Source organism: Dermacentor silvarum, chromosome 8 (assembly GCF_013339745.2).
Source record: "Dermacentor silvarum isolate Dsil-2018 chromosome 8, BIME_Dsil_1.4, whole genome shotgun sequence".
Lineage (NCBI taxonomy): Eukaryota > Metazoa > Arthropoda > Arachnida > Ixodida > Ixodidae > Dermacentor > Dermacentor silvarum.
This window is the reverse complement of record NC_051161.1, coordinates 117,980,802-118,124,980: the sequence shown is the minus strand read 5'-3', so window position 1 is coordinate 118,124,980 and position 144,179 is coordinate 117,980,802. Positions and strand designations below refer to the sequence as shown.

Here is a 144,179-nt window from a genome sequence, read left to right as displayed (position 1 = left end):
GCGAGAGAATATGCGTAAACAATAGATCACAAACATGCAATACCTCGTAACACTCAGATTTCATGAATTTTTCCCCCTACATGTCTACCCTTGGAAGTCGTAATACTGTGGGAAATTTTTTAGACAGCCACTTTCAAGATAAGATAAATTTTGGTGTTCAGACTGTGCATAGAGAATTTATAGGTTTGTAACATATTTTCTTCATTTTTCCCCATACCTTATGCACTTTACCTCAGGCCCAAGAAGCTTTAGGTAACCTGTGACCGGTGCATGTGCATAAAAATACTTGACATAATACATGAAGCATCGTGTATTTCTGTCTGCACAACTTTCTTTTATATCTTTTTAGAATTTCTAGTTGGGCTATAGTTGTGCCCATTACGATTGCTTGTCTTAGTGCTTTCTGGCCACTTTAGTCACTGCCTAATTGTGCAAAATCTTCACTGTGATACTCGCACAGACCTGCCAACCTTATCACTTGAAAAATATGACAGTGGAAGCCAAGAAATGTTAAAATTTGGTGAAAAATACTAAAATTACTTTGATCAATCATTACGCTCACTGTTTACAAAAGATTCACAGACTTTTTTTATAGGGATACTTGGAACAGCCCCTCTGCTCTATATAGTCCCAGCAACAATGATCTGTGCTGCAGGCGAGCAGAAATGCTTATGCAGTTTATTAATAAAATTTGATGCAATGGCTGCCGAAGGTTCGTTTGCCGGTACATACACTGGTTCTTTCAAGTTCATGTGACTGATGTACAGCTAGGTCTGCACAATTAGTAGGTCCCATAACTTGGGCCACAAATATCACTGAGTGACTGTATTTGTCTGCTTTTAAATTGGTTTTGCCCTAAACTATATACACAAATGAAAAATTATGAAATATTTGTGCCACTACCACAACCATAAATGAGCGCTAAAGACGGGATATTCTATGATGGAATCGTAGGAGTTGGCAGGTATGCCAATACTATATGCAGCGCACTACAAATTGCGTGTGATTATGGGCCTTCACCGCCTACTGGCCCAACTGTTTTCCAGTACACTATCTTTGTGTTACCATAACATAAAATGAAATTAAATGAATGAGTTAATTTTTTGCGATGGCCTCGTGCAAAGCACTACCGCATGGTCAAAGGGATAAGAGCACTTGAGAACACTTTTTCAGTACCCACACAACTCGGTGCGGAGAGCACATGTGCTCACGATGGGCATGCATGATCGCTTGTCACGGGACCGCAGTGGTTTAAGAGGGAAAACACTGCCACTTCCATTTTCAACATTGATTAGATCTTCAAATAATGTACACTCTACCCTAACTTTTCAGATTTTCATTGACAGGTTCATCTGGCTCAGGCACCAGCTCAGAATAAACAAATACTAATTGATAAGAGGTTTATTGGCGGTCCGTTCCTTCAAGGACACGATGAGTAGGAATGGCGAGGCAGCGTGGGGCAGTCTCAAAAGACACCAGCGACCAGCAGTGTGTTGGCGATGCTGCTGGACGAAAGCCATCCTGGCAACTTAAGAGGCTGGAGGTAGAGGGCTATGGTAGGGCTTCAGACGCGCCACATAAACGAGGTCACGTCCATGCAAACGCATGTTGTCAGATGGAGAAAATAGCTCGATCAGAAAATTCACCGGGGACGTTCGCTCCAAGACACGGTAAGGCCCTTCGTACTATGGGACGAGTTTCAGGGAAAACCTGGGAGTTTGGCAAGGAACAGCCAGTAATACAAGAGATCCTGGGGCATACGTGGAACTTGCGAGTACGCGCGGCTTTCCTTCTGGTGCTGTTGTTCTTGTGACATAAAAGTGCGTGTGAGCTGGCGGCATTCTTCGGCTTGTCTGGCAGCTTCATACACAGGTGGGCACTCGGAAGTGTCAGGACGGCATGGAAGGAGATTGTCGATGGTATGCGAAGGCTCGCACCCATACAGAAGGAAGAAAGGTGAAAATTCTGTAGTAGCTTTTAACATGACGTTGTATGCGAATGTTACAAAAGGAAGAAAGCAGTCCCAGTTACTATGACCAGATGACACGTACATTGCGAGCATATCGCCGAGAGTGTGGTTAAACCGTTCTGTGAACCCGTTAGTTTCGTTTGATGAATAATGTGGCATTCCAAAAGCAGAGCTTCGACGACTTCGGAGAAGAAGGCGCAACCTCTGTCACTAATGAGTCCTCGAGGTGCACCATCTCGAAGGATCAAGTGATGTAGGACGAAAGAGGCTACATCCCGTGCTGTAGCATTTGGTAAAGCATCAGTTCCGGCAAAGTGTGTCAAATGGTCCACAGCAACTATGATCTACCGATTCCCATCCGGTGTCATTGGAAGCGGGCCATAGAGGTCAATGCCGACACGATCAATGGGTTTGGCAGGGCACGGAAGCGGCTGCTAGGCGCCAGACGCGCATAAAGGAATTTGAGACGTTGACAGTCAGGGCAGCAATGAACAAACGTTCGTACAAAAGTGTCCATTCCCAGCCAGTAGTAGCGATGCCGAATACGTTCATATGTCTTAAACACTCTGGCATGGCCACATTGTGGATCGTTGTGATAGGAGGCGCAGATTTGTGAGATTAAGCTGCGGGGAATGGCCAGTAGCCATCATGGGCCTTCGGGAGTGTAGTTGCGTCGATGGAGCAGCCAATCACGAATGGCAAAATGAACAGCTTGATGTCGGAGAGATCGGGATACAGAGATGGTCGATGATCCAGAAAGGTAGGCGAAAAGAGAAGCGATCCACGGGTCATGGCATTGTTCAGTGCCACTGGAGTCACGCTCAAGAGATGACAGAGTGTGTGCAAGGCCGAGTCAGGAGGTAGAGGTGAACGGGATAGGGCGTGTGCGTCAGTGTGCTTGCATCTGCAGCGGTAGACGATGCGAATATCGTATTCCTGGATTTCAAGTGCCCAGCATGCTGGGTGGCCATATGGATATTTCAACGTGGCGAGCCAACAAAGCGCATGGCGATCCGTTTCTAGGTTGAATGGCCGGCCGTTAAGTATGGCCAGAACTTGCAAAGCGGCCACACTAGAGCCAAGCACTCTTTTTCAGTCGCAATGTAATTGGCTTCAGCTTTTGTCAGCGTGCGACTCGCATAGGCAATGATGTATTCAGAGTAGCCGATCTGTCATTGCGTAAGGACGGCGCAAAGACCGACCCCCGCTGGCGTCTGTATGCACTTCAGTTGCAGCTGCCGGGTCGAAATGGCAAAGAAGAGATAGAGAGGCAAGAAGACAACACAGCATAACAAACGTGACGCTGCATGCCAGGAACCAGGAGGAGAGGTCCTCACCACCACGAAGGAGCTGAGTGAAGGGCGACATGATCAATGCAAAATTGCGAACAAAGTGCCAGAAATGTGAGCATAGGCCCACAAAACTGCGTAGTTCTTTGATGGTAGTAGGCTTTGGGAACTCAGTGAATACACGAAGTTTCCCAGGGTCGGGCAGAACACCATGCTTGGACACAATATGGCCTAGGATGGTCAGCTGCTGCACAGCAAAGCGGCACTTTTTGAGGATGCATTACAGGCCAGCGTTGGCTAGAGACGCCTAAACATGTCTAAGGCACTGTCTAAGGTGGGCGGGAAATCAGGCGAGAACACACCAACATCGTCAAGGTAATACCCCTGTCAAGCGGGCAAGTTAAGTACATTTGCGGGGAGTGCGCTTCGCGACTTTGAGCGACACCTTAGGCTCATCATCATCATCCTATATTAATGTCCACTGCAGGATGACGGCCTCTCCCTGCAATCTCCAATTGCCCCTGTCTTGTGCTAGCGTATTCCAACTTGCGCATGCGAATTTCCTAACTTCATCATCCCACCTGGTTTTCTGCCGTCCTCGACTGCGCTTCCCTTCTCTTGGTATCCATTCTGTAACCCTAATGGTCCACTGGTTATCCATCCTACGCATTACATGGCCTGCCCAGCTCCATTTCTTCCGCTTAATGTCAACCAGAATATCGGCTATCCCCGTTTGTTCTCTGATCCACACCGCTCTTTTCCTGTCTCTTAACGTTACTCCTAACATTTTTTGTTCCATCGCTCTTTGTGCGGTCCTTAACTTGTTCTTGAGCTTCTTTGTTAACCTCCAAGTTTCTGCCCCATACGTTAGCACCGGTAGAATGCAATGATTGTATACTTTTCTTTTCAACGACAGTGGTAAGCTCCCAGTCAGGATTTGGCAATGCCTGCCGTATGCACTCCAACCCAATTCTATTCTTCTCTAAATTTCTTTCTCATGATCAGGGTCCCCTGTGAGTAATTGACCTAGATAAACGTACTCCTTTACAGACTCTAGAGGCTGGCTGGCGATCCTGAATTCTTGTTCCCTTGCCAGGCTATTGAACATTATCTTTGTCTTCTGCATATTCATCTTCAACCCAATTCTTACACTTTCACGATTAAGGTCCTCAATCATTTGTTGTAATTCGTCTCCATTGTTGCAGAATAGGACAATGTCATCTGCAAACCAAAGGTTGCCGAGATATTCGCCGTCGATCCTCACTCCTAAGCCTTCCCAGTCTAAGAGCTTTAATACTTCTTCTAAGCATGCAGTGAATAGCATTGGAGAGATTGTGTCTCCTTGCCTGACCCCTTTCTTGATGGGTAACTTTATACTTTTCTTGTGGAGAACCAAGGTAGCTATGGAATCCTTTTAGATATTTGCTAAGATATTCACGTATGCCTCCTCTACTCCTGGATTACGCAATGCCTCTATGACTGCTGGTATCTCTACTGAATCAAAGGCCTTTTCATAATCTATGAAAGCCATATTGAGAGGTTGATTGTACTCCGCAGATTTCTCGATTACCTGATTGATGACATGAATATGATCCATCGTAGAATATCCCTTCCTGAAGCCAGCCTGTTCTCTTGGTTGGCTGAAGTGTTGCCCTGATTCTATTGGAAATTATCTTGGTGAATATTTTATATAATACTGAAAGCAAGCTAATGGGTCTGTAATTCTTCCAATTCTTTAACGTCTCCCTTCTTATGGATAAGTATAATGTTGGCGTTCTTCCAGTTCTCTGGTACACTTGAAGTTGTGAGGCATTGCGTATAAAGGGCCGCAAGCTTTTCAAGCATATCTGCTTCATCTATGATTAAATCTACTGTTATTCCATCTTCTCCAGCCGCTTTTCCCCTGGTCATGTCTTTCAAGGCCCTTCTAACTTCATCGCTAGTTATAGAAGGAGTTTCTGTATCCGGTTCATTGCTATTTCGAATGAAAGTAGCTTGGCTGTTTTGGGAACTGTACAGGTCAGTATAGAATTCTTCCGCTGCTTTTACTATGTCATCTAAATTGCTGATATTACCATGCTTATCTTTCAGTGCATGCATCTTGCCTTGTCCTATGCCAAGCTTTCTTCTTACTGATTTCATGATGCGTCCATATTTTACGGCTTCCTCAATCTTTCCCACGTTATAATTTCGAATATCCCTTACTTTCTTCTTGTTGATCAGTTTTGACAGTTAAGCGAATTCTATCTCATCTCTTGAGTTGGACACTTTCATGTTTTGTCATTTCTTTATTAGGTCCTTGGTTTCTTGGGAGAGCTTACCTACTGGTTGCCTTGGTGCCTTACCTGCCACTTCAATTGCTGCTTCTGAGATCAGCCTAGTTACGGTTTCATTCATTACCTCTATGTTATCTTAATCTTCCTGTTCTAAAGCTGCATATTTGTTTGCGAGCACCAGCCTGAATTGGCCTGCTTTCACCCTTACTGCGTCTAGGTTGGCCTGTTTCCTCTTGACTAATTTCACTCTTTCTCTCTTCAAATTGAGAGAAATCCTAGATCTCACTAACCTATGGTCACTGCACTTTACCTTACCCAACACTTCTACATTCTGCACTATGCTTGGATCGGCAGAGAGTATGAAATCTATTTCATTCTTTGTTTTTCCATTAGGGCTTTTCCAGGTCCACTTCCTGTTGCTGCGCTTCCTGAAGAATGTATTCAATATTCGGAGCCTATTCCTTTCTGCGAATTCTACTAACATCTCTCCTCTTGCATTCCTAGAATCAATGCTGTAGTTGCCAATTGCTTGCTCACCAATCCGCTTTTTGCCCACTTTTGCATTGAAGTCGCCTATGACTACAGTATACTGAGTTTGCCCCTTTCTCATTGCTAATTCGACATCTTAATAAAACTGTTCTATTTCTTCATCATCGTGACTGGAATTTGGGGCGTAGGATTGTACTAACTTCATTTTGTACCTCCTCTTCAGCTTTATTACGACGACTGCTACCCCCTCACTAATGCTGTAGAATTAGGCTACACGGTGCCAAACGGGAGAGCAGAGCGCACTCGCAGTAAAAAAAAATGGCAACACATTAAGAGCGCCTTTTCTGAAGATGGAGATTAAAAAGAACAAAACTTCTAAAAAGTGATTGCTGTACATTGCATTATAGATAAAAACAAGCTTAATCTGTTTTTTCTCAACAAAAAACTGAACTTTTTATTATAGGAGTGTTGCAAGTCAATGCCGGCCAAGATGAATGCCTAGCCAATCCAGAGCAACATGGTGGCGTGCGACGAGGCAGCATTAGATCTTGCTAGAACAGAATATGAGGGAGTTCTAGGCTGTTTTGCTTCTCGCTAAACACAAATTATTATTTTAAAAGCTGTTCAACAACTAAAACGAACTTCTGTATCATTTTTTTTAATGCATTACATTTTGTACTATTGAAACCGCTGGCGGCGAGCCTACGTACTCGGCCAGCAAAGTGCGTTGCGTGAACGCACTCCGACCGGAGTGCACTCTACTGCGAGGAACCTGCACTTGCGACGTTTAGGTTTAGCAAAGTACACTTAAACCGAGTGACACTCTCGGCAAGCGCACTTGCCCGCTTGACAGGGGTATAACAGACACGTAGACCACTTGAGGCCACGCAGCGCATTGTCCATGAGTCATTAAAACGCGGCAGGCATGTTCCAAAGTCCAAAGGGCATCACATTGAATTCATATAGGCCGTCAGGTGTTATAAATGCAGTTTTCTGGCGATCGGCTTCAGCCATTGGGACCTGCCAGTAACCAAAATGCAAGTCTAGGCAGAAAAAAAATTGGGCAGTTCGAAGATCTGAACTGCAGCGCTTAGTTTTCCTGGGCAGAGGGTGTGGGTGAGTGATGCATCGGGGAGAGCGATTGTCGACGAGGAGATGACGAGCAGTGTGACGAAAATTCGGGGAGGTCAATACAAACATACTGCTGCGAGGGACCAGGAGCGAATCGACGGATGGGCTGACTGCCGTACTGAAACGGCCAGGCAGCGTCGCTGGAAGTTTGAAGGCGACAGCGACAATAGCGAATGACGTGCCCTGGAGTGCAGCCGGCATAACAACAAATGGGACGATGGTCAGGCGTCTGCCAAGGATTGCCAACTCTTGGCCCGGCCAAAAATGCGGTAGGAGTGGCAGGTGGTGTGAGAAAAGCGGCTGGGGAGGCCTATGCATGACCTGCACATAGGTAAGAGGCACGGCCACGGGCTGCTGGTGGCGAGCGACAGGAACAGCTTGAGCGACCTCTTCAGCAATGACAGTGCGGAGCGTTGGTGGCAGAAGAAAGGACGGCTCCGGAGTGAAGGGGACCAAGGAAAGTTGTTGGGCAACTCCATTGCGCACAATGTCTTTGATCTGCTGAAGCAGTGGATAGTGCTCGGGAACAGCAACAAGACTGGATAGCGAGTCAGCGTTCGACTGAGGCTGCCGAGTCAAGGTGCAGTGCTTCTTCAACTCATCATAGCTCTGACATAAGGTGACGACTTCAGAAACGGTGCACGGATTCCTGGCCAGGAGCATGTGGAATGCGTAGACATGTTTACAAGGGTCGACAACTTGTTCAGTGTAGTTCGCCAAAGTTTCACCAGTCTGCTGTACACAGGCTCGCAAGCGCTGTTCAGCGCGTAGTTTGCAGACAGCAGGTCGACCAAACACTTGAGTGAATGACGTTTGAAAGTGGACCATGTGGGGACCGCTTCGTGTTTATGGTACCAGAGTTGGGCAATGCCAGTACGATAAAATATGACGGTCAACTTCGCGCGGCGTCCCACTTGTTAAGTGCGCTCACCCGTTCGTACAACCAGAGTCCTTCCATGTTTTTCTGGTCACGAAACTCCGCCGTCATGCTATGGGAGAGGTTCATACACTGCCCAAAGCTGCCGCGGCACGGCGTCACTGCGCATCGGAGGGCATCGTTCGCGTACCGAAACGCTTGCGCAGTGCGAGGCGAGCTGAGTGATCGGGTGCGTTCTGTGCATGTGCTGCGCTATTTTTCGAGTGCTGGACCGTTTAGTTGAAGTGGCGGGGTGGGACAACGATGCCGAACACGTGTTGCGTGCCGGGTTGCCGTTCCGGCTACAAGGGCACGACCGAAAAGGTGTAGTTGTTTGACAAAGAGTAGCGCGAGAAATGGAAGCAGGCCATACCGCGGCAGGAAGGTGGCGGTTTTAACTTCGAATCGAAGTATACGCGTGTGTGCGCGAAACATTTCGACGCCTCCGACATCGTCACTGCGTACAATTTCAACTTCAGCGGCGACGCCGTGTCCCTGGAGCGTGAGCAGCCGACGCTGAAGACTAACGCCGTTCCAAGGATTTTTGAAGGCCTTCCAGCGTACCTCACGAAGCCCAAACCTATATTTGCATTATGATTTGTTGAGCAAGTTGTGTGTGCATGTTTAAGTAACAGCTGAAGAAGTGGAATGGTGGTATCTCTAACCAGCCATTTTTTTTTTAAATTGCTGTATTTGTGATGTGGCTACTTGTGTTCGTTTGAGAGTTGTTTTGCCATGTGTTATGAAATGCCTATGCTTTACACTTTCTTGTTTATAGAAACAATCTTATGCAATGTGCATTTATTGCCATTCGTTTGCTGGTGTTTGTTTCCTGCCCCTTAATACATATCTCTCACGTTTGATGTTTTTTTTCTTTATGCTTATTATATCAGCTTATATCAGTGCTTTTAACAACTTGCATCGTGAATGGTGGAACATTCATGACCGGACACCTCTTTGTGCTGTTTGTATTTCGCTCCACTTATTTTACATGATAAATAAATGATCATGCTTGTATGTTGTTTTTGCACCAACACGTTTTATTTCTTTTCTTAATCGAATTATAAAGCAGTTTTTTTTATTTTTCGACCATGATAAGAATATCAGGACCGGTGATTACAACATTTTAACATCCTGTAAATAGTTGCGCATTAAGAACCAAAATACCTAGTCTCATTGTTTCTGCGTCGAAACCACGAGCAGCTTGAATAAGTGCTGGGCTTACTGACGCTTCTAAAAGACTGCTTGCTAAGGCAATTGCCTGATTACAATACAGCTAGTTTCAACTGTGCAGGACCTAACACTTCACGTTCGCCTTAATCCGTTGATAAAAACCGCACCGAAGACATTTACTAGTGAATTTTGTCTTGCATTTATCCTACCTAAATCTCATTCAGAAATGGCATCGTTTTGCAGAGAAATCTGAAGCGCACGGAGCAGCTCAATTTCCTTTTCATTGGCATTAAGTATTATACAGAAGCAGCCTTTTGCAATAACAATTACATACTTTTGATCTCCGGATAAGATACTGCCCACAGTTTAACAGAAAGTGAACAGCTGTGCTCGGTGAACAATCTGACGCTACGCGCAATGGAGAGTTGGCGCTTACTTACGGGTGAGCGGGGGTGCAACAGCCCATATGTTTGCATCTGGTGATAAGTGGGACCACTGGCGCTTTGTGCGAATGCGCGGTGTATAATTTCAGGCAAATATTAAACAGCGGAGCCTACCGAAGTGTTGAGGCGAACGGCGATGACGAAGAAATATGGACTGAGACCGCCCAGCTGTGCACAGCGGACGCATTTCGACGGGGGCGAAATGCAAAACACCCGTTTATTATACTTTAGGTGCATTTTAAAGGATCCCACGTGGTCAAAATTAATCCTGAGTCCCCCACCACGGCGTGCCTCATAATCGTATCGCGGTTCTGACTCAAAGTCTCAGAAATTTTTTTTTTTTTTTGGTCCGAGACCGCCGCAAGCTTCATGTTATGAGCGGCTTTTTTTTCGTCCCGGGCGCTCATATCATGGCAGAAGACGCAATCAGGCAGTTATTTAAGCATGTGGAATGTTAAAAATAGTTACATGAAAGTAAACCGACCGTTGTGGAAGTTGAGAAAGCTAGAATACCGAGGCTGCCCCACACACAACCACAGCGGTAGCGGCGTTCGCATGCCCTCCCATGCACGGTTGCGCCTCTAGCGGCGGGCGCTGGCTCTATATGAAATTGAGGCGGCAGTTTCGTGACCAGAAATGCATGGAAGGACTCTGGTACAACGTAAACCAGTCCTCCACGTCGGTGTGATCTGTACCGCTGAAGACCTGATCAGGTTGCCGAAGGACCCCGGTGCAGATGATGGACTGGGGGCGAAGGCGTTGGCAAGTCTATGTTGTCGGTCATGATGGAGGGAAGCGTTCTGGTTCGAAGCTCCAGGGTGCTGGTGTCTCGAGAGAGACACTAGCAACCATCAGAGCGAGGAAAGAAAGTCAAGTGTTGGTGATGTTGCAGGATGGAGGTGCGTCTTCTTCACATGATACAGAAATCAAACATTATTGAAAAAGTGCTACAACCACAAATCTTGAGCGTGCGTCTTCCTTGTGTCTGAACTTACAAAGTTGACAGAATTTTAATGAAACCAAAATGACCAAAATGCACAAGAATATTTCCCAATATTGCAATCAGTGACGTCACATTGACCTACAGATCTGGGGTTTCAGCACGAAATTGGGAAATGAAACTCTGTCCGTAATTTTTCCTTTCATTAATCAACCTATTATACCATGAAATCAACAAGAGTTCAAGAATACTTAATCTAAATTGATTTAAGTGTTTCTTTTAAGTGTTTTCTTTTTCAATTGTGTGTCCCTTTAAGCGTTAGAAACGACAGTAAAGAGCAACGCGGAAATACCAAATCACCGAAATTTGCAGACAGCACTTCCGGCTGAGAGGCTGCTTCCCAATTCTGTGTGTAACAAAATGTGTTTTGAATACAATACCACAAACAGGCTCAACTCCTCCATTGAACGAACATGTAGCCTGGAACTGGGAGACCCACAGTGCATGTAGCACATGAAAATACACAGTGGATTACTCGACTCCTGGCCGAGTGCTCGGGAACAAATAAAATCGTGGTATGTTGAAGTTTCACATTTTAGAGTTTCCTGCTGTTACTGATACAATCAGCAGAAGACAAGCAGTTATTACACTACAAAATAAATATTAAAATTTAAAAGCAAACAATCTGCTTGTAGATGTTTACTCCACTATTCCTTACATCCCTTCACCCTACACGGAGAGTTCGAGCCCATAAAGAGGTAACAATACCCTAAAAAAAAAAAAAAAATTACCGAACTGATCAGTTTTATTGTCAGAGTCCCAGGGGATGCCCAGCTGATCTCTACCTGCTGCCTCACCTGTTCCGCAGGACAGGTTGATAATAAGCATGCAGTGGACATGAGAACACAGAAGCCCGCAATGCCTGCATTTCGAGGAGCTTTTAACAAAATCCCTCTCCTCCTGTGTCTACTTGAAATGCCTCCCTGGACAGAACTGGTCCATTTCAAAGCACAGATTGCAACAGGAGCGAACATTTCCCTACCTGGACATCTCCTGTGCACCAACCAGGACCATTTTAGCAAATTTCGCCTGTGCCTTGGCCGCATCAACAAGAGCCAGGCGCTCTAACGATCCACCCTTCGCCGCCATCGCCGACAGACTTGAGCCCAGCTTCTCTGCAATGACGAAACAAGAAACAATAAAAAAAAAAAAAAACGCGAAGCGCAACAAGATTGATGGTGCCGACGGGAGGCGAATACAGCCGAACAATGAGAGGCTTCACTTAATCTGGCAGTTATCTCTAGCAGTTTCTATTTTCTCTTGTTCCAAGATCCACGGTCTTTAACTCTTTCTCAAGTTTCCGTGTTTCCTCCAAGTTAGGCTTATTCCCGTGTAACCTGGACGTGACTACAGTTTCATAACCAACACAGCCAGAAGCCCAACTGGTGCTTCATTTGTACAACTAGTAAAGCAGAAGATGCATACAATTTGAACACACGGGTTGCTAACTCAGCCATAACCTCTGCAGACCTTGTGCGTTCTCTTAAACATTGAAGTTAACTACTTGTTCGTACTGTAGCATTCCTTTACGCTAATTTAATGATCAGGGTTTGGAACCACTGCACATTTTTGCATAATTCTGTATCATACAATAAAAGCTTTAAAAAAAGCTAAACAGCAACATCAGATCAGCTCAAAATTTGTTTAAATCCTTCACCAATACCTGGCTTTCTCTTTTGGTCTCCTCTAGCACGCTGGAAGCTAAATAGCAGAGAGGTCAAGAAGGCAAAGCCCCGCCCCAAGTGCAGCAGCAGATGCAGCTGCACGCAATTGTCGCGTCTAGACCAGCAGTGCAAAGATCAAATTACTTTTCTGTCTTTTTCAGATCGCAGACATATACAGTAGAACTCCGCTGTTACGTTCCCGAGTGCTGCGTTTTCCCGGCTGTTACGTCGTTTTCGGCCGGTCCCGGCACAGCTTCCATAGAACCCAATGCATTGGTAACCTCGCTGTTACGTCGCAACTGTGGGACCGTTCCCGCATCATACGTTGCGAACTGCCACCCCACGCCGGCCCGAGCGGCCATTTTGACTTTTCATGTCGCTTGACTTGGTTGCTTGACGATGGCATTGGCCGCCCAAAGTGCCGGGGGCGACACTTATCGCGTATTTTCTGTTTCCGCCAGCAAAAGTATGGCCCTTGAGATCCGTATTTGCTATCTAAAGAAGGTGTCTATGACGCGTTGCGGCCCTAGAATTGTTTTTGGCTCATAGATGTTCCGTATAAAGTCCAAGGGCGATAACGCCGTCGCCGAGTGCCGTATGCTGTATGTGCAAGTGAAAGCGTGCGAGGGGAGCCAACGACCGCGTTTAAATCTCGCGCGCGAAAGAAAGAAAAGCAGGGAGGAAGCGCGCCTTCTTCCGTTGCGCTGGAGGCACCAGCGAGGGAGCGAGGGATAGCGGGCAGCGTTGTGCTCTGGCATAACTGCGTACTGCGCGACGGCGCGCGGGCCATACCTTGAAAGCGATCTGCATTGGGGGCAGAGTCTACGCAGTGTAGGTGCGTCGGCGGCTTGTAGCTCTGTGCGTGCTTTGTGTTCTCGGCGCTCAGTTTGCGTTGAAGCAATAGACAACAGCTTGAAGGTCACTTCGCTCGCTTCCTGCAGCGGCGCTTAAGTTCCTCACGCCAGCATTTGACAGCACGTGTCCGCGCTCATCGAGTGTGATGTGCTCGTTTTCCTGTGGGCGCTGACACCATGCTTGTTAATATAGTTAATAAGCGAACATTTACAAGTTTATACGGACGATAAAACTTCTATTCTTACTTTGTACAGCTGTCTACTAATTTGCTATCGCAATCGATACTTCGGCTGTCGGGCGAAACTACGACTTTTTTTTCATACGTAAGAATTAAAATAATATTGTGTGCAATTCAACCACTACTCCCCCATTCCTCAATTTTTCCTGTTTCTCGGCTCTTGCAATTCCCGGCTCTTACGTTTTTCATTACGGTCCCATGAAAAACGTATCAGCGGGGTTCTACTGTATAGGTTTCATTTATTTAACTCAAAGTTAGCAATTATGTATTACTGTGAATGGTCTCGCCATCACGACACTGTCAGAATCCATCCAGTCACAGAGAGCCGTTGTGAGAACTTCAAGCCAGGTGTCACCGCCTGTCTTTTAACGAGAAGCATTCTCAGACTCGTAACAGGCACTTTGCGGTAGGTATGTAGGTAGCTTCCTGTCTCGCATTGTTTCGGGCCTCTTCAATAAAAAAAAAAAAATTTTAGCACATGATGGCAGGATCGAAACTTGGCGCCCCAACACAACCGCCTGGCACAACCGCCATATGCGCACTCGTGTACATATTTCTCTCGTGCCAATGGCAACTAGCTCTTTCAGGCACAAGCGAGAGCCCATGCGTGCATGCGCCAGTCTCCATTCGATGACAGACAATTACTGCTGTCATTCGTGTGCATCACCCCCAGTAACAAGTGCTACACACTATCGTACTATGTAGTACATACCAACACCAGCATGTACTATTGGAAGTTTCGCAACTGTTTTCACTGATTATATAGGGAAAGAATCTTGTTCATAACATCCCAAGAAAAATGTGAATAGTGGTGTACATTCTCGAATGTATGTGACCGGCAACTGTGCAGGCCGTTATTTTGGTTTAAGTGTTGCTTTTTTACTGGGCAAGTACACTTGGGAAGATGAGAACTGTGAAACGAGCGATGGAATGAAAAATGCTAGGTACAACATTAAGAGACTGGGAAGGTTGCAATGTGGATTAGAGAGCAAACAGGGGTAGCCAATATTCTAGTTGGCACTAAGAGGGGAAAATGGAGCTGGGGAGGTCGTGCAATGCAAAGGGCAGATAACTAGTGTTCTATTAGTTACAGAATGGGTGCCAAGGGAAGGCAAGTGCAGTGAAGGACAGCAGAGAATTTGGCGGTGTGACAAAATTAGGAAATTTACAGGCATAACTTTGAATCAGCTAACGCAAGGCAAAGGTAACTGGAGACCACTGGGAGAGCCTTTGTCCTGCCGAGGATATAAAAAATAGGCTGATGATGATCTTTATCTGGGCACAAGTTCATCCAATAATAAGCTAGATTCTTAACTAGCGGTTTGACAGTTCATTTTTTCACCACCACTACAATGTGACAATATATTAAGCTATATTCGTACTTTAAACATTGGAAAAGTTTGACTGATGCATTTCTGCTACCACGAGGCTCCGGTGCAGATGCACAGCACATGCAAACACATGGACAATGGCTTAAACACATTTCTGAACTCATAAATTCCGTCCCAACAGCAAAAATAACAAATTTTCTAAAAAGAAGAAAGATATATCCTCACAGTTCTCACAGTTCACTATCAGGTTAAACCTTTAAAAGTAATGCCTCCAAGATACGCTGGAATCAGATTTGATTCCGCTGTTGGCTGCATCGAAATAGATGGACTGCATGCAATCCGACAACACAGAAGGCAAACGGAGAAACTACCTTTATTGACAGGCTCGGTACTTCTGATGACCACGACGTCAGCATCCACATGCTCCTTGTTCTGTTGAGCTAGATCATCCCTCAGGGGGCCAATGTCGCCCGCTGTATTCTGCAAAGTCACCAAAACAGTAATGCGCATGAGCAGTGATGCCAGTGGTGAGATACACTCGTCCTGTTTGCCAAGGTGCTAGTTCTTTTATTTGCAGAGTTTCGCAACTCTGACCCTTAAACTCAGCAGCTTTCAAATAACTGCAGACCCTACACAGATGCCTGCAATATGTGAATACCGAGACACGAAGAGCACCTCTATTGTTAGTTTTTTTACTACACATGCAGTTTACATCTAAATGAAGATGAAGCTTTTACGAGACAATTTTTAAGCTAAGAAAACTACTACATGTCTTGTACGTAAAAAAATGACACTTGGCAAGTGTGAAGGTTGGGAAACAAGAGAAATTTAATGCGATGCTACAGTTGGGCTCAAAATGCCAGACTTTGCGTCAATGACATCAGTCATTGACATTATTGTAATGCCATGACAGAAAGCAAAATTTGCTGACGTCATGTAGCAATAACGGTATGCTCCATCTCACTGGCTCAATGCAGTGCAGTCAAAGCAAAGTCTTGTCATTTGACCAGGGAAGTGAACACGCAGCTGTGTTCTCTGCTTGTGAGAGCAGATAACGAATGCTTGCAGTATAGACGGTTTCATCCGGTGCCACGGCGCTCTGGCAACGCTGTGCGCCGGCATCCGGCCTCCTTAGGAAACTTCCGGTAGCCGTTTCTTTTGCTCATTTTTGCTGGCATTTGTTCGCTCGCGCGCTTCTCCTACACATATTCTGTGTTATTTTTCGGGTATATCGATATAAGTGCGACTTGTGGCATTCAGTGTGTTGCGTGACGGCGAGTAGCTCTTGAAGCATTGACTGTTTTCATTATGTTTACTTGTCAACGGTGTTTTTCAAATCTGGGGGCCTACCAAGAGATCCCAGATTTGCTTTGATCACTTTGTCCAATGTACGTTACTACGTGGAGCAGCCGAACTGCTATAATGCTGAATAAAATAAGTGCTACTGCACGATTGTTCTGGCCGTATGTCGTGTAACTCATGCGAGAGCAGCTCGACTCTCGCCCCGAGTTTGCCCGCTCATCCAGTTTCTTGCCTCGGCGTGGATCGCCATGCTACGAACATGAGTTAAAATTATTGTTTAGCGGGTGCCATGCTGCCGCCGTTTTATTTTAATGTTTTTCGTATCTGGGGCACAAGTGCACTTCTGCAGCTTTACTACCTAGGTACATGTGCGCATTGGTTTATCATGTTTAACGTCCCAAAGCGACTCAGGCTATGACGGACGCCGCAGTGGAGGGCTCCGGATAATTTCGACCACCTGTGGTTCTTTAACGTGCACTGACATCGCACAGTACGCGGACCTCTAGCATTTCGCCTCGATCGAAATGGAACAGCCGGGGCCCAAACGGCGTCTTTCGGGCCAGCAACCGGGCACCGTAACCGCTGAACCACCGCGGTGGCATGTGAGCATTCGTATCGGTATCGCAGAGCAGAATCGCAGAAAAGTTAGCGATTTCCGTGCATGTATGTAGAATGTTTCGGCCACATTCTAAAAGCATTGACGAATTAAAAGAGGCTAATTATGGATTGCAATCTCGTGCCCAACACAACAGGTTTCATTTTGTTAGAAGTGTGGTAAATTCGTGAGCATTTAAGTTAGTCCCATTTCAGTCGACCTAGGCTTCTTGCACTAAATGACTTTTGAGAATTTACAGTTATTTGTGAATGGATACTGAAAAGCAGAAACGAGGCTTATGACCCAGAAAACATGTGCATGTACACATGCACAGCTTACCACTTCATCCTCCATCTTGCAGCAACAAAAGTGCCATTGCAATGCAAAAACGCCCGTGTGCTTGTGTTGTAGGGCACGTTAAAGAACCCCAGGTGGTCAAAATTAATCCGGAACCCTCCACTACAGCGAGCCTCATAATCAGAACTGGTTTTGGCACATAAAACCCCAGAAAGAAGAAAAAGTGCCATTAAAGTTTTTCTAGTTTTTGGCAGTCCCATTACCTGCCTTGAAGACAACAGTCTGCATTCATTGCATGTCCTCACTAAGATGCTCCCCGCTTGTTGCTCCGGGGTTGTAACTGAGGGAAGGTGTTTGGAGCCTGGCGAAAACGAAATCGCACGACGTCATCGTCCGGCGGATTGGGCAGCTCTCTGCCTCTAAACATTAGCTTTTGGCGATACAGATCTTTTGTTTCGGTGCTAAGCACCTTAAAGTAGTCGCTCGTCATCTCGACAATATTCACGATGTAGAATCAGCTCATTACAGATTCCACCAAGCAGTGCAAACATCGACACGCCGGCCTCACGTCGCGCATGCCTTCAAACAACATAGCCGGAAGTGCTTCTAGCTCTCCTGCCGGAAGTTCAGATGGGGCAACCAATCAGCGGCAAGCGAGGTTTGTTTGTAAACACTGAAACCGTCTATAGACGTCCCCTAGAAACAGTATTTCCTTGGAGAACAGTCATGAATGCTTTTTTTCTTTTTTTCATGCTTAAGGGACCCCTAAATCACCTCTGACAATTCAAAAAACAATCGCATGCCGCTATCCAGACTTTCCCGGCACCATCTTCATACTTGGTGACACCAACAGTGTACTGTACGTGACATCACCAGATTAAAAGCAATCAATTGGTCGACCTATAAGGGACATCTGTTCTTATCCATACGCTAGCATGCCTATGCCATGATGTAGCATGCCCGCACTACTTCGTCGTCTCGCTTGCCTGTCGATTACACTCAACTCAACACCTCGTACAGCGTGTCTTGCATTGCATGCGCGCAGCGGCAACAGTGTGTAGCCAAAAAGCAGAGTTCTGGTAAGTGAAACGATGGCGTTCTCAAACAAATGAGCACCAACATTACGTTTAGTACTCAGGTGTTGTGTACGCTCGTACACACCACCCGAGTACTAAACCAAAGGCGAGACAGCAATCACTCACTCGCCTTTGATCTCCGAAGGGCCCTTTAACATCGCTGACATTTCTCATTTTGTAAGTGGCCACACAAGCAGCAGCAAAACTTGGAAGAGCAGAGACTGACAAGCAACACACTGTCTTAAGATCTCATCAGATTCAAATTTTCTGCCATAACGAGCGAGCGTGTGTGAGCAACTTTATTCGAGTTTCGACCATGCTTTCGGCCATTGAGTTTCAGCAGCTTTACAGTTGCTGTTTTGCCTGCTTGAGGAATTACGCTGAATAAACTTGCTCGAAGCAAATACCCCCCTTGTACACAGTGTCTTGGACTGCCACAACAAGGCAGTGCACGTACCATAACAATTTTTTCGCATGCATTTATTTTCTGCTATTTTGCACCATCCCCATCTTTCAACCCCTTAAAGCTTTTTTTTGCAAGCAGAATTTCATTTTTCGTAAAACATTATGCAGAATTCATAAAACCATACCATGAGCCCAAATTGGTAAACTTTACAAAAAGAAAACTGGGAGAGTTAGAAGGTACGGTTGCCTCACACAGACTGCATTATTACTTACAGAGCGAACGAATAAACAGGGACAAAGAAGAAAGACGAAACACAAGAGCTGAAACACAGCGCTTGTGTTTTGTCTTTATTCTTTGTGCCTGTTGATTCGTTCGTGCTGTAATAATGCAGATGTACCGACTTGCCCAGCTAGCTACCGTACTTCACGACTGGCCAGCCTGCCTGAGGCACCTACCTTGCCCATGTTTTATCCCATGACGTGGTTCCCTCTGCCAGCCTCCACTTAGAATTTGGGCTCAATTATAGTTAGGGCACTTTAATGCACTCCTCTAGAGGGACCTTCATTTAATGCAATAAACATGGCAATGACATGTCAGCACTCCTTCAAGCTGCGCTTTTAAATCAAGATTCCGCAAGAATAGAGAAGAAGCCAGTCTTATCATGTGAGAGGGCTTTGCAAACCAGAAAATAAGTAAGAAGATAAAGCATCTGGCATTACAGCCCGAAATTCCCACCGGCTGAATTGCTGTGACATCATGGAATTTGACACAGTCTATTTGGGGCCAGCTAAAGATAGACATTTAGACCAGCCAACTTAAGCCGAGAAATACTGCAGTCAAAGTCTAAAATACTCAATATTGGTGAAAAATACTAAAATTGTTTGAATAGTCAAGAAATTAACTGTGTATTCAAAGAGATCACACACTTTATTCTCTGGGGACACTGAAACAGGCAAACTATACAGTCACGAGAAGAATGATTTGCGTCACACAAAGGACAAATGTCTAAGAAATTTATGAAATATTCACAGAATGAAGACTGAAATTTCAGTTACTGCTATGCATTGATTCTGTGAGAGAATGGCACTGCAGCTGGCGAGTCACAATGAATAAGCGCATCCGAAAATTACCCCCTGAAAAATGAATGGGCAAATGTATTTGTATCCTTTTTAAAATGACTTGTCCAAAACGGGCTTAAAATAAAAAGCAGAAAAATTATTGGTGTCAATACAATCGCAAACAAACTGTCCAGCATAATATATGATGAGGATGATGGAAAAGGAAACAAGAACGTTGCTGATGCCAGTCATCCTCGTCTGGCCAAACCTGTCGGTGCACACTAACTAGCCTAGCCAATACGAGCTCCACAGAGAACTCGCACTTCAACTCTCACTGGAGTGGAATTCACTGCTGCAAGAAAAAACAAATTTAGCTGGCGTTGAATACTTTTTAGCTGCCCTTCCGGACAATGTGTGATCTATCAAATTTGCTGCATCGACTTTCTTTGTGTCATATCAGTGGTGCACACTATGTGGTCCTGCTACTGTCATGTCTCTTTTTGTTCAGTACACTTGTCCACTAATTCATGTAGCTCTTTCCATTTTATCAGTCTAATGTACAGTTATCACTGAATCTTTGCTATTCGTTACGCACACGTGTTTTCAGTGTTATTTAAAAGTGATCTTGACTTTGTGCTCGAAAACCTTTTTTTTTACTCTTTTCTTTATGCTTCTTGCTCTTTTTATATTGCTCTTACTCTTTTTTCCATAAATATACGCACTTCTACCTAATGTAACGCTAGCACTTCATTGTTAACCACTCCTGCCCTGGCTGCCAAAAGGCAGCTGGCAGTATTGTACAAATAAAGAAATAAATGCAACATTAATCTCTTTTTCTTAATTCACTGGGGTTGCCACGTGGCATATTGTCAAAATACAGTTGATCACCCTGAGTGGTAGGCATGGCAGGCCCGCTTTAAGGCTCTTGTGGAGCTCCTTTGAGTTACTTTGTGGTCCCATAGGGAGCAGAGCTGCGTGCTTGTTTACCAAGTGGCACTCCCGCTTTCGTTTGCCAATTGCAGTCACATAGTTGTAGAAACAGTCATGCAATGTAGAGAAGCAACCACTAAGGGACAATTTAACAACATGGGTAATGACAGTGCCACCTCCTTGTCACATTTCAGCCCTCCGATTGATGATTAAATTAAATTATGGGGTTGAACATACCAAGCCAGAGAGAGAGAGAGAGAGAAAAGAAAGAGAGGGTAAAGATCCTAACCAGAACACCCTGTGGCAGGCTAACCTACACTGAGGAACAGAAAGGTGAAACTGCACAGTGGGTTCTGAGGGGTGCCGCAGTGGAGACCTCTGGATTAATATTGATTGACACTTCCACAGATGGCACCACTATGCGTGAAAGAATCCTTTTCCTAAGCCATGCATCAGTGCATGCAGAGGGACATTTCTATTTGTAGCTTACAAATCATGCAAATGCTGTCCCTCAAGTGCATTTTTCAATCAAGTGCGCTTGAGAGCTTGAGATGAAGGGTTCAGAACACACACTTGTCGCTGTGTTGTGTCCAGCATAGCTTTTGGAAGTAGTAAGTGTGGCTTTCCCGTACAACCGTGGTTCAATGGACATGCAAGATAGTGAACCTCCACACAACACCGCCCCCTGCAGCAACATAACCCATAAATAGGTAAGGTCATCGTGCTTACTTGTCGACACTTTGAAAACTATCGTTCTGATTTCTATGGAGCTAATCATCATTTTCTGCTTGGTGAAGATTTTTAAGCCACATCCAAAATTGAAGTGTTGTGATGGACAAGCATCAAAACTAAGTGCTACGAGGACAATCAAGTAGAATATGAAACAAACATTTTCTGCAAAAACTGAGAACTTCAACCGTGATTCATGACATTGAACTGTCTTACCCTTTAGTGCATCAGCTATCAGGGTTGGCTTGATATTTAACAGCTTAAAAACTGTTTGAGCTACAACTTAAGTTCTTTCAGAGCTTTGCATTGACAAAAAATTCAGAGCCCCCCTGCCGAGGAAATAGGAGTAAGCGAAGATTGTGGCAAGACAACGCTGTTGCAGGCGTCCCACTTCATTTGCCATAAACTCAGGGTAAGCAGCTCTTCGATGACGTTTGGCATCAACATCGCGCTCCCGCAACTGGGGGTTTCGCCTGGGTTTCGGAAGCCCTCACGCTAGAATCGGCACGTCGACGACAAACCCTTTCCCGAACGAGTTCACGGCGCCGTTGCTCAAATGCAGCCTGCTCCTCGGCGGAACGCACCACGCGCGGTCTCCTCATCCTGTCGCCGAAACTGATCTGTGGCGAGGGAAGTTTGGCGAAGCGCGCGCCTTCCTCCTTTCCCTCCCTGCGACACACCAAATGACCCTGATTGGTCGCGCATGTCATGTGATCCGGCGCTGGCACAACTTTTCTGCAGCTGCTCTTTCTTTCAGTCCTTCCTTCCTTTTGTCTTTATTGTCCCTAGCTCATACCCGCATATCCAATGCGGGTATGAGCCATAGTAGTTTTAGTGTTACATTGCCAGCGCAGGCTAGCGTATACAAGCTTCGCTTGAAAAATGGAAGACATTTTCTCTGTTTCACTCTCCTTGGTTACTTTGTTTTGAGATGTGGGTATATCTGTTTCTCGTTTGGACACAATCCTTCGAAAACTATTGTTTCATGAAATAAATATTGCTTTCGTAATCAAGACTCTATATTTAAATTTACACCATGCAGAAACGTGTTTACTTAATTTATTTCTATGTATGCATTATATCCTAATACAGCCTGAAAGTGTTCTGTGCAAAGGCAATGTTTTGTTTTAATAGGTATATCTTAAGTTTTTTTTTTTTGTAATGTGTTGAGATTTGTTATGGCAAATTTTCGACACCTTCATATTGTCAGTGCAATATATTTGACCCACATCTTTTGCTAACTCAAAGGAGTTCGCTCTCGCAAAAGCATTCATAGCATTCAAAAGCACTCAAGGGTCAACGTAAGACACGCTGCCTCATGAAAAATTAAACATAAATGACGCAGCAAGGAAACCTAGAAGTGTAGACAGAAAGCAAGCCTGAAGTGTCTCTGATACCTACATCAACACTAACGGTCATCAAGGAGAGTTCCGAGCGAGATGAAAATGTGTGCCTCAACACATCATATTGTGCACAATCTCAGCTAGGCACCTGAAAAAGCTCACCCAAAAAAATTGTGGAAGCTACAGAAATAGATCAGATGGAAGAGCACTATGCTCTTTGATAGCAATCGATTTCTCGACCATAGCGACGTGGCAGATCACGCCTCACATGCAATAACATAGCTGTTATGCTCATTCTATTGCAGTTCTATCTTGTTTCATAGATGACGACCCTTGATGACGCCTGCAAGTTATTGCTTGTTATGAATTATGTCTGTGGCATCGCACTTGGCACGTTCACTGCAGCAGCGCATGAAGTCCAGATTTTTGTGGGTCACTCGTCATATCCCTCTGGTGCACTGTGACGTAGCGGTGAGTCATCGGGGAGTTTTGCTCCTTTGGAACTTCCTGAAAGTGCAGAGAGGTGGCTCTACGATGCATCATATCAGAAGCAACAAGTATCTTTCCTATCCGTTGATGTCGAGCAAAGACGTCGCTCGCACACCGCAGCAAAGCCGTGCATGGCTGCACAGGGTAAATAACTGCCATGACCCACTGGTCAGTTAAAGTGTTGTTTGTACAACAATGGTTCACTATTTCAGTTCTTCTCACTCACAGAACTGTCAAAAGTAGCACTTGTGCTCCTGTTCCCAGTTGTTTGCCAGCATTGTGGTGCTAAGTAATAAAAAAAATGGTAAACACCAAATATCCCAAACCTTAATGTTACATTAGGCATAGGTGACCTAAGGGTCAAGGCAACCATAGTTATTCCATTCAGGTAGAGAGGTTACGTACCATTTTCAGCAGCTTGTCTTTGTTTGCCTTAACCTCCTTGGAGTAGGCAATTAGAGATTTCAGCCGCTTCTCCTCCTTCAAAGCCTCGGCTATTTGACAGACATACTCACACTTACGAGCCTGTAATTCAGAAAGTACAATCACTGATAATGGCATTGCCTGAAGCAGAGTCATCAAGCACTGCATTTAAAAATTTTTAATCAAAAATATTTTGCCGTGAATACAATTCTAGGATTGAATGAAGCAGCCATTCTCAAAAGTGGAAACACAAATGCAGACAAGAAAAGCTGGCATACTGCAAGGGAAGAGAAAGTGCTGTGCACATTTATTGATTGAGCGAGTGAGTGAGTCATCGGGTTTAACGTCTTAAAAAAAACACTGGCGCTACAAGAGATCCGGTAGTAGACGGTTCTGCATTAATTTCAACCACCTGGTGTTCTTTAATGGGCACCTAAATTTAGGTACATCAGTGTTTTCGCATTCAGCCACTGCAGATTCCGGTAATCAAACCCACGACATTGTGCTGAGCACCGGAACACCATAGCCACTGCAACAACAGCTGTACGCATTACGACAACACAGGTGCCACAGCTGTATAGTGTATCACAGCGAAGTGGCACAACCTTGTTTTCATAGTTTATGTGTTTGCACTTAGTGCAACGAGCAGCGTCCGAAGTCTTTACCACCTTCTCGCTTTGCAACATTTTTATATAAATACACATTTGGTGCCACAGCTAAACGTCGCCTCCCCTTCCTCCCTCCACCGCAACCTTTCGTTCCCTTTCAATAAAATTACAGCTAATTCGTAATTTTCCCTGATAGAGGCACAAATTCCCCGAGTTTTCCCCAAGTATTTCCAGAATATTCAAAATCCCTGAGAATTCCGTGTTTTCCCGGTTGGTAGACACCCTGTAAGATACCGCAGGTAGTCTCAAACAGAAAAAAAAGAAAGACAGAGATAAAGCTCTCAAGGTTCAGGTGTACTGCATTTTGGGTGCAAGTCAAAGAACCCCAGTTGTTCAAAATTATTGCAGAACACACTACGGCGTCTACAGCAACCTGTGTGCTCCTGAGAGACACTGAAGTTTCTTAATCCAATCTCGTTTATGACCACACTGGGACAGTATATCTATTTCAGTCACAGTGTAGACACCTGTGCACACGACATGTTTCTGCCACTTTTTGAATAATAATAGTGGTGAGAACTTGAAGGCCATGGCCACTGAGCTGTGAGTAAATTGAGCCCTCTGTTTGCCCAACAAGGCTCCATTTCACTTCAATTTACAGAGTATACCTACAATAAAACAGAGTGTGGCGAGTGAGTAATGCTTCATTTTGGATGTAAAACAGCACACCTAAAACCAACCAGCCGACCAGCAGCCCTCGCAGATGTGAAGGTATGTGTTTATTCTGCACAAGCACAAGTTAGTGCACGGGTTCAAGAATGTTGGAAAGCGATATGGCGTTAACGTCATCTTTTCTGGCACAAATAGGCCGGGACTAAATTGTGCTCTTGTCAACAACTGGACTACTGAACACCGTCAGGCAGCTCAAGTTTGGTATCAAACACGCTAAAGTTTGTGCCCTATTATAGTAGCATGGCTCATAAAATGTCCTTATCATGCAGTAAAACTTCCGTGGGACAGGCAGGTCACTAATGTACAGTTAGGAGCACAGTGTCCCCGTCAAAAATGCAGCTTCCAGCAGTCTAGTCCTGCACAGCCGATCGTGTGCATATCACGTTTGAAAAGAAAACTGTATTAGCCGGACATCAGTTGGTTTGCACGACAAAGAAATGCTGTTCTTGCAGAAGAAATTTTCCTTACATTAACTGAATCAGACGGCTTTGGCAACTCGGGCCACGTTTGTATTTGTGCTTGCTTATATATATGTGAATGGCATCCATAAGTCATTCAGTTGCGAGTTCTTTGCTAGTGGTGTGCGGGTCATTTTTTGTGCACATCCTCGTTTTTATGTGAGCTGTTTTATATCCAAAATGGAGCATTTATAACAACCTTTAATGAAGGTACTGCCATGACTGACAGGATTTTTCAACAGGCCGCATTGCGTCAGCAATGGTAAAGAGTCCTTTTCTCCTTCCCCATAATACCTACAGCGGATAATTAACTCATGCCAGTGCTTCGAGTCAATGATTCAATTCTCTCTAAGTATAAAATGGCACGGCTGGCTTAGCAGTGAATCGAAACGTAATTTCGGAGTAATTTATGGGGATTCCCTGGAAAATGCACAAATAACCATCCTAGTGCCTTGACTTTCTTCAATAATGTCTGCAGCACAATGGAATATTACGCAACTTCGACACATTTATGAATTATTGACAGTCAAGCATAATTCATAACTGAAGGGTACAAAAATCACGAGTACGAGGATTACAGTGCTAGCAGACACCTTCTGGAAGGAGCTTGGTCCCGAAAACAAACATTTCTAGCAAATCCGCACTCTCAAATGCCACGGGGGCAAAGAAATTAGGTCGGCGTCTCCCCACTTTCCAAAATTCGAAATGACTTTCCAAGCACTTGCTTTGGGCCTAGTTGATACGTGCTTGACATAACAGGAAAGCACACACACACTACCGTCGATTTCTGCTCTGGTGCGTCTTTATTACTCTTTACTGTGCCGTGTACACAGGAAATAGGCCCACAGACCGCGACTGACAAATCAAGTCACAGTTAGTATGCGAGGCAAGCACTCTGAAAAAACGATCGCCGACCCCAAGAACGAAGCTCACCTCAGTTTTCTTCACGGCGCTCCGTACCTTTTCTTCCATATTTACACATTCCGCTACAGACTGCACGTATTCAATCCAAGCAAAATATCCCTCCGTTTCCTCCGGCGTCTTTCGCATCGAACTGCCGCCAATGCTCGCGCTGCTCGACGCCATGCCAGCTGTCAGGTTGTTATCCGTATTCTTTTGACGAACCTTCGCATCGCCCTTCGTGGGCAATCAAAAATGCGATTGAAAAGATCTACCTATGACCAAACTAATGCATGAAATGTCACAAACAAGAAAGAGAACTAACGTAAACGCAGTTGACGCGGTACGAGCTGTGGCCTTAAATACTACCGCCCTACGCCCTACTGCTGAAAAAAATAGCAATGGCGATACGGCCAACCCCCGGAAGGCGAGTTCTAGTTTCGGTTTCAAGGAACATACGCGCTCCTCTGGCAGCCCGCGGGTAGCCAGAAGTGGAAAATCGAAGAAGCCCATTGTCCGAGCGATTGCCGGGCAGTCCCACCTCCCAGGGCAACTTCGCTTTCCTTTAGCGCTGAAGCATAACAAGTACTATTTAGTTTTTGTTGTGTGGCTTTTTTTCATTTTCAAGAAAGAGGTGGAACGAATGCACCAACTGTTCCGTTACACTTTTGCTATGTTTTATATTTCAATCTTTTTTTGAAGCCGCACAACAAATAAGTCGCTTTTGAGCTAATCTCTTTTTTATTTGCACTAAGGACACAGAAAGTGGAAAGAGCCTAAGCCATTTGCCTTTCTACTATATGCTCATCGAAATGCATAGCATTTGAGGCTTTGAGGAATGTTTCCAAGGCATATATTCCAATAATTAACTTCTGTCATACGGGTCATACAGGACAGCCCCAAGCTAGGGTTGCCAACTGTCCTGAATTTTGAGGGAGTCTCGATTTTTGAGTAAATGTCCACTGTCTGTCCCAACTTTACCCAGTCGGGATGGCCAAAATTCTTCCTTTTCTACTGGATTACAATAAGTATACCAGATTTCCTTTTTATAACACCGGACATTGTTTGTACATTCTTTGTTTATTTTGTGTTTTGGTCATTTTGCGGGCAGCGATTAGGAGGTAGAAGCAGGACAAGGATACACATGTGCTGCCAGAGGAAAATAGCCTAGGTGGCTAAATACCCACACATGAATTCCCACCAACTCGCCCAAGTTTCTGTTCTAGTAAATACCCACATTTTGCTTCATATTGAAACTGCTTATCAGCAATTTGAGCATTTGACCTTTTGTGAACAATGCTCGCAATGATTTCGACACAATGCCACCCTTTCTCTTGTGTTCACGAAGAGCTCAACACGATGCAAGCTTGCATTGTGTACTTGGACTATTTTTTGTGCACCAGTGCACGTTAGCACCCATGCACTCTAGTCGATCAGCTCATTGTAGTGGAGATAGATTTTATTTAGAGAGAAAAAAAAAAAAAACAGGTTTGGCCTTAGCAGGTGTGCTCTAGCCTGCTACTAGGGAAAGGAAAGGGGAGCTGAAGTACAGCAACGATGACGATGATAAAGGAGAAGTGGATGCACATTAAAAGCAGCTCTACTGAAGCCTGCCATGCAAATTTTTTTTCTCACAAGACAACAAAAATATTTGCTTCAAATTTTAAGATGCTATAGCAAGAAAATTAATATTAACGATAATAATTAATTTATCTCATTCTTAAGTAAGAAAATCCCCATTTAGGTATCCTTCATTTCTCTTCCCACTACCGCCCGATTCATGGCCAATCCCCCGTAGTGGGTTGTGCCATTTCTATAGGCACCAAACCAAACCAAATCTACTGAAGCCATGCATCCAGCCTCAGTGGCACGCAAGAATTTCACTAAGGGTTTTGGTGTGGGCCTTGCAGTTCTGGAATGGGGCCATGGGCCGAGCACAGCGCCTTCAGACAGTGGGTGCAGGCCAACTCGTGCTCTGTGCTGGAGACCAACTCGGCTGCGTTTTCACCCTTTATGGACGAGTGCCGTCTACAGGCAACACACCAGAAAAATTTTTTTTTCTTGCAGAGTTTCGCTTTTGAGTATAGTTTCTGGCTAAATGCCTTCAGCCACCACTGGATGGCAGGCAGCAAGCATCATTTGTCGGATTAGAGGAGGAACTGAGTACTCGAAAGTAGCAGTTTGCGCGCTACTTGCTTTCAACAACAAACTTTTTGAAAGCAAAGGTCAGAGGAGAAAAGCAGATGAGAGTAATCCGGTTGCAGTGGTATCACACAGGTAACGCAGAGCAAGTGCAGTGCGCACCTTTGTTTCAGATAAGAGGACAACTCTCAGCGGTAAGTTGCACACAAACTCATAGGTGGCTTGGGGTAAAGCTCAGTTCGAGTGTACCACCTGGTGTTGGCCACCTGTTGATTCGCACAATATTTTTCTTTTCGTTGAATATCCTTATTCTCAGTCAAAAAAAATTGCACATATTGATGTAAAAGAAAACACACATTTTCTTCTGGTATTTCTATGTCTCGTTCTTCGCAAAGCATAAGACTTAAAAGCATAAAACAACAAAGCATAAAGCATAAAACAGCAAAGCGGCAAACCGTTTTGCTGTTTTATATTCAGTGCTTAAACGAACAATAACATTCAAGGAGTGCCCCGAGTTGGTGCTGTCTCTACACGGTGCGACGACGCTCCTTGCACCCTCGATGCTCTAGTGTAGTGCTAGATCAGACATACCAACCACAAAAACTAGGCAAGGCAAAGGTATTGCTTTAATGAAATATGGCTGCACATGATGTCATTGCACGTACACACACACACATACACTCTCCTCTGCCAAGAAATTAAAAAACAGTTTTATTTCAATCCATATACCAACAGAGATCTGCTCAGATCCTCAGACCAATCAAAGCAGGTAAAGCTGAGCAGCGAAGCAAGGAAGCCTAATGCAGCTGTTGCAATCTGCAGAAATGAGCATCCGTGACAGAAAGAAAATGGAGCGACTGCAAGCTCAACCAGAACACATTTTATCAACCTAGCATGTGCGAGTTAGCCCATGCTCAACAAACAAAAACTCAGCCAGCAGGAAGTGTCCAAGCGCTCTAGCAAGGTTAGAAAATACAATCCTCGGTGCTCGCTACAGTTGCTTCGCAGCAACACCTACACATGCATCAACCAATGGGATTCACTTGGAGAAAAAAAAATCAGGAAAGAAAAATTTATATTACATTTTCCGGCCTGAGAGCGTGATTGGAACAGCTGATCAAAAGCATCCAGAAACTGTTACATCAACTGAGGTCACCCCCAGAGGAGTGTTTAGCATGGCTCATAATTGAAAGAGGGGAAAATCAAGCAACACACCGGAAAAATAATTTATATCCGAGGCTTGGCTTCAATTACGACAATCGCTTGTGCGGCACACATTTGAACAATACTGGTCCGAGTCCTCGCAAGAACGCTTGTGCTATTTTTTTTTTGTTATTGAACATCTCGCCTCTTCCCCTAGAATTATGTGGTTAAAGCTAAAGTTTATCACCAACACGTGCCCAGCACGAAAAAGGAAATGAGGGAAGCGACTGGGGCCACATAAGTCCGGAAAAAAAGGGGCCGGGGGGTCACACCACAACAAGGAAGGAATGATGTTTCGTGCAATGCACTTGGCTTTTGATGCGACTGCCACCACGCTCGCGTGGTGAACTCGAAGTTCTTGCCCATGCCCCCCTCTCTTTAGGAAAGTGGTTGTGCCCCACTGCGGGTAGCTCCAGAAGGGTGCATCCGGAGCGATGTCGTCCGGACCCTAGTTCCCGAGTACTTGGCCCCTGCCCCAGTTGTGCCAGCCGCCTCCTGCATTGGGGTCATTGTTGCCGCCATCTGCCGGCCTCCTTGGCGCCGGAGCCTGGCCAAAGCCGCTCACACCACCAACGCGGTCTGGGAAGTAGCGATACCTGCACAACAACAAAGAGAAAGCAATGGGTCCGCTGCCAAGAGAACGATCTTAACGTGACTGACACTATGCAAACACCAGCAGTTCAGTCGAACACTGTTACAACAACCGCCTTTACTACGAAATGACTTGTACAACGAAGGGAACAATATGGCCTGGCCAGCTTTGTCTCTTATGCATGTACTGTGAGAGCTTTGGTCCCCACCCATGTGTGTAGAAACTCTCTTCTCCCCTCCCTCATGATCGCCTTCTCTTCACGGGTCGCCATTTTGCGTTTAGTGGTTAGAGAATAACGGACGCGGCGCTGGCAATCTAGAACTGCCCGAAGCTACGACGTGGACGAGCCGTGTATCCTCGAACAGAGATTTTTTTTTGTGAAGATTGTGAGCGCTGTTGTGTGCAGTTACAGTCGAACCCGTTTATAACGAACTCAATAGTTCCGCGAAAAGTGGCCGTTATATAGTGGTTCGCCAAATGTGAAAACTCAAAAATCAGCTCTTACAATTCAGCAGCACTTTGGTCCGAAAACCAGATTTTCAGTGTCATTTTTGTTCCCGGTGCGTTCCTGCACCCAACTGCAAACTTTCATTAGAAGCGTCCATCGAAAGAACAAAATGCGGCGTCGTGTAGCTCTTTCAAAACTGCGTCCGGTTCCAATCACTTGTCATTTCGAAACTGCAAGTGCAGCCGCCATTTTTTATTTGAGAGCTTGTGATATCATTTATTACCACCGGGTCATGACTGTATTCTGCACACGATAGAGAAGTGTTCTAGTTCACCAGAAGTGTAAACTTCGGAAACTACTGCGGCATGCTGCCTTTCTGCAAAATTCTCGGCATTATGACTGCCCGTCAGCCACACAAGAGGCGAAAAATTATCTATGTCGCTTCGATAAAAAAAAAAAGCAATGTTCAAAGGTAAAAAATCACCGCGAACCATTATCAGCAATCGACAACACATAAACGAAGTGCCGCTGAACTGTGATCTACTGATAACGGTGTAGTAAACACCGACCCTTTGCAACATTGCGTGGCAGCAGCGTGTGGTGCAGCATTTTCGCGAACTCGGGCCGCATCGACAAGAACGCTTTAGCGGCCGTTGTTCCCATGGTGGAAAGACCTAGATGGTTGTTCGAAATCGCTGAAACAGGCGTAATAAACAGGCCGTCCACTACTCGCGTTGGAGGGGAGCGCATGAGGCAAGCCAACCAAAGGCGGTGTAGGAAAAAAAAAAGTGTCGCAGTTTCACCCGAAAGGCAAAGCATCAATTGCAATAGCAAATTAGTAGAGAGCTATACGGTGTAAGGATAGTACTTTTATCAGCTGTGTAAACTTGGACATGCAGCAGCACCAGCAACGCGCAGAACTGTTGTCGACACCGTCGGCGTTATGCCCAGTTCGCACCGAACGCGCGCGGCGTTGCTGACTGTTGCCGGTGCCTCTGGGGGCGGCTCGGAGGTTTTCGACGAGATCAGAATGGGACACTCGTCGAGCAGCGTCGGAAATTTTACCCACCTTCTCGCCTCGAAACGTTTTTATATAAACACGCATTTGATGCCACAGCTAAACGTCTCCTCCCCCCCCCCCCCGCCCCCGCCCCCACCGGCCTTTCGCGCGACGGAAGAAGTCGCATTTGCTCTCTATATATGGTGATTGTAAAGCAGAAAAGAGACGCTTAATTCTGCAGCCCTTCAGGGAGCACGGCGCAGAATGCGCGTTTGCTCTCCGACGTGCGTTCACTCCCCGTGAAAGCGCGCGTCCCTCGTGTCCTTTCACTAGCACATACAGCGTCCGGAGCGCGGCGACGATTTCATCGCCGTTGACGTCGTACGGGACCTCACGGCGACGACGACAGCAGAAATCCGCTTTGGAGTGTCCATATAATTGCTATTGCAATAAAAGCAGGTCAACAGAGCAGTGGGGTGTGAGAGAAGTTCGCGTTAGCGTTAGTTGTGTATGCGGAGCTTTGGTCAAGGACTCTTGTCTGGGAACGTCGTAAAAAAAGCGTGAAGAACGCAATAGGAACGCCGTCGCCCGTGGACGCCAACTCGTCCCATTCCCCGCAAGTAGCACTGTCCGGGCCAGCCAAGTGGCCACAAATGCAACTACGGCTCGGACACTCTCTCCCATTGCATTCGGCCTGACGCGGCAGGCTGGCTAACATAGCTTCGCTGTTCGACCATCGTCATGGAGTGGAAGGGGTGGTGATTGTTTTTACTATGACCAGGTTCAAAGCGGTCGTTGTAGCAGTACGGCGATTTAAAATATGCTCGTTATATCTGGAAGCAGTTTCCTAAGGGAGGGTCGGAAAATCATCAGTGCACTGAAATCTCGTCGTTATAACCAATAGCAGATCATTATATTTGGGATCGTTATAAGTGGGTTCGACTGCATTTCCACTTAGCTGAAGGCACTACTACCACGTTTGACAGTATGTTCAGCATGCTGCATATCACCAGAAGTCGTAAATGAATAACTTCTTCTTTCTTCTATCACTTGCAGCCAATAATTAACTACTGCATGTGCTTCGAGCCAGTGACTGAAATGTTGTATGAAAAAAAAAATTGACATGTCTGTTTAATAAATCAATTATTTCCTTACTCTGTTACAAGGACTCACTGATTACGAACGAAGCATCATCCTACCACCTTGACTTTCTTTTCAATGAAGCACTTTGGAATAAAATGATGTAAATTTGATACATTTACCAACAGTCCATAATTCGTGACTGAAGAGGATATGATGACACCAAAAGCCAGACAAACTAGTTCTCTGATCTAGCGAGGCAGTACCAATACAGACAAGGTCAGCAGTGAACAAAATGACGGGAGGAGCGCTGATGGCATGATGCTAAAACTCCTGCTTGGTCCTTTGCACTCCCTTCACTTTCCTTAGTGCCTTGTTTCACAGCATTAATTGACTCTGAAAGCGATACTAAAGAGGAACACTACATCAGTTCCGACTGATAAAGTATTCTTTTACCATATTTTTTTTTTAGGGAAAAGGTTAATTACTGGAGGAGAAAAATGAAGCCAGTTAATGAATTTCATGCCGGAAGTACAGCTCCAGGTACATCAGTCTGATGTCACGGATTTCAAAGTACTTTTTAGTATTTTGATCTCAGTGTCTCAGTCAGTGATGCTACTGCGGACTTTGGATTTGGAGCAATTTTTGGAGCATCAGAAATTTCATTTTGGAGCATTTTGGAGCAGGCAATTTGGCATTTGGGAGCAGCTTGGAGCAGCTGATTTTTCACATCCTGAAGTATTTCAAAAAGTGTACATACGACACACAAATTGATATCGTGTCATATATTGCTAGTTTTCCCAGATGTCATTCCGTATATCCATAAACAGAAATGATGGACACATTGGCGGCATGCAGTTATTATAATCACATGTCATGCTGCGCTTCAAACAAGCGACAGTAGAACCCCGCTGTTACGTTCCCGGGCGCTGCGTCTTCCCGGCTGTTAAGCTCCCATAGTACCCAATGCATTGGTAGCACCACTGTTGCGTCGCAAATGTGAGACCGTTCCCGCATCATGTGGCCTCTGGGCTGCTGTGCCTTTGTTCTGCGTTTTTCAAGTTTGTATGGCATTCTTTACTGCTGCTCTACAAAGAGCATGGTGCCTGGGTTTCAAACCAAGTGAGGTGCAGAACTATGTGGGCATAAATATACAGTAGTTCTAGCGTTGTACCTGCAGACTGCCTCATTGATAGCAGTCTCTAGTGCAGTCAGTGAGGAATTTTTTTTTTTTTTTTGTAGAATCGACCATGTTACTGAATGAAGGCTCCCAGCAGCCTTCTGAATCATCTTCCATTGACATGGAGGTTAGGAGAGTCACTGATAGATAGGCAGCAATGCAGCTGCTAGGTGCTTTCCAGCCTGCACTTTTGTATGATGCCTCACTTCTGCAGCCAGGTGTCTGTGCCAGCCCAAGTGGTCTAGTGAGCAGAGCTCATGATGAGGTTCTCTTTATGAAGGGGTGGTAGATAGGTATTGTTACGAGATATCGTGGCATTACGATAATAGAGTCGGCACACGATGTGCTAAGTCGCGGGTACGAGGTGCCGACGCGCGAAATGCCTGGTCGCAAATCCAAATAATAGACGCTCTGTAATCGCGCAGTCGGAGGGGCCGACGCGCGAAATGCCTAGCCGCGGGTCCGAGGAATAAACGCTCAAGGTGTCGACACTCGATGAGCGATGTGCGGACGCGCGAAATGCCTAGCCGCGGGCTCGAGGAGTCGACGCTCGAGGTGCCGACGCGCGAAGTGCCTAGCCGCGGGTCCGACGAGTCGACACTCGATGAGCGATGTGCCGACGTGCGAAATGCCTAGCCACGGGCTTGAGGAGGCGACGCTCGATTAGCTTAGTCGCGCCTTCCGAGGTGCCGACGCGCGAAATGCCTAGCCGCGGGCTCGAGGAGTTGACGCTCGCAGGGCCGACGCGTGAAGTGCCTAGCCGCGGGTCCGAGGAGTCGAGACTCGTTGAGCGATGTGCCGACGCGCGAAATGCGTAGCCGCGGGCTCGAGGAGTCGATGCTCGAGGTGCTTAGTCGCGCAGACGGAGTGGCCGATGCACGAAATGCTTAGGCAAGGATCCGAGAAGCCCGCGCGCGATGTGCTTGATCGCCGAGTCGGAGACGCCTACGCGCGAAAGGCTTCCGCGTGACCGAGGATTCCGTGCCCGAAGCGAGGTCGCGAATCCGCGTCACCGATGCTCCGAATGCTTAGCCGCGGGTCTGAGACGTCTACAAAAAGCGGGATCGGCCACGCTACTGCGATGTCCACGTAGCGCCCGCTCTAATACTAGTCGAGATTACGGAAACCGCCCAGAGCTCGCGAAGAGACCGCAACAAGCGGTGCAGACGACGCCATCGCGAAGCGAGCACCGGGCCAATGGCGAACCGCGCTGGAGTCACGTGGCGGGCGCGGGCAATCGGTGGCTCCGGCACGACCTTCAATCATTTGCTTTTTGTGTGCTTGTTTCTGTATGGAGGAGATAGCTGAAGGGGCAAATTTGAAGACGGAGAAATGCGCTATCCAACGAGTCCAAGATGGTGGTGCTCGGCTGCGCCGTTCCGGAGATATCGTGGCTTGAAAAACGCCGTTTTTTCGCGATTTCCGCGAAATTTTTCGGCACCTTGGCTGATACAACAATTTTTTTTAGAGCACTTCTACTTGGTTTTCAGCGATGATATTTCGGAATCCGATAAAATAAGAGTTACAGAAATTGAAAATGTGATTTTCAAAAAATCGATTTTTTAGCCATTTTTCGCGATGCGAAAGCCGCGGCCCCCCTTAATCGGGACGCACGCGCTAGTGCTGTTTAGTCTCCTGTTCGCAACTAAGGCTAGCCCTATCATCGCGTTGCACGTTTTAATTCCCCGTTGCTGCAATTGTCGGCGATAGACGCCGCCAAATCCGAGACTGTTTGGCGCAGTTAGGCGCAATTTTCGTCGATTGTATCAGGATGGCGCAGTAAATCCCATTTGGCGCACTTTGGCGCAGTTGGCGCAGGAGTGGAATCACTGCTCAGTAAATGTTCTTGAAACTTCCTACGTTCACTCTTTTGGCTCTTTTGGAATACTATGTAGTCCACCTTTACTAACACAGAATTGACTAGGCGTGAGCTGATGGTGTCCACATCCATGATGTCACGGCAGACTGGTACGGGAACATCAAGGTGGCATCACCACCCATCTCTCGTTCTTGAGTCTTTTTCAAGCTTACCAAGTCTCCGTCACGGTAAGAGCAGCTTTTGCAAGTATCATAGATGGGTAATTTACTATAGTCGGATACAACTTTAGAAGACAGCGGCATTTGCCCCTCAAAGGCGGATGCATACGAGCCGGCACCAATAGGCGCGCACTTCAGGCGACGTCATCAGCCGGACGACCGGTGTCCCCGCCGACGGAGAGCATGCCTAACATGGCCGCCCTCGCTTCGAACTGGGCCGAGTCGCGTCAGCGCTGTGCGTCTCCCTTCGTCAGAGTGAATTCGAATTGTTTGTGGTGGTCTGTCATGCCGGAATTGTTATTGTGAGCTTACGATGCACAATTTGTGCCGCGTGCGTTTGTTCTGAGCCGCGAGCCCGCGAAGAAAGATTGCAGCGAACATCAGTGACGCTGCGCTGCGCTTTGTGTGGAAACAGGATCCCGCGGCGACATACCGCTGCAAAGAAACATCGCACGTATTTGTTCCGTTGTGTTTTCTTTTGCTCCTAAGTGAAGTTACGACGACGAGAGTTCGCCAAAGTCTGGTGCCTACTGTGAGCGGCGGGTGTGTTTGTGTACTGTGCCCCAGCGTTTCTCGTCGGACGTGGTGAAGTGATGGAGCAAAACCATTATCAGGATAAATGAGAAAAGCGTGCGCGGATGAAACCAACCTGCGAGTTTCCCAACAGAAAAGATTTGTGAAAGCAACCTCCAACGCAAAGATTCGTTGCTGCCAGCTCAGCGCGCAAACGACCGATCGTTGGCAGCAGTGTGATAAGATAGCCGAGCGTCTAGCAGCGTCGTTCAAGTGTTGTGTAGCACCGTCGATTGATTGCTTTCCCCAATGCTAACAATCAGTGACTAACACGCGCTGCTTGAGCCAATGTCATTGGATTGTTAACAGTCAGGCGTTTGGAAGCAGTGTTTGTTTCCTTAATGTCAGCCTGAATGCTAATATAAAATTATGACTGATACACTGGTGACGTTGCAAGGGAGCTTGGCATGAATTCGCGTCGCTGTGTACATGGCTTAGAACTCTTCGCTCACTGCACGCGCCAGCTGTAGAAAGCCTGCTGTGACACAATCGCGCATAAGTTGTGCTGCCAGCGCTCGACTTGCTTTCCCACAACACAGCTTTGCGCTTTGTCGTGATATGTCGCTACTAAAAAATTCCTATGACAGTGAAGGCAACAGAGCCAATATGTACATTTAGAAAAAAGTACGACAAAGTAGGCACAGCTGCTAGTGAACTGACTCCTAATAGTTCTACTCGCGTCTGCGTTAAATGTGTGTGCGTGTTTTCTTGTGCGTTTATGTATATTTGTTATTTTGCCCTTTTTTGTATTTTAGATCTTAGTTTTCGTGCTCGCGTTTGTGTTCATGTGTGTGAATATGCGAGTTCTTCCGTGCGTGTATGTATTTATTCCTATTTCTATCCTTTTATCTTTGCTTTTGTTCATGTAAGCATGCTGCAGCCACGGCTTTCTTTACAATTAACTCGTCTCATTCAAAGCACCAAGTCCAGTGAATAGCAGGGCTGGCCTCTTCGATGTCATTAAAGCCATTCTCTCTTGTCTACCTTGCCTCCTCAGTCTGTCACCTTGCTTTCTTTTCTCCTACTATTCTGACCTTGCTTCTTGTGCTGTTGCTGCAACGTGATTAATCAACTTGCACTAAAGAAAGTTCTATCAGCTGTGACAACAGAAACATTGACAGATACAAAATGTTAAAAGCATCACGTGGCTTGCACAGTTACTTCGTCTCTTACCCCTGTTAATGTGTTTATGCATCAGTGCATACGGTAGCTTGCCAGAAGTGCACATGAGAAGGTGCCATATTGTGAAACGGCACCTTGCTATGTTGTTGCATTCAGTCTTAATAAACAGATGGTTTTGCTGCCTGTCACATGCGGTGGTACACATATATAACATTGTGCAGTGGGGTATCATTTCCTGTCTTGACGCTTTCATCATTACAAATGCAGTTTTCTAGTGGATGGAGTCCAGCAAAGCAGTGCTGTGAGAGCTTTTGCAACTTTCACCATTTATTACTTCCCCAATACCGCTGTCGGAATCTGTCTGTCACTTTGCCTACAGCTTGTAATGAACAAAGTGGCTCACTAAAACACGTTCAACTTTACTGAGCATTTTTCCGGTACGTAAATATAACAAAAAAATGCTAGCAAAATTAATCACAATTGTGCTTGCATTCGCATTACTTGCTCGAGTCAGATTAATAAATTGAAAATTGGCTATGACAACACTTCAATTTTCAGTGCAGACTGCTAACGGAGCCATAAAGCGTGCTCCGACTCTTGCTATTTCACTATGGGGTGCGTCAAACTCGACGGTGGCTGCCTGAATGAGCATTTTGGGCCTCAATGAGCTAATGATGTCTTATATTTGTTCTCTTATTCGCCTTACTTGAGTGAGCCAGATAACAAAATAAACAATGCAACCACATGAATGTGCTTTGGCATTCAAGCTGCTGACAGTGGCTGTCAGTTTCGTGTTGTCTGCTGCTATTTCACCACCACTCACTATGACATGACTGATTTCCAGTGCAGACTGCTAACAGACCCATAAAGCGTGCTCTGACTACTGCTATTTCACTATGGGGCGCGTCAAACACGACGGTGGCTGCCTGAATGAGCATTTTGGGCCTCACTAAGCTAATGATGTCTTATATTTGTTCTCTTATTCGCATTACTTGTGTGAGCCAGATAACAAAATAAACATTGCAACCACATGAATGTGCTTTGGCATTCAAGCTGCTGACAGTGGCTGTCATTTTCGTGTTGTCTGCTGCTATTTCACCACCATTCACTATGACATGACTGATTTGCAGTGCAGACTGCTAACAGAACCATAAAGCGTGCTCTGACTACTGCTATTTCACTATGGGGCGCGTCAAACTCGACGGTGGCTGCCCGAATGAGCATTTTGAGCCCGCCAACGATAATCAGGGTTAACAATAGTGTTTCAATTCAGATATGCCAGCATTTAAATGTGTTTCTATGCCACTTCTTAAATCGAGCACAATGTGTGCAGGACGATGCTTATCAGAATTGAGCTTCTATTATAAGGAATATGCCATAAATGGAACTGCTTATTTATTTGAGAGGTCACGGAATGGATGGTTGGCTGTTGCGAACCCACCGGCAAAATTTTGATAGCCCTAATAAGGGCTGTTCTTTTGTTAATAAGAAGCCTTTATGCTTCGTCGAGTGGCTCAATGCCAGACAGCTCGCAGTCGGAGTCGCTTTCTTCAGTGTCATCTTCACCCAGCTGGATGATGACGGGTTGAATGTGCTCACTCCCAGACGTGTAAAGTCTGAACTTTGCCTCCAAGTCCATCACATGCTGAATGCTCTTCCTCCAGTCTTCCGCCGTTACCTGCTTGGTTTTCTCCCTCAAGATGACGTCAACCGTGGACAGCTTGAAGTCTCTGTTGTCCGCAGCGATGCCATTTTTGACCTTGGCCCACGCAAGCTCAATGGGATTAAATTCGCAGTGGTACGGCGGGAGTCTGAGTACAATGCAACCGGCCCTTATAGCTGTGTTGTCTACGATGTAGCTCAGTCTGCAGAACGTCATTGAACCAGCCCTCAAAGAGATTGCCATCCATTTCTTCGTGGTAGTCGCCTGAATTTTGGCCTCTGAATACATCCAAGCAGCCGTCGACGAAACCATCCTCACTGCCGATGTGCGTCAGGTGCTGACCTTTCCCAGAAGGTTGTTTTAGACCCGTCATCAGGCCATTTGCTCGAGCGAACAGGCGTCCGCGCTTCTGCACCACGGTTGTCTGTCCACACGATCGACCGAGTGTGTCCCGCCGTCACCCATGTCTCGTCCAAGTAGCAGATATTTCGGCCTTCCGCCCGGTAGCGCTCAACGTCACGGAGGTAGCGATTCCGCCAATTGGTGATGTCATCCCGGTCGATAAGCAGCGAGTTGCGGCTTCTCTTTTCGTGCTTGAAGCCGATCTCGGCAAGCAGGCGACGCACAGTACACCGCCTTAGTGATGGGGAAACTCGGTAGTTATCTTCTCGACCGTCGGTATCTCGTTGCGGCGAAAGACATCGTGCACACATGACCTCAGCGCGCACAACGTGAAGCTGTCAAACTTCGCGCTGCATCTTCTCTTCTCCGCATTGCGTGGGCGCGTACGCGAGGGCGTCGTCAGTTTGCCACCCGAAAAATGCGAAGCTTGAACTTCCTCCCTCACCCTGAACACAGTCCTTTCGCTGACAACGAGCATGTCGGCGACAAACTTGCTCGTGTCCTCCACGCTGCGTTCAGGCTGCCTGTTACGCCAAAACGTGTAGCAGTGGAAGATCATGTTGCGTGAATCGCTGTTCAGGATGTGGCCGCGCTTGTTCTTGCCGAGGCTCCTTGGTGGTGTGGTCATCGAGGCGACACAAGGCTCGTTCGGCAACAAAGGATCGCGTTCCGATGTCACCTCGCTGGGCTCCATGGCTGAAAACTGGCACGGAATGCTGCGCACGATGGTGCGCGAACTCACGAGATCGCAGGTTCGCAACCGCGAAAAAAAAAAAGAAAAATATTAATTAAAAATAAGCCTAACACATTAAGAAAATAAGCTTGTGCAAACACACAAAAAGTATATATGAATCTTATGCTATTAAGCCAGCAACTACTACGCCCGGTGCCGTCGATCTTGCTCCATAGCAGACGACGCACAGCGTTGTAGAAGGCACGGAGTTATTTTTCTCTCGCGATCTGGCATGTGCGGTAGCATTTCCATCATGATAGTTTTACCAAACCACTCCTCAAGATACACAAATCTTATTTATACCGACATATACGCGTTTTAGAAGCAGTCACAATTTTTTGAGCGGGACTATTTCTTGAGTCGCGGAGGAATTGGCTGCTGCGCTTCGGTCAACTGGGCGGGGCCTCCTCCTGTCTTCTAAAGTTGTACCCGACTATAGTACCGCTAAATATATACATTTTTTTAAGTATGGCTTTAAAAACGCTTTCGCAAGGTGACTCCTTTGTGACACAGTAATGATAAGCTGCGCCAATGGGCTCTACAGCAAGCAAGCACTGGTGCCGGCATTCCCACTCACAAGATGGAGGGCACCTGGAGAAGGTTGCGGCCACCAAACTCCTGTGGGTACTTGAACATGAGGAAGAAGTAGAGGTGCCCCACCAGGATGCCGATGAGCTCATACAGGCCACTGAAAAAAGAAAAACGGAGGGACAGGAGGAGGGCAGACAATGAATCAACAATTTTAGCGAAAGTTCTGGCACTCTGTTCATATTCAACACACACGGACAAGGACACAAGGCATGCGAGATAAACTTCGTTACTTCAGCCACTTCAGTTACTACCTATGTGCTATGTTCAGGTGGAGCTATTTCATTACTCCCTATACATCAGTGTTCTCCAAGCAGAAAACTGCAGCCGAAGGCTCTCAAAGGCCACATTCATGGGTTCTGTGAGCACCACTCTTGAGTGCTCTTTCTCGAGGATGACTATGGCTACAGTGGCTTGTGATGTGAAGCGTGGAATGGGAAAACGAGTGTTCTCTGCCTGGTGATTGGAAACTGGCTTGCTTATACATAGCAATGCATAAAAGTTGGCAGAGAAACTGAGATGAGAAGAAAAGACTTGTGCCCTTACCAGCATTATGTGTAAGGTTATGGAACACGAGATTTATAGCTACATCTCGTCTCATCTTGGACACAATAACCTTGTTCACTTTAGTCAGCACGGTTTTCGGAAGGGTTTTTCTTGTACGACGCAAATGGTTCAATTTACGCATCACTTGACCTTAGCCATTGATAGAAACTAAATTACTGACTGCATATTTTAGATTTTAGGAAAGCGTTTGACGTTGCTGCTCATAATCTCTTGACCTTCAAATTACGAAAATATCAGTTGGATGACAAAGAAATTGATTTGATAGCAGAATATCTTCGCTCTAGACAAATGCCTGTGGATCTCAATGTCTGTTTACGTTCCTGTGACCTCTGGTGGGGCCCAGGGATCCTTTCTGCACCTACTTTTTATTTTGCAGTACGTGCATGACATTGCTTCTGGTATCACAACTTGGCTTAGAATGTTTGCTGATGATGGTATAGTATACAGAGTTAAATGAATGGGATAAACAAGCATGCTTTGGATTTGATTGCCTCATGGTGCGATAAATGGAAAATCTCACTCAATGTCAAAAAGAGTGCGCACGTCACCTTTACCAGGAAGCGCATGCACGATAGCAATTATTGTTTAGAGGTATGCTGCCGCATGTGCAAAGAGTGGCCATGCTGAGATGGCGTGGCATCGTGCACTGCCTTCCTGCGCGCTTAATGCTGGAGGGTGCGCAATTTCGAGTTTCGGAGATGCGTTGAAGCAAGAGGCAGATGAAGCATTCGCTCCCCGCTGCCAGCACTTTTCATAATAGTAGCGCCTTCCCATTATGGACGACACTTTCAGCCGTGGTGGCGGAGTGGTCGTGAAAGCGTGGCTGCCTTTGCTTCGTACCGCCAATGTGAAGATATCGTTGACAGGGCATGAAAGCCTATCTTTCGTCACCTGCTTTTACCATTCCATGAAAAAAACTTTTCTTTTCTCTCATTCAAATTTGCTTTTTCAGACTGCACAATGATTTGGAAAGCTTTGCGACCCCTTCCATGTAAGAAAAATCCATTGGAGACTGTACTAATTTGCATAAAAGTCGAATTTCGATACAGCAGGGGTGGGACTCCCCAAAGTCATTTTGGAGCAATTTCTAGAGCAAGTAAAATTCCGTTTTGGAGAAGTTTGGAGCATTCAAAATTTCATTTTGGAGCAGCTTGGAGCAGACGAAATTTCATTTTGGAGCAGATAAAGTTTCATTTTAAAGCATTTTGGAGCAGGCCAATCTGAACTTTGGTGGAATAATGTAATATGGCAGCGCACTCTGAAATCATGAGAAACACGGAATAAATCAACACGAAGCACATAGTAGAAGCGCACTTTAGAGCTATAGCGTACTAGAATATGGAAGAGTGGGTGGAGCAGCGGCGCAGTGCATGCTTTTCTGGGGCGGTATTCTGTAAGAGTCCAATTAGTGGACTGTCCATTTCGACTGTCACTGATTGGCTGCTGCTTCACGTGCAGGAAGGTGCCAGCCTGTCTCCTTCCTGCACGTGAAGCAGCAGCCAATCAGCGACAGCCAAAATGGACAGTCCACTAATTGGACTCTTACAGAATACCGCCCCTGTAAAGCCAAAAACATCGGTGGCACTACGCTCGAATTATACATTCCGCTCATGATGATAGCGGTAAATGCTCTCAAATTATGCCGTCTAATCGATGCGGTAACAATTTCTGGGTCACCATGGGCGCGATCTTCTACGCGTTCCAAAATGGAACGGAGGCGGTCCGTTCCATCGAGCAGCACACGATTGGTCAATTTGATCCGTGACGATCAAATTGACCAATAGTGTGCGGTTCGATGGAACGGACCGCCTCCGTTCCATTTTGGAACGCGTACAAGATCGCGCCCCATATGTCACCGCAGACCCACCAAGCCACAATCAACCCTGGTCTGGTATAACGTAAAACTGCTCCAAACTGTTTTTACTGTGATAGCAATTGTATGGACATTCCAGGTGCGCATTTCTGCAGTCGTCGTGATGTTCTGTATAAAATCCAGAGGCAATATCGTCGTCGCCACACGCTGTATGTGCTAGTGAAAACATGCGACGCTCGCGCAAGGGATGAAAGCGGGGAGGAAGTGCGCCATCTGCCGTCACGCACAAGGCACCGTGTGGAGGGGAGAAAGGTGGGGGGGGGGGGTTCTACTCCGGTGGCTCCTGCGTAAGGCGCGGCCCCGAGAGCACTACCGTACTTTCCGGTGTATAAGACGAGTTTTTTTTCTGAATTTTTCGTTGGTGCGTCTTATAAAACGGTGCGACTTATGTACGTTTTTTGTTGGGGGGGGGGGGGGTGAAACTTCTGTCAAAATCGGATTTGATGTTATGGCCACGCGAAGCGCACTGGTTAACTTAATTGCTACGGGTTCTGTGCGCGCTATTGAGGTGGCGGGTACGTTCTTCTCGTGATCAAGTTCCTGAGCGCCGTGCGAGAAGGATGGAACAGGAACGCAAGCAGCAGCAGGCCGACTGCGAATTCGTCGCATCTGCAGATCGCTTTCAAGATACGGCGCACGCCGCTGTGCAAACTACTCTCCCTCCCTCCCGCGCTGCCTTCCCGCTTTCCACCATTGTGCGCGATTCGGCTCACCGTCGAACGCTTTGACTCGCACATACAGCATACGGCGTGCGGGGACGATGTTATCGCCCGTGGACCTTACACGGAACATCGCGGCAACCACGACCGCAGAAATGCGCTTGGAGTGAAAATATATGGCACACATACGCTTGTGCGAGACCCGCATTCACGGAGTGAAACGTCACTATAATTTTTTTTAAATCACTTACCGAACGAACAGGTGCGTCTTACACACTGGTGCAACATGTATAAGTTTTTTTCTGGCAAAACTGCCGTTTTGACGTCATGTGCGTCATCTCCTCATGTACGCAGCTGCGTCTTATACAAAAGTACGACTTATAGACTGGAAAATATGGTATCTTGAAAGCTATCTGTGACTTGGACAGAATACGAGTGCTGATAGCTTTGTGTGCGCTGTGTTTTCGCTGCTTAGTTCGTATTGAAGCGAGAGGCAGCACGAAGGCCAAATCACTTGCTGCTGCTATCGCGCTTTCTCACTCCAGGGTTCTGACAGCGACCTTCCGCAGTCATCGAGTGGGATGTGTGACACCATGCGTTTTAATTTAGTTAGTAAGTGAATGTTTACAAGTTTACACGGCCGATAAAACTACCACCCTAACTTCGTATAGCTGTCTACTAATTTGCTATTGCAATCGATGCTTCGCTTTTGAAACTGCGACGTTTTATTCCAAATCCGCGATTAGCCCTTTGTGATAGGTCCAAATGGCTCAGGCCGCGCCGTTGTGGGCATAAAAACAGATTGGAATAGTTTTACGTTATACCGGCCCTGGAAGCAGAGACGCCTTCCCGCTGCAGCCCACGCTTTCCTAATACAGTATAGACCACTTATAACGTAACCGCTTATAGTGCAGGACCGGATATAGTGCGGTCTTTTCAGACTCCCGTTAAATTTCCCATAGCACTCCATGTATACACGTATCGCTTATAGTGCAGTTGCGGAAAACGAAATACCGGTTAGAGTGCGGCTGCCTGGGAGTACGTAAGTCAGCGGAGACAGCGAACGCTCCCCTCAAACGGGCGCCCCAAGGAGTGCTCGAGGAAGAAAGAGAGAAAGAGAGTGGAGGTTTCAGCCTCACTGGCTGTTTGTTCGCACCACGTGCGAACGAACAGCCAGTGAGGCTGAAACCAGAATCTTGAGTGCGAGTTGTGAAATATCACGCCGCGCAGCCACGAAACTGTTAACGCCGGCCAACACTCGCTTCACGATAACGGCAGTAAACGAAACTTCAGGGAGCAGGCGGCGCCGGCACAGCACGGCGAAGGGCGCACGCAGAGACCGTGGAATGTGAGGGAGGAGGGCGCAAGGGAAGCGGATTTCACCTCGGCAACTCCACCGCTTCGCTGGCTCCCCTCACCCTCACTCGTAGCTCCCTCACTTTTGACTGTCACCGTGCAGGCGCCGCCGTTCCAGCCGGCCCGGCGGCGCCAGCTACACGAAGTTTCGTTTTCTGCCGTTATCGGGAAGCGGGCGTTTGCCGGCGTGGGCAGTTTCGTTGGCCGGCCTGGGACAGCGCCACTGCTTCCCTCTGCGCCGTAGCCGCAGCGTGCAAGGTCAACACATGACTAGAAAGTAGAGGAAGCATAAAGGAGAAAGAAGGGTTCAATGCCATTTTGCTATACGCGTGGCTACGGTAGCGTAGCTGAGACGTCGGCACGTACACGCATGTTCCGGCGCAACGCAGAATCGGCGACCTTGCCATTTGAGAGAGGGTGAAATTCCCGCCGCGAGTGTTTTTCTTTCTTTTTTTGTTTTGTTCGCGCACGTCATTGAGGGGTCTCTCCTAAGCTTTTACTCTATGGCGGTGCCGGAGCAATGCCGGTCGGAGGCGCCGGCGCGTGATTTGGTTTGTTCGACTAAATTGAATGCAAACGTTCTAGCCGCATTCCTCGACTGTCGCATACGCGTGGCGGCTCGGTGCACATGTTTTGCATATGTGCGGGCCTTGAAAATTGTTGCTTTGGTTATAGTGCGGTACCGCTTATAGTGCACATATTCGCGACTCCGGCGACTTACCTTATAAGCTGTCTACACTGTACCTAGTTCACTCGCAGCGCCTCTCGGCCTACTTTTTGTTATTTTGCACCTCAACTAGGCACCACCGCATCGCTTGGCCCACTCAATCGTATTCTAGTACACTCTAAGTACAGCCGGCCTGGCCGTTCCAACGGCAGCGGCTACAGCTGGGAGTGGCCGCGCGCGCGCCGGCCACTTGCTGGAAGCGCCGAAACGTCCAGTGTTATAAGCACGAAAATTACGAGAAACTGCGGGAGGTGCCTTCGCGCGGTGTGCAAATGTGAATGGCTGCACTCTTTTTCGGAAAACGAATCCACTCGTTTGTTCGCGGCCACTGCCGAAGCCCTTCTGGCGCAGTGTGGTGCAATTTCGGTCAATTTTCCGTGTCTGGCGCAGTTTGGCGAAGAAATTTGCGTTTCTATAGATATAGAAACGTATAGATACAATCATATTCTGTCCAAGTCACAGATAGCTTTCAAGATACCATATTTTCCTGTCTATAAGTCGCACTTTTGTATAAGACGCAGCTGCACACATGAGGAGATGACGCACATGACGTCAAAACGGCAGTTCTGATGGAAAAAAACGCCCCACCCCTGATATAGCGAAATTTCTACATAATGAAGCAAATCGCTGATTTTACCTACTTCGTTACATTAAGGTTTAACTGTATTTGCTTGGTGTTTGCACTCTTTTACATGCGTATTAGACTGTAAAGGAAGTTAGTATTTGCAAATGGTGCTGCCTTCGCAGCAACATGCGAAATGGCAGAACCGGCATACAATTGCTACCACATGACTTACCACTTGTTTCCAGCATAGGGGAGCATAGACATGACCATTACTACAGAGAGAAAAATTATTGTAAAGAATGTTCCTTAACATTTTTTGTGTTGCCGCTGCAAGATGGTAAGCTTTCTGTTCCATTTAAGAAAGTAGGTATCACAATAAGAATTATGCAGCTCCAACGAACATTTTGGAATAAATGTGAAGCGCTTAGTTAATGTTGTAAGACTACCCATCTTCTGCAACAAATTTCACAGCACAACGATTACATGCCTGCCTGGCGAATTAGCAAGATGTGGAAACTTGCACCATGCGACCTGTGTGATCCACTTCATTATAGATTACGCCACCTGTGGAATCGACTAAATTTTTGTCATGCTGTCTCCTGGATATGCCGAGTTTATTATTGCGCTATCTCCAAGACTGGTCGCCCACCGTACTCTGCAAGTAGCGAACTGAACAGAGATTCGCTTTAATAATGGAACTGTGTGGCTGAAGGCGTGTATTTGTTGAACTGAGGACACTTAGGAACCATTTGTTGTTTCACTAAGTAATTACATTGGGAACAGAGCCGGCAGCCAGCACACCTGTAGCGGTAGTACAGACTGGGCTAAATATAAGCCAATTAATATGAATGCTGTCCTATGTGTGAGCTATTCAGCAAGATGCAGCAGTGGTGCGGCAGCAGCGTCGTCTTGCCAGTCTCTTTAAATAGACGTAGACAGAAAGGACAGGCGTTGACAATACACTTTTTCTGTCTTTTAGTCTATAGTTTCAGCACTATTACACCTTTCTCTATACCTCTTAGGGTAGGCATTGGAACATGCTTTCTACCCGCTTTCACGTGCCCAAAAGGCCCGAGAGCTACAGGGAGGTCCTATCAGATGGAGGAATGACACAAACTGGTCAACTCACCCGCCACTGATTATCATGTTGAATGCGAGCAGGACCCAGGGAAGGTAGATGGCCTGCAATACAGTTGGACAAGAAGGCATGTGTTTAACAGATTACAGCAATGAGTAATGTAAAAAGCTTGGCTGTGTTCGTGGTGCTCTGTTTCCATAGTTCGGTGCACAAACTTGGACAAAAAAAAACAAAAAAACAGACACAAGTATGAAAACTATGAAACGGCAACACATCAATCAGAGCACATGCTTGGCTTGACAAACGCAAGAGTAGTTTATTTGTTTCTGTTCTGTTTTTCTTTTTAGGTTCACAACCAGTGGCACTACTGTTCCTTATGCTATCTGTGTGTGGTCCAGCAAAGCTGATGTTTGTCTGCAGCAGCAGTAATCATAACATGACTCAGGCTGCCACTTCAGTGAACTTTCAGTCCACACTAATACGCTGTGTGCCACAAATCTCCAACCTAATTTAAAGGGACACTTAAGTCAAATACAGTGTCAAGCTCAAGAGATAGGTTATTGCTCGAGAACGTCTAAGGCTTCAATATTATTGCAAACAATGCTTTAGTAATCGAGACATTGAGGTAAATGCAAGACACGATTTGCGACTCAACCGGGACATTCGAGTACTAGCCTGATGATGTGGGCACTCCTCATTTTAATTCTGTCACTAGTACTCAACCACTCGTAATAAAAAGATCATTGCATTGCACTAAGAAAGTGCTACCTGTCCCGTTCTATGAAACTTTTAGAAAAAATAAACTCATTGATTCACAACGGCGCAAGCGGATGAAAGGTTTCATTTTCGCTCGACTCTGCGCCGCCTGTGCTTTCACGTTTCAGTAGTTTTGTTATCCCATAGTGCTGCGGTGGTTTTGCTGGCTCGCGAAACTCGCAAACTGCACATAGCCGAGAATTATACGTCCATGTAATTTCATGGGATGCACTAACGGTTCACGCCCTTTGACCAGGTGCAGCTGCAGCGACGAATCCAACGCTAAGTCTTAGCCCGGTTTCCCGATGGCCGCGCGTTTGGTTTTGCGAAAAAAAAAAAACGCAGCGCCGTCTGTCGGGTGCCAATTTACTCACCGACGGCAGTAAAGGGCGGTAATGGCGTTTGCAAGGTCGCCACTGCCCGCGCGGAGGCAGGCAGTTTGAATTGTGCTAAGGGCAAGTCTTGGCACGAAACAAGCGCTGCGAGGTTTCTGGAATGGTATTTTAACAGTCCACGTTGACTTAATATTCGCCTTTAGTGTCCCTTTAAGAAAAGTTTTCATGCTTACCAGGATGGAAGCTGTGAACATGGGAAGCAATTCATTTCCTTTTACCCTTGCTCCGACATTTACCAACCATTTAAAAATGAGAAGTGCATCTTGAGACTCGGCCAATGGGGAGATCTGGTGCGAATACCATTACCGCCTTGCTAAAAGGCATACGCTTGAGATAGTATTCTGTGGCCACAGGAAGGCCGTCAACATTCAGGATTTCCAATGGCCTCCCTCCAAAGCATACTGAGTAAGCACAGTAATACTTCGCTTTGGAAATCTGACAGGAATGTTGGCATGGCTGACAAATTTCTGAAGACACTGCAGCCGACACCCCAATGTGGCATTTTTTTTTTCAGCAATGCCTCAGGAGCGGGCCAAGATAACTGTGAAATGATCACAAACAAGCTCATTAAATGACACCAGTGGAACATCGCAAACTTGGGAGTGATGCAAGACTTGCACGTGCAGATATTTGTTCCATTAGGTTAGACAGCGCTTAATATAAACAGTATGCTTCCCGACACGTTTTGCTACCATGAGAGCATCATGGCATGCCAGAAAGTCGAACCTATAAGTGATGTTTTCCACCCATTATAAATTTTATGTCCTAAATGTTACGTTACACAATAAACCGTGGTGCCAACTACATACGTATAATGTCAGTGATATGTTTGCGGTTTCGTGTACTTTGGCTGTTGCCATGTAGGATAGGTTTCGTAAAGTCGTAAAGTTGCCTCTTTGCATAGCGTGAAACATAATGCAATCCCATGCACTCACCTTGAATTGGGTGCCAAACCAGAAGGTGACGATGACGTCCTTGTTGAGCTGACACCAGACGTAGAGGACGCTCAGCACCATCGGGTCCATGAGGAGCTGTTGTGCAATGACGGTGAACACATTTTAAGCAAAGTTTCTCAGCAATTAGCCAGCTACGTGGTATGCTGCAAAGCACTTTTACTTTTAACCCCTTACTGAATGGTGCGTCATAGATGATACACAGAGAGAAACTTTTAGCATAACAGAATCAAAAAGAACGAAAATCCTACATATTCACCCAGAATCTATGTCCTCTCTAGCAATGAAACACATAGCGACTTTAGTAGTGGAAATGCGTTCGAGTTATTCTTCCTTTAGAAATGTATGGCAGGAGCTCGTCACACAATGCGCAAGAAGCTCGTAAATAAACGGGTTATTTCCCCAATTTATAGATTTGAAATCAGCTCACAAAAAATACCAGGGTCTTTATGTACCCTTCATTAGCCTACTGCGATGTTTCCATCGAGAAATACAATTGGGTGGTTCTGCGCGAGGCCAGCATTAATTGCTGTATCATAATGATACAGCATGAAGCAATCGGTTTTTGTGGAGGACAGTAGAGATGTTTCCCTACGAAAGAACACATTGGCGGCATAATTTATTGTTTGCACAAGCTATATTTTTTCTTAGAACAATTACTGGTGCAGAATAGGTAAGAAAACAAAAATGCCAGCAGTGTTCACAATGAAGATTAAGTGGGGAAGACATAACTCCTGGAAGAAGAGGAAGGTTTTCTTTTGGCTTGCAATGCAACACAGAAGTTAACATAAGGCCAAGGTCTATAAATGGCCAAGGCCTAGATATTGAAAGTATGAATCAGTCAATCGAGGATGACGTCATCAAATTTTAATGAAACTTGTACTAGCTGGAGCTATGAGAATTATGATCCACCTTTTAAAGCAATGTGTTGAGCCTTTTCAATAGGTCTGATATTTTTTGCAAGTTTTTTGCAATTCAAGTATTCTTGTACATGATCAAAAAAATATATATACCTGTAACTGCATGTTGTATCATAAATGACATGCGAAAATTGTTGCTCCTAAATTTGCAACCAAGCACTTTAGAAAAGTAAGGTTGGTTTAGGCCTATCTGGTCTACACAAAGGCTTGATTCATTTTTGGCACGAAAACAAAAATTCATGCAGGAAGGGGTTAAGCGCCAAGACCTTAAGTCTCACCAATTTTGCGATTAGTCAAAATCTGTGAAACAAAAAAGCCACATGAATGAGTAGCTGGCCTTCACTTTTTTTTTTGCGACAGCCTGTACCTCGTGCCTATTATATCGTGGTGTATGACCATGTTTGTCTGCTCAGACCTATATTTGTTGCCTCTCTCGTGGTTATTCTTTATGCTACTTCCCACTACCGTTATGTTTCTCCATCTTACCCCATCGATGAAAGGCCCCAAGGGCCACACGCACGCACACACACTGAGAATGCACTCACCATGAGGTCTGACAAGAGGGCGACAATCTGGATTCAAAAGTCAAGGTTTAACAGGCATTTTACCAAAGAGGGCACTGTATAAGAGCCAGTGCCAAGCGGCAAGGTGGCAGCAAATGTGCAACAAATGCGCTATGAAGCAAGCAAAGCTTGCATAAATGAGCAGTGCTATCGTACAGTACTCTCCCCTTTAAAAGTCGGCCTGCCATGCCAAATTTCCCGATAAATACATAGCGGAGAACTCTGTTTAGCTTCTTGCAGCTGTGGTGCACTTCAGTTAAGCTGCACTTTTGATAAGGTAAATAGAAAATCACCTTTTTGTCATTTTCATTATGGAAGCATAGTGTGCAGTCATGGACGAATGAAACTTGGAAAAGTAACAAAGTATATATGTAACGGAGTAGACCACCTATTGCGCTACTAGTTGGCCGGTCACCATAGACAGTATAGGCTTCCCATTAAGCGTGCGAGTAGAAATTAGGTTTACATTATATGCAATGGCGAAAGCACCAACAAACAAACACATTCTGGTTAGGCTTAGGTGATTCGTATGTATTTAAATTGTTGGCCATTGTACTGTACAACAACCAGCTCTTCGCCATGATCGGTCGGAAGATGAAGGTGTGCGAGTCAACAAGATGACACTGGAGGCTTGGGGCCAGGTCTGTGAATGGCCTCTGAGCTCAATGATGCCATTACCCAGCGAGTTGCACCGTCTCAGAGGCCACGATTATTGCTATCTGCTTTCCTCATACTTCTTGAGCCACGCACTGGGATCTGGCATGGGCAGACTTTGGCTTCGAGAGAACATGACCCATCGTCGCCGTGATTTGTATGCCGCCACAAAGACACCGGCTGGTGCCCATGCTGAAAGTCTGTTTGAAATTGGTTCCTCGTCACTCCGCCTAAACAAGCATGCCACTGACCCCTAGATGTTTTCACTGACCGTTCCGACATTCATTACAACCATTTTTCACTGAATATAATAGATAGTGTGCGTGTGCCAATATCTGCATACTGAATACTTAAGGAAGTCATAGCACCAGTCCTCTCAAGCACTGTCTCAATCAGCAGCTTCACGTCCATCTCAGCCTGGGCTTCCTTAGTGCTGTGTCCGTTGGTAGACGATCTGCACTCCAGATGGCACACAAAATCCTCTTGCATGGAGGAATTGGAGTGCCATGTAATCCACATAAAAAGCGCTTGGGTTCCAAGTTGTTCAGCACGGCAGCTCATGAGCATGTTTTGGAGTTTATTGGCACAACAGCATCACAGGCCATTCAATGCCAAAAGAAGGGCTATTAATGTTCCTTTCAGTTCCAGTCTGCCAATTGTTTTCTATTTTCCTGAGCTTGTAGCTGGCTCAGATTTTATATAAATAACCTACATGGCTTAAAAAGCTGCTCATCTCTGCAGAGAGGACAAATCGATGGCCCAGGAAAAGCTAAGATGCTGACCGTCCAGTCAGGCACCACATGTGTTTTACTCAAAACCAAGGACAACTTCAACCTTATCATTACCACAATTATTGCAGTGCTACAATTGAAAGTTGTAGTAAATTTTGATGAAGACAAATTAAATGCTAATAAGTATCTTGAAAGTGTTCTCGTAGTTCGCCTTCTGTGTTTGTATGACACGAAAATGTGAAAAATTGTGAGAAAACCAGGCGAGTATTAGCAAAACCAGGCCAGTATTAGCAACAAGAGGAATCTTCCTTTTAAATAAGATATTCATGTGCTATCAGTGGGTGTACGACACCATTCTGCATAACAGCACGTATACTTTTATCACACATTCCCCAGTGACGACAGCTTTTCCAGATGCCTAGGAGCACCGTAGATGACACATACTTCTATTTATTTTAAATGGAAGAGTCTGGCTTTGCATCTTAACATGGTATTAAACTGCATGTACTGCAACAATAGGCCTGCAACGTTAGACCTCTGTGCAAGATATGAATGAGCCAGCAGCTTAGCTAGCAGAGTTGTCTATGCCAGGCCGTTTTTAGGTACACAACAACCAGTACACACTCTTGTTTACATGATTTTTTACACGCTGCTTTAACACACTTTTTCTTGTAGGCAACACTGCAATCCGTCAAATCCCTGTGCTCTTTTCACATTGTTTCTCTGTCACGAAGCCGTAGCGACAAGCCCCAGTACAGATGCCACTGCAGTAATTGTGATCCCCTCGAATGATGGAATGTGTGTAGTACTCTTGTCGGTGAGCCTGAACTCAACCAATTGCCAACACAGAAGGATACAACTATGCAGATCCAGTTGAAAAGCAGCATGAAGAGGTAATTGGCCGGGTGCCCATCAAAGAGACCTGGGAAAAAGATAAACAGAACACAGGAGGCATGCGCTGTAGGAATGTGCATACTAAGGCAAGCTCAGGCCCCATTAGCAAGAGCGCTGGCAAAAAATCATAAAGAGCCAGTGCTCCTTTTAGCATGACTGGTTACTGATCCAGTAATCGTGGTAACAAGCCTTATTTATATCAGAAAGTGACGAGTTAAGTTATTCACCGCTTCTTTTGCTATGACCAGTCTAAATCTTGATTTCAAGGAGTACCAAGGGTGGCACATTATTGTTGCAGGTACTCTAATAAATTCCCTCTTGAAATTGTGAGAACACTGAAGAATATTGTTCATGCAAATAACATTTTTGTTGAACAAATTTCAAAGGGCATGCTGATTAAAAACCTTTATATGTTTGAACATGTTTAGAGATTCCTTTATTTATTTATACAAATGGTTTTAATATTGGCCTACTCATACCAGTACATTTCAGTAGAAGTGTCTATGTTAGATATGTGATTTATATTTCATTTGGTTTGCTTGTGTTTTTTTTTGACCGATGCAAGTATGTCAGTCTCAGCGAATTTTAAGCTGTTTGTTGCTGTTTATCCATTTTGTGCGTACATGCATCTGTCTGAATGACGTGTGACCTACGGGTGCAGGGCGTTTCTCAAGCTGCAAAAAGCAGCTTTTTGCTCGGCGTCCGCTCTTTTTGTTCAAACTGTACCACAAAGAGAAATAAACTTGTATTGTATTGTAAAGTCTGAATATTGACACGTACAGATTGTTTCTTTTCCGGCAATCGTTTTTTTCAATGGCCAACCACAACAAGTAATTCAAGATTTCATTTCGATTGGACTAGAAACTTATCTCTAGCGTGCTCCGAATAAGCATGACAACTCGCCTGCTTGCCCATCAAAAACCAACAAAGGACAACAGCCAATCCTAGAATCTTTGACGATGCTATGTATAATCATAGCCCAGTGATAGTGTTTGGGTATGGTTGCCGATACGCCGACGAGGACTTGGTGAAAAACTTCTGCAACGCTATTTTGGATCTACAAGATACTTTCATGTCTTGGTGCAGTGGACTATGAGGTCATACCGAACAGTGTTATGCGATCACAGTAGTGCTGTGCGTGACCTGAAGTTGTCCATGTAACACGCCCTAAGCTGTTTCGCACGTGCTAACATACTGTGAAAGCGCTTAGATGCTTACTTAATTTACCAATTTCCTTTCATATCCTGTTTGCAGCATAAGGCCGACGCTTTGGGAGAGGGGGGCGTCAACACGCATATAAATTGTTTATGTCTTTCGGTGATAGTTTTTCACCGGCTAACCACTGTTCCTAATGTATCACTCGACGCAAGATGCGCCTCCAGGTATCAGAACTTTCCTGAATGTTGTTGCTGAGGGAAGTTTTGCTAATCACATTGCATATGCGACGCGAATAGTGGTGTACGCTCTAGAATGTACGCAAGCACCTGCGAAAACGCTACACTGTATGATGAGTAACCTATAAACAACCGATGTGACTGACCTGCAGATCAGATTTTCGGTGACCGACTACTGTGCTCGCCGTTATCGTTATGCTTGAGTGTTACTTGCTTCTTTAGGCACAAGTTCGCTCAATAAAGAGTTAGCCTTTGCGATTGATAGTTGTGCCATTGTCTGGTTCTTTACTGTCACTATAGGTGACAATATAGTAAACTTTACTGCTAGAGATGCTGTAATATTTTAATAAAACCTGGACAGATCACACCGACTTCTTGCTGACTTCTTGTCCATGTAATGACAATGTAACTCAACCAAGTAGATTAATTTTATCACACCTGGGTATTGTTTATAATACAATTATGGCAGCAGGCACTCTTACCCTGTGGAGTTTGGAATCAATGATCTCTGCATGGACAGTGAAATCATCATTGCCTTTCTGGTATAAGGCTGTCTCATGCACAAAGGAAATACTACATACATGACTCATTGCTGCATTTGAGCTTCAACTTCAACTATTGCCAAGGTGCAGTGAGCCTGTATCAATTTTTTAGGAGATGATACCAATATGAATACCACTTGTGGTGCTTGCTTTTCTCTAAACTTTTATAGCATTTCATGATTAACTCGAAAGATACGAAATGTCCTTTACTTTAGGGACAGCTCTCCACACACAAAAAAAAGAAAACAAAAGCTGCACGTTTCCACAACAGCAAAGCATTTATCAGTGGTAGTTGTGCCAAAATATTACACGAAGTAAGATGTGTAGTTTCAAAGGCACTGCAAATTGCAGTAAACATTCACTTAATAAACACATGTGGTGTCATGCACATAAAGGATGCACAGGAACAGAGTTCACTTAACCTCAAGCACTCATGTTCACAACACTAGCGTGATGAGGGGGGCCAGCTGCGTGTGTGCTAGTCCCAAAACACAAACATTCTGCGCTGCCGTTCCTTTCACCATTTCACTGTGTCATGCCTTAGAAACTCAGCAGATCAAATGATTTCCAACACTGAGCACACATCAAGGCACCAGCCTTCGCAGCTTGCCCCCAACACTCACAACCCCCACCCCAGAACACTTCACCTCAAACACTTAGTGTGCATGCGCTTAGCCACGCAGTTGCAGTGGCCTGGTGCAACGGTACACATGTACTGTTGCGTGCCTGACAACCAGTTTCCAATATAACAAGACAACCTAATTGTTGTGTCCACGGAAGTGGCTCTACCCAGTGCTCAAACATTTAATTGCAGAGCATGCAAGTTAAGGAACCTCAGACAGGCATAGTCTCATATACCAAATGCAGCTGTAATAAAAGAAACGGTGTGACAGCAGAATACGCAACGGAAGCATGTTGTGAGCCAACATCTGTTTAGCAGACCATTTGAAATGAAACAGAGAAAAAAAACTGGGACCGCTCACCTGTCTCCAGGCGTATGGAGTATGTGTAGAGGAAGTAAAGATTCACCAGGTAGTGGAAACCCATTGGGTAGAAGAACACCGATGTGACTGGCCGCCATATCTGCAATGACCAACCATGTAGTTTAACAGTGCTCATGATAGCTCCAATTATACTAACTAACCAACAGCAGAATTTCGTGTCTTATACTCCTGTCTCATGTTCTCTTTCGAATGGTCTTTCCAACAACATCAAGTGATGTCAGCAGGGTTCTAACATGAACACACGGTCATTTCCAGTGACCAATTAATTGATGCCACTTTGTGGACGAGAACCAAGAACTAAAGGAATGTGAGCAGTCTCACATGTTACAAATACTTAAATAAATACAGTTTCAGAATTTCAAGATACATAAATTTCTTTTATTATTCTGCAAAAGATGTTTCACGGTAGAATGCGTGCAGGGAACTAGCCCAATCCTTGACACTACTAAGTTTGAAGGGAACCTTTTGCTTTCTCTCAGAAGCACCAGCTCCCACAGATTACCAGATGTAAACTAGGCTTCATCACGCTTTGCTGTTGGTGCGTTTGGGTTTGGCACATTTTGCACATCACGATAACGCAGTGCTTGCTGTGACAACTCATTTGCTCGTGCAGTGCCATAAGAACACAGCTCAAAGGTGCAAAAACAACAGCCTGGTTGGTTTGGTCAATGCGAAGGCGACCCACTCAGAATGCGATTGCAGTGGTTGACTTGCCCCAGAAACGCCAAAAGCAGTTTTTTTGACGCTGCCTTAACTGCGTGGTGCATAGTGAATGGAAGATTATTATAACTGAAGTGACATTCACAACTGATTATTATGATTTCATAATTGTTACAATGAACCACGTTCCCAGTTGGGCTTGTCGGTTATTCGTGTTCAGTGCCGAGTGCAATTTCCATGCGCCTCTTCTGGTCTATCATATTTCAATTCAATGCAATTCAGGTTTATTCAACATCTGTCAGATGTTTGGAGCATGGACAAAAAGCCTGTCTTTACTGGGTTCGTGCCCCTGAGCATGGCATACAGTTCTGCAGTGTTCCCCTGTGCAATGAATGCCACTAATTTTCTTTTCAGCTTTATCTGTTTTTCTAAAATGCAGTTCCCTGTATCTACTATGCATAAGCATCCTCCAAAACACCTGCACATTTCTCAATGACCATTGAAGTGCACCGTGAGGCAGCAGTACACGCTGACAGCCCTTGAATGTTTAATGGGTACTGATTATGTATGACAGGGGCAATAAACATCATTCAATAGCCTTGGCACTCATGGCCACTGCTGCCCTTTTGTGCCATTTAACACTACCGATTAAACACTTTAGCCAAAAAAGAAAAGGTCTGCATCAAGTTGTTAATGAAAGCCTGCATTTTTCTTTTCCAGGAGACATTCTTTACACAGTGCAAGAAATTAATCGTGCCATTAAAGTACCTGATGAAGACTCCTCCTCTTTTGTACTATAGTTCTTTTGATTATAGACTTTTGTGCTACAGTTCAAAATGGTCAACCTATATCAACTCACCCAGTTTTCTATTTTGCTGAAGAGAGACAACAAACAACAGTTGACTGTACTTAAGCAGGACTTTGATTTGGGCAAGTTGGTTCATAGTTAGGGAATGCAGCGCAACTGAGACAGGGACAAAGAAAACAGCTACCTCAGATGCTGCCTTAAGGAGGCGCCCTCTTCGTGACCTTAAAGTTGGGCTAAAGGGAGCCGCTAAGTGTAAGGTCTGTTTTTGAAACGCGGTAAGGAGCCGATAAGGTAAGGAACGCTAAAGATAAGGGTTAGGTTGGTTTGTGAATACGGCGGTTACAACTTAATTTTTATTGCAACAACCGTGCCGTTTATACAACATGCACAACGCCATATCACATTTCCAAACTCAGGTTATGTTTGTTGTTTGGAAATGTGATATGACGTGCACCCTGTATAAAAGGAGTGGTTGCTGCAATAAAAATTAAGTTCCAAGTCAGCGCTCATCTAGTGTTCCACGTTTTCTTTGTCCCTGTATTCTTTGTATTGCACCATTGTTGCTCTTCGAGAAACGTTTTGTTTATCACCTCATTATGTAGTGTATCTGATGTGCATACCTTTAATTTGTGTTGCATTTCTCAGAGATTTAATACTTTCTTATAATTGATATTTTGTAATTGTGAACTGATTTATAAGCTTTGTTATATGTTATGCCAAGCAGATACTTTGCATTTTTCTTCATTCTGAATTCTCGTTCAGGACATGTACTAATGCGTTTACAGCTGTGTGAACTGATAAACAGAATATGTTTCGATGTCATATGTATAGCGTAAAGGGGGCTGTGGGCAAGTCAGGCAGATTATTGCCTTTAGCCACAGCCTCCATTAAGACCTTGTCTGACAGAATTAAACAAAGCAAAAAAACATTCCTTCTCAGTTAATGTTAACAATGGTAATCTAACAGAATATTGGTTTGAGCTAGTTGGTGAGTCATATTGAAGTAAATTTAGAGTGCAAAGAGAACACTTATGACAGGACGGCGGCCAAAGCATGACCTTCGTGATCCAATGTTTTTACCATGGTGGGGTTGTCGGTAATCAATGGTCAAGGCGTCTTTGTAATGAACTAGGCCACACTGTTAAACATATTACAATTCCTTGCTGTGTTTCCAGTACAAACATGAATGGTTCCTCAAAATGGTCGATAAGGTAGTTATGTTAGTCATCACATGTCATTATTTAGCTACTCATCAAGCACTTGTGAGCTATTTGTATTATTCATCCATTCATACGTTTGCGTCATTAACCTCCGGGAGTGCTAATAAATTAAAGCAGTGTTTTCTTTTTAAAACTGTCAACCAACAAACAAGCTCTTTGACATGAAAAACAAACAAACAAACGAATAAAAAAGGATAAACGTAACTACCCCTGCAAGGCTCTCAGTCGGCAATTGGTAAAGGCCCTTTCTACCTCGAAAACCATCTACGGAAAATAAATAAAATAAAAATGTGACAAAGCGTGCGGGACAGGTGACGCTGCCATCCCGAAGTCCCTTTCGAGGCGACTATCGCACGTGACACTGCCTCGGGCACCTTTTAGGGATGACGCGTGATGGCTGATGACACGAACTAAAACAACTTAGCGGCATCTGCCTTCACCCGAATGTTTTTTTTTTTTTCTTTAAGCATAAATGCCGGTAGCGAGAAGGCATTGGGACGCCATTCTGCTGAATGCAGCTAAATCACAGAGCAATGCACAACCACCAAAAAAAGCAGCAGGTGGCGCGCCGGAAAAGTAGTCTGTGGAAAGGGCACTGTGGGCACTGTGGAATTACAATAGGTACGAAGTGGTGAGAGGGATTTGGAAAGGGGTGATGGTCCCTAGTTTGACTTTCGGCAATGCGGTCCTGTGCATGAGATCAGAGGTTCGAGCAAGGTTGGAAGTTAAGCAGCGAGGGGTAGGTAGACTGGCTCTGGGAGCACACGGAAATACACCAAATCAGGGGGTACAGGGATGGACGTCATTCGAGGGCAGGGAAGCCAGCAGCAAGATAGAAATTGAGGAGCAATTGAGATAAATGGCAGAAAAGCGGTGGGCAAGGAGATTTTTCAGTTATTTGTACATGAGGAATGTTGATACAAAATGGAGGAAGCTGACCAGAAAACTGTCAATCAAATATTTGGACTGCAGGAGGGGTGCAAACCAGGAAACAGCGGTTAAGAAAAAGGTTAAGGAAACAGAGAGGGGTCTGTGGAAAACGGGGATGCAGACGAAATCAGCACTGGGAACATACCAAACTTTCAAGAAAGAAATTGCCAAAGAAAATATCTACGATAATTCTAGGGGAAGCTCTTTGTTGTTTGAAGCCAGGACGGGAGTATTGCGGACTAAGATGTACCGAGTCAAGTACCAAGGTATAGACACGTTGTGCTGTGCGTGTGGAGAAGAAGAGGAAACGGCTGAACACCTCATACTTTTCTGTAAAGGGCTTAACCCTACAGTGCAAGGCAACGGGGCTGATTTTTTCAAAGCATTGGGGTTTAGGGACAGTGAAGGCAAAATAGACTTTAAGCGGGTAGAAATAACCAAACAGAGGTTATCTGATTGGTGGATAAAATCAAGGCAGGGGTGAAATTTCACCCACCACAAAGTACAAAATATGTTAATAGTCATGGCTAGGTGGCGTATGCCACCGCCCGGTTTAAAGGGTTCAGCCTCATCCATCCATCCATCCATCCACCCCTTTCAAGGAGCACCATACATTCCGTGCCAATGTTTACGGAAACAACCTTCTCGTAAGGTCTCTCTCGTACGATCGCGCGCAGAGTTTCCGGTTACACGGAGACCGTGCCCGTTTCTCCGTTTGTCATTTCGCCCACGTACGACGCTTACCACACGTGAGCCTGCGCAACTCGGCGCACAAACTCGGGGGCGAAATGCAAATAATTTACCTACTGCAGTTTACGGCCTCAGGTACTTCACCCTCACGTTACCACACAACGAGCGCGCGGGCCATGACGCGACACATTTGTGCGTCACGGTGACGTACCGTCGCGCGATGGCCTCAACATTACCTACTCGAGACTTTTAGGCGGAAGTTATTTGAAAAGCGAAACAAAAACACGCGCAGCGAATCGCGTTAATTAGCATCGCCATCTACTCACCTGAAAGCCTCTGACGAAGTGGTCGTAACTGAGCACTAAATGCTGTGGGTTGACCAGCCGAAAGCGGCCGAGGATGGGGAAGAGCACGGACAAGCCGAACCAGTAGCGTGTGAAGACGGGCAAACTGCGGAACCAGTCGGCGATCTCCGTCATTGCTGTTTGTCGTCGTCGTCCGGAGTCGGAATCCACACACCGCGCTCAGCACACCTCGAATTTTTTTTCAGAATCCGGTGCTAGAACCTAGAACGACGTGTACTTTCGAGCGCCCGGAGCGCCGCGCGTGCGGCCATCGAAAATGTCGATGTCCTTGGCGTCGTGGCCCTGGCGATGAGTTACGAAGGGGCGTCGGCTCATTCCGGATGGAACGTAAACCGAGAAAAACGTCGCAGAATGCCCTCCTGAATTAACCTGTGATGGTAACCACTACAGCCCAGCAGAGCGATTCACACATAGTAGTATTCTTTAAAAGATGGCGGCCGTGACGTACCTTGGCTCTTGTAGTCGTTTGTTGCCATGGAGGAAGAAGATTTTGTTTCCTTCCTCCATGTTTGTGGCAAACCCCCGACGTCTATGACGTGCTTCTGGCATCCACAGTCGCTTCCCTCGCATAAAAATAGCAAAAGAATAACGTTTAAGATTCGCATTTTTAACTCAGAAGGCGTTACTGCTAGGACAAGAATGCACAAAAGCATAGGCTTCGAGATCTGTTTATGTTACTCCGAGACAGCCCCGTTGCATGTCCAAAACTTCAACATAATTTCGGCTGTGCAATCTAACGCAAGCATTCAGCAAACTTGTGTTTAATATTTTTTGCTTTCTCAGTATCTACATATAGTTCAGGTCTTCGAGGCGATTTTGGAAATTATGTTTTGATGTAAATGAGGATTTGGTAGCGCGCAGTACCATTTTAACACAAAGACATTCACCTGTGTTCATCGCTCTTTACGTGCCGACATGAACGTGACCAAAATGGCGCTGTCCAGTGGCAGGAGTGTGTGCATGTCTCTGCTGCGGACTTATCGCACGTTCGGGGCCGTCACTCCGTGGTCGGTGACTCGCGGTTTACGTTCGGATGCAACGCGCCTGAAGCCCGTGGCTAGCGCCGCCGTAACGTCGCCCGAGCCCGCGCACAGACTGCCCGTCGTCGAAGGTAGCGTGGTCTCGTCGGACGATGTCGAAGAGACGAGGCGCGTCTTGGAGAGCGTCAACACGCAGATCGCCGGGAACACGGCGGGTCGCCTTTTCGCCATCGTCTTCATCCACGGCAGGCAGTTCAAGGTGACCGCGGAAGACCTGGTGCTCGTTCACGCCGACATGCCGGTCGACATCGGGGACTCGCTGCGTCTCGAGAAGGTGACACCACTTACCAACACATCCCTGAGATTGCCCTGAGTAACAAAATGCACATTCGCGCAAAGTACGTCAAATGAAGCAGCAGGGAATGCAAACTGAACAAAAAAACGAAAAACTGGCCGTAAATAGGAGAAGGGCCATTTATTATTAGGCTGTGTCAATTCTCCCGGCAGCCGTGAGAATTTCTGAAACGAATTTCTGCCGGCACTCGCCTCCTATTGGCTCTCGGAAGGTTAGGTTAGGGCACACCTGCAGGCAGTTTTTCCCGACAGTTTGTCACGTGACTTCCGAGCGCCAGTAGGGGGTGAGCGTCGGGAGAACGTTTCAGAAATTCTCCTGGCTGCCGGGAGTAGAGCATTGCACGGGCCTGATTATTCGGCCAGGGCCCGCAATACAAAGCCTGGGCCCGAGGTTCCAAGCCCGGCCCCGTGGTTCCAAGCCCGGGCCCGTGGTTCCAAGCCGGGCCCGGGCATTCATTACTAAGCTTAGCTAGGGCCCGCGTGTGCATGACGAGGCCCGGCCTGAAAAAAAAAAAAAAAAAAAGAAAAGAAAAATTTATTTAAAGATTGTACCCTATATGCCAGCCTCACGTTCTCGAGGATTAATCAGCTGCAGTATATAAGCAATAACAGACTGAAATCTTTGTTTCTCCCACGGGAACATCAGTGATCCGGCCCATTGCCTGTGCTATTTTTCCATTAGTGCGCATGCACTTAACCTTGATTGGTACGATATGGTTTTATGATGTCATTTAGCATGCAAGTATACAGGGTGTTAGATTTTAGCTGCACCAAATTTTTAAAAATTGCCTGTGACAGATTCAACAGTCATCATCAGCCTATATTTAAGACCACTGCAGGACAAAGGCCTCTCCCTGTGATCTCAAATTACCCCTGTCTTGCGCTAGCTGATTCCAAATTGCGCCTGCAAATTTCCTAACTTCATCACCCCACCTAGTTTTCTGCCGTCCTCGACTGCGCTTCCCTTCTCTTGGTATCCATTCTGTAACTCTAATGGTCCACCGGTTATGCATCCTACGTATTGCATGACCACACTGCTCTCTTCTGTCCCCTAATGTTAGGCCTGACATTTTTTGTTCCATCGCTGTTTGTGCGGTCCTTAACTTGTTGTCTAGCTTCTTTGGAACAAATTCTTGGAAGGAATCCACTTGGAACGAATTCTCAGGACTGAACCAGTTTCGAGATATTAATTTTCAAAGTGTACGACGAAATGCATGGGCGTTCGAGTTAACTTTTTGAGGAAAACGTTGTTTTATGCATTGAAAACCAAAAGTAACTGCGAACTCAGCGGCTATAATTCGTAGATTGAAAGATGTGCCGTAAAATAATGAATTAAAAAGAAAATTAGCGTAGTTCATTATTCAATTAGGCATTTTGATTTTTGGTGGAATTGGCCACCTTATCGAGTAGTTTAGATCAAGGATTATAATTGTGCTATCTGGCTCAGGCAATTGTTTAAAAAATTTGGTGCAGCTAAAATGAAACACCCTGTTGGGTATTACGTGGATTTGTCTGATCTTCGTGCTTGGGTCTTCAGACGTGTTTTTGTGGCTTTGTTTCTATGTGTATATAAGCAGGCGAATTCACAATTATACAACACAAATAAACGCACAAGACACCCCTTACCTTTAACGCTAAAATAATGCAATAGTATCGACACTGGTAATAGTGCATTCGCAAAAGCGGTAACATGGAAATGGTTTGAGGAGCAGTTGTTTGTGCAATTTATTTTTCCTTATGCGGAAAGCAATGTTCGTTTTTGTGAAAAAGAAAAAAAATAGCATAGATTGCACTGGCGGTGCAATGGTAAAGAGACAGCGGAGCTGATGGGCACCTAGGTAGTCCTGGCTTTTGGGCCAGGCTAAGCACTACCAAGTCATCCCCAGCATTTCCCGGCATTTATTGATTATTATAAATTAGCTATTGATTGGCTATCGATTGTCTATCGCAAGGTATTGTCCACATATTTGGGCTAGGCTAAGCACTACCAAGTCATCCCCAGCATTTTCCAGAATTTATTGATTATTGATCGATTATTGATTAGCTATTTATTGGCTATCGATTGGCTATTGCAAGGTATTGTCCACGTATTTGGGCTAGGCTAAGCACTACCAAGTCATCCCCAGCATTTTCAGGAATTTATTGATTATTGATCGATTATCGACTAGCTATTGATTGGCTCCAATTACCCCTGGAGCCAATCAATAGCTAGTCGATAATCGATCAATAATGAATAAATTCCGGAAAATGCTGGGGATCACAGGGAGAGGCCTTCGCCCTGGAGTGGACATAAATATAGGCTGATGATGATTGATTGGCTGTCAATTGCCTATAGATGACTAAGCTTAAGTAGTCCCAACCATGCTTGCTAGACTTAACCAGGCTCAGCTTTGCTAGTTCACAGATGTATGTGCCATTGCACTTGGACCCTTTCTGCACTGCTGCCAGGATCGGCCCACATTTTTGGATTCAGCAGACACATTACACCCGGCTGAAACAGCTCTGTTAAAAATGAGAACTTCATCTGTTTTCCTATTTTCTTTGATAAGATATACAGCCATCTTTCTTGCATGTGTCACTTCTGCTTGGCACAGAATGCATTGAACCATGCAATGCATAACGTTTGCGTGTGCTCAAAGGCCTACTTAGGCCCTTTAATAAACTGGCCCGAGTCTGGCCCGCACCTGCGGCCTCAAGCCCGAGTCAGGCCTAGGCCCGCTGCCTCATGCCTGAGCCCGCCGACGAACGCTTCAGACGGCCCGGCCGGCGGGCCGGGCCTGGGCTTTTGGGTCGGTTTGGGCCCGTGCAGTGCTCTAGCCGGGAGCATAGACTCATCCTTATTGTTACACTTGGTCACTGCTACATTTTTGCAACTTTGTAGGTGCTGATGGTCGGTGCCCGCGACTTCACACTCCTGGGCCGGCCTCTGCTTGACCGCGGCCTGGTCCGCGTCGATGCCACTGTCGTAGAGAAGACGCTGTCCAAAACCAAGCGAAACTTCATCTGCATCAGGCGGAGCCGTTACGAGAGGCACTACTTCTACCGGTTCGCGTACACCATACTGCGCATCAACTCCATTGAGCTGCTGAGGGATGTCAATGCGCCAGCAGATGGCCATGACAGCTCCCGATCACGCGTAGCCTACTGAACAGTGCATATCCTTTGGACTGGAATCCATGCGCTGAACCCGTTGAAGCATCACGTAAGAGAAGGCATTAGTGATTGAAGAAAGTCAGATTTCTTCCCCATGCATGTCGCGGTTCTCAAAAAAAAAAAAAAGAAAGCAAAGTACTATACAGGCATTTGTCGCTTGTTTGACTTCTTTATTTCCCTAAACTCTTCAAGCCCAGTGTCATGATTTCACAGGATGCATATTCTGGGCTTCTAAACGAGAATGCAGTTTTCAAGCGAGAGAAAGTCAGATTCTGGTGAGATGGTCCAACTGTATCATGCCAGTTTGTCACCATCTTTTGCTCAGAAAATAAAGCTTCATGTAAAGAGTTTTACAAAGTATCCGTGCAGGAATGGGAACTGTAATATTCATCTTTGCAGTGCGAGCAGTTTTACAAACTTCATGTGATCCACAAAAAAGAATTGTTAGATTTTACAGAAAGTGTCAGAACAGCTTATAAATATGGGGTACCTGCTACTGTGCCTTAGTGACTAAGGTGTTCTGCTGCTGAACACCAGGTTAAGGGTTTGAGTCCTGGCTTCAGTGGCCATATTTCAATGGGGGCAGAATAAAAAAAATTTGCATCTGCCATGTTTTGTGTTTATGTTAAAGATAAGTCGGTTGGTCAGAATTATTCTAGAGTTCTCCACTACAGTGTGCCTCAAAGCACATTGATAAGCTTCAGAACGTTAAACCTCACATTTAATTTTTGAAGTAGTGCGTGGTTCAATGCGCACATATAAAAATTCAGGCAAATGCCGCACACAAGTGTGGAATGCATGATGCAAAACTTTGACTATTTCTTGACAGGGGCTTGGGACCATGTCTGGCACATATGCTGCCTTTAGTTCCAGGGTCCTGGACAATGGATGTTTAAAATAAATCAAAATTGTTAAAAAACAACTGCAGCAGGAAGAGGAAGGACAAGCATTAGCAGAAAAGGGCTCACACTTATTTGAAGTTGACACTTTGCTTGACTTAAACTGATGACTCTTATTATCACAGCTATTGCGCAGGTTGTAGTGTATCCAAGAGAACGGTGTCTGATACTTTGCATAACTTTTTTTTTCATTTACTTCGTCACCCTGCCCCTTTCAATTCCGTCACTTACATTGGTATATAGAGTTCTTTGAAAACCTTGAAATATCAACACGCCATATTCAAGGCCTTCAAAACCCTTAAACTTTTAGGGTGGTGCTGTAAAATTTTAATCTTTTACTGAGCTTAGGAGATTTTCTTATGATGTTCTGAAGCAAAAAGTTGGTGCAATCTAATAGTAGAACCAATGAATACTGGTTAACATCCTTGCGATGGCGCTTGGTGGCTTTATGTATTCCCATTTCGTACAATGCAAAGAGTTATTGGCGAATTGCTGGCTAATAGCTAGTGTATTAATTTGAAACTATCATGCATAATGCTGCTTGAGTGCATGAAAATTCTTTGTCACAGCTTGGAAGTCCTTCAAAACCTTTGTCAGCTGTTGTTTGTTCAGTTCCTTCTTGTCACTACGTCTGTGAAAAACACCAAGTGGCCTATCCATCAGCCTCATCCACAGCAAGTCTTGAAATGAGTTCCAAAAGGCTGTTGTATAAGTTGCAAAAGACCTTGTTACATGCCACTGCCCTTTCTTCCCTCTCTTAGTTGTGTGCTATAGTTGAGCTGGCTCCTGCTATCTAAAAGAAGAAAACTGTTCTCATAGTTAAAAAAAAAACTGTCAGCCTGTGCATCTTTGTATTGCTGAAATGTGGGTGTGCATTGCTTCATTCAGGAAGTGCAAGCAAGGCACAGAAATTGTTGCGCACATTACAAGATGTTTGGAAAGTGTCAAGAATGACTGATGTTCATACCAGGCATATGTGCATGTTCATGTAATGTGTTGTACTTGTAGATGATGTAAATATTCATGTTTGATTAAAGTATAAACCTCCTGCTTGTGTTTGTTGGTTTCATTTTCATCCAGCGTGGTATTCGTGTTATTGTTATCATGGACATTATTGTTATGCCATCATAGTAGCCATTTACTCATCGCTATCTAATGGTTCATTACTGCCATCATTGTCGTGTTGCCATCCAGGCTGATGTGACTTATATTTCAAATCGACTGTTATTTCAAAGTTTTTTTATGACATCCATGTTTCCTAAGACATCATAAATAAGATCTTTTTATGTGGTACTGTGGCTTGCAATAATTGCAATAATATTGCAATTTTCTGCAATAATAGGTCGCTAAAGGCAAACAATAAATGAGTTAAGACTGGTGAAATATTAGTTGGAAATGCTATTTTCATTCTTTTGCTAGGAAAAGAAAACGTAGGTTATTAATGGGAGCAATGATGGCCAAACTTCCATGTTTAACATTTTTGCAGGGAAACCTTGGAGCTAGAAGAACATTAGAGACATGATAGATTGAGTTTTCGATTGCTTTAGAATGCAATGTATAGTTCTTAGCAATGGGAAACCGCCACTGCCCAGGGGGCACTCGTTAAAAACGGTCCTCAGCGCAGTGAGTGTGAAAGCGCCGTCGTTTTTGTCTCCCAAACGTCAGGCCGTAGGGAGCACATTGTTTTTACATTTTACGAAACTATACCTGAGCGAGTTTGGCTTTCTTTTTAAGGCGACAGCCTTAATCTCTATGTATCAAGGTCGCTGTGAGGTACAGAAAAAGTGAGCAAGCTCGCTTCGTGCTATCCTCGCTAGCCTCCCGCGAAATGGTGCTGTACTGACGCCAGCGCCGCCGCTCGGGCTATCGGAGAAGCTCATATTTGCGCCATTCGTGGAGCCGCCGAATCGCATAGCCTCCGCCGAGGAGTAAGCCCTCTGCCCCCTTCTAGTACACTGTATAGGGGCGCGGAGTGCACGCGCGGTGGCGGCGCGGGGGAGAAAAGGTAAATGTCAGCGGCGGCGCCTGTAGAACGTTCTGCCAACGGCGGCAGCACGCTTGCGCGCCTTGTGTACGTCGCCACGTAGGCTCAGAGATTCATTCCACATCACTATGGGTCCAACTAGGATTGCGCCTTCACATTGTTATAAAGTTCTAAACATCCCCTACAATTGTTTTTTTTTTCATTTCTCTCGCTGTGAATATTGAAAACGGTGAAGAGGTTACGATCATCGAGGGCGAACTACCTCCCTGCGAGATCTCCCCGTGACACAGTGACGTGGCCACTCAGCGACAGGTTGGCTTAACAGCAGAGCTGTTTAAGCCAACCGTCAGTCCGTGTGTCGCGAAGAAAAACCTCGCTGAACGATGACGTCACCTACGTTGCCTAGCAAACACCTGCCAAAGCTGCGCCTCGCTTCTCCTAGCTCCGGCAACGCTATTCCGCCACCGCGCCAGCGATGACGTCACTGAGCGTTGCATAGCGCAGCTTGCAACATCGACACCGCGTTCCAGCAGACCCGCTCCGTCAATGCGGCCGCCTAGCAATCGCTTACCCAGCTTCACTCAGCCATGTCATCGCTTCGCGCCGCAATTCTTGCTTTGCTTAGTCATGACAACACTTTGTGAAGCTTGGTCATGACGTCACACTGGTTATTAAGATCATGTAGCCGTGACGGCGACACACGGAACTCTTGTAGACTTCGCACTGAGTGAATGTAACATTGGATGGCCGAAGAAGTACAAGACTCCCGAAGAGAGAGAGAGAGAAATCACCTTATTCTACAATGCCCTTGGTCCAGGGCGTCCCTTGCGGCGTGCTTCAGTGCTAGGCCGATGAAGTCCGCAAGGAATCGTTGGTCGTGAAGGGTGGTTGCGGCGGTCAGCCACTCGGCGGAAGGGAGAGGTGGGAGGCATGAATAAACGTTTGGTTAAGGGGGGTAGTTTTGGATGGCATTGCCATAGGATATGTGATATGTTTGGAGGATAGACATCACAGTGGATACAGCGAGGGAGGCCTTCAGTAAGTATGCCTTGGAACAGGTGCTTCCGTGCTGGAGTGAGCAGAGAAGCCGCTCAGCTGGAAGCTCGTCGGTCCGCCAGCCGAGAACGAATGCGGCGATTGCGTGATCATCCGGAGTATCATTGGGAGCCTAGGAAAACTTAGCCGAGCCTAGTGTTGTAGTCAGTACGGAAGAGCGAGATAGCCGCACGAGTAGTCACATACGCACACGTTTAATGGTCTCCCAGACGTGTTCTATCTCAAGAAGAACAAGAGCACGCGCTGCCAGATCACCTACCACGCGCAGTCACGGGGAACTATGTCTCCCCGCTTTCACTAGATGGCAGCATGTACAACATCACCCCAACAGAGCAAACGAAGTTCGCTGCAGCAGGCGGCTTCACGCACCTCTCAATTCTAGTATGTATGTGGGAAGTATCTTGGCAACACGAATGGGCGTCTGCTACACCGTCACTGATACAGACACTTTCTGCGTTGGTTTTAGCCGGGGAATAGCGAACTAGCTGGGTCCTGTTCCTGCGTACAGCACCAGTGTCGGTGTTAACCCAGTAGGACCGAGGCTCATCGGCTAGGGCTTGTATACGCCTTCAACCACATTACCTCTAGCCCTCATTATCCTCAGAGCAATGGACTTGTTGAGGCTGCGGTAAAAATCATCAAGACTTCCATGACAAAGACGAAAGACCCTTACTTGACGCTTCTAGCTTGCAGGTCGACTCCTTTGAAGAATGGGTATAGCCCTGCGGAACTACTGATGAGTCCTCGGCTAAGAACCAAGCTTCCTCTTAGTTCTACCAAGCTGACACCCCAACTCCCGGACCAAGAGAGTCTTCGGAAGTTCGAAGAACATTACCGGATACGTCAAAGGAAAGACTTCGACAGACGTCACGGAGTCCGCGACCTGCCGGAGCTATTCTACGGAGACGACGTCTGGTTGACAGACCTCAAGCGCAAAGCGACAGTATAGTCCTGAGCGAAGAGTGAATACTCAGTCGACGAAAACTGCGGGCCGTTGTCGGAAACTACTTCCTCAGGAATCCCGGGGCGTGCAAAAAATGACTTGCAGTGGTTGACTACAGCTGCTGACGTAAGCTTCTCGAGCCGAGCCAGTTCAGGGTATCTTGAATAATAATGTTGCTATCAACCACCACTGGCTCTTAATGTGAAACAAGTCAATCGCAATGCGTTGCCAGGGTGTTTCTGGAAATTCTGAACTTTTTAGTGGCATTTTCCTGTTACTTGCTGTTTCGACGCATTGCTGGCATTGCTTCACCAGGGACGTGACATCAGCTCCTATAGTTGGCCACCAGACACAATCTCTGACTCGAGCAAGTGTCTTTGTTATGCCGAAGTGTCCTTCATGTAAGAGTCGTAGGGCTTCCTTTTGGCAAGAGGCAGGGACGACAACTCGAGCAGCGTAGAGGAATAAATCGTTCTCCCGAGTGAGCTGGTGTCGATGCTCGTAGAAGGGTTTTAGGTCCACTGGTAAATCTCGCCTGGAGGGCCACTCTTCTTTCTTGCTCTACCGGCGAAGTTGTACACAAACAGGGTCTGTTTGCTGGGATGCCTTTAACCAGTGGCGCACCGACGGGGGGGGGGGGGGTTCGGGGGTTGTAACCCCCTCCCCCCTGAGGCTGACTTAACCCACCCTTTTGTTTAACCCCTTGTCTTTCCTTGCGCATTTGAGTACTGCAACTAAGATGTAAGACGCACAATCGTCTGCACATTCGCAAAAAGCGCATTTTATTGACAATTTCCCGTGCAGAACTTGAAATTAGTGCTGTTTAGATGGTATTGGCAAACTGTCAACCCCCCCCCCCCCCCCCTGGCAGAGATCCTGCGTGCGCTACTGCCTTTAACCATTGAAGGCAGTGCTCCTTTATGGGAAAAGAGGTTTTCAAAGAGCATACGAAAGCTTCCACGTTTTCTTTGAGCTCTGTGTCTTCTATTTTTTTGGAGAGGCGCTCTGGAAAGAGTGTCTGCGGCTAGAAGGTCTTTGCCTAGAACGTATGCAATCTCGTACTGGTATCGCATCATTCTCATCTTTAGCCACTGTAATCTGGGTGTCAGGTCGTCAAGGCTATTCGAAGTGAAGATGGGAACCGACGGCTTATGGTCCGTCTCCAGCTTCAACAGCTTGCCGACAAGATAATCGCTGAACTTGTCACATGCCCAGACTAAGCAAGAGCCTCTTTCTCGATTTAAGCGTAACGCTTCTCGGTCTCTCAGAGTAATCGTGAAGCATAAGAGATGACAGAAAACTTACAATTCGTTTGCTTCTGCCGGATTAATGCACCAAGTCCTAAGGACGATGCATCTGCAGTGACGATCGTTTCTCTTGATGGATCGTAAACTCCAAGGACAGGGCGAGACGACAGCACCGACTGCCATCTGTTGAACGCCTGCTCTTGTGGAGCATCCCAAGCAAACTCTTGCTTCTTTGACAGCAAAAGAGTAAGAGGTTGCATGACTTTGATTGGGAACGAATCTGGCGAGGTTTGTTGCCATTCCGAGAATTCCCTGCAGCTCGGTCCTGTTTCTTGGGCTCTCCATTTTCATATTGGCTTCAACTTTCTTTTCGTCGGGTCGTATTCCGTCTTGGTCTAGCCAGTGTCCAAGGAACGTGAGGCGCTGGACATTAAACAAGCATTTGGTTTCATTCAATGTCACTCCAGCCTTGACGAGTAGCTACAGCACATTTCTGAGCGTCTCATTGTGCTCATGCTCATTCGAACCCCAAATAAGGATGTCGTCCATGTGACTGACAACCCTACTGACGCCTTGTAAAATGCATGACATCTGTTTCTAGAAGTGTTCAAGAGCAGACGCAATTCCAAACGGTAACCGGTTAAAATAGAAGCGTCCAAAAGGTGAGATGAACGTGGTGAGCTTTTTAGAACCTTCACAAAGTGGAATTTGCCAAAATCCAGAGTTAGCGTGCAGTTTGGAGAACGCTTTAGCTTCATGAAGAAGTCCGAGAGTGTGCTCCACGGAAGAGATAGGATGCCATTTTCTCAGAACGTGACAGTTCAGTTCTGGGAAGTCCACCCATATTCTCACGTCTCCGGAGGGCTTTGGGACGACTACCATCGGTGCACACCACTCAGTCGCCTCATCAACAGGTGATATGACGCCGAGTTTCTGCATTCTTTGTAGTCCCAACTTTGTCATTTCGTATAAGGAAATTTGGATGCGCCTCGGAGAGCTGAGCGCGAAAGGTTTCGCTCCTGCTTGCAGCTGAATTCTGTGTTCCTTGTGCAGCTTGCCGAGTCCCTGGAACAACGCTGGAAATTCTTCTTTGGGGCTCACTTCCTCAGCAATGGAGTTTACAAATGTCAAAATCCGGAGTTCTTTGATCTCTGGCTTGCCTAGCAACAGAGTGCGGACCTCATCTAAGACGTAGACATCCTGAATAGTCGTATGGTCGTGATAGATGAGCTCGAGTTGTGCCACTCCTGCTGATTACAATTTTTGGGGCAGGATTCTTAACTATTTGCTTGACCCTATGCAAAATTATTAGCAATGTGTCACATATAATCATGCTAACCTACCGTCTCTCAGTTTTTATGTGGCTAGAGAGTATAATAATTTCACTACTGCACTGGTCGCTATCCACTTGTGATCGTATCTGTGAGCGCACTTGTGACGAACGACGAACTGGCCACCACAACATGCCGTCGACAGTTTAGGCACCAAACGCATGGGCATGACCGGCGATTTGCGAGCGAACTGGATGCTGTTCAAACAAAAATGTTCAGTGCTCATGTTCAGTGAATAAGTGGTACAATTGGATAGATGAACAACTTGTTTGCTGTTATCCTCTGTATAATTGAATCATGTGTGTTCTAATATATGTATTCAGTTTTGTTGTCCTTTTGTCACTGTTGTAAGCGCTTGTCGAAATGTGTAGGTATGTTGAACAATTGGTCCCGTTACCTGCCAGCCAGTCTATGGGACCAAACAAGTTTTGCGAAGTTTTCTGTAATGTGAAGATTAAAGTTAGAAAAAAAAGCTGGTCGGGCAAAGCACTTCGCCAAGCTATGCCACACTAAAAATGCTGTCCATGCTGTTGATGGTAGGTCCAGCTCTGAAGTCGTCGCCGGGCAAAAGAGTAGCAGCAAAGGCATACTTTTAACTCTTCGAAACCGAAGAAATGGTGACGTAATCAAATTCTAAGTGGACAGTGAAGCTTCTGTGAATGTAATTCCAGAGCAGTACACCAAAGGTGAGGTATTGCAAGAAGGCCCCTCAGAATTGAGAATGTACAATGGTACAACAGCGTAACCAAAAGGAAAATGCAGACTACACCGTGCCAACCCAACATCAGGGAAGAAGTACTCACTTGAGCTTGTAGTTGTTTGTGGGAACCGTGCACCCCTACTAGGAAGACAAACGTCGGAGAAGGTGCAACTGATCAGCATCAACTATGATATTTTGTCTACTGTGGAGAACACAACATTGTCTCAGCCTACTTTGCATGTACCCTGACGTGCTTTGAAATAAACAACGATGCTTTCCTGCAAAAAGTACATTTGAAGGTCGACAGTGAAATCGAGCCACAAACGTCCACTTCAAGTAGAGTGCCTGTGAGCATTAAGCCAAAGCTGAGAAGACTGCTTGAAGAGCTCATACAAAAGAAGATCATTGCCGAGGTGGACGCGCCTATGCGATGGGTCAGCCGTGTGGTTGTTGCTACGAAGAAAGATGGCGAGCTACGAATCTGCATCAACTCACAAGTACTCAACCAAACGCTGAAAAGAGAACGACACTCATCACCAGTTATGAAGACATCTTAGCCAAACTTTCTGAAGAAAGGTTTTTTTTCAAACTAGATATGCGAAATGGCTACTGGCACTGCATGCTCGATGACGAGTCCAGCCTACTCACCACATGCCAGACACCATTTTGGCGCCAGAGATGGCTACGACTGCCTTTTGGTTTGACGGTGCGCAGCGAAAGTTTTCAAAAATGATTACAGACGGCACTTGATGGTCTACTGAAAGGCGAAAGCGCGCCGCAGAGTCGAGGAAAAACAAAAAAATTTCAACCACCCGCTTCGTTGTCAAGGTTAACACCAATGAGCTATTTTTATAAAAAATGAATTGAACTTTTATTAAAAAAGTGTGGTCCTAGTGAAAAACATGTGTATAAACATCTGGATCCGTAGCATCATGCTAGTATGGATCCATGCAACAATAACATGCATAAACTTGCAGGAAGGAAACACATTTATACATCAATTTAACAGCATATCAGGTTAGCATACAAAACCCAAGAAATAAAAGCTTCTAATACCGTTCTTTGTAATAACATTTAAGCATCACAAGAAAAGCTCTGTGTTGTTTTACATCAACTGGAAGATTGTTCCATAAAGACGTGCCGATACTAGAAAACCGTCTTTTTTGCGTACGCATTTTTTACCAGTTTGGTTTAAGGAAGTTACCACATTCATGACCTCTTGTTTTGAATTGAAGGCATAAAATTTGAGTCGTGAAGAGGAACAATACTATTTAAATAGTTATAAACACCATTATTCTAGTTTTGTATTTAATAGCAGATGTAGAGGCATGATTGGGTATTGAGAGAAGAGAGGTTTAGTGGAGGTTGCATAATTTGAGTTTGACAAGAACCGGATTGCGCGTTTTTGCAGGACTACGAGTAGTTTTATGTAAGAATTGTATGTGCGTCCCCAAGACTATTGTCAATACAATGATGATTCGGAAGAGCCGCCACAGTGTGGCTTCACTGAACAGGAGGAAGACGACATGTTCCCGCTTGATATAGCGTAGCCATCTTCACCTCCTTTGGCTTCCGTGTAAATAAATTGTACATAGCCTTGGGCATCAGCTACACGTAACATTATGATCGCTGACTATGAAATATGGCAATTTAAATCGTTCTCGATGTCGCTTCATCAAACAAATTGCGACATTTGAAATGCGTAAAGCAAAGAGTGCCTAGCATGTTGCATAGAAAGTCAATGTGCATTTTCCGGTTTAAATTATCATCTAGTACAACGCCAGATATGCTAGGTTACTAACTCTTTCTATGGGTTCTCTCTCAGCCAGAAGCACACACGAAGTCAAGTGCTATAGCTTTGTATGAAGAATTAATCACCATATATTTGGTGTTAACGTTTAAGAGCAGTTTATTGGAATTAAACCAATTTCAACCTAGCTTCATTTCTTCATTGGCTGGACGAAAAACTTCAGCTATGGACTCATGTGCGCAAATGAGAGCAGTGCCATCAGCATACATGACAGGAGTGAAGATATCTAATATTAATGACAGATCATTCATATATAGTGAAAATAAAATTGGTCCCAATATTGATCCCTGGGGAACTCCTGATGTTATTGGTAGAATTCTGTATTAGTATTGCAAAACCGAACCGCTTGTTGTCTTTTCGTAAGGTAGCTGCGAAAAAATTCGACCCCCCCCCACGGAAGCCATAGCGCTCTTATTTGTTGAGTAGAATAACTTGATGAACGGTATCGAAAGCTTCTTTAACATCCATAAAAACGTCATTTACTATCATATTATCATGCATATAGGAATTTACCTTCTCTAAAATAAATAGCACTGCATTGAAATTTGACCTTCTGGTTTAAAAGCCATGCTGGTCTCGATCGAGAAAATTTTGTACCCATTTCGCGATGATTTAACTCACATGTGTATGCTGCAAACTACTTAAACGCATAGTTTCAAAATCAATATACACCTACCTTGAAGACAAAAAAGCTTTTTTTCCCAACCAGCATGTATTTCGAGAGCACCTTTCGACTGTAACACAGTTGATAGAAACGAGTAGCGATTTTTCAGTTTCCTTGAACAATAAAAAGCAGGTCGACGCTATATTTTTAGATTTGTAGAAGGCTTTAGATCGGGTCGTACATATTGAATTAATCAATAAACTGATGGACATAAATATAAATGATGAAGTTATGTGGATCCGCTCATACCTTACATATCGGACACAATACGTTGAAATAGATGGTAACAAATCTAACCGATTAAAGATAACCTCAGGCGTTCCACAGGGATCCGTTTTAGGACCACTTCTGTTTCTAGTTTACATAAATGATATTGCTCAGCACATAAGTAACGACATAACCATCCGGTTATTTGCAGACGACTGTTTATTATATCGTGAATTTAATAACCAAAACGATCAGGCGTCACTTGATCAAGCCCTTAAAGCTGTAGAAGTCTGGGCCGCGAAATGTAAAATGAAAATTAACGAATCTAAATCAGTCATGTTCAGAGTTACAAACAGAACAAAGCATGTTATTGAGTATAATTATGAGATGAATGCAACAATTCTAACTGAAGCTGAACCAATAAGATACCTAGATTTAACAGTTTCGAAAGATTTAAGTTGGAAACCACACTTAGATAGAATTTGTGGAGCTGCAGAAAAAAAATTAAGGTTCCTTCGCCGCAAATTAAAGCTAGCAACCAGATCCCCCAAGCTGTTAGCATATTTAACTTAACGTTAGACCGAAGTTAGAGTATGCCAGTGTCATATGGGATCCGTTTCAATCAGGATTAACAAACCGCATTGAGAAGATACAGAGAAAATCCGCAAGGTTCATCCTTTCCCGGCATTATCGTACTGACTCTGTTTCTGAAATGCTTCGGTTGCTTGATTTGTCTCCACTGGCTCAACGACGGAAGTTGGCTAGACTTAAATTTCTCTTTTTGTTATGAAAAGGCCACTTAAATATTGAAACCACACCCTATCTTGCTTCCGGACAGTCTAGAAACGTCAGGTCAAGCAACCATTGCATGTTCTCAATTCCAAAATCATATCTGGGCCCGTACGCTTATTCTTTTTTTCTGCGAATGATTAAGGAATGGAACAGTTTGCCGGTGTCTGTTTTGCAGTCGAGTAGCATCGAAGGCTTTGAGGAACGTATTAAAAACCTTTTATGAAATGAAATCTTAGTGGTGTAGTGCAAACGTTGTCACATTGTTTTTCAATACATACTCTAGTTTTTCTTTTGTGTTGCTTGCGATATCACTGTCACAATGCCACAAACATGTATTTCTTAGTCAAAGTATTGTATTTGTATTTAGTGATTTGTTTTGGTGGTTATTACATTGTATTTGCAACATTCATTGCTTCATGTCCTATTTACGTTTGTAAGGTGTTTACATTTTTTACGTTATGTGCAAACTTGCTGTACTCACCCTGTGACGGCCAAGACGGCCAACAGTATTTGAAAAATAATAAAATAAATAAATAAATAGGTTTTCCAAATACTATGTTAATTGCACTTAGTATAGATATTGGACGGTAGTTTTGCGGAAGGGTATGGTCTCCATTTTTGTGAATTGAAACCACCCTGGTTAACTTTATTAGATCAGGGTAAGTTGGCATGTGAAATGCGTGATTTAAGATTTTAGCCAAAGGAGCGAAAAGAATTTCTATGCAGTTTTGCAGCATAGGTGATACTTCATCAAACCCTGCGCTATGTTTGCATGGCATATAGCTGTCACGACCGAGACGATCTCTGGAGCAGTTATGTCATGTATCCAAAGGAATGAACAACTCTACCCGAAACGGTACCAAGTGAAACATCACGGCAGGAGTAAGCAATTTCTCTACTGACATTTCAAAAATTATAGTTGAAAGTCAAAACTATAATTTCGGCAGATATTCCCATCATTTCTATATCAGTCATAATTTGTTGGTTAGCGGTGGGCTTTATTACAGAGTTTATAACTTTCCATGTCAGCTTTGAGTTCCTAGAGTGTTTAGCAATGAGTTGGGAATAGTACTGTTTCTTACGGGTACAAGTTGCTCGCGTAACCATGCTTCGGGCAGCCCGGAATTTTTCTTCATAGTACGAGTTGTCCTTAGCTTGTTTAACTTTTGTGTGCCAATAGTCTTTTTTCTTAATCTTTTCTAAAATAGCGTTGGTCATCCAAGGAAAACAGGCTCATGATAGCTTTTTTTTTGCGCGTTATCTTAGATTGTCTAATGGCGTCAGTTATCTTGCTGCTAAATGTGTCATATTGTTGGTGAGGATCCGTCAAGTTTAGTACAAAGTCACCAATCGCTAACAAGTGCTGTTTAAAATTGTGAAAACCAATTTTGTTGCTAATAAGAAGCTGTTGGTTGAATAGTATTTTCATTACGGGGAAAGGAAATGGCAGTCGGATAGTGATGTGAAATTGCTGTGTCATAGATGTTACACTCGCTGGGTGTTGTGTCAAAATTACGCAATCTATGGTCAGTTGATGTTGATGAAGTAGCAGTGACCCTGGTGGGACTTGTTACGAAAGCCATAAGAATTGATAAGGAGCATTCATTACTTTCGTTTTTAAGGAGTCAATATTGAAGTCCCCGCATATGATTGTTATTTATTTGAAGCTGTTCAAGTATGCTAGTAATGGTTCAAAATGGTGCATAAAGTTTTGCATGTTATGGTTCGGGGCACGATAGATAACAATGGCCACGGTGGTTGATTATATTACGAGACAATCTAATTCATGTGAATAAGAGTAGGAGAATTCAGGAACGAGGTTCCATTTTATACTGCCTTTCATAAAGAAACCACCTCCACCTCGTGCACAACACTGCCTAAGCATAGAAGCGAATAAATAGCCCTGTATATTCAAAACTTCATCTGGTTTAAGCCAAGTCTCAGAAACAGCTCTGAAATCGAATTGAAAATAATTAACTGCTAGGAAGGAGCCATGAGTGTCGATATTTTTTTGCCAACTGCGAACGTTGCACTGTATCAGAGAATAAACCGAGGTACACCTATCTTTTGGTGATGGAAGCGTAGGCATGACTGACGCTTAGCAGATCTTCCGTAGATCTTCCTCAGTTTGAATATGTAGAACGCTAGAGTTATCTGCTTTCCTAGCAAGAATTTTACCGTTTGCAACCCAGGTGTACTTCCATTTTTTCTCCTTGTTCCGTGGAGTACGTAGCTTTACCAAGAAGTACTTTATGTTCAATGCATTGATATAAACAGCCTTCATATCCAAATTTTGACGAAAGAGCCTTGTCTTTTTAGCCGCTTTCAAAATGTTATCACGGACTGAGAGAGATACTAACTTTACGACCACATTGGGCCTTTCCTTGTCCTTTCTCGTGACGCGATGAATTACATACACGTCTGCGCCTGTCAGTGGTACATGTAGTTTTTTGCCTGCTTCTACTATGGTATCAACTAGCTTTTCATTAGGCCTCTTTGGAAAGCCCTTTATCTCGAAGTTTTGTTGATGACTGTATCGCTTAATTTCAATAAACTCGTTCAGGGTTTTCGTTAGTTGATCCTTTAGATGTGTATTTTCATTCTTAAGTGCAACTTGTCCTTGCTGTAGTCCTTCAAATGTGACCTTAAATTTGTCGAAATGTGCGTTCATAATGACACAAAGCTCTGAATTTTCTGCATTTCTGCGCACACTTTAGAGGCTGAATGTGTCAAATTGACTACTTAGTGCCGCCAACATCTTAGCAACTTCCTTCACGGACGCCGTTTACGTACAATACGCACACCGCAGGGTAGCCGAGACACTAAAATGATAGGGCCTTAATATACTTACCTGTAATAGCAATCACCAATATCTGAGCTAGCGCGGGGGAAGCACTAGTGCCTGGGCTGCCCGCAGTTATGCCAGGTTTAAGGAACGGAGTGCTCTTATAACCAGGAGTTGGCCAGGAGGTGTCACAATTGTTGCTGTAGCGCAGCTGTTTTGTGCAACCTGCGCAGTCGTAGCTTGCGTAGACGCCAGCTCGATCAGCTTTCTTGAGGTGCCATACAGCAGGCGATTATTCCTGTAATAGCGATCACCAAAATCTCAGCCAGCGGTGGGGATCGAAGCACTCGTGTCTGGGCTGTCCGAAGGTAAATTGAATAGAACTGGACAAGTAGCATTTTCTTCCGTATTATAATGCAATGCAATGATCTCTTTATTGCGAGGGGTTGATTACTAGCGACAGAATTATAATAAGTACCTGGGCCATCGGGCTAGTACTTGAATGTCCCGGTGGAGTCACTAATGGCGTCCTGCATTTATCTCGATTTGTCTATCACTAAGGCCTTGTTCGCGATTATAATGAAACCTTATAGACGTCTTCGAGCACTACTATATCACTTTAGCTTGACTTATTATTTACCTTTAGTGTCCTTTAAACATTTGGGTCTATGTTTTTATAGGTTATGAAAAAGCATTTGATTCAGTGGAGATACCTGCAGTCATAGAGGCATTACATAACCAATGAGTACAGGATGCATACGTGAATATATTGGCAAATATCTACAAGTATTGCACAGCAACCTTGGTTGTCCACAAGAAAAGTAGAAAGTTACCTATCAAGAAAGTGGCCAGGCAAGGAGACGCAATCTCTCCAATGCTATTCACTGCATGTTTAGAAGAAGTATTCAAGCTGTTAGACTGGGAAGGCTTAGGAGTGAGGATCAACGGCGAATATCTCAGCAACGTTTCGGTTTGCAGATGACATTGTCCTATTCAGCAACAATGGGGACGAATTACAGCAAATGACATTTGTAGCCGAACAGGTTGCAATCGCGCTGGCTGTGCTCGATGGTCGCAGAGAGGTAATATATAGCGATTCTAAGGCGGCCATTAAGGCCTACCAAACCGGGATGGTCTTCCCTCAGGCTCTTCGATTCTCCAAAGCTTGAAAAGTATCTGTCCGCATTCTCTCATTTGGTTTCCCGCTCACTTGGGGTCGATTGAGGGCTGTCCCTCTAACCCTAACGAGAGCGAGCACGAGGCCGCACGAGGACTCACTGACCGCGCCGCCTCCGCAGTCCCCCTACCCCGCGGGGAACCATTGATGACTTATAATGAGATCACTAAGCATTATTATCTGTCAAGACGGGTATTCCCCCTCCCGCACCCTGCCTTATGCAGGGCGCGGGCGGTGACCCTTCGACTTTTACAAGCTCGTGCGTATCCTAACCTTGCGGTACTTCATGCTATATACCCTGAAAGGTATCCCAGTGCGGACTGCCCTGCCTGTGGACTAACGGCAACATTTAACCATGTGTTGTGAGAGTGTGAAGCCATCGGCTCCGCCTTCAGCGAGGATAGATGGGCTGCGCTTTTGGGCAGCGCCGAACTCAACGACCAAACCCTGGCCGTCCAGAGTGCCCGCGATCGGGCCGTCAAGCTCGGCTTGCCGGTCCCCACGTGGACTAGCCGGGTGGCGCGGGGTGTCCCCTGCGTCTTCTCTGGACCTCAATAAAGTTATTTCACTCACTCACTCACTCACCTTAACGCAGAAAGTGTAAGAGTGGGGTTGAAGATTAATATGCAGAAGACAAACATAATGTTCAATAGCCTGGCAAGGGAACAAGAATTCAGGATCGCCAGTCAGCCTCTAGAGTGTGTAAATGAGTACGTTTATCTAGGTCAATTACTCACAGGGGACCCTGATCATGAGAAAGAAATTTGCAGGAGAATAAAATTGGGTTGGAGTGCATACGGCAGGCATTGCCAAATCCTGACTGGGAGCTTACCACTGTCGTTGAAAAGAAAAGTGCACAATCATTGCATTCTACCGGTGCTAACATTTGGGGCAGAAACTTGGAGGTTAACAAAGAAGCTCGAGAACAAGTGAAGGACGGCACCAAGAGCGATGGAACGAAAAATGTTAGGCCTCACGTTAAGAGTCAAGAAGAGAGCGGTGTGGATCAGGGAGAAAACGGTGATAGCCGATATTCTAGTTGACATTAAGCGGAAGAAATGGGGCTGGGAAGGTCATGTAATGCGTAGGATAGATAACCAGTGGACCATTAGAGTTACAGAATGGATACCAAGAGAAGGGAAGCACAGTCGAAGACGGCAAAAGCTAGGTGGGGTGAGGACGTTAGGAAATGCACAGGAGCAAGTTGGAACGAGCTGGCGCAAGACAGGAGTAATTGGAGATCACAGGGAGAGGCCTTCGTCCTGCAGTGGACATAAATATAGGCTGCTGATGATGATGATGAAAAATTTGCTTTGCATTTTTAATACTCTTGAGGTGTCATGAAAAATTGGCATGAATATACTTAAACATTCTTTAGTATAATTATTATACCATAAATAAAGGTAAAACAGACCATTAAGTAGGCAGTAAGAAAGGAATTTTTTTAGGTTTCCATTGTGAACCTTGGCCAATCCCCGCTCGTGGGTATGTGCCATGTGTTAAAGGCAACAACAATAACAACAACGTAGGGTCTTATAGAAATGTAACCGTGGTTCTAGCACCGGGTTCTACAAAATTCGGGGTGTATTCAGGGCGCAGTGCAGGCTCAGACCCTGCCGGATACGACAGCAATTACGAAGATCGCCCATTAGTTCGGCATGTCCGAGCTGCTCCCCACTAAAAAAATCTGGTTATGCTGAACACGGGGTCCGGACTCCAACCCAGCAGAGATGACCGTAATAACAGATGTCACGGACTGGTTCCTCAGTTTGCCCGTCGTCACACGCTGCTGGTTCGGCTTGTCCGTGCTGTTCCCCACCCTCAGCCGTTTTGGACTGGTCGGGCCTCAGTATTTAGTGCTCACTTACGACGACTTCGTCAAAGGCTTTCAGGTGAGTAGCCCCCGACGCGAAGATAGGCGATTCGCTGCGCGCGTTTCCTTCTTCTTCCCAACAACCTCCATACTACGTCTCGAGTAAGTAATGTTGAGGCCATCGCACGATGGTACTTCACAGTGCCACACAAATCTGTCGCGTCATGGCCCGCGCTTGTGTCTGAGAGGGTGAAGAACGAGAGGCTGAAAATGACAGCAGACAAATAATTTGTGATTGACCCCGAATTCGTGCGTGGAGATTCGCGGGCTGACGTGTGCGAAACGTCGTATGTACCGGAGTAACTAGCGAAAGGATGGATGTAAAAGTATGCATAGAAAGTAGTACGCTGACCGTGTAACCGAAAACTCGGTGTGCGCGATCGTACGAGACAGGCTTTTGCGAGGACGTTGCTGTTACCGCAAACATCGCGCTGGAGATACGGTTCTCCTTCAAAGAGTCCACTTTTCTGCCATAATACCTGCTGGTTCTTTGTTGGGTGGGAATTTCCCTTGCGATCTAGTTGCATTTAACAGACTGAAGTCTCAAATTCATCTCGCCGCCTTCATTTGTGCCTAAAGATAACATATTCACGTGAAGCAAGGCGTCACCAAGTTTTGATGTGGAAGCATCAAATGGCCCATTATGCGATAAAGCTGGCGTCTGTATCAGCAAAACGGCACCTAAATTCCCATTGGCTGGGACCCCACGTCACAAGCGCGTGCTTAGGTGTACTCGGATTTTCTTGAATTAGTGTCTGCAGCCATCTCGGGGCATCACTAAAATATAATAATAATAATATCATTTATTTCAATGATATTGAAATAAATGACCACATTCATTCTTTCTTGCTTGATTCTTTGTTTCTTTGTTTGTTCCTCAGTCAAGCAAATAAATCTAGAAGTGGCCGCCGTTGTAAGACTGTTTTCAAAAGTTCAGGCAGTAGCCATCTCAGCATGACGGTCGGTGTTATTGCGATTTTAATTGAAACAATATAGCGACACACTGTAACGACACCGCCGAAACGCGTCATGTGAGATGCGTGTAGAGTAGCTGGACACCTCTTCCGTGCTTGCCTACGGACGCGCTGCGTCATCTATAGCAACGCTATCGCGAAGTCAGCGCGTGGTGCGTATCTGAATATATATGACGCGGGTTCGGTTCCGCCCAATACCGGATAAATTTAAAGGATTTTTTTTTGTCATTGCAGAGCGGCACATACTCAGTGACCCAAGCTGACCGAATATAGTGACCGAAGTTAGCGGGAAAGAGTTTCATTGCATAGATGCACATACCGTGTGTCACATATCCCGGGACCCGAGTTGTTCCATTTACTTTGGCCGTGCCCTGGGACGAAGAAAATTCGCGAAAGTGCACTTATAACGTTGAAATTTAACAGTGATCAACCTGATGTCTATGAACGATGGATTATGGACAAGACATTCTATTCACTGTTGCAGTATCTCTGCGAAACGGGTCTGCATGCTTATATAGGGCTAGGGCCTCGTCAAGCTGTTTGAACCAGCTTTTTGCCCTAGCATCCATTTCCAATGTGTATTTTGGAAAAAAAATATAAAAATGATTTGATATTTAGTTTCATAGTGATCTTATGCCAAGCGAATAAAAAAAAAGTTGGCCTGACGGTTGCTTTCGGACCTGGTTCCCTCAGCACGGCTGCCAGATGCTCTATCCTTTAGACAAGGGAGTACCCAGTGTACCAAGTGGGCGTCAAATGAAAGGGGTTAGATCCAGATATAGATAGGTAGATAAATACTGGAAAATGCGTGAAGCTTCCTAAGAACGCTATCCGCATTACAGACTGATTTAATTTATTTGCTTTGTATTGGCAGCTTTTGACATCTCTTGGTGATAGCTGGTATACAAACAATAGCCTTCATTAGCCCGCGGAATGAAATATACGTAGATGAACAACATAAATATCTCATTGATACTTGGTGTGTAGCTGAATAATGACAAATGGTGAATAACAGAACAAGCTCATCGATAATTTTGGTGTATGAAAGCATGTCGAAAGATTGCAACGTGTTAACAAGGTGACGTAGTTTACTAGGAAAATAGATTGGCCCGTTGATTTTTATGTAAAATGTAAGAAATGTCTGCTAGATACTCAAAATGCAGGCATGAATTGCCAGCCATAGGTATGTTAATGGTGACGTGTTTGATGCCTCTATTTTGAACTGTAGCTTTTAATGGTGTAATCGCAACAGCGGTCATAGAGGGTCAAAGCTATGGAATTTTGTATAATTCACCCGTTCCTCATACAGTGTGAGCACCCATGGAAGCCATTGAAAATTCAAGGGCTTTATGCCGTGTCCCGCTGCCTTAGGACGCACTTCAATGGCCACTGAGCAATATGCCAGTATATTGGAGGATGTTTGTACACGGTAGATTCAGAAAACTGCAAAATCTAATAAACTGAAAAGAAAATCACTGAAATTACTTGCAATAATAATGAATACAATTAATCCGTTGTTATCGTTATTTAAGCGTTTTCATGTTTCCGTATTTACTACGCAAGGCGCAGTTAAGGCGGCATCCAACACAGCTATATGCTCTAGGCTTTTCTGGGTCTAGTCCACCACGTTAGCGTGTTCAGGGCAGATAACCAAGCGAACCAATCTGTTGTGTTTGCGCTTTGTAGTCGTACCTTTATTCCACCGCATGAGCAAAATTAGTTGTCGGTGCAAACGCTGCACCGTCATGATGGGCACAAGATGTGCCAGCACGTCAACGGCGAAACAAAAGGAGGCCTAAAGCAGGGACTTTCTTACACATATATGACAACGGGCACAGCCTGCTGCTTCTGACAGGAAAATGATATCTTTGAGCAGTCTACTATGAAGCATCTTTTGCAATACAAGAGGGACCATTATATTTATCATTTTGGAATTTTGAAACTGTATTTGTAGCATTTACGATTTGTGACAGTGCTTTGGACCACTCTTGTTCTTGATAGTGTCTCGCAAACTTGCACAAACCCGTTGGCCACGAGAAATGATCATGTGGCTGTGTTCGAACCCGGCTGAGTTCAAAGGCCATTGGTTCAAGGGCCATTGAAACAGTATTGTAATTCACACAAGTTTATGGGCGCAGGCTCCACGAGAACTGTGAATTTCGGCTTCGTAAGACATGACACTAAATGAATCACTGTGTAGATCGCAAAAACTACTACAGATTGATCCTTTGAATCGGCGTACATCTGCCGAGGCTTCGCGAGAATTAAGTTTTTTTCACAAATCCTGTATCCCGTAAACTTTATCAGCTGATTGCCTTTGAGATATTAAAAACAATGATACGGCTGTTGCTTATAATTGGGACTACCTAGAACACTGGGTTACTATGGGCTTGTTTTGTCATTGTAGATATGGCGGCCAGTCACAGCCATGTTCTGCTACCCAATGGATTTACACTACCTGGAAAACCTTTACATCCTCTGCACATACTCCACACGCCTGGAATCAGGTGAGTGGTCCCAGTTTTATTGTTATATGAATTATACGGGCACTCCAGATAATTTTTCGCCGTCTTCGTCGGCGTCACCGTAAGGTAAAGTATAAAGTCCAAGTTCGATAAGATCCTATCGCGCCTCGCACACCGCATGCTGTGGGTGCGATGGGAAGCATTCAACGCAAGGGTGAGCCGAGAAGGATGGTGGATTTATGCGTGCCCATTGATAAAGCGGGCATGTGATAAAGTGCTCGCTGGGGGGGGGGGGGGGGGGGCAGGTGAGCGGCCTCTTCTTCTATAGCCCTTCCGTGCGCCGCCCGTGCCCTATCTTGAAGTTAATATCCGGTGAAGCGGTGAAGGGTGGAGGATCAGATATGTCTGATAGCGGCGTGTGCGCTGCCTTCGCGCGCGCCTAGTTCTGGAGGTCGCATTGTCAAGTTGTGGAGACGCGTTGAAGGGAAAGGCAACAGATGCGTTCGCTCCTCTTTGTGCTCTTAATCACGCCAGCGTTGTGACAGCGAGCTTTCGCTGTCATAGAGTGGGATCTGTTCATGTTTGCCTGTGTGGCGCGGGACACAGTGTTTGATAATTGATAAACGAATGTTTACTGCAGTTTATACGGCCGATAAAAATACAGATCTTCGTGTAGTTGTGAACGAGAAGAAAAGGAACCGAGGGGCCCGATTTTTATTTATCATATCCCAAGAAGGCGACAAACACAGACACCAAGGAAAACATAGGGGAAATTACTTGTACGAGGGGAAGTCAAAAAGTAAAGGGACTTTTGTAATTTCTCGCACTGGGGTTTGGTAACACTGCTAGTATCAAGCGCTGCATTAGTGTCGTCTACAGCACTTCAACGGAACGTGTCACTCTTATTCCCGCTTTAGTCATTAAACTGTGGCCGACCGTTAAACATGGCAGCTCCATTGTCGATCTGCACCAAGAAGGAAATGACGACAGTCATTCGCTTTTTGTTTGTGGAAGGTGTTAAACCTGCGGAAATTATTTGTCGAATGCAAGCGCAGTATGGTGTCAGTTGTTTATCGCGAAGTAAGATCTACGAATGAATAGAACGTTTCAAACAGGGAAGAACTTCTTCATGGGACGAGGAAAGATCAGGCAAGCCATCGACGCCAACGACTACGGAGAATTTGAAAGTCGTTGAGGGTATGGTGATGGAAAACAAACGAATCACAGGGGACGAAATCACCAATACTTTACGTATCAGTCATGGTTCAGCGTATTCCATCTTGCACGAAAAGCTAAATATTCGGAAAGTGTGTGCAAGGTGGGCCCCGAAATAATTGTCAGCGCAGCATAAGGCACAAAGGTTGCACTTCTCTCGTAAACGTTTGGCCCGTTATCGCCGCAAAGGAGATGAATTTTTACAGCAAATTGTTACTGTACATGAAACTTGGGTACATCATCACGAACCGGAAGGTAAGGCTGCGAGCATGGTTTGGAAACACTCATCACCAGAAGTTAAGAAATTTAAACATCAACTATCAGCTGGTAAGATTATGCTAATACTATTCTGGGATATGGAAGGTGTGGTAGCTTTTCATTTCACCCCAAGAGGCGAAACTGTGAATAGTGAGAACTATTGTGATGTGTTGCGAACTAAACTGACACCTGAAATCATATCCAAACGTCGTGGAAAACTGCGAAAAGGTGTCATCGTGCAGCAAGATAACGCTCGGCCACATTGTGCCAAATGGACGGCTGAAATAATAAAGAAGTTGGGATTCCAATTGCTGGAACACCCACTATACTCTCCAGACCTGGCTCCAAGCGATTTTCACATGTTTTAACCATTGAAGGAAGCGCTCAGGGGAAGAAGATTTGCAACCGATGCAGAAGTCATTGATGCGGTGCAAAATTGGTTACAGGTGCAACCTAAAAACTTTTTTTTCCGACGGAATAAAAAAAACTTGTGCAACGTTGGAAAAATTGCGTTGAAATGCACGGAGGTTATATAGAAAAATAATGTATGTTTTAGTTTTGTATCATTAGAATAAATATATCTTTTCTGAAAAGTTCCTTTACTTTCTGACTTCCCCTCGTACTTACTAATTCGGTTAAAGAAAGGAAAAATAATGGAAAATCAAAGTGGATGAAAAAACGACTTGCCGCAGGTGAGGAATGATCCGACGCCGTCGCATTACGCCTGCGATGCTCTTACCAATTGAGCTACCGCCTGGCCGATTTCCCATCCACTTTCTGGGCCATTTATATTTTACTACTAGAAACTAATTCTGGGAGTTTTAGCCAGTGCCACCACTCACAAACCTTGGCGGCGGATGTGGAACATCCTTTCTGCCGCAGGTGGCACGAGTACGTGATATTTTTGGGTGAAGACAACTCGTCAATAAACCCACATATGCTACCTGAAGGCATCAATGTTGCCGGATACGAGGCCCTCGTTATGTAATGAACGAGAATAAAGGGTACCGAAGGGCCCGATTCGTGTAGTTGTGTAACGCTTTGCTGTCGCTCTGAATGCTGCGCCTTTGGTGATACTGCGCATTTTACAGTTCCATATCAAGTTCTTTGTGTAAACTGATGGGAAACATGCTTTCATTGCATATTCTGTTTTCAAACAGTTTATTTTATTACTGCTGCCTTTGGCATTTGAGACCATGCCTGTCTGAGGTTCTTTAACTGGCACGTCCTACCTGGTGCAAAAAAAAAAAAAATGCACCAAGGAAGTAGATAGGACTGAGCACTTAAGACTTCAACTTATGTTTTGTTGAAATGAATGCATATATGCCCTCGCTTTGAATAATAAAACAGCAGTTCAAAGTTTAGTGCTCCATTCTGTTCAATTCTCCTGTTCCATTGGTGCGGTTTCCATGCCAACCATACCAAATACTTCCACTTTCTACCTGGCAATATTCATGCATGTCATTCAGTTGTTGTTCTTTGAAAGAAAAGTGAAAAGCACTTACAGAGTGCAGGCAATGCAAATGATAAAGCAAGGTAGCTTTCTCATTTTAGTATTACGGAGCACAGCATATTTCTGCAGGGGCCAGAGAAAAAAAATCACCAGGCCTTGCCCTGTCGAGAAAAGGGGGGTAAGCGAAGCTTATCGTGTGTGTATCTGACATTCGTGGTGATTTTCTTTCTTTCTCTCTCTCTTTCTCTCCTTCTATATTTCACTCTGTTTCCCTTTCTCTCTTTTTTTCTTTCATTCTCTCTCTCTTTCTCTTTCTTTGACTTTCGTGGTGACTTTCTCTCTGTATCATTTCCTCTCTCTCTATTTCTTTATTTCTCTCCCTCCCTCTTTCTCTCTCTTTCTATTTCTCTTTCTTTCTCTGACCTTCGTGGTGACTTTCTCTCTCTCTCTCTTTCTATCTATCTATCTTTCTCTATTTCTTTCCCTCTCTCTTTCTATCGTTCTTTCCCTCTCTCCTTATTTCTTTCTCTCTCTTTCTTTCTATTTCTCTCTTCTTTCTCTTTCACTCTTTCTGTCTTTCTTCCTTTCTCTCTCTCTTTCTTTTGCTCTTTATCTGTCTCTCTCTCTCTCTCTTTTGTCCCTGGTATGTGCCATTGAGCTTGGACCATTTGTGCACTATCGCCAGGATCGGCCCACTTTTCAGCGTGACACTGCCGCCGCCGCCACCACCACCACCACCACCGCCGACACTTGTGAGCCTCTAAAGCTTCGCTTAAAAACATGCATGATACGAACCTGCCTCGGCAGCTCAGTGGCTCTGCCGTAGGACTGCTGAGCACGAGTTCACGAGTTCTATCCCGGCCACATTTTGATGGGGGAGTAATGCAAAACCACTAGTGCACTTTGATTTAGATGCACGTTAAAAGAATCTCAGGTAGACAAGGTTAACCTGAAGTCGAGCACTGTGACTTGCCTCATGATGAGATGGTTCTTTTGGCCCGTAATACCCCAGAATGAAATTTTAGCACACGATTCAATAAATCATAACATCCGTTAACTCTTGCGGCAGCACTGCAGTTGACGCGGGAAATTCCGGCAGAGCCCATGTCACGATGACTGCAGACGTTACGGTTATTAGCATTCAAGTAATGTAGCGACACACTGCATTGTTCGACCTCTTTATATAGAATCTGTGGTGGTCATTCCGAGATTTACTTTGCTTCAGCTAAATGGGAACTACGCTGTATCCGGGATCTGTCCACTTCACTGTGAGACTCGCTTGCCAGGGGTCGACCATAAACCGTGACGGTATGACGACAACACAGTAAGGCGATGTAATGATGCAGCAGAAATGACGTTGATGGGACGGCGAAGCGGGCACGGTGACGGCGGTATGACGGCAACGGGATGACGATAGAACGAGGACAATGAAATGACGACGAGCGTATGATGATGCGACGACGACAGTATACGACGATAATTGGATCACGAAGTTGGAAGGACCACGACCGCATCACGACGACGGTATGACAAAGCATGCGTGGGGATGACTGCATGAAGGGGATGCCGTAACAACGGCGCCATAATGATGAATGAATGGCGGCAACGTAAACACGATATAATGAAGCAGAAGGAATGACGTCGATGGAACGTTGAAGGCGGAATGTAGCTGACGGCGTGACAACAATGGGAATGGCGTTTCTGAAATGGTGAAGATGGTGCGGTGATAGCTTGATGAGGACGGCATGACAACAATGGGGTAATAGCGGTCGTATGTGCCGAAAGTCGGATGACGAAGCTGCTGTGGCGAAAATGGAACGACCATGACGACATCGCGACTAGAAGTACATACCTGGTGGCCCGAGCTAGTTGACAGCTAGTTGACACTTGACTGGGTCGACCTAAGAGGCAGATAGATGATAGACAGACAGATAGATAGATAGGCTCAAATTGCCTTAAATAAGCGAAAAGTGGTATCGGTTTGAAAGGTACTCCAACACAAAACTTTATTTGATTGGAAAGCCTGCTAGCAATGAAAGCCCGTTAAATTAAGCTTGCTCCCTCCACAGGGTTGTGGAATATGACGTTACGCACTTTTTTGAAGTGGTCAAGGACATGAGTTTCGTAAAATGAAGCTGTTGTATGTTTCGTAAGCTCAACAGTTTGCCTATACGCAAGCTTGTTGAGTTATAAGTTGCTCATCACCATGTCCTGTCTTATAAATCATGAATTGTGTATGTCCAGATTTTCTGATATTAGTCATGTGAATACAATAACTAGATACTAGAAATTTGGGCAAAATGCACATTTTACTTACGTATGTATCGTGCCTATATATTTAAAACAGAGGCAGGAACTTTGGCTCTAGAAATATATTAGCGGCATTTTACTACGGCTCAACGTGCATACTTTGATGTTTGTGCCTATAGTGGATTTACAGAGCCTATAATACCCTTTACGTGCTGTCCTAGCCTCATTTTGTTTTGGTGTGATAACCCACTCGAGAACTAGACTTAAGACAGCCAAATATTACCACAAGCACTTAGCCGGTGTTTGTGCTAAACACGAATTGCTCGGGCTCAACCCTGACACGGGATGTGGGGCTTATTTTGGACGTTCTGGGAAGGTTCGACACCATCTCCAATGAACCGGTTGCTGAGTTATATCGAAACTTGAATCTGTCTCGTAGAAAAATCCCGCGCTTTCAGATACTGAAAGAACTGTCAAATGTTCTGACCGGCTAACATTCTGCATTTAAATACGGCATTGAATCATCAAGCGTTCGGAACTACAAATATGTTCCGCTAACTTCGGTGGGTCTTGAGCGTTCGTTTTCTGCACACGAAACAATATTCAGTAAGAAAAGGCGCTACATGAAACACGAAAATCTTAAGATGGTGCTTCTTTGTCACTGCTTTCACAACTTTTCTTGTGGTGTCTACTCATACTACGTTTCATATAAATATTCTAACCGATGCAAGTTGCGTCATTACGTTTTTTGTGTTCCGTAGGAAATCATAAGTTATAATTTATCAGTGATCATCAGTGTTGCTTGTGTTTCCATTCTTGGAGTGTGTTCTCATGGTACTCCTTACTGGATAGCACCACGCACACGACATCAGAAACATGTGCACGAGATTAGTGACAATCATTGTTGCGTGACAATGTTGCATATTTACCCTATTTCATATCATGCAATTTTTCTGCTTTTAACATAGGTAAGCTGCATATGAGAATATCACTAGTTGTACTGTGACGGGAATCCTAAAGCTTGAAAAGCGCCATGTAAATTACTATAGCTCACTGCTGAATTGCCTCCGAAACCTGTGATGGCACATTGCTTCTTAACGGAGATATCGGATGCACAGTACTGTTTTGGTGTCAGACACGATGTGCGTATAACATTTAATGAAATTGTTTCACATGAGACAGCTATGCAGTAAGGCACCCAAGCAACAGCTTGCCGTTGTCGCCGGTAATGTTATGATGTCGTTTAATAGTTAAAGTACTTCAAATCAACAAAGCCACAGTGGAATAAATGTGGGAGAAGAACGCGGTTCGCTTTCTCAGATGCGGGGTTTGTAAACGCTTGCACGTATCGGCCAATATGGTTTGTATAAAACTGGGAAAATGAGGCCACATTCCTTCTGCATGGTTATGGTGGTACCATGGTTCCTGTCAGCACATCAAGCGTGTTGCTGTGTTGCGGATGCTGTTGAAAAAAGAATTTACAATGCTCTCAGTCGTTATAAACTTTTCTCCCACAATAAAATGTCCCACAAGGGGGTAAAATTGATAGCATGTGCTGCCGTGACATTGTTTCCCACACTAGCCCACATACAAAGAAACGCAAGCGGATTCCAGCACTCAGCAACAATGAAAAGTTTTTGGGAATGTTGCTCGCTTTGAAAGACCAATACATGGCTAAAGCAATGGTGCTGTTCACAGAGTGGCTGATAAAAGAAAGTTTAGGCCTCTTTTACTGCAATAGTTATGAACAATGGCCTCCGCATCGATGCTGGCTCCGTCCTGCTTTACCGGGTGTAAGGGTGTTTAATTCATATTTAATTGGTAAGTGATCGCTTAGTGCAATTTATAGTTCCCATGAAACTATGCACCATACTTTGTGTAATATTCTGATACATTGATACTACTGTCAATGCTTCGCTCTTTGCGAAAAAAGTCGCAGGCCTGCACGGCACACGCAGCACAGTCACAGCGCAAGCTGGTGGAGCGGATGAAGAGTAGCTCCAATTTGGGCACCACGCACAACAGGGTCTTCACAGCAGTCTGTTCGCCTCGTTTTGACGAGAACGATCTGAAATGTCCGCCCGGCGTCGGCGGCGAGCTGCGGCTTGTAATGCTCTCTGCACAGCAGTCTGCTGAGCCCGATCAAGCCTTACAACTGCAATTACATGTCGGGCACGCCGCGTTTGCAGGCACCTTGACTAGATGGCGCCACCATACTGGCGGAGGCTCGGCAGCTCGGGAGCGCGTTGATTGCGCGCCTCGTCTGAATCGCATATCGTCGTCTGCGCCTGCGCACGCAAACGCCTGCAAACGTCTGCTGCGTTTGCAGGCACCTTACCTAGATGGCGCCACCATACTTACGGAGGCTAGGGTTGTCTGCCCCTGGGTGCTTGCCTTATAGGGCATTTTCCGCCACCCGATAGCAAGCGCTTGCGTGGCTCAGTAGTAGAGTATCTGACTCCCACGCAGCGGGCGCGGGTTCGATCCCAGCGGGAAACGCGTGCTTTTTTCGCATTTCCGGCGATAGCGGTTACTGCCCAACGCCGGCGGCCGCCGCCGGCGGCATTATCCCGAACCAAAACGGCTATTGGAATGAGCCCATAACAGCTTACGCTTTAAATGTGCTGCTTTTAACAGCGAAGCTGTTTTAAGTCAGCCGTAATGTGTGGTTCGTATCAAGAAACTACCGCGCCGTAGCATGGCAACCAGGAGGGTGGCATACCCGGGAGGGCGGCGCATGCGCACGTGGTCTCCACCTCGCCAGCTCCCACCCTTCCCGACCCCCGCCTCTCTTCTCTCCGCGGCGCGCTGAGCCCGGAGAAAAAAGAGGCGAAAGCTTGCACTAGGCCGCGCAAAGCTCAAGACACAGCGAAGCTGGCCGATTGATTGCGTGTCTTGGTTGCAGCTAGGTTGAACTTAGCTATGTCGATGCTTAAACTTGGTTGTAGCTAGGCCTATACTCGCGTACGTCATCTGTGCTAGTACTGGAAAGGTGCGCGGCGGTGGCGCGACGCTGCGGGGGAGCATGACCTCATACCAGCTGTGGCGGCGGCGATAGCGCGGCGTTGGCGTGATGGCGCGGCTCATCTTTCCAATACTACCGCACCGCACCCTTTACAGTACTAGCGCAGATGACGTACACGAGTATAGGCCTAGCAGGGCTGATTTTTCGCCATGGCGACGCGGAAACACGGCGGAAATTCGGTTTGCTTCACTGAAGCTACACTAGCATGTAAACAATCGGTCGTAAAATTGAACATGGTACCAAAAGTGTAGGCTGTAATGCTGATCGACACGATCAAGAACCAGCCCTTGCTCTACGACAAGAGTGGCACTAAAACGTACTGTCAGCAATACTCAAGATAGTATTCAACGTCGCGCGACCGGAGGTGCGGCAACGAAGCCTTGGCGTGACCCAACTTATCGCGCTTTTGCAAAGCCAGGCGAACCCACCACCGCCGTTTCCGAGGTGTCCGCGTCTTCCGTTTATTCATTGTCCATTTCTAGAAAACAAGTAGGTAGAAGTATAAAAGCCATTTCTTCTTCCGCTTCCACGGCAGACAATAGTTAGGCAGATTCCTCGTTGGCGCTCCATAATTCTCCTCGCACGTGCACGGTATGTTGCAGAAGTCGCGGGGTGCTTTTCTCGTCGCGACGATAGATTGGGAGCGTAGGTCTCACGTAGGACGCGCAAGCTTTGGCGAGCCCCAACACAAGGGCCAGCCCAGGTTTTAGCTGTGGTGTTCCCGTTGCCCCTTTGGTGTCCTGGAGGCACCGACAATACGAAATGATGAAATGTTATTACAACTTGTAAATAAAAACTATTAAAGAAATATTATCACGCCTAGGCACCAACCTGTGATTCAGCGCTACCGCGCCCGTGTGAGGAGAATTACGGAACGCCAACGAGGAATTTACCGAAGGTCGCAGATGACACGCGAAGTTGCGTAAAATGATTACTTTTGATGACGGTATGTGGGTCAAAAAATGAACATACCGCTCGAAATAATGCGACAATGAGCGCCACCACGCCGACAAACGTACGCAGACGAGATGGATCTGGACGAAAACGGCAGCGGCGGCCGCGGCGGTAGCAAAACAAATGTGAACAACTTGGACAGGCGTGGAAAAAATTTTCCGGCCGCTTTGGCCTTTCCGGCCGCTTTGGCCTTTCCGCCCGCTTGCCGCTTCCCACGTGTGAACGTAGGCTTAGCTTAGTCTGCGCGAGAAACGTCACTTGTTTGCGATTGCGCCCCTACGGAAGGCTGGCAATTACTGTTGTGTTGTTGAATGCCAAACCAGCAATTACGGAAGGCTGGTAGTTGCTGTTTTGTTGTGGAATCCCAAACCAGCAATGTACACAATGACAGCAGTGAAATTCCACCGACTCGCAACAGAATGCACGAAACAGACAGCCGACAAGCATGCATGAATTACTGCTGTGCGCAGTACAGCGTAAGTAAACTCTTGTTGCAGGCGCTGACAGTTCTCGTCGGAGTTCACGCGTCCTGAAAAATTGATTATGTGCACGATGCACTGAACAAGACCGGAGTTCATTCCTGCATCACTAGTACACCAATCAGTTGAGATTCTGTGAGGTACAAGGCCGCCTCCTGTTTGCACTGGCGTAAGTGAAGCAGAAATGAGTTGCACGCACTACTTAAAATGCGTACACATGCCATATCTATGCTGTGCGGTGAAATATTCTGTACAATTCTGAATCTGTTGACGTAAAGGCAAATGCCGGCTGCACGCTCGCACACAGCGGAAGACACAGCAGCCCATGCACTTGCCGCAGGAAATGCAACCCTCTCGTATGAGGGAGCAGGGCGACGAAAGCTTCAAAAAAAAAAAAAAAAGCCTTACGCGTTTTTTCGCGTATTTAGGTTTTCTAGCGCGAAGACGCAGCGAACAAGCTATTGCTATGGGAGTAGGTATAGCCTGGTCACACGTGCATTTTCACGCGTATAGCCGTCCTTGACTTGTGAAACGCACTTCGCCCCGACGAGGACGACGCCATCTACGCTTAACGGAAATTAACAATTAATGATGTCTTCTCAGATCGCACGGGTCGTCTCAATGATGCGTTTTTCGAAGACTGGTCCATTCAGTGGCGCGATGAGAGACCGTTGGTCCAAACGCCCACTGTACCTGTCGTACTTACTGTATGTTACTGAGCTTACTTTACTTTTTACTTAATTTCTGCACAAGCACAAGCACACGCGAGGGGGGGGGGGAATCCCATGTCTTTGATATACATGGATAGAGTCTGCTTAAACTACCGCTATTTATTATCGATCACGTGACGTAGAAGAAAGCAGAAGCTTGCCCCCCCCCCCCCCCCCGGTCGGGCCGGCGAACCCCCCCCCCCCCCGAAAAAAATTTTTCGCTACGCCCCTGAGGCCTAGCTACAACCAAGTTTAAGCCTCGACATAGCCAAGTTCAACCTAGCTACAACCAAGAGGCGCAATCAATCGGCCAGCTTCGCTGTGTCTTGAGCTTTGCGCAGCCTTGCGTAAGCTTTCGCCTTTTTTGTAGTGTGGAGCTGTCACTAATGTGGTGGCCATTTGGTAACTCTGGAGTTAATTATGAAATACTATAAAGTTCAGGGAAAAGCAAGCACCACAAGTAGTATTGAAACTGATATCACCTCCTTTGAAAAGTGTTACTCCGTCTCACTGCACCGCGCTAACATTTGATGAAGGTGAAGTAAAAATTGAAGAAAAGATCATGTAGATATTTTTTGTGTGTATGAGTTTGTTGTGTAGGAAATAATGGCACAGTATCGTAGTGTGTGAGCCTAGGAAAGTCAGTGAAGATAGCATCGATGCAGATAATTCTATAGGGCAAGAGTGCTGTGTGCCTGCTACCATCATTGCTTTGTAAATTATATCCAGATGCGACGAAATTAACCTACTTGGTTCAGTTACAATGTTCTTGCAAGAATATCCAGCCAACAAGCAATTGAAGAGGCCTGTGCAGGTTTTATTAAAATAGCGCTGCATGTCGAGCGAGAAAGAAACGTCTAATATATTCTGGCTTCGATTCGAGTCTTTTTACAAGTTCAAAATTGTATATTTATTAGAGCATTTACAAAAATGCGTAATGTCTGTGACAGGGATAGTTTGTCAGCGCAAACGCGGACAGCGCAAATGCGCAAACGCGGACAGAGGACGGGAAAGACGGGAAAAGGGAATGAACATATTGAAGCGCTGACTTCCAGCTGAGGGTTTATTAAAAAGGGCACACATACCAATATAGGCATACTCGAACACGTGATCGCAATCGCGTTTTAACTTTACGAAGTTGCTAACAGAGCTAAAACGAGAAAGAACAAAAACTAAAAGCAAACATGGTCACTCATCGTTCATTTGTGAGAAAGCAAGGTAGATCAGGAGCGAGAACCACTCTCTGCGATAGGGCAACTAATGGCTTGCTAACAGAGTCATCTTCGGCAGGGAAAATAATAATAATAATAATAATAATAATAATAATAATAATAATAATAATAATAATAATAATAATAATAATAATAATAATAATAATAATAATAATAATAATAATGTTTATTCACCAAAAAATACAGAGGAACACAAACACTGCAGGCCGGTCTAAGCCTTAGTTGGCTTGTAGCACCATGCCATGATCATGATACAAACGGTAAATGAAAAAGATATCGATGATACATGTTATTGGACCTCAAGGTCCGCCGGCTACCACGCTGTCTTGATGAAACAGAGACGGCACATCTTAAGCGCGTACTCTTTTAATGGAACAACGAATTATAAATAGAATGGTTTCATGCCCTCGAGCGAGCGGAGCTCGTGAGGTGCAAAACGATGATGATGAACGATCTTCTGCTGGGCGTATGAAAGACGAAGTTCCAACATCTTCCCGCGCCCAGCAGAGGGCGTTATTAAATTTCCAACGGGTAGAGCAGTTGAGCAGGCGTCTGATTTCGGATCCGCCCGGCAAACGTAGTGAACAGGAGGGGACCTTTGCATCACGTCCGTTATGTGTGTGAGCCAATATATCGGACGTCTTCACGGGCATTGTCGGTGCGGGCATTGTCGCTGTACATGACCTTGCATATTCCTCTTCGTGAAATAAATATCCTGAAAGCAAATATGCACTTTTCGGCAGTCATGTCTTCGACCAACTCTTGACGAATGACGGATGATGGTCCAGCAAAGTCAACTCCTGTGAACAAGAAAGGTTGTGCTTTTGTAAATCTGTCTTCTGGTAAAGGAGGTGTTTCTTGCTGTACTAGCTTTGCTTGCAGCCGCTGACATACCAGGCATCGACGTATGGTTTTCTTGACTAGTTGTCTGGCCTGTGTAATCCAAAATCGTTCACGAATCTGAATCACGGTATCTCTGACGCCGCCGTGTAGTACCTTCATATGGGCTTGTCGGATAGTCAGCGTCTTTCGGCAAAAGAATCAGATTCTGATTTCCATAGTTCTCGTTTTTGCTGTGAGCACGACCTTGTACACGAATTAATCTGTCCTTGTCGAAGAAAAGTCGTACATGCTCAATCTGGCTCAGCACGGGAATAAGCTTGTTTTCCGAAAGCCACGTCAGTTCGTCGCTGAAATGTGTCTTCTGCTCGATACGTATCAGGTAGAATTCTGCCTCTTGGGTGTGACGATCGTGTGACGTAACGCCAGCCATATTTTTAGTTGGCCTGCTAGGCTCAGTGGCCCGCCGAAGCTCGGTGGGCAACATTGGTTCACCGCATTGAATAAACATCGCGAGAACAGCTGCTCGGCGGTCAGTCATCGTTCATCACCACCACGCTGCGCGTCGTATCTGGAACGGGGGTTCCTCGGCCCCTCCCCTTTCGCTCACGGTCCGGGGCGGATCGTGACACTGGCGACGAAGGAAGCCCACGTGTCGACCTAAGCCACCGAGAGCGGCGAAACGCCGCCCCCTGTCCCTGCCGCCATGCAGCTGTACGGGAGGCACGAGCCGTTCGAGGGTGATGGGTCCGCCTGGCCAGTCTACGAGGAACAGGTTCACGTGTTTTTCCGGGCGAACGACACACCCGAGGCAAAACAGCTGGATATTTTCCTGGCCAGCTGCGGGACCCTCGTCTTCAGTCTCCTGCTCGTCCTTCTCAAGCCGGCCACATCACATGTCAAGACACTCAGTGAGCTGCTCAACACATTGCGGTCGCACTTCAGCCCGGCACCGTCAACGTTAATGGAGCTTTTTAGCTTGAACAACCGTAGCCGCCGCGAAGGAGAGACCCTCGGCCAGTTCGTCGCTGCGTTAATTACGAGGGTTAGCGAGTGCCTGCGCCTTCGGGGACCAGCTCGACTCGCTGCTCCGGGACCGTTTTGTCTGCGGGATAAAGAACCCCACCATGCAGATACGACTCCTGGAGCTTCCTGATCCCTCGCTGGACGACGGCGTGAAGGCAGCGCAGGCGATGGACTCTGCGGCCAAGGACGCCGGCGAGATTGCACGCGCGACCGGCTCACCGTCGACAGAAGCAACGGTCAACAAGATGACGACTAAGGGTGGTACGTGCAGCGGCTGCGGTGGTGACCACTCCCCCTCACAATGTCAGTTCTCCCAGGCACAATGCTTAACGTGCGGAAAAACTGGGCACCTCGCACGGGTTTGCCGAGGGGGAGGACGAACAGCGGACAGCAGCAGCAGCCTAGATCAAGCCCAGGTTCCACACAAGCCCGCGGTCAGGGTAGCCGTCGCAAGGGTTCGCGACGAAGACGTGCGGCAGCAGGCGCGGGTCCTTCAGCGGCCAGGCTCCACGTCGTGGCCGAGAACCCGCCAATCTTCGACATGTGGCACACAGGCCTAGTTCCGTCGTCAGTGCTACCGTATCTGCTGACCGTTGAAGTCTGCGGGCACCCCATTTCCATGGAGCTGGACACAGGGGCGAGCGTGTCGGTCATGGCCGGGAAACTGTTCAAGCGTACTTTCCCCGACGTGTCCGTTGAGGCTTCGGGCATGATGCTGCGCAGCTACTCCGGACAGCGCTCCCAGGTCCAGGGTCAGGCCCAGGTCCGCGTTCGCTTTGGTGGCAAGGAGGCAACCCTTCCCCTTTATTTAACCAAGGGGTCATCACCGACACTGCTGGGCCAAAATTGGATTCACGCACTGGGTGTTCGGTTGCCGGAGTACCAAGAGGCCGTCTTACATCTGGTCAAAAATGTCCCAAGCCTCCTGACCGATTTCAAGTCCCTGTTCCAACCGGGGGTGGGCACATTTGCTGGCACGACGGCTAGCATTGGCACGATGGCTAGCATTACTGGCACCGACGACGGGGGCCACCTGCAGAACCTGCACAACGTCCTGGTACGATTGCAGGACGCCGGGCTCAAGCTCAAGCGGGAAAAGTGCGTTTTCCTGGCCTCCAGCGTTGAGTACCTGGGACACGTCATTTCCCAGGCTGGCCTGTCCCCAGCGCCCCGCAAAGTTGATGCTGTGCTCAAGGCGCCAAAGCCCCACATCAAGAAGGAGCTTCAGAGCTACCTTGGCCTCATCAACTTCTACAGGAGTTTCCTACCGAACCTGTCGGCGCATCTACAGCCCCTCCATCTTCTACTTCGAGATGGTCAGCAGTGGACCTGGAAGAAGGAGCAGGAAGTGGCATTCCAGCGCAGCAAGGAGCTAATCACCAAGGCTCCAGTGCTGGTGCACTTCGATCCGGACAAGCCTGTCGTCCTAACAGTAGATGCGTCGCCGTAAGGCGTGGGAGCCGTCCTCGCGCACCGGAACAAGGATGGCCAGGAACGCCCTGTGTCGTTTGCTTCCCGTCGGCTTCTTGCTGCAGAGCAACGTTACAGCCAGCTGGATAAGGAAGGACTGGCCCTCATGTTCGGGGTCGAGCGCTTTCACCAGTACCTATGGGGAAGAGAACTTGAGGCAATCACGGACCACAAGCCACTGCTGGGTCTGCTGGGGCCGGACAAGGCGGTTCCCGTGCAGGCCTCGCCTCGAGTGGTACGCTGGGCCTTGAGGCTTGCGGCCTACAACTACCGGCTGGTCTACCGTCCGGGAAAGGACCCGGGACCTGCTGATGCCCTTAGCCGCCTGCCCCTGCCGGAGGTGCCAGCTGCTGCTCCAGAGCCTGCTGAACTGTTCATGCTGGAGCACGCGTACCCGGAGGTACTATCCAGATCTGCGGTGTCACAGGCGACCAGCCAGGATCCAGTCCTGTTCCAGGGGGTCAAGGCGGTGTCCCGAGGGGAGGAGTTGGTGCAGCAGGCTTACAGCCACAAGGCTGCCGAGCTGAGCCTGCAGCAGGGCTGCCTACTCTGGGGTTCCAGGGTTGTGATCCCACAAAGTCTCCGGTCCAGGGTCCTGCAGTTGCTGCACGCGGGTCATCCTGGTGTAGAAAAGACGAAGATGGTGGCCCGGTCTCACGTTTGGTGGCCTGGCCTGGACCACGACATTGCTCACATGGTGCAGAGCTGCCAGGAGCACCAGCGGGCCTCACGTCATGTGGAGATCACCCCCTGGCCATTCCCACAGAGACCGTGGTCCCTGTGGATTTTGGGATTTTGGGGGTCCCTTCAAGGGGGGGGGGCACTACTTCCTGGTAGTGGTGGACGCCTTTTTGAAGTGGGTGGAGGTCCTACCTGTCACCACTCCTTCAGCAGGCGCGACCATTGCGGCGCTGCGACAGGTCTTCGCCGCCCAGGGGTTGCCGGACGTCATCGTGTCCGACAATGGCCCCGCTTTCGCCAGCACAGAGTACCTGGCCTGGCTGACAAAGAACGGAATTCACCGGATGATTCTTCCGCCGTACCACCTTGCTTCAAACGGTGCAGCCGAGCGGGTGGTACAGACAATCAAGGATAAACTGAAAAAGTGTAAGGCTGGAGATTTCCGGACGCAGGTTGCCGGGGCACTGTTTCAGTACCGGACCACGCCCCACGACGTCACTGGCCGTGCCCCCTGCGAGTTCCTGCTGGGTCGGATGTTAAAGACACCCTTGGACGTCCTGCATCCAGACTTCCGGTCCACAGCGCTCCTGAAAAAGTTGAAGCAGAAGCTGGCTGCTGACAGAGGGTGCCGTCCCGGGCCTTTGCCGGAGCCGGGAGCTCCGGTCTTCACCAGGAATTTCCGTCATGGTCCACCCTGGTCCGCCGGAGAGGTGCTATCTCCTGCCAGCGCCTCATCGCTGCTCGTCCGCATGCCGGACGGGAACACGTGGCACCGGCACGCTGACCATCTTCGGCCTCGCCTCGTGACCCAGCCTGCAACCTTGGGCGCCACTTCAGAAGGCCAGCCCGCAGGGGGGCCAACGGCAACACCGGTCGCTGCCAGCGAAGCATCAGAGGCGGCAAGCGTCGCCAGTTGTGCGGCACCCGTTGAGCCACTACCAAGTTCGGCGCCATTATCAAGGTCGGTCACTGCTGACCCTCCGGACGGAGCTCAACTGGCTCAGGGAGCACCCGGCGTTGCCACACCCGGATCGTCAACACCTGTGCCCAGGCGGAGTACTCGACAGCGGAGGCCGCTGGACCGTTACTCGCCTGGTTAACACTTTTTTTGTGTTTGCGTGGGCAAACAAACTGGGGGTAAGGGGGTGTGACGATCGTGTGACGTAACGCCAGCCATATTTTTAGTTGGCATGCTAGGCTCAGTGGCCCGCCGAAGCTCGGTGGGCCACTTCTTCAAATCGGCCTCATGCAGGCCGATTTGAAGGAAGGCCTTTTCAACATCTGCTGCCATAGCTACCTTGTATCGCCGGAAACGCAAAAGTATTGCGGCTACGTCTGGGTTTAAGCTCGGCCCAGATTCCAAATTTTCGTTCAATGACTTCGCTCCACGTTCATGCGAGGATGCGTCGAAAACGATACGAATCTTTGTTGTAGTCCGGTCTTCTTTGATCACCGCTCTATGTGGCATGTAGTAAATTCGAAATTTGTACGTGGAACTTGAATAGGAAACTCTTTCTGCTGATCCTTCTTCCAGATACCCACGAATGGTCTTGTCGAACCTTTCCAATAGGCTGCGGTCCTTGCTGAGCTTGCACATCAAATTACCAAGACGTTTAGTGGCCGCAGAGAAATTGTCTGCCAAGTCCACCGTTTTCTTCCATGGAAGTCGAACTTGATAACGACCGTCCCTTTTAGTTATATTTTTCTTGAACTCTTGTAGCGTCAGTTCACCATTTCACTAAAAATTGTGAAAAGAGAGTACCGACAACAAAGCGCGAAGTAAATACAAAAGAAAAAGGAGAAGAAGGGCACTTGAACAATGCATGAAATTATAACACAAGGCAAAGCTCGGAAAAGAACGATGACAAGGAGTTATGAACGATATCAAGTTCGCGAAAGTAAGCGTTATAAAGATTCTGTATTCTGTGGACAGTTGAGTGTTCGTGATGACAGGCAGGAACATAAAAGGTCTATGTTCTCTGGTGATCTTACGTAGGATACGAAACATGACACAGTTGAGAAGTTCGGGATACGTGAGGTTACCGTGAAGGAGTTTGAAGAGAAACAGAAGGTCAGCGCGATTACGTCGGTCGCAAAGTGAGGGCAATGACAACAATCCAACAGTGCTAGTACAGGGTGCAATGTCCAGGTTTGCAAAACGGTGATTATATATGCTTGGAAACTTTTTCTGGACGCGATCTATAATGTCACTGTTGGATCTAGAAGAGCCATTCCAGAGGACCGACGCATATCGAGTTGAGGAAGACAGACGGTTGTGTATAATTTGCGGAACGGTGTAGGAGACTTGAATTCCCGCGATAGTCTGCATACAGAACCAAGAGAGCGCATACCCCGCATTGCAACACGTTTAGTGTGAGCCGAAAAGTGTAAGGTTGCATCAAAAAGTACACCAAGATCATTGATCTCGCAGACCTTACACAACGGCACAGAATCTACAGAATGAGAAAAAAGTACGTGCTGTTTTGCGTGTGAAAGTCATGACATTGATCTTAGCAGCATTCAAGGTAAGGTTATTATCCTTTGCACCATTTAGAAAAAGAAAACTGGTCAGGTTGCAGGGCGCGACAGTCATCAACAGTGTGAATTTTCTTTAAAATCTTGATGTCATCGCCATATAGAAGGAAAGAAGAGTTCCAAATAACAGAAAGAATGTCATTAATAAAAATTTAAAAAAGGAGTGGTCCTAATACTGACCGTTGAGGGACGCCGCTAGTTGCCTTGTAAGAAGAAGACGTTTGGCCATTGACGTTAATATAACACGATCTATCAAGAAGATAACTGCGCAAGAGATTCACAACTGACGAGTCAACATCAAAGTGCGTAAGCTTGATCAGAAGCAGCGAGTGGCTGAGTACATCAAAAGCCTTGCTGAGATCACAGTAGATGGTGTCAACTTGCCCCCTTTGAAGTACCGGCGTGCAGATCTGTGTCATGAAACTTGCGAGATTTGTGATAGTGGAGCGGCCGGTGAGAAATCCATGCTGATTCGGAATGAGCGAGTTCTTCACAGTAAAAGACAATATGTTGTTAGGAGCGAGCTCAAAAATCTTGGACATTAATAGTAATAATAATAATAATAATAATAATAATAATAATAATAATAATAATAATAATAATAATAATAATAATAATAATAATAATTTATTAAGAAACATCCAAATCAATACAAAGAAACGGGCCTGTCTAAGTCCATGAGGACTTGTGTGACTAGGCCCGGCAGAGTTGGTACAGCGATGTGGTTACATATATACATATTAACTCATTTTTTAACATCTTTCAGACGAATAGTTGGTAGTAATTACCTGTTAACAGACAATGACATAGCAAACAAAGATACAAAAGCATAAATAACTGAAATAACTAATCGCAAGAATAATTTAACATTTCGTCAATAATTTCTTCAACAGTTTTTTTGAAGTTGCAGAAAAGAATTCATCAGACAAATCATTAAATATTTTTTGGATGTGTACACTTCTTCTGCATTCTCCATACTTAGTAGCAGAACAGGGTACTTTAAAACGTTTTTTTTTTCTCTCAACAATCGAGGAGCAACGTATGTCTCTGTAAATTCGTCACTACAATTATGTCGAATAATAGCCGTCCTGATAAACAAATTCTCGAAAGTGCAAAATCCCAATTCATGAAATATATTATTGGAATGTAGTACAGTACTATAACCAACATTTTAAATATATTAGTAATTTATCAATCCGATTTTTCCATCTTTCTGAACAAAAGAAGAATGGTATGCCATACCTCAGCACACTGTATGCTAGTGCGTGAACTATCATTTTTTTATTGGTACAGGTACTAAACTCTTCATATTAAAGAGTAGATATGCAACACTCCTTAAGTTACCACATAAAAATGCCATATGATATTGCCATGACATGCCGCTGTGGAACGTTATACCAGAGTCCTTCCATGTTTTTCTGGTCACGAAACTCCGCCGTCACGCTATGGGAGAGGTTCATACGCTGCCCAAAGCTGCCGCGACGCGGCGCCACTGCGCGTCGGAGGGCATCGTTCGCGTACCGAAACGCTTGCGCAGTGCGAGGCGAGCTGAGTGATCGGGTGCGTTCTGTGCATGTGCTGCGCTATTTTTCGAGTGCCGGACTGTTTAGTTGAAGTGGCGGGGTGGGACAACGATGCCGAACACGTGTTGCGTGCCGGGTTGCCGTTCCGGCTACAAGGGAACGACCCGAAAGGTTCGTTGTTCCGTTTGCCTATTGACAAGGAGCAGCGCGAGAAATGGAAGCGGGCCATACCGCGGCAGGAAGGTGGCGGTTTTAACTTCGAATCGAAGTATACGCGTGTGTGCGCGAAACATTTCGACGCCTCCGACATCGTCTACCCGACATCGTCTACAAGTGCCCTCCAGCCAGCTAGTCGCTCTCCTCCAAATTGTGGAAGATCATTTGGAAGTGTACACACTTGACAAAACTGCCTGTTGTGATGTATACATGAATATTGTGGAGAATGTTTTGATGGACAGTCGTACTGCTACAGCTGCTGTCGGCTGCAAATCGCACTTCGTAAGCACAACTGCAGAAGTAGTTCAGTTTTTTCTTAAGACCCGCTTGCATTTTTTCACAAGAGAAAAAAACAAGCAGATGCAAGCAAAGGCACGAACTTCATGTCCAGCAGGGGGTGGTAGGAAACCAACTAGTTGAAGGGGTACCAGTTAAAGGGGCGCAGTATGAATCACGATTATCGTGTAAAGGCGACCACTTACAAAAAATTGCAATGCTGATGAAGGAGAACAAGGGTGTTGCAAGGTCTGATGAGGGCATTGATTATAAAACACATTTGTTTCATGATTTGTTGCAACCTCAATTTGTGTTATGCTAGTGTAGCGTAGTTCACATCACAATAATAGCGCCTTCACCACGACAATCTATGAAATGTATAACATTAGAATTCCTTTAAATGCAAATGTTAACAGAATAATATGCATTGTTTTATGAAGGACTCTTCATAAACTCTTCATAACCAGAAGGACTCTGGTTATACCCAGGTATTTGAATGTCTCCACATATTCTATAGCAGTACATTTACATGAATTGCAATGTTCATCATGTAAAATTATTGGTAAGTTTATGTTTTGCGTTTTTCATGGACTTCGAAAGCACATGAGTTCGCTTTTATTAGCATTGATAAATACACAATTTTCTTAAAACCATTGCATGGCCTTATGAACTGCATTCTGTAGAGCGTTAATAGCTTCCTCATAACGTATGTGGCGTGTGAGTAGGACCGTATCATCTGCATATTGATACACCGTAGCTTTTCAGATTATCGAGGGAAAGTCGTTCATGAATAAATTAAATAACATCGGTGACAACACGGATCCTTGGGGAACACCAGCTGTAATATATTTCCTATTGCTAACATTTTTTTACTACCCATGGCTCCCTGTGACCTGTCATGCAGATAATTACAGAGAAGATCAAGAAAGCTTCCCGTGAAACCCAAACCAAACAACTTTTCCAATAAAATGCCATGGTTAACTGTTTCAAATGCTTTTGGTAAATCCAAAAACAAAGGACAACTATACAGATTCTTATCTAGCGCAGAATATAATTCATCGGTGAACTCTTCTAACAGTGTTATAGTACTTCGCTCCGCAATAAATTCACACTGTGTTAGTGCTAGTACAGGAAATTTCTTTAAGAAGGAAATCATACAATCAAACAGAAAGTTTTCCAGTATTTGGGAAAGTATAGGCAAGATGGAGCTAGGCCTATATTTTTAACATTTTTAGTTTTCAACATCCCAGTTTTATACAGCGGCTTAACAATTGCTGCTTTTAATGTCTCGGGAATTGATGCGTTGTTTGTAAAACAATTTATCATAAAAAGCAGTATGTCTGCTAATGTGTCAAAATTTCTTCTTAGTGTGGCAACAGCCAACCCATCTATACCTGGTTGTTTATTAGTTCGAAAACTGTAAATTATTCTCCTGAGGTCTTCTTTCGTCAACGTAGGCCAAAAGCAGATGCTTAAGCAGTTTGTTTGAGCGAGCAAGTGTGTCTCTGAGACTGCGTAGTACTAGAAAAACGTGTGAAAAATTGATTTATCAGCCACTATATCTGGCGTATCTGAAAAAGATTCTAGGAACTTCGTAGGCGTGACACTATTGCCTCGGAGATTATTTATTAAAGCCCAAGTTTTTGCTGAATTTTTGTATGCTTGATTGAATCTAGCTAAAAATACCACCGTCTTGCGGATCTCAAGAGAGCAACGATCCTATTTCTCGCAATCTTATATTCTGTTTTCAAGTCTTGATTTTTCGGCGTATGCCGGCTCCTGTTCCACAACCAGTCTCTGTAGGAAATAGCTCTCATTATGTCGGCCGCAAACCAGGCGTAATTTTCCCTGTGTTTTTTAGTTATTGTGTACATACTAGAAAGATCAAATTTCTTTAGCTGCTCACAAAATTTTTCATACACTCCAGTATAATTCGAATCCCCAATCATTTGCGCCCAGTCAAACTGTGCAATGAAATGATCAAGTGTTCTCCTATTAAATAGCTTCACTTCCATTTGTTTGCTATTATCTTTTTCTCCTGACTTGTCCTTTCTGGGAAGGGGCAGATTTGCACTAAGGCGACATGCCGCAACATAGTGATCCGCTATCTTTTGACGAATGACACAAGCCGCTAATGAATAATTCGGAGCTCTTATTGCTATGTGGTCTAGACAGGAAGATACTAGTCTATTTTGCAAGAGTTATTCTCTCGTAGGTTGAATTATAGTCATTTGTAAGCCGTAGGTTGATAAAATGGAAAGGTAATCCGATACAGTAGTTGAATTAGTGTTCAATATATTGATGTTTAGATCACGCGCCAAGCAAATCTCATCCGCTGCTATTTGACCTTCTAAAATTTCTTCAATTTCACGCAGGAATTGTGTGACACTATTATTAGGACGATGATAAATAGCTAGCAGCAATGATTCTGTGTTAGTAAGCGTGATTTTTACTGGCAGCCTTCCACCTTGGTTTAAACACAGGTCCATAACTACAGTGTCATATCTTGTCCTAACAAAGAACGCCAATCCACCTCCTGGTCTTTTCTGGCGTGACATAAAATGGGCTTTGTAACCCTTTAATTAAATATAATAATAATGTGTATGTGATGATTATGTTGTGGGCGCAGGTCAGCCAGACGCACAAGAAAGCAACCATAGACACAAAGAGACGTCTTTATGACACGAACGGCACATGGGACGAATACGGGAACACGAACTATACAGATAAACTGGGTTAACTGTCACTGGCGAGCACTCACAGTTCTAATCAGGAGTCCGGCCTTGTGGCGACGGCTCGGCGGACTTGCTCTGACGGCGGTGAGTACTGGCGGCGGTTGAAGCTCAGGATGGCTCCAGGACGTAGCCTGGTTCCGGAGCGTTAGCTCTGGGTCGTAGCCCGAGCTCGGCACCGTATCGGTGGGATGAGTGCCGGGACGAAGCCCAGCACAGCAGTGGGGTGAAAGCCGGGTCGACGCCCGGTTCGAAGAACAGGACCAGGGCTCTGGGACGTAGCCCGAGCCTGGCAGCACGGCAGTGGTCGTGCGAGCCGGGACGAGGCCCAGCTCAGCAAGACCCACGACGGTGGCAGAAGCCGGGGCGACGCCCGGTTTGGAGAACCGGACCAGGGCTCTGGGACGTGGCCCGAGCCCGGCAGCACGGCAGCGGTCGTGCGAGCGGGGACGAGGCCCAGCTCAGCAGGACCCGCGACGATGGTAGAAGCCGGGGCGGCGCCCGGTTCGCAGTGCAGGACCGGGATGCCGGGACGTGGGCCGGCGTTCGGTCCGCTCCATCTCGCTGCACAGCCCGTTCTGTCAGCCTGGCTGCCCCGTCGTTCCAGATGGTCTCTCCCGCCACGCGCACCGACCACGCGCACCAGCGACGCTCACTCCCGCGCTTTTCGGCCCCGCACGCCGAACACAAGCACGGAAAAGCCCGCGCATTTCACCTCTCGGCCCCGCACACCGAGCACAAACATTAACTGGCATCCTCCTACCACAGTGTAATATTAATATATAAATGTATAATAATAATAATAATAATAATAATAATAATAATAATAATAATAATAATAATAATAATATAAATAATAATGTTCCACTTGGTCGTGCTTACATTGAAAATATAGAGCCCTCACAATAAAGAAGGCGGTACAAATCAATCCTAACTTTTTGATCTGGCTGAATCTAGTTACAACACTTACCGGGTACACAGCTAGCTATTTGTGAGAGTAAAAGAAACGCTGGCTTTATAGGATTTCTTGTCATTACTCTTGTTAATGATGCCTGAGCTCTCCGTTGTTTACACATTGCTACAGCGCATTACTCTTGCGCTCTTTTCCCCTTTTCCCAGGTCAATTTGGTGGACACCCGGCAAATTACCTCTTCATGCTGCTTTTCAACTGGATCTGCATAGTTGTATCCTTCTATGTTGGCAGTTGGTTGGCCTGTTTATTACCCTCACTGACGAGGGTAATAAACACGTCCCCTAGCTCATCCGAGAACTCCAGAATTTCTGCAATGAGCTTCTCTGCTGTAGCTTGTTGGCACAACTTTTCACAGAAAAGCAGTGCGAGAATGGCACAGGAATTGGACAGGCCGCAGGGTTGACTACCAGAACAAATTGTGAAACAGCAGCGTGTAAACGAGCACTGAACAGCGTGTATACCAGAGTACGTACTGGCTCTTGTGTAGAAAAAATCAGCAGGTATATATAACTATTTATCTAAACCGTGGGCTGATTCACGTTCACATTTCACAAATAGGTAAAATGGTGTAGTGCATGCCATTGATTGTGATGTTTAGTTACAACGCTTGTCTCTTCTATCCAGAGAAAATAGAAGTATGTGTCATCTGCAGGGTTACTGTGTATTTGTAAAAGCTTTCGTCGCTATAGTCAGTGACAACCTAAGAATTCAGAAAAAGCTCTACCCACAAAAACGCAATGCAGCTGCCCTTTAATTCTTAGAGCGAGCCGATACAGCTAGGAGCCCGCTCACAGCTCAAGTACATGCTCTGCTAGTTGTAATGCTAGGCTAATTGGATAACGAAAGCTTGTTGTTTTAAGGTAAAATATTACCTTTGGCTGAGAACAGGTATCAGCATGACTCACAAAATTTACCCAGAGCTTTCAGGTTTAATACTAAAAGCAGTGACACAAAGGCATATCTCTACGAAAAGAAAAACATCCGTTTTGAACACACAATACCCGTTGACGTCAAGGAAATAAGTGAACCCGATTGGTTGACACATGTTTTCAAATGTTTTAAAACAACAACATAAAAACGTGAACTGCGCAAGACTAAGAGATTGGTTCGGGCTAAAGCGCTCACCAACTATCTTAAGAGAACAAGATCACTTTATGCATCGTTCTACTTTAATAAAATACCAGAAGTTTCCAACGTATTGTCATTCCAAAAGTAAAAGATTTTGTACACTGCATGGTTCTGGCAAACGACTGGGAATAATCACAGAAAACGATGTGAGGGGAGTTTTTCCAACAATGTTTCGCTAACTATCGTATAAAACAGATTAGAGTATCGTGCTTTTTGTATTTTTATTGTCTGACTATTTATCCAAAACATATGGCTACTGTATATGATGGCATGGAGGGTTGTGCTGTACATGTTGATTGCTTAAATATGTCATTGCTTACACTACTGCTTGTGCAGGAAAAACATTCAGAAATGAGCCACGCGATGGACAAAGATAGAAAAAGGAAAGGAAGAGGAGAAGGCAACTTTATTTCATCAATTTGGCTTAGTGAGGAGTGGCTACCAGGCGATGCCTGAGAGCCACCTCCTCGGCTCTTTCAATGACCCAAAGTTGAATTTCCAGGCTCGGGTCCCGGAGTATTGCTTCCCATGCTTCAGGCAAGGGAGCGGCCGGGAGATCTGGGGGGGGGGGTCTGTCCTGCAGTCCCAGAGAATATGATATGAACAGGCTATGGACCCACATAATGAGCTGTATAGGTCTGTCAAGTCAGCGTAAAAGTGTGTGTATATTTGTGGCTTGAGAAAGGAGTGCGTTTGGAGCCGGCGCCAGGTTACTTCTTGTCCCTTGGTGAGCTTAGGATGAGGTGGGGGTTTTGTCCGTCTTGCGAGGCGGTAGTGTTCGCGGTATGTGATCAAGGAGAATGGGGAAGAAGGTGAGTAAACCTGTGCTTGTACTAAGTTATGGTGATGGAAAGTGTACGGTGGCCCGCATAAAAGCATCGATGTGTTCGTGGACTTCAGGTTCCATGTTAGTGGCACGTAAAGAAATAAAGTTTCTATTGTACTTAGTTTCCCTCTTGTTTCGTTTGGTAGTGGAACACAAAATTGATTCATTCAGGCCAACGCACTGCCTACTCCCGCTCAATAGCATAATTGCTTTAGCGGGCTGACGAAATATTCTATTTGTTTATGTTTTGTTCTAATAAAGACAGACAGAAATAAGAAAGATGTATGAGAATTGTGTTTGTGTTCAACAGTGTATATATAGCATTTTATTCATCAGTTGTCACGGAATATCGGGACACGTAAAATAATTATATCGTTACGCAGAATGGCTTTGGCCATTGACTACTAATGCATGTCTATCTTATTTTAAAGAAACACTTCCCTTGGTGCAAATATAGCCCTGAATATTTTACCCTTTTTCAAATTCGAATGTCAAGCAAACACAGAAAGGGAACTACGAGAACACTTTCCTGGCATTTATAAAGATTTCTTTATGTTCATTGAGATTTACTACTTTAAACCACGTGTCTTCTATTTAGATATTTGCAACTTTTCGGACTAGGTTGTTATCTAGGTGACATTTGTGCCACTTCTTAGTTCAAAACACGCAAAACAACCTGAATAACGGACGTGAAAATAACATCAATCGCCCTTCTTTAGGCGCTGAATGGCCATAGTTGCTCTTGTGTCAATAAGTTCTAATTACGCTCATGAACTAATCAGCCCCGTGGAACGCAAGTCCTTCTTACATATATTTGAATTCGCCTGATTGCGAAATGATTCGTGGTGCCATCTGCGGTGCAGGTTGTGTACCACAGGATACAATACTAAAGGAAGCCCACGCTGACATTGACATGAAGCTGCTCATATATGTAGTACTTGAGAGGATTCATGCCATGAGTCCTTAAGTGTTTGCATACAGATATTCACACAAGAATACCATCTAGAATATGCGATGCGTGCAATTCAAAAATGAGAAACGAATGTAATCCTTGACTTAGGTGTCTGCTAGTGGCACTTGAACCTCGGCGTTGGTGTACCCGGCTGTAGGACGGGAAACCAAACTCGGAGGAGCGAGCGAACAGAACTGTCGGGAAACCGCCACACACAGAGGAGCAGGCGAAAGAGCGAAAGAGGGCGAGGAGAGCGCGACGCGTAGCCCCCTAGCGGACGACGCACGAAGCGCACCTTACGCGCCCTTCCGCCGCTGACGTGCGAGCATGTAACGAGCACCGGTGCGCAGCTGGCGCGCGCGAGCGAATGACGGAGCAGGTTCACGCCGGGAGAGGAGAAGCGAGAGAGGAGGAAGTGACGTCACCCCTCGCTGTGTTAGGCAGGCGTTCACTTTGTCAGGTGGTGTGTAGTTCTAATTAGCTTGTTTTTATTTTAATTAGTAATGAGCGGGTACCCATGGTTTAAGTGTGACGTCACTTCTGGTCTTGGAGTTTCACGGGAACCTGTACTGATGCGGTGGGTATCTAAAGTGTACGATTCTGTGCTTTGGTGTACTGCAATTAGACTTCCCTTATTGTTTGTAATTATTCCTGACAGTTAATTAGATTTTTACTAACCTGTGCTCTGATGTCATCTATCATCAACCATAAATAGAACCATCGATATGGACGTTTTTATATTTTATGATTTATTGTCAATTTCGTCCCACTTCTGTGACAAACCGGAAGTCGGTCCCTCATTGGAAGTTGTTGCGCGAGAAACAAGTGTATTAGTCGGTGCTCGTGCCACTAATAAAATACAATTGCAATGTCAGCGCTCTCAGTGAAAACATTAGGTATCGGTCAAGTAACAGCGTGTTTTTAAGGTGGAACCACGAAGAACAGATTTCGCACAGCTATTCAGCACGATCTGCCAGCCGGAGTCACCCGCCGTCTCTGTGGCCGAATCAACAAAAATGCGATGTTGTATAGTGGCGGCATCAACAAAAGGCGAAAAGCGGAGTTTTGTATAGTAGAACGTATCAAAATGCGCTCGTGGTCTGCTTAGAGGCCCGACACGAAGACCGCGAAAACGTTTTGTAAAATATAAGCTATGATTATGCAGCGAATAGTTTGCGTAAAAGCCTCCCGCGTGATTGAGAATATTTCAAGTGGGTGGGTTTGGCTGCACTGTGCAACATTTATTGCACGCCGAAACATTAGTATGCTCAAGATATCAATAAAATTCGTGGAGCTTCAATGCCGGCTTACGCCCATATTGAAAATCCGTCGGACGCTTCTGGTTCAGACTTATTTCTTTGAGGCGTAGCAGTTCTCTTGAACGTCAATGGGAGCGTCTCTGTTCTACTTCAACATTTCACAGAGCTCAGCAGTTTGGTTGAGTCGTGCATGCAGTAATGCGCAGGACAGGGTCTACAAAGCGCCATCAGCATACATTGAAATGCGTCAAGAAAAGTGATCAGACTGTCTGCACACTTAAAAGAAGTTTGCATCCTTCGAGACTGATCTTGTCTTTACGTAAACAATAATCGTCTTCTCTCTTACGTGCCTTTCCTTACGTTAGCGCTCTGCGCCCGTTATTTTCAGGTCATGGATGGCACGAACGTTATCAGCTTGACATATCATTCTTGACAGGAAACTAACAAGTTGAGATTTTTAAGACAGAAAACGCAAGTAATACAGATGATGAACGTTGTCTGAGTACAAGATAACGCCCAAAGAATGTATATTTCTTTAGAGTGTATTACAATACATTACATCGGAGTGCGACTGCTTCTAAGCTTGGCTAGACTCAAATGCACGTTTTTAATGCCTGAATTAGATTACTGTTAGAAACGCAGGCCAAGTTGGAAATATAACAACACATCCTATAGTCGTTTGGAAATGTTCCCATTTGAAGTTATGCTGTTTAGATACATAAAGATACATAATTGAAGTTCATGTTTATATGAACTCCCAGCTGATTGTATGTTGGGGAGCTCACCGTAGTGTGCTGTTCTGGATAAACGAACAACACTGAAATAACTAGAATGTGTTCGTTGGTGCTTTCACCAGTACATCAGCGTGATTTCTCCTATAGTGCACTTAATGTGAAGCCTATGCTATCGTTGGCAAATAGATTAGTGGCGCGAGATTGCGCTCTTAAGTTGCAAGCGGAAGATGTTCTATTTATTTTTTTACTTTTACGTATGTATATTTGTCTGTGACTGTACACTTAGCTTTCGAAGAAAAGGCCACAAAAGGACCATGAATATATGTATGTTATCCTAACAGCAGCCTAACGGATGTGTACCACAGTTAAGGAGGCGCTAAGCAGAGGTCACCAAGCGGTCCTTATCAGGAAATTTGACGCAGTAGGCTGACTTTTAAAGTGGAGTGTGCTGCATACATTTGAGCCTGGTACAAAGAACTCCTTCGTTGTGCAAAATGTGTTCTCCATATGGTTAGTTCATTTTAAGTGGGTTTGCCCTAAAAACTAACATTAACAAGCCGAACAGGATGCAGAATGGAAGCTTTATATCCGAAACCACGCACACTGTGCTTATTAGATGAAATTGGTGATTGAAGCCTGTTGAAGTAGTGTCGACCTGATAAATGCAATTACAAGTTGTCAAGCTGCTGTTCACGTCATCGCAGGTCGAGCCTCTGACGTATATACAAGATGCTTCTGCGAGGCTATGAAGGCCATCGATATCAACACCACTGGAGGAGCATTGGCGTGATCGGTGGTTTTCGGGTCATACTCGTCACTGGAATACGGAAGCTGCCGCACCTTTCCAAAATAGCTTATTCGGAGTTGTTCTAAGACACATCTACGCTGTAGCCTGCCACAATAGTTTCCCCTTGCTAGGCCACAGTTGGCAAGGACTGCATGGGCCACTTGTGATTACAAGGCTGTGCTGACGTCCCACATTAGGTCTTCGTATACATCGCACAGCAGAAGGAAGTGCCAGCTTCATAAAAGAAGCTTATTTCTGCAGGCTTCCATGATTGAGGCAAATGCCCTTGGCTTTAGGAATCGTTGCAGGACCCCTGGGAGGAAATTTCAATGCACAGGCGTTCATAAACCACTTGAACAAGGCGTCTTCAATTTTATGGGGCCTGACATTACCAACTTCCTAAGCTTTGCACCTGCTGCTCTGGCTTACTGTAGCCCTTCCATTTTTTCACAGAAATTGTAACATTTTCTTGAATTTGCGGCCTGCTACGCAGCCGTGATTGTCTTCGGGATGTAATTACGGAGCCAGCGCATCCATGAGTAAAAGAAGACAAGAAAAAGCTTAACACCAACGTGAGGCGTTGCGCTGATTTGCTTTGTAGTGTGACATGCGCCGTGCAGCAGTCTGTCTTCCCCCGGTTCACCGAGACAATGACGCATCGCGGTTCATTCCATTCGCTGTAATCGAACTAAGCAGGGCACCGGGTCGTTATAAGCGAGCGGCTCTCTCAATGACTTCTTGTGAAATTTTTTTGGATGATGGTAAAACTGTTTGTAGTAGCTAAATGTTTGATTTAAATGGAAACCTAGATGTGGGCTCCAGTTTAATAGCATTGCTTTTTCTGCACGTGCTACTTGATTCATAGCCGAGGGTTCGCAAATTTGCCGCCATCTTGCAAGTCACTTGGTGCGGCCCTTTATATAATACCCTACTTTGTAAAATGCCTGGGAGACCTTGACTTTTGAACTCAGATTGTCGCCCTCTTCTTAGACCTCATGGTAAGCGCATTCTTCATGTGTGTGTCTTGGAGCTTTTAAACGATGGTGCAAGACTGAGAAACATCCAGGTAGTGGGAAGTAGTATAAAAACAAACATGAAAGTGGGTGCGATAATAGATTTCTACAGACAACCATGGTCATTCACCAATATATAATTGGGGGAAATGAAGTTAGCTGCCTTCAGGTACAGGATATCGCAAAAAGTTTAAGGCCAGCTACCCATTCGTCTTGCTTTCCTGTTTCACACGCGTTTCGATGGGGGCGAAATGCGAAAACACCCGTGTACTTAGATTTAGGTGCACGTTAAAGAACCCCAGGCATTCCAAATTTCCGGAGTCCCTCACTACGGCCTGCCTCATAATCAGATCGTAGTTTTGGCACGTAAAACCCCATAATCTCTCTCTCGCTCTCCTGTTTCAAAACTTTCCAGTAATCGCAAATTGGCGGGAATTTAAGGAACTTGAAAAGTGCTTTGCACCGCATCACTTCAACAGGCAATCGCCGAAAAAGTTTGCTCTAAAGTTGTCTCACCGTCGCGACAGCTGCTCATGGACCCCTTGGTGCTGAGTGTCCTCTACGTCTGGTGTCAGCTCCACGAGAACGTCATCGTCAACTTCGGGTTTGGCACTCAATTCAGGGTGAGTGCATGAGATCACATTACTTTCCAAAGTAGGCAAAAACGGAACTATTACTTTCCAAAACGGAAACTGCTCAGCAAATGTCAATGTACGCGAAGCCGCAAACAAATGAGTGAAATTATACTTACGTTGTTGGCAGGCGCGTAGCCAGGATTTTTCTTCGGGGGGGGGGGGGGGGTGGAGGGGGGCTAACTTTTCATTATTCTTCATTAAGCTTCCCATGCTTGGTGCATAATAATACAAATGTTACCTTGAGCAGGCCCTTGGTCTTCCTGACTGCGTGTACCATCATTTACGTGTCTGGGGCGGGCGTTCGAAGGATATGCACCTTTGTTCATAGGCGACGTACCAGGCATAAAAGGGAGCAGGGTGCCCGCCGGAAAAATTTTAGGGGGGGGGGGCTGCAGCCCGTAAGCTCCCCCTGGCTTCGCCATTGGCTGTTGGTACCACAGTCAAGTGATGAAGCTCAATAGTGCAAGTGTTCAGCATCACTAGCTAAAAGACAGGAATATTTTACTCTCGTACGCTCGTATAGAGCAAGCGCACTTATTCTCGACCCCCGTCATCATTTGACGGTACAGCTTGGGCAGGGGCTACGGCTTTGTGACAGGGCCACCTACGAAAAAGACAAGACGAGTGAATATGGCAGCATGCGTTCAATAAGAACAGGCTGATCACTACCATCGCCAATCGTTCCGCCATTTCCCGCAGCCCCTGCAAGAGGTAGCTGCCACCTACAGGGGCTGCAGACTCAGGTCTATACCACTAAATGCATAGAAATTGAATTTTTTCTGAGAATGCTCTACCAGTCGAAATTGTTATGTTCCTCTCTAGTATGCTTTAGCGGTAATAGGAAAGGGATGTGGGCGCGTGCACGCAATGACTTTATAGTAAAAAGGTAAGTTTGCCCATGTAGGCAGCGTCCACTATGACATACTGAGAGTGAAATTTTCGAGAGTCGGACGTCTGACCGGGGGGGGGGGGAGGGGTTCAAACGCGAATAACTACTTCTTGTATTAAACTGACGGGTGAGCCGCAGCCGTACTTGAACACCAAAAGTGTTTATTCCAAGAATGCCGCGGAATAAATAGCTTCGCCGGTGGCGGGTATCAGCACACTTGGTGATAACAAAAATGAACAGAAACTGATGCATGCTCTCTTGTTGCACACATGCGTCACTTCGCGTGATTTCACAACCTAATCGCATCCCTTCCCCCTTAGTCATCGACGCCGTAAAGTCACACAGGGTGGCGTTGCCGGGTGGAACGCCGGAGCGGCTGTGATGTCTCGGGCTCGTGAGGTCCGAGGGCGGGGCGTGAAGTAGGTGGGAGCGCGAACGAGGGGCAGGTTTCTGGGTTGTTGTCCGGGGCACAGTCCCGTCTGAAGTTCGCAATTGGTACATGACGTGGCCAATCTGTACCAAAAGGCGAGCAGCCAACCACTCGGGGCTGCTCGCGTGGTGTAAGTTTGTGGTGTACACGCAGTCACCGCACTGGAAACCTCGTTGTCGTGGCTGCCGAGGGCATCTTGTGTCGCTCTCGTCTGGATGAAGTCTTGATATGGCGGTCCCGAAGTTTCGGCCCAGCGTGACTTCTGCTGGGGATTTCCCAGTTTTGTAGTGCGGCCTAAAGTGCTGTTTGAAGAAAAAAAAAACATGAGATCTTGCATAATACTGTTCCCTGTCTCTGTTTCCGCAATGAACACTTCAGTTCTTGTACGATACGTTCCGCCCGTCCGTTACTTGACGGGTGGTACGGCGCTGCATACATATAACGTATATACCATTTCGTTCCAGGAAAGCTTGGGTTTCCTTGCTTGCAAAATTTGTGCCATTATAAGACACGGCCAAGTCGGGTAACCTATACGCGGCAAATATTTTTTGCAATTTTTCAATTACCGTAGATGATGGGCAGACGGCATCACACCGATTTCCATTCAGTTCGAAAGGGCGTCGACCACCACCAGAAAAAAAGCATGCCCTGAACCGGACCTGCAAAATCCACGTGTATTCGACTCCACGGCCGTTCTGGCTTAGTCCAAAAACGCGTTGGCGTCTTTGGTTCCTTCTGCCTGTTTTCCTGGTATGGCATGCAGTGTCTGAAGAACTCTTCGATCTTTTACTCTATTTTAGGCCCCCACACGTACGTTATATATAGCGATTGCCTTCATGGCCCTCACTCCCAGGGGGTTAGCGTGCATAAGACTTAGAACTTGCTTCTGCAACGCCTCAGGGAGTACCACGCGGCTTCCCCAGAGCACAGTCACGATGTACGGAGAACTTTTTTGTTTCACCTCGTACGCGGAATACTTCCGGGCTACACGTTCTTGCGGCCAGCCCTCGATCGATTGCTTCACTTATGACAGTTGGGAATCACGCCGGGTGAATGCTGCCACTTCCTCTGTGCTGACTGGTGGGTACTCAACAGCTTTCAGCAGGAGTATGTCGCCCAGCGCCTCGGTCTCTTGTCAGGTGACCGGGGCCGGTAACCTGCTCAGGCAGTGTGCATTTCCATGGTATTTGGTTTTCCTGGGTGCTAGAGCACGTATTCGTAGGCTGACAACAATAGATTCCACCGCAACGTGCGAGGCGAAAGAACTGCCGAGATTTGCTTTTACCGCTGGAACATTCCTAGCAGGGGTTTGTGATCCGTGAGAACAAAATTTCGTCCACAAAGATATTGGTGGAAATGTCGAACCCCCAAAATCACGGCTAAAGCCTCACGGTCAGCCTGAGATTAATTTCGCTCCACCTTAGTGTTCTTGACGCTGTGGAGATGGGTTTGCACAAGGCTTACCCAACGAGCGACGGTCAGGAAAGGGCACGACGCTCCTCCACTCCGCAACGCACAAAGGCGCTACGGCAGGGTTCGTCGACTCTCCGACACGGCGCAGAGAAGGCTCCGGAGTCAGATCGCCAACCAACACGGGTTTATTCACCCAAGGTACAGCTCAGTGCTACAGTCACGGCGCTTACGGGCCAAGGCTCGCCGCAAGACCGATCGAGTACGCGCGCCCGCTACGCTAGGGCTAACCGGGTAGCGGTCCGCCAAGCGCAATAACGAGGAGTCGCGAGAACAAAGGTCTCATGTAACCACCTCGTTGCGAGCCTGTGAGCCTCTCTCGCGGCGAGGAAGCGCTCAGCGGAAGAGAGCTCGGGTGGAGAGGGTGCCCGGGGGCCGCCGCGCGGGAGGCCAATCAGGGCGCGTCCCGGTGACGTGTCTCGCGGGGCAAGTCCAATCCTGGGGGGGAGAAGCACGGTTTGCGCGGGAAAGTAAGTCCGGCGCGCTCGCCATGTCCGCCATGTTGCCGTTACGGCGGCGGTTCCCGGGGATCGAGCTAAGCGCCACGCGCGAGCTGGGGGACGAGGCGCGGGAAGGCACCTCGATCCCCACATTCCCCCCTCCTAAAGACCAAGGCCAGCCTCCAAAGTGGCTGACCGAGGCCAAGTGGCAAGGTTGACTCAGCCAAAGAGGGCTAAGCCAACGGGGCAAAGTCCAAGAGGGTGTCGTCGTCTTCCTCAGGACCAGGACAGGGAGAAGGGGCCACAGCAGTCCAAAAAGGTGAAGACGTCGCTTCTCTTGACACAAAGCCAGGGGTTTGCCTTGGCCACCTAAGTTCCGCACACTGGAAGGACCCCCTGCCAGGTGGAAGAGTCGGCATCCCAGGAAAAACGGGGCAGGGCAGCACCATGGTACAGCCAGCAACACTCGAGGTCCGCCGGACTGGAGCAGCCAGGAACGCGCGAGGCGTGGCTGCCATTTTGGCGCAGCAGCCACCACAGAAGTCACTGGGCTCCCCGGATTGCGCAGGAACAGCAGGCCGGGATAACCGGCAGCCAGGTCAGCAGCAGAAGCCGGAGCGACCCTCCTCGGCCAGGGGTCAGCGCCTGATTGGGGGCCAGCCACAATTAGCGGCAGCCTAGGCAGCAGGAGGCAAGGCTGGCACGTGCTCGTGGCCCCACGTTGGGCGCCAGTTATGTGGAGATGGGTTTGCACAAGGCTTACCCAACGAGCGACGGTCAGGAAAGGGCACGACGCTCCTCCACTCCGCAACGCACAAAGGCGCTACGGCAGGGTTCGTCGACTCTCCGACACGGCGCAGAGAAGGCTCCGGAGTAAGATCGCCAACCAACACGGGTTTATTCACCCAAGGTACAGCTCAGTGCTACAGTCACGGCGCTTACGGGCCAAGGCTCGCCGCAAGACCGATCGAGTACGCGCGCCCGCTACGCTAGGGCTAACCGGGTAGCGGTCCGCCAAGCGCAATAACGAGGAGTCGCGAGAACAAAGGTCTCATGTAACCACCTCGTTGCGAGCCTGTGAGCCTCTCTCGCGGCGAGGAAGCGCTCAGCGGACGAGAGCTCGGGTGGAGAGGGTGCCCGGGGGCCGCCGCGCGGGAGGCCAATCAGGGCGCGTCCCGGTGACGTGTCTCGCGGGGCAAGTCCAATCCCGGGGGGGAGAAGCACGGTTTGCGCGGGAAAGTAAGTCCGGCGCGCTCGCCATGTCCGCCATGTTGCCGTTACGGCGGCGGTTCCCGGGGATCGAGCTAAGCGCCACGCGCGAGCTGGGGGACGAGGCGCGGGAAGGCACCTCGATCCCCACAACGCGTACGTCACAGGTTGCTCATTTTCTTCTCTGTTGCGATAAGACAAAACGGCTCCCACACCCACAAATGAGGCGTCGCATGACAACACTAACGGGGCATCTGTTTTAAGATGCACCGGCAACGACTTGAATGTCAGCCATTTCTTGAGGCTCCCAAACGCTGTCAAGTGGTCTCCCCCTCTCGTTCCATGCTACGTTGCTATTCAACAACCGATACATCTTTAACGCGACCTCTGTCCTGCCCTTCAAGAACCGATTATAGAAATTGATTATACCTAAACAGGCTTGTAGCTCCTTTGTGTTCTTCGGGGCAGGAGCCTGGTCGATGGTCTCGACCTTGGCCTTCGAGGGGTAGATGCCCTTAGCGTCGATCTGATGTTCCAGGAACTCAAGGCTCTCCTTAAAAAACTGCAATTTCCCGGATTGAACCATGAGCCCCGATTTGGACAAACGACTGAGGACTTCGGTGAGCATCCGTGAATGTTCCTCGACCGGTGGCAATCAGGATGTCGTCCAGGTATACAGTAACTTTCGGCATGCCGGCCAGTACCATGTCCACGGTACTTTAATATACCCCAGGTGCAACACACACGCCGAACGGCAACCGACAAACCCTGTACAGCCCTTGCACTGTGTTTATCGTGAGCAACTCCGCTGTTTCTTCATCGACCAATAGCTGCTGATACGCCTGCGTCAAATCCAGCTTGGAGAAAACACCCCCAATTCCTAATTTAGCAAAATGTTATTTCCTTGTTGGTAGCGGATATACGTTACTCTTGACAGACTGGTTCACAGTCCTTTTATAATCCCCGCATTTCCTTAGGGAACCGTCCTTTGTCCGCAGCACAATTCGCGTTTCCCAGTGCACATATTGCGTGGATTGCAGAATTCATAGTTTCACCAAGCGGTTTAGCTCAGCCATGACTTCATCCCTCATGGCAAACGGGACGATGCGGCATTTCAGGCACCTGGGTTGGGCGCCCTCCTTGAGTTCGATGTGGATACGTGGTAGGGCAGCGCCTGCAAACGTCTCGCCGAAAACCTCTGAAAACGTTTCCCAAATTGCTTCAGATCTGACGTGGACGCAATGAAAACCTGTTGTGCTGATCTCCAATGGCTGGAACCAATCCCGGCCCACCAGAGTGTTCCCACCGTTCTTCACCACAAGTAGTGGCAATTGAAATTTCTTATGTTTGAACTTCACGGGAACGAATGCTTTTCCCACCACGACCAGACCTTCCTTTGTCCAAGTCACTAGTTGCGTGTCGCAATCTTCCAGCTTCATCCGCTTCGCCACATGCAACTTTTGAAAATCGATCTGACCGCTCCGAAATCTACTTCCATAGGCGCGATTTCATCCACAATCTCTACAGTGATGACTGAATCTTTGAATCGGCAACGCCATGCTGCATGGGTTCCAAAACAGCGAACACAATGCCATTGCCTTTCTGCTCGCTGGCTTCCATTCCTACTTTCGCGGTCAACTCTTGTTGGAATTCGTGCTCCAGCACCTTGCTCCTCATTACTTTTTGCTACTTGGCAACCGTTTCCGCCGTAACTGCTAACTCATATGCCGTCTCGAACGTTAGGTTCTTTTCAGCAACAATCGTTGTTGGGCCACATGTCCAAAATTCCGAAAACCAAACGGTCACGTAACATTTACTCTAGTAGAAACTTTGTACCGCCAAATCCACAGTGCTCGGACAACTTCCACGAAGCAGTGACATAGTCAGCCACGCGCTCCTCGTCTTGTTGGTCTCACTTCGAAAACACGTACCTCACGTATGGCTCACACAGGTTCGGGTTGATGTGGCTTGTTACTGCGTCGACGACGACTTGGTACTCCACATGCGGCGGTCGCAAAGACTTCAGAAGAGTTGCTATCAGGGAGTACGCTTGTAACCCACAGAAACTGTGCAACACAGCGCGCTTGTCCTCATCCGTTGTAAGCTTGTTTGCCGTGTAAAATAACTCAACGCGCTCGACATACTCTACCACGACGGGTTTTCACTAAGGTTGAACTCTCGAATGCGACTCCCGTAGGCCATGTCCCCCCCCCCCCCAAAAAAAAAAAAAAAAAGAAACGGCCCACGCACGGGTGAGACCGTACCTCGTCGCCACTGTAATAAACTGACGCGTGAGCCGGAGCCGTGGTTGAACAACAAAAACGTTTATTCCGACAATACCACGGATTAAATAGCTTCGGCGCTGGCGGGTGCGAGCACACTTGGTGATAAAAAACGAACACAGAACTGGCGCATGCTCTCTTGTGGCACAAATACGTCACTTCGCGTGATTACACAACCTATCACACTTCTCCTTTCCTTTATTTTTTTCTTCTTTTAATTTATGACCATTCTTACAATGTGGATGGTAAATTCAACATTTTTGCATATTCGACGTGTTAACAAAAACGAAAAAAAAAACAAAAAAGAATAAAGAAAAAACGGTACTTTGTACGGAGGGGAATACACACGCTATAAGTTCTGTTGATTTTTTATAGACTATTCGGCCAATTTGAATGGTACATTGAGCAATTGCACATATTGGACGCATTATCGAAAGAAATGCGAACCAGTGGCGAAGCCTACCGCTATCGCCAAACAACGCCAGGCAAAATAAATGGACAACTTGTCGCTGTCAAAATGCACGCGAAACACATGCCAGGGATTGAATACGGCGCGAGCTAATAAGAGTGCTTCGATTCGCGCGTCACAGCAGTATTGAATCGCGATGCCAGTTTTCGCTCAGTTTGCTTGCTTCATTTGCTTTTTGATTGACACAGAGAAATGCAGTGCCATAGCTATCTGAATTTCTGATCTCTCCTGTTTACGGCATTATCAAGATTGCGGCGTTGCGTCAACGGACAGCCGCGTGATCTTTGGTGCGATGAGACATCTCCCAAAGGCAGAATTTCCATCCGATTTCTTGCCGTGCACACTAGAGAACTGCGATTTTCTCAAAGCTTACTTCATAATTTTTTAGAATATCTTCGCGCGTGTGAAAATCTTTTTATCTAGTCGACCATTTTAACTGCCGAGTCGCTCCTAAAAGGGTGGGTGGGCAACGAGAGCGGTGAGCGGCATTTTTTCCGGCGTCCACAGTAGGGGGAATGCTTACATTGAGAATAGGAAAATAACAATTGTGGGTAGAACTTTCTGGCCTGCCGTTGTACACTCATAGTAGCAAAACATCTAAGAAAGTATTCGGTTTTATTAGGCATGGTCGAACTTCTATCAGACCAACGTTCTGCAGTCTGCACATGCCACAGTATTGCATGACGGCGTGAATTACGACCATCATTTGGTGCCATTGCTTGTCCGAAGACAAATGGGGCATACTGCACATGAGTTGAAGTGTACGGAAAATGCGCAATTCGTTCTGCTGCACTGCATTTTAAGCATAGCATGTTCTAGGGACAATTATATGTCACTCTCAGCCTATCAGGGCAAGTATGTTCGATGACAGTCGCTGGAAGCAATCCATGATTCAATGCACAGTATATTTTGGAAACCACAAGCATGCAAATCAAGTTTCTTCGGTAATAAAGAAGTTTGGGATGATTCAACAGTTCCATTTTTCTTCTTTTCAGCACTGCTGCAGAAAACTTTGACATGGTGTCTGCTTAAGTGTCTTGAGGAATTTGTCGGCCATAGGCCATGTCATAAGAGATATTACAATTCTCGTCAGATTGTCAAAGCTAAACAATATTGTGCTTCCCCAGTTTATAGCATTAGGTGCCTGTAACCGGCTGTTACGAGAACTAGTGCCCGTGGCACTCGGCATGGTGTGTGCTCTGATGCGCACGCTCGGAACGCGCAGCTGTTGGAGTAGTCTGGCTTCGAGGGAAGATTAAACATCTGTTTGGGGGCTTGGTGTCGTTATTGAGGACCACAGCCGAGTTTGAGAAGCCACTGTCTCACAATGTTTAGGAGAGAAGGCATCTGTAAATTCTGAGTTTCTGCGTTTGGACCCTCACTTTGGCCACGGAATACTTTTCCAAGTGCATGCCTTCAACAAGACAGCTGTGGAATTTGCGCCAAATGTCCCCCTTGCCTAAGGGCCAAGTGGCACTTCTCTTTCGATGCGAAAGCATCAAATGGCCAATTGAGCAAAAAAGCCGGAGTCTGTACACGCAAAACGACACCTCAATTCCCATTGGCTACGACGCCACTTCATGATCACTCCTCGACGGCGCAAAGCGGATGAAAGGGAACACCTGCTGGCTCGCCAGGAGTTGCATGAAGGCAGAGGGCATCGCCGCGACGCCACGTCACCCTAGCTCGCGCTCTCGGATGCTGGCGCGCGGTCCGCATCTTTCTCTCTCTCACCGCAATTGGGCTTAGCTGCTGTGGTCGCCTGCCGACCTTGGTGGCCGCTGCTGCTTCGTCAGTCTCTGGTCGCGCAGGACACCGGTGGTGTGCGTGCATCTTGCTTCTACTTGCTGGCTCGGGCAGCACGTACCGCTATAAAGTCTGAAGCAACTACATCGTCGGCGGCCGCAACCTCGGTAGTAGCGAAACGTGTCCGCCAGTACACCGCAGACAAAGTAAGGAAGCGAAAGAACGCAGCAAAACAAGTGAAGGGGCCGTCAGCGGACCAGCTGAATGGGAATGAAGACATCGTGGCCACCGAAGAAGACGGCGTCAGCTCGGCTCTCCCCGCAGACATTAGCGAACGCACGGCGTAGAAATAAATGCACTTGATTTCTCAGCAATATCGTCCAAATGATTCCGGTCTACAGCCAACATACTAGCATAGAAATTATAAACAAATAGCCCGTACCAGTTTAATCGCAAAAGTCGATAACATACCTCGCAGCAAAACTCGAAAATATTAATCGCAGCGTAAAACTTGATGGACCGCTCAACGCCGTTCAATTAGACATTAATGCTTTCGGATTCACAACTCATAAGAAGGGCTTAAGTGTCCTCTAAATTTTGGGCTTTTTTCTTTCTGAAGCGGCTGGACTACTTGGCAAGGGTGAAGAACTCACAGGATGGTTACCTGTGGTGTGCGAATGTTGAAGTGTGAGCTGTGCTGCGGAGTATGTGTTTTCGCTCCCGATCTCCATCTCGCCGAACCACTTGGGAATCTTTGTGATATGCGTTCTCCATGACATTTCAGTGCAAAGGATGCTTTATAGAGTTCTCGCTTAGGCTAGTACACTCATCTTCCACACTCGAGTGTTTGTCAGCTTTCTAAGCATACAGTGGCGCAGCCGAAGGTGGTATGACGACGACGCTATGACGACAATGGAATATGACAATTATGAAATGATGATGACGGTTCAACGATGACAGTGTGTCAACGAGTGTAGGACGATGATGGTGGGAAGACCACAGTATGGCGATATTTGAATGAGGACGATGGCGTGAAGACGACGGTATGACGAGAATTGTACAACAAAGTTGGAACGGTGACAATAAAACAACTATGACGACATGTAGACGACGACACAATGACGACGATGATATCACAACGGCGTCGTAACTACGATCGAATGACAACAGCATGATTACGATGAAATGAAGAAGAGCGAATGACGTCCATGGAACGACGAAAGTATGGAGACAACGGAATGACAACTAGATGCCAATTTGCGCAACTTCATCATTAGCTGTCGTCATTCAATCGTAATTGCCGCTGTCGTCATACTGCCGACGTCGTTTTATAGACGTCGTTGCTTCTTCGTTATTTCACCCTAACCATGCTGTCTGTCGCATTGGTGGAAGCGCACATTGCGTGTCTCTCGACTCTCTCACCTCTTCATTCACCTCTCTCGCTGTGGATGGCGTCAACGGTGCGAAACTTATAGTAACGAGCTAAGAAAAGCTGCAGCTTTAGAAATAATGAATTAGGTTTTCAAAGTTCACTGCTTCCATCTTGATGAGCATAAATACATTTCCTAGTGTGGCTCGCACACTGATGGCACACAGGGTGTTGGCTGGGACTGAAAGACCACTGTAGTAGTAGCCTGGGCCATGTGATAACTACTGCCGCTGCAGACGGTCATCAGCTTTACTCGACCACATGTGCATACGTACAAGCGAAAGCATTTTTACCACTGGTAGTGCACCTAAAAAAAAAACGAAATAGAAATATTATAGAACTATTTCTACGTTTGTCAGGGCAAACATAAGCGCGGATTGAGGTGTTGACGTTTCCTGGATTTCCTCTTTGTGTCTGTGTTGTTGCGTTCTTTTCTCTGAGTTGTGCACCAAACTATGAAAACAGCACCACAAAGATACACAAGTTGTTGACTCACTCATAGCGATATTTGGGTAACACATGCATTCTCGTTCAACTGTATTGCAGGCCATCTACATTCCTTGGGTCCTGCTTGTGTTTAACATGGTGATCAGTGGTGGGTAAGTTATCCAGCCATGTCGTTTCTCAATGGGATGACACCTCCCTGTAGCTCTAGGGTCTTTGAACGTGTGAAACTGCTCAGGTAGCATGTAGCGATGGTTTCACGAAGGACTATAAACAAATGTACAGTCGAAAAGAAAGGCTTACAGATGTCTCGAGTGCCTCTCGGACCTCTCGCAGCGTCAGCTGACGTCGAGAAGAGCCCGAGGCCAGGGAGAGAGAGAGAAATAACTTTATTTTGCCCAAAATGTGGTTAGAGGAGGGGGTAATAACTAGAAGCCCCGGCCGTCCCCCCTTTAGACGGCGGCCGGCAGCCCCTAAGCCGCGGCGGCGTCTTCAGCCATTTGGACTACTCTTGCTTGAACATTCGGGTCCGAGCTGAGCAGCACGGTCTCCCATTGCTCCTCATTTCTTATTATTAAACTTGGTTGTTGTGGTTTTGAACAGTTATTACTATGATATTGTTTCTTTGGGCATGCCCAGATCATGTGTTCAAGGTCTGCTCGGTTGTTACGATGCTTATATATGCCTGTGTATACGTCTGGGTGATAGTGACTGAAGGCAATGGGATTGTGGAATGTGTTGGTTTGTATTAGCCACCAAAACACCACCCGTCAAACCGGCCGGCCTTCTCCAATCCATAGACCCACCGAAGACCCCATTTGAGCAAGTTGGAACGGATCTGCTTGGACAGTTCCCAACGTCATCTACAGGGAAGAGATGGATTGTAGTAGCGACAGACTATTTAATACAATATGCTGAAACTGGATGCCTTGAGCGAGGAACGGCAGTTGAAGTTACCAAGTTCTTCGTTTATAACATAGTGCTGCGACATGGTGCATCAATGGTCGTGATTACGGATCGAGGAGCAGCCTTCACAGCTGAGTTGATGCAGTACTTGATGAAGATGACTCACACCAGTCACAGGAAAAGCACTGCATACCATCCCCAAACAAACGGCCTGACGGAATGTCTAAACCGAACCCTGGCCGACATGCTGTCCATGTATGTCGATCTCGAACATAAGACATGGGATGCAGTTTTGCCTTACGCTACTTTCGCCTATTATACGGCTGTTCAAGAGACAACTGAGGTCACTCCATTTCAACGGAACTATGGCCGCATAGTCACAACCCCACTAGATGCTATGTTACCAGTAGATACTGACAACAACGACAACCCATACGACGTGGACGACTTCCTACAACGAGCTGAAGACGCCCGGCAGTTGGCACGGTTCCGTATACGCCATCAACAACATAGGGACGCAAGCTACTACAACCTGCGCCGCAGAGAAGTTTAGTACCAGCCAGGCGATAAAGTGTGTTATGGACACCAGTGCGTCGTCGCGGCCTGTCTGAAAAACTCTTTCGCCGATACTTTGTTCCTTACGAAGTTATTCGCCGAGTAGGTGACCTGAATTACGAAGTCATACCTCATGGACAAGAGCTATCAAAGCGCCACAACCTTGCGGAGGTCGTACATGTAGTCCGCATGAAGCCGTGTTTCGACAGGCAATGAAAACACTTCTGCATATGAAATTTGTTTCACAGGCATTGGGACGATGCGTTTTCGGAGGGGGAGTAATGCCGCAGAGGTCTCTCCACGTGCCAGTTACGAGCACTCTCGCGAAGTATCCTTCCAGGCGTCTCATCGCACCGCCGTTAGAAGAGCGCCAGCAACGCCTCGCGCATGGCGAGACAGCGCGTGTCTCTCGTGCACGCGCAGACTGCTGCGGGTGTGCTCAATCTACGGACGTAGTTTACTGCGGAACGGGATCCTGTTAACTCTGCTTGCCGATTGTGTAACTGTGCTTTAGTTTAAAGTTTCCGGGCACAAGTTCGCCCACAATAAACCAGTTTGTTTAGTGTGCTTCATTGAAGAGTGCTACAATATTGACAGACAGCGAAGAAAAGTGTGCGTCTGCTATGCATTGTCATGCTTCTTTGTTTTACGGAAATGTATCTTGTTTACAGAGAACTAGTTGGCGTGTGTGTGTGAGAAAGTTCGTAAGTTAGTGCGACGTACAAGTGTTGCGCATATAGTCATGCAACAGTGTAAAATGGCTGGCAGGAAAGTTTTGTATTGTGGTGTTTTATCGGCATTGCTTTGCATTTTGTGCATTGATCGTCGTGTAGTTGCAGGTATTAATTTGTGCAGTGAATAAAATTGTACTGATTTAGAGTTGCGAGAGAAGGAATGATAAATTTATGTGAAATAATTTGCCAGGGTAAATATCATTGCATCGTGCCGAAGCGGGTGGCATGAACCATTGGCATTTGTGGCTGTTTGCAGATTACAAGCACTCGCTTTCATTACTCTTTCATGCATTGTTATTCAATAATATGCCATCTAGAATGTATTGTAACATATTGCCACGAGATATTGCCATTGTCTGCAATGTGATCTACCGGCTGGCTTAATAGTGAACAGTTTTAGTTTCACATGCGTGGAGAAGTGTCAAGCACATCTTCAAGAACGTAACTTCCAGCACATGCCAGTCCTTTCTTCAAATAACAAACTGTAATGCAAGGCGACGACATTTTGAAACTGTTCTTCTGCCTTGACACCCTAAAAGGTCGTTCATACCTTCAGGAGCTACCGAACTAGTGCGCTCGTCATGGGCTTCACTAGCGCGACCTTACTAAGGTGCAGTTTCTTTGGTTTTGCCCTCTTACCAATGCCTTAACGAATGCACATACTTAGTCGAAATACCAAACTTTCTAGTTCTGGTAGCGAGAGCATATTTGGAATAGTGCCTGCACTTCGTCTCACCCACCTTTTGCAGCGTTGACAAAACTAAGGGTCTTGTCAGTCAACCAGAAGAGAACGAGAAGAAGCATTCCTCCGTTATCCGCCATCTGATCACCATCCGTAATTGAGGGGCAGCTTGGCGGCATATTTAATAGCGCACAGTGGGCGAGCTACCGTCCCTTCTCTGGAATACGCAGCTGGCTCTCGTTACCGAATGACTCACACGCCCCGAGCCTTCGCAGCACTGCATGGAATTGGCGAGGCGGAGCGTAGGAGTCCTATAGGGGCCGTACTAGTAGTTCTCAGAAAACCTACGAATACTGCCTGTCGGAGCCTTTGATTACGCACTTTCCTGCTTGGAGAACACGGATGTGTAAGTAGTAGTGAAATAGCTCTACCTGAACATAATCTGTAGTAAATTTTTTAAAAATAAATAGAGCTCCTTTGATCTGTGCCGTTGTCAATCGTGTGTAGTTCTGAACGGAGTGCTGCAGTGCTCAGTAAAATTGTGAACGTATTCACTTCCTCTCCTCTCTCCCCTCCTTACCTTATAGGGGCCTGTATGAGCTCATCGGCATCATGGTGGGGCACCTCGCATTTCTCCTGTTCACGTAACTGCAACTCTTCGTGCTACAGATGTCGCGCTATGCGCATGTGAAGGGATTGCTTATGTGACTGAAAAGATGAAGCCATTTTGCCCTACTAAAACAAAAAAGTATCATTTTTTCATAGCAATAAATAATAAAAAAATTGGAACACTCAAATAATTTTTTAGATAAGCATATTGAGCTTGTTAACCAGCATGACATTGTTGGTATAGTGTTTATTGTCATTTCAGCTCAATTTTAATAATCTTCGAAGTAAGTTTCCTGCCGTGGCTCGCTCTAAAGCTTTTATGCTGCTAAAAAGCAAGCTGCCAATCTATCATGAACTACTTACCTTTCAGTTTAGCTATTGTAGTTTAATTCGGCAGACCACATCGCAAACATGAATAAAAGAATAACAATACAAAAGATGCTCCTCCGCCACACTGCAAGTACATCGACGAGACAAACTTTGTCACAGAAATACCAAGTTATAGAGTAGATCGATATTATAATACCGCGTTCTCTAGCTATTTTATTTTGCAAAAGAAAGGGACAGTGACGTTTCCCTTAGTGAACGCGGCTGACGCTTAAGTGTACAGGTGCCATAGCGCACAGGTGGCTATTGGCCATCGGTGTGCCTAGACGCCTAGACTGTCAGCATCGCAGATCGCTTTCAACATGGGGCTCCCGCGGCCGCCCTATCTGTTCCAGTTGAGGAATTTTCTTCCATCAATAGCGACCCTTCAACGGCATGAAATAGTGGTACACCTCAGAAACACTGATCCTTGTTTTGAACCACTCTTTCGCACAGAATATAAATTATAGTCCTATAATCACAATTTGCCGAAAGTCCTTAATAAATGCATTCAGACCACTAACTTGCCTCGCAAAGAATTGAAGAAGTATTTTGTTACTTTTTAACTATCATCATTATCATCATCATCAGTGTATATGTCCACTGCAGGGTGAAGGCCTCTCCCTGCGATCTCCAATTACCTCTGTCTTAATTGCGCTAGCTTATTCCAACTTGAGCCTGCAAATTTCCTAACTTCATCAGCTCACCTTGTTTTCTGCCGTCCTAGCGCTTTGATCTAAACTACTCCAGGAGACGGTCATTGCTTCCACGAGAAATCAAAATGCCTAATTTAATAATTAAGATAATTGTGCTAATTACCTTTTTAATGAATTACATACATTACAGCATATATTTCAATGTACGGATTATAGCCGGTGAGTTCGCAAGGCGTATCCAGTTGAAACAAATTTTTAGGACTGAACAAGTTTGGAGATAATAATTTTCAAAGTTTCGGATAAAATGCATTGGCGTTTCAGTTACCTTTTTGAAGAAAACGCTGTTTTATGCAATGTTGCACAAAAGCAACTGAAACACCAACGCATTTCTTCGGACACTTTGAAATTATTATATCGAAACTAGCGCAGCCCAGAAAATTCGTTCGAAGTGGATACACATGGGAAACTCACTAGCTACAGTTTGTAGATGAAGATATGTGCCGTACAATAATTAAATAAAGCGTTAATTACCGTAGTTGTGTTAACTATTCAATTAGGCGTCTGGATTTTTTCTGGAAGTAATGGCTGCCTCATCGAGTAGTTTAGTTCAAGGATTAGAATATTACTATCAGCCAAAGACAATTCAAAAAATTGTTGCAGCTAAAGTAAAGCCCCCTGTATATGTTCATGCATAATTGGGCGTGCTGCGGGACATGTTTCATTTTCGTGTGACCATTTTTTATGAAAAACTTTGAAAAGTTATCTGTTGCAGTGATGTTTCCCTCCCTTGTGTGTAATATGGCAGTGTCGAAATTAAAGTTTTTGCATTTCTTTTTGTTGCATAGTATGTTTTCAGTTACCTGGTTTTGTCAGTATTATTAATTATGTGTCCGCCAAGAGTACGACCAATGCTGCTTCTTCCTTGGTGTACCTTGCTTAAAATATCTGCGCATTCTAAAGCGCCCTGATCTCGCTTCGAAAAGTAAAGACCTTAATTTTGAGTTACGAGATGATGATGATTTATTGGAATTCCCTTTCAAACAGGGCAGCGACGAACACTACCAGATTCCTCAGCTAGCGCCGCCACGGGGGAGTCGGGCGAGCGTGCGGGATTAAACTTTCTTGCTGGAAAGCGCGCCAAATGGAACCGCCGAAGGAAAACGTGCCAGTGCGTGCGATCTTCAAAACCATGATCAGATGCTAAATGGGGGAATCGACAATAATGCTATTTGAAACTTCATTTTGACAACGAATGACCACGTGGGCTCCAAAAGTCCAGAATGCAAACTGCTTATTTGTTTTTAATGCTCTATATACGTTCATTTATTAAAGCATGCTTTACAGCGTGCAATGAAATGACAGAAATTTTCTAACAAAACTTCGTTAGGCAAATGTGTGCTTGTGCGTAACCTATTTCTTTTGTGTAGTTAGGCGTATGTGTGCGCCTGCGTGTCTGTTGCTTGCCGTAAATTATTGCCCCCGTCTTTCTATGGCACCAAAACTCGCTGAAGTTGTGAAAATAGGATGTGAGGATCGTTTTATGTTATCCGAGAAAACACCTGTCCATTGTTTGCCAGCTATTCGATATCTATAGTTGATATTCGAGCGGATTCGTTTCGGACACTCGTCGATTCTAATTCGATTAATTCTGTCACAAAAGTTAGTATTCGCACACCCCTAACGTTTTCCGTGGCGGCAATGCATGCTTATGAAATGCGGGGGATATCAGTTTGAATGCTCAGCTATATATCTAAAAAATTTGCTGATCACGGTTAGCATGTTTCCTTGGTCACATATAAATCTCAGGAACCTCTGATGGAGCGGCGTTTTAAGGTATTTTGCTCGAAGTACAGCGTTTACAGTAGCGTACAGTACGGGTAGCCTACAAGTACAGTAGCGTTTCATAGTGCCGCGTGTTCTTCGAGCTGGGCAGCTTGCCGGTAGGAGTTAATTGCTGAAGTAAGCTGACTAATAAATGACGAAGCAGTTCTGACAGAGATGAAACCTAGCACTCTCCGGCGTTGCTCGCCATGTCGGTATATTGTAATATCGTAGCAGTTGACCTGTTAATATGTTTGTGTACCTTTCTATTCATTGACTCAGTGATTTTGCAAGCGCACTGATAACGAACTTGTTCTTCCAGGGCTCGCCTTCCAGCGCAAATGCAACGAAAGTCACTGAAAGTCCCACACCACTTACCCACATGCGATTCTCAACTCTTAATCTTACAGGGCACGTTTGAACTTTTCATGGTTATCCAGCCTTCAGACACGGCTGGAAATGTGGCATCCAGAGGCGTGGCATCAGATAAACATTGCGCCAAAAATACGCATAGGCCCACTGTGGAGGTTCCACGACGGGTGGTGCCTCCCCTTTCTTATAGATACTGAGATGCCCATTGAGTGTGTTTCTAGTTGATGTCACAACCGCTGGGAGTGTCACAGTGCAAAGCTACATTTTGCGGGGAGTTACAACACTTCTTTATGATCTGCCGTCAGAATAATTTTGATCGTAGGGAAGGAACACGCTGCAAACACAGACTCAAACAATAGAAAGAATTGCGGGTCACCGTTAGTGTTCTGTCCACGCTGTGTTTTAGATATAACAAATATTAATTACAGCCAAAGTTCTTGTTCTTTTAAATCTATATTCCTGCGCAAGCACAATGCCTCTCAATCTTCATATATACATGCACGGTTGGAAATTAAAAAAAATTACTCTAAACTATTTTTTGCTCGCACCTAATTAACGGTCAGCATTACGTCAAACATCTTTGCGCGAAGCTGAGTGGTTACGGTGCAATGAGACTTTGGGTTGGATTCATGGCCACCCGGACCAACGGGGAATTTCGAAAACCTTCGTGTAGTTATATTTTCATGCGTGCAATGAACATGAGCTGTTCAATGTTTGTTCGGAGCTCTTCACTTCAGTGTCTGTCTCTCTCGCGGTGTTTCTCATAACTGGTACTGATGTGCAGAAATTTTGCATTCTTGATGGCTGGTCGCAAGTAATAAAATTGTAAATTTTATTACCATCTTATTACTAACCACGACATTCTGTTAATATAGCAGGGAATTATACTGTCACAGATGTGCTCTAGTTGCCAGGACAGTGTTTACGTACGCACGGAGGGTTCTTGCCAAAATCAAATCCCTGCGTCTATGTTGCACATACATGTACAAAAACATCTATAAAATATCCGGTGTCAAAGCGACGAACTTCGCCCGGTGGTAAAAACCAGACGCCCGGCGGCATTAAAGTTGAAGCCCTCCCGCCGATCTGTCTTCACAGATATTTTCCTCGCGCGAACTTCGCTACCGGAAGCGGCGAGCATGCGCGGCTGCGTGTGCACCAATCAGGAGCCACCATTGCCGGCCGACTTGCGTGAGAGAAATGGCTGCCCCCAGAGTTTCGCCAGCGTTACTCCCGCGGTGCTGTTTAACAGCGAAGCTGTATACCTCCACTAGAGCACTGCGCGGGCTCGGGCTTACCCGAAAGCCCGGGGCCGGCCCGGCCCCTGGGCCGGGTCGGGCCGGGTATGGCAGTTTTTTCACGGGCTCGGGCCAGGCTCGGGCACGGCATGTGCTTGTTGACCCGGGCCCGGGCCGGGCTCGGGTATTTGACGCGGGCCCGGGCCGGGCTCGGACTTTCTGGTGGTGTGCATGTAACGTGCAGCGAGTTATCCTCACTCGTCTCCACTCTGAAAAACCTGTTGCCCGGCGCAGCTGGAAGCTAGCAGTGCTACTCCTGTGTACTTCCCATTTCTTCCGTCGTATTTTGCGCTGTTTGAACAGAATGTAAAAGTCCAGAAAGACTGAAGTCACCTCAACCCAAAGAATGCAATTGTATTCCTTACCTAAATCAATGTAATTAATGCTTTCAGCGCGGTGTAAGCGCGTTCGCGACTTGCTCATTCTTCAAAGGCGAATTGGTAAAACGATGACTGGTAGGATAATTCGTCACGCGGCTGAAAAAAATTGGGGGGACGCTTAAGCTTAGCTTTTAAGAGTGGAACGCGATAGCATTCAAAGATCCCCGACTGCTACTCATGGCTCCCGACGACAGCAGCTTATGCAACCGTAATGATTGCTGGCAAACACTGGCGGCGAACGCTATGCACGTATGCGAGCTTTCTGGTGGAAACGCGGCCTCTTGTGCGGGCCGATCCCGGAGATAGTGCTCAACAGTGCCAAAGAAATCGCATCATTTTCAGGTTTCCGTATTTGTTTCGCACTTTTAATAGACTTAAATGTGGTTATAACGAAGTCGAACGTGCGCCGAATTTTTTTCGTTATAACCATTAGTTCGTTATAGCCACTGACTAATTATAATACGGCTAATTACAGGTAAGTCATCACGGAGGTATTAGCTCCCGTCGCAGCCTTGTTGCTGTATCTACAGTAACGTGCTAATCGAAAAACAACGAAAAACTGGGATCAAACACAAAAACACAAGAGTTGATTTTATTGCGCTCGGCGCTAACCGCGTAGCCTTTCAAGTAGACGGCGCGAAAAAGTCTGTGATGCTTCGCTGCTGCATCGTCCGCAAGTGAAGGATAGCCTCAGCAGCAGCTGCTATCTCGATAGCAGCTGCTACTGAGAAGTCTCTGGTTTTTCTCTATAGTGCCCCACTCACGGGAAAATTAGCAACCCGTGCTTCCAAAAACCACTTGAACAGCGCCTCTTCCACTGCTTCAAAGGCAGGAGACCGAAGCTTCTTCCGCGTACCTTTTACGCCGCGCGCAACAGCGCCAGTGATGACTTCCTTGCTGCTAAGAATTGTAGAAAGTGGACTCGGCGCGATGCCAAAGTTCTAGGCCACTTGCGTTTTCTTCGTCCCTGATGCAACAGCTCTAATAATGGCTGCCTTTTGATCCAGACCGATAACTTTCCGTTTTCGTAGCGAGCAGCTGCTACAGTCAGTCATGTTCCTGCCGTGTAACCGGCAACACGACCTAAAAAGCAAACGGGCTGACCGACCTACGCCCGCTTCCGAAACAGAGCAAACGCACGCTAACAGAAGCACAGCACGCTAACAGAAGTTAGGCTGGGCCAGCTTGGCTTGGCTAGCTTGGTCAGCTTGGCTTGGCTTGGAGCGTTGCCGGTGCAGCGCAGCCGCGGGAGATTTAAACTGGTACATTAAGAGGCCCGTAAAGCACCACGCATTTTAACAAATCAGTATTTTGTGTGCAAAGTGGGCGGTTAATTGTCATTTTGGAATGAACATTTTTCGTTATATCCCTTGATCAGTATGAAACGTTTTAGTTAAAACTAAATTTTAGATACATAAGTTTCTATGGGGACATTCAAGGGGAATTAAGATTCTTTCGTTATATCCATTATTTCGTTATAAACCGTTTCGCTATAACAAGATTTAAGTGAATTTCAGTCTGAGAAGATTTAACATAGAAGGCATGCGCTGTGGGTATTTTGTTTCATGACATTTGTTTGTGGATTGTCATTCTCAAAATTCCGAGGAATAGCCGAGCCAAGCATGCGAGACAAGGTATGAGCAACAATAATGGTAGAATGGTGTGGCATGCCTAAACGTGGTTGGGGATGCTTTCCTCGGCCGCGGGCGCCAATGCCGATGCGAACGCCGGATTTTCTGCGACACGGGGTCCTAAACGCTATCGCGTTAATATGGCACTGCGTCTATCCATGATTGCACGCATGTTCTCAACCGGTCTCCTAGCAGCAGCGCATTACTCTGCACCATGGAGGAACGAGAAGCTTTCTTTCTCCATTTAGTCCATCAATGCGCTGCGCTCACGACCGGTCGTGGCTGTGCTTCGGCTAGACTGTACTATAAATATAGAATACGGTTGAGTGCGACGAGCTGCTGGGGCGGCGCATGCTTTGCAGTGAGGCGCTGCGATAGAAGTGGATTGGGACGCATCAAGGTCGCGCCCTTGGAAACTGCTGGCGATACTGCTCGGCAGGGTCATTCGTGCTACTTTGCGCGCTGGTATTTGCGTTCAGACCGCTCAAATGGTGTTCATAATTGCATATGACATGTATTTATGCCTTAAGAATAAATTATTTCATTCTCTTCTTTATTTTATTTTTTAATGCCGCTCGGTGGTCTTTTTTCGGTCTCGGGCCGGGTTCGGGCCAGTTTCGAGCTGGGCCGGGTCGGGCTCGGGCCTAAGGTAAAGGGGTGGCGGGCCGGGCTGGGCGGGTAACGTAGATTATTTCCGGGCCCGGGCCGGGCCCGGGTCTCGCCATAAATATTTTGGTCGGGCTCGGGCGGGCAGTCCAATGAAGAAAAGGGCTCGGGCCGGGCCCGGGCTGAAAAAATCGGCCCGTGCAGTGCTCTAACCTCTGCCAGCCAAGGAAACTACGAGCCGCCACCCGTGTATGCAAGATCAACAAGTTCAACGCATCGTCCCTTTCAGTACGTGGCCTACTTTATCAACATCGGCCATTTTCTCGTCGACTTTCCGGCAAAGAGCGAACACGTCTTGCATGTACGAGGCATACCATTCAGTAGAAGACTGAACCCGGGTAGCAAGCTGTTTTCTTGCAGCCAGCTGCCCGCCGGTCGGATTTCCAAAGATATCGCTGAGCTTCTCGAAAGCATCTCAGCCAAATGTCTCGCCCTCCTGTGTCTTGAACCAGGTACGAGGTGTTCCGCCTAAGTAGAATAGTACATTCGCTGGTATAATAGTTGGGTCCCTGTGGTTGTTTCAGCTAAAACGCTCATACAGGCTGAACCAGTCTCCAACGTCAACATTATTTTGGCCGGAGAATATGCCAGGATCGCGGGTATTGGTATCCGAGACGTACGTTGTTGTCGAGGTCGCAGGAGTAGAAGCAGACGAGGTGTCGTCAGCGGGAGCCATGGTTGTAAGCAGGATGGTGCGGCCGCTGCTGAGCTCCGTGGCGAGGACGGGGAACGGCATTCTCCAACAAAAATGTCACGCGAACGAAGGATTACGCACTGGAGACTATTTAAAAAGTATATTTACAAGAGGCAACTGCAGGCGCTGACCAGTTCAGCCGACAGCTCGACAGCACGAAGCAGATCGTCTTCTTAGTCGGGGCGCCCGCGCACATCGTCCACAAGAAACGCGCAATATGGATGCATCAATATCATTAAACGTTTCTCTCTCTTCATCATAAGGGTATTCTCTCTGATCAATTTTATTTTGTATTGAATCAATTGTTCCTTATCGCTATTTGAACTATTATAGCAAATAAATGTCTTAAATTCGCAAATTACGCATTTTTGTGCATATACCAGGCATTGCACTTTTCGCGTGACGGACAGATTTTGCTGTGGTACTCCCCAAATGATGCTTACGCATTATTAGTCACCGCATACATCGAGAATATATGCACGAAAACATCCACAAGGTCACCTCTTCTTCCATCATCACCGAAGCATATTGTAGGTATCGAAGCAACAGTAAGCCCTAACACTGTGACAGACCGCATCGAGTTAGCGTTTCCAAGAGCTCTGTCCCTGCTTTGCTCCTCTATCGATAAAAGACGCGCGAATAGACCCATCGTGCTTTAAATATTAAAAGGAAGTCGTTTCAGGCCAAATGGGAGAAAAAAATACGCATACGTGTATCAGCTTTATTGTACCATTTTCGCCATTCACCCGTAATAAAACGCGCTGATGGACGTGCCGAAATATATTGTCGAAGAGTCGCATTTCATTAAAGCAAAATAAGTTGACAAAGAAACAAGAAAACATAGGAGTAAAAACTGTGGGAGTCTTTCTTTAGGGCCACCAGAAAGCTTTTAGGCAACCGGCCGAGTAAGAAAAGGTGTGAAAGTACTGAGCCTAAGCCAAAAAAAAAAAAAAAATCAGCTATGTCGATGTAAATTGCTGCATATTGCTGCGTGGGTTTCCCAGTCACCTTCCCCAACGATACTCGTAATTCCCCAGTAATTGCTCCCCCAGTGATACCCGTAATTAACGTACACCTACCATTTGCGCTTGGATTTCTGGTGGACGGATTCATCAATCGGTCAGCAGTCGAGATACGCAAGACATGTTTATAGTATTGCTAAAAAAAGCGGGGAAGAAATTGATACGACGCGATCCCTTCATACTCGGAAAAACACATTTATGTAGCGAGCAACAGAAAGCTGTATCGTTAGTTTTTCATGTTGCTGTACAATTTTCTCAGTGACACTTTGATACTTCTCGACAGTACTTCTCGAGTTAGATAATTGATTACAATTCGCTAATTAAATCTCAGTAACGAAAAATTTACTGGTGGCTACTCCACTGTACTCGAAACAATACGCACTACTAGGTTTGCTTCGCGTAACGCCGTTCCTATTTCATTAAACCCTGTCCCAGCTATCATGCAGCACGATTTTAAAAAAGAGGAACGGCGTTACGCGAAGAAAACCTAGTGTGTATTATTTCCAGTACAGTGGAGTCGCCGCCAGTAATTTTTTCGTTACTGAGCTTTAATTAGGTAATCGTAACCAATTATGTAACTCGAGAAGTACTGTCCTAATTATCAAAGTGTCAATGAGAAGATTGTAGAGCACCATGAAAACTACCGATACAACTCTCTGTTGCTCAATACGTGCTACATAAATGCGTTTTTCCGAGTGTGAAAGAAGCCCGCGAATACACGCAGAATTGCCGCGCGACTGGCCGTTCGCGGCACTTTGCGCGCATTTGCGGGCTTCTTTCACGCGTGCATGCAGAGGCCATAAATCTGAATTCATCAATAAGTCTGAATTCATCAATTTGTCTTTAGATTTCAATTTCGTTCAAGCTGTTACAAAACCTACACGTGGTTCCAATGTTCTCGACCTTCTTTTTAGTACTGCACCTAAAACTATGGGTCACATAGAACACTTGGATGGCTTCAGCGATGACCATTTACTCCAAATAACAATAAAAATAACGCCACAGGTTACCGGTGTTACCAGTAAGCAAATTCGTGATTACAATAAAGGTAATTATAGCACAATAATCTCGGAACATGAAACTTTTTTCGTAAACACGGTGTGGCCATCATTTTACAGTAGATCCGTTGAAGAAAACTGGATACTGTTTAAAAATACACTGTGTGCGTTAGTAGACAAGTATGCTCCACTCGTAAATATAACGAATTATAAGTTAAAGCTTTGGTTTACTAAAAAGCTTCAGTGCATGAGGAATAAGAAAAAATGCTTTGTATAGTATTGCTAAGAGAACTCGCACATCAGCTGCGTGGCAGAATTACAAAGCTCATCTCAAACCGCACTGCTCAGCTTTAGGTGAAGATAAGAAGAAATATTTTTCTAATGATCTTCCAGAGCTACTCAAAAACAATCCAGCTAAGTTTTGGAAAACAATAAAGCCGAACAACGAATCCGATCAGGTGTCCTTACAAAACAGCAGTAGTATGCTTGTTCCAGACAGCGAATTTTCATCGGCTTTCAATTCATTTTTCAGCTCTGTGTTTACACAGGAGGACACTGCAAACATACCATGTGTTTCAGAGTTTAGCTACCAATACATGGAACCTATTGAAGTCACTTTGGAGGGCCTTTCTTCTCTCATAAATAACCTTAAGATGTCTTCTTTATGCGGCGTAGATGGTATAAACTCAAAGATTTTAAAGAATACCGTATCCGTATCAAGCAAAATTCTCCTTCACATATTCAGACAGTCACTTGCGACTGGCCACGTTCCCACAGACGGGAAGATGGCAAAAGTTATACCTGTAATTAAAAATGGCAACAGAAAATCTTGTGAAAATTATCGTCCCATCTCCTTGACACGCATTTCCTGCAAATTGCTCGAACATTTTATCGCTTCACAGATTTGCAGACACCTTTAGACTGACAAATTCTTTTTTCATAATCAGCATGGTTTTAGGAAGGGCTTCTCATGCGAGACCCAATTACTTGAATTTACAACAGATCTACACACTAACTTGAATTATAACGTACAAATTGATTGCTTTTTTCTTGATTTTTTCGAAGGCTTTTGACCGTGTCGCACATTGTCCCCTAACATCAAAACTCTCCGCACTCAAATTGGACTGTCTTACCTTGTCATGGCTCCGTAACGTTCTGTCAAATCGCCAGCAGTTTACTATTGCAAATAACAGCTCTTTCTCCATAGCAGACGTTTCTTCTGGTGTCCCACAGGGTAGCGTCCTCGGTGCTTTATTTTTCCTCATCTTTATTAATGACCTACCACACAATGTGTCATCCACTATAAGAATATTCGCCGACGACTGCATAATTTATCGCCCAATTAAAAGTTCAGACGATCATCTCGTTCTTCAGCAAGACCTTGAACAAATTATTAGGTCGTGCAACAAATGAATAATGACTTTAAATACCTCAAAGTACAAAGTAATGTCGTTTACTCGGAAGCCGACAACTTCGTCGTATCTATATCATATTAATAATTACCCTGTTGCAATGACTAATCAATATAAGTACCTAGGAATGCTATCCACATCGAATATTTCTAGGTCAGAACACATAACGTCTATTTCAGCTAACGCTTCCCGATCGTTTGGATACCTGGGACGCAACTTAAGGAACGTCCCTTAAAATGTTCGCAAGCTAGCTTATGTAACTCTCGTTCGGTCCCAGCTGGAGTACACGTCTCCCATTTGGCCCCCTCAACAAAAATTACTTAATTGAACCGCTAGCACGGATTCAAAATAGGGCAAGCCGTTTCATCTTAAACGATTACAGCTACCAGTCCAGTATAACTCAAATAAAACAAACTTTCATTATAATCTCTGAACACTTGCCGAGACATTGCCCTGTTAACACTGTTTCACGAATTCATTCATTCCACTCGAGCACCGACATGCTTGAAACGACCCTACTCCACGTCACACAGGCTTCATAATAATTTCAGCCGTGCCCGCATTTACGGTTCTACTCAAGCATTCCAATACTCTGCCCTTCCTCGTGCCGTCAGGTTTTGTAATTCTCTCCCGGATACCATCGCATGCCTGTCCAAACCATGATTCATTCCGTGACGCCTTGACAGACTATATGTCTAATAAAATGTGAAATTTCATGATTGTCGCATCACGCATTCTTGTATTTACACTACGTTCTTGCACCTTATTGTATAGTGATGGTACCTTTATGTCGCCGTGTTTACCGCT

At 46.0% G+C, this 144,179-nt stretch overlaps 4 protein-coding genes across 4 annotated transcripts in view; 2 read left to right on the top strand and 2 right to left on the bottom strand.

The window, feature by feature from the left end:
* LOC119461639 (uncharacterized) overlaps positions 1-26,523 on the bottom strand; it is a 27,509-nt gene extending 986 nt beyond the window's left edge. The window contains exons 1-4 of the mRNA XM_037723005.2: positions 26,154-26,523; positions 23,405-23,524; positions 15,146-15,254; positions 11,669-11,801 (exon numbers count right to left, since the gene is read on the bottom strand). Coding sequence (XP_037578933.1) covers positions 11,669-11,801; positions 15,146-15,254; positions 23,405-23,524; positions 26,154-26,306 — 515 coding nt within the window. The 5' untranslated portion in view covers positions 26,307-26,523. The remainder of the gene's footprint in view (positions 1-11,668; positions 11,802-15,145; positions 15,255-23,404; positions 23,525-26,153) is intronic.
* A 2,338-nt stretch (positions 26,524-28,861) lies between these two features.
* On the bottom strand, positions 28,862-61,535 carry LOC119461637 (derlin-1). The gene is made up of 8 exons (XM_037723002.2): positions 61,148-61,535; positions 56,494-56,593; positions 53,538-53,602; positions 51,278-51,304; positions 49,795-49,890; positions 47,760-47,812; positions 40,873-40,983; positions 28,862-30,061 (listed from the first exon to the last, which is right to left on the bottom strand). The coding sequence occupies exons 1-8, from the start codon at positions 61,298-61,300 to the stop codon at positions 29,914-29,916; spliced, it is 753 nt and encodes a 250-aa protein (XP_037578930.1). The 5' UTR covers positions 61,301-61,535; the 3' UTR covers positions 28,862-29,913.
* Positions 61,536-62,086: 551 nt separating this feature from the next.
* LOC119461638 (39S ribosomal protein L21, mitochondrial) lies at positions 62,087-67,618 on the top strand. The gene is made up of 2 exons (XM_037723004.2): positions 62,087-62,500; positions 65,402-67,618. Exons 1-2 carry the CDS (start codon positions 62,102-62,104, stop codon positions 65,666-65,668), a joined length of 666 nt encoding a protein of 221 aa, XP_037578932.1. The 5' UTR covers positions 62,087-62,101; the 3' UTR covers positions 65,669-67,618.
* Positions 67,619-82,998: 15,380 nt separating this feature from the next.
* LOC119462366 (derlin-1) lies at positions 82,999-132,095 on the top strand. The gene is made up of 7 exons (XM_037723710.1): positions 82,999-83,160; positions 86,523-86,622; positions 110,575-110,639; positions 117,086-117,112; positions 117,655-117,750; positions 128,673-128,725; positions 132,035-132,095. The coding sequence occupies exons 1-7, from the start codon at positions 82,999-83,001 to the stop codon at positions 132,093-132,095; spliced, it is 564 nt and encodes a 187-aa protein (XP_037579638.1).
* Positions 132,096-144,179: the final 12,084 nt, after the last annotated feature.

Bases quoted from the DNA above. Each gene is read 5' to 3' on its own strand.
- LOC119461638 (XM_037723004.2), top strand. From the start codon at position 62,102: ATGAACGTGACCAAAATGGCGCTGTCCAGTGGCAGGAGTGTGTGCATG. The intron at 62,501-65,401 runs GTGACACCACTT...GCAACTTTGTAG, and splicing joins ACTCGCTGCGTCTCGAGAAG to GTGCTGATGGTCGGTGCCCG.
- LOC119461637 (XM_037723002.2), bottom strand. From the start codon at position 61,300: ATGACGGAGATCGCCGACTGGTTCCGCAGTTTGCCCGTCTTCACACGC. The intron at 49,891-51,277 runs GTGAGTGCATTC...ATTGCACAACAG, and splicing joins CCCTCTTGTCAGACCTCATG to CTCCTCATGGACCCGATGGT. The intron at 47,813-49,794 runs GTGAGTGCATGG...ACTGTATTGCAG, and splicing joins GGTTTGGCACCCAATTCAAG to GCCATCTACCTTCCCTGGGT.
- LOC119462366 (XM_037723710.1), top strand. From the start codon at position 82,999: ATGACCGTAATAACAGATGTCACGGACTGGTTCCTCAGTTTGCCCGTC. The intron at 83,161-86,522 runs GTGAGTAGCCCC...TTGTCATTGTAG, and splicing joins ACTTCGTCAAAGGCTTTCAG to ATATGGCGGCCAGTCACAGC. The intron at 117,113-117,654 runs GTAAGCGCATTC...CCGTCGCGACAG, and splicing joins CCCTCTTCTTAGACCTCATG to CTGCTCATGGACCCCTTGGT.